Below are 144,179 nucleotides of genomic sequence, written 5' to 3' on the forward strand. Positions count from 1 at the left end.
CGAAGACGCAACACAGTCAAAAATAAATTTAAAAAATTTAAAAGTAATGATTAAAAATGAGTGTGCATTCTCTATTCTTGATTTAAGTTAACGGCTGCTTTTAAAGCCTCTACACTTCAGATTTCAAGGTACATGCATTAGAACAGAGATACTAACCCCTTCCTGAGAAATGTAACGGTGAGGTTTCATGCGACGGTGCGGTTAGGCACCCACTCAGCAAAATAATCCAGATGTCAACAAAGCTGTAGCTCCCCTGTTTAGCAAAAGTATGTGCATGACAAACTATTTAAAAAATATAAAGACAGTTTAGGATTTGAAGGTCTGGCTGTAAAGAACACTTCTTTGAATTTTTAAACTGTTAAAGACAGTCTCTTAAGGGAGTGGTGAATTTTGGATCCAGATCACACTGCAAATTCAGACTGTAGGTTATCTCATTGAATCCTCTGGGAAATAAATAGCTCCTTTACCTGAATCTTTAAGCAATTATCCCAATAACAATCATCAGAACTTCCTTGTAATTGGTCTGGATTTGATTTTCTTTGAATTTTGAATGATTTATGTTACAGATTTATACGTTAGTCATTCACAAGTTATAAATGGCAACTTTACTTCAGTATTTATGAATTGCGATCAATACTCTAGCAATCAAAACACTCACCTTTTCTATTTCAATACTTCAATTTTCTTTGGCGTTCTTTCCCAGAACGGCTGGATCACGAACAAAGCAGTCACCGCTTGTGGATGTTTGTGATAATAGTTTGGGGAGAAAGAATCTCTGAGATTAAGAACTGCAGAAGAAGTAGATGAATCAGGAGTCTCTCTCTCTCTCTCACTCTCTCTCTCTCTCTCTCTTTCTCTCTCTCTCTTTGTGTGTGTGTGTGTGTGTGTGTGTGTGTGAGTGTGTGTGTGCGTGTGGTGGTAGTGGTATTACTTAGAAAGCATTAATCTTTTTTTTCCTTTCTTTATTAAGGTGCATTATCAGTAACTACCAAGTTAGAAAGGATGAATCTTAACAGATCTCCCACTGATCGGTCTTCACAGTTATGGTTCAGTTTCTACGCAAAGAAGCTTTGGCAAACGTGGTCATCAACACTTATTTGGTCTTAAGGATATAACATTCAAATTTCCATATGGACCTTTAATAATAAGGTCGAGGTAAACAAAACCCCTCGAGAACTATTATGAGTGCGTGTATGGATGTCCGCTTTACTTTAAATCTGGGCTGAGAATGCTGGAGACTGAAAACGGTAAAGCTCTAAGTATTATTTAGCCAGATTTGAGTTTTAACAAGCTACAAAGCTTTAATTGACCGTAAGCCTTTCTCCTTAGAGGAGAGGCACTTTTCCTCTGGGGAGACACGGTTTCTCTTTCACTGGGCTTTTGCTTTCTTCTGAAACACTATATAATCAAGTGACTTTCCTTGCCGCGGTGCCTGGGGACAGCTGATTTTTCTCCGAGGATAAAGAAAGTTACATATTGATTGCTGTTGCTCGCGGTGTGTTGGCACTAGCGCGGGACAGAAGCGGGCGCGCTAGCCCTCGCATTTACACACACTCACTGAAATACACAACACACACACCCCGCCTCAGAAACACACACACACCCCACGTACATACACACACACCCCACGTACATACACACACATCCCTCTGCACCTCATTTAGATGGGTCCATGCGCAGGCAGAAGATCTGCGCCTCCCTTGGTGTGAATGAGTGTATGGTGCGCGCGCGCGCGCGCGCGCGCGTGTGTGTGTGTATACAGAACCCTATCAGGAAAACCGCAGCTACCCTATTCTGCAAGCTCGCTGCGATTCCGGTTTCCGTGTACACCGGATAAAACAATAAATAAATCGCTGCCAGACTTTTTTTTTTTTTTAATTATCTCTTTTCCAGAGGAAGACGGTGGAGGCGTTTCTCCCGGTAGTTAAAGACTCAGGAGACCCTGCGGCGAGGCCCTGGGCAAAGCCGCCACAGCACACACAGGGCTCGGCTAGCCCGGCTGGTCTCCCACGTAACTGATCTAATCAATGGCTCTGAAGCTCGGAGGCTCCGGACTCCGCCCCCGCCAGTCTCTCCTCCGCCTTCCATTGGGCGCGGGCCGAGGAGGCAGAGCCTTGCTCCTCGCGCGGATTGGCTGGCAGGAAATCAGTATCAATGTTTAAGCGGCGGCGTGAGGTGAATAGACTCAGTCAGCAAGAGACGCTGGGGAGAAAGCAGGGACTGCGAGCCCCGCGGATGCGGCAGCGCGGAGGGCGGCTGGGGAGACGCTACTCCAACTGTTGAATTTTCACCTTTCATTTCCACCGATGCTTTGCTTGCGGAGATGGATATATTTGCTTTGAAATCCGCACGTCTTTCGCAGGCTGTGAGCTGATCGTGACAGGCACCAGACTGAGAGACCACCCGTGACATAAAAGGAGGACCCCCCCCAAAAAAACCAAAAAAAGCAAAAACCTCCACAACGGACTGCACAATTAACTACGCACACCGGTGTTGGACTTTGTGAATAGAGAACATTGAGAGGAAAATCGTGAAATATGATGCGGGGCTAATCTGTGAACAGTCACTGTAATCCAGATTTGTTTTTTTTTTCCCCCAAGACTCTGAAAGATTTGGGGGTTCCTTACGCCTAACAAAAAGGGAAGGTTTTTTGTCGTTGTTTTGTTTTGTTTTTGTTTTTAAATAAATACACCTTGCAAAACAGACGCCTTGCTATCCAGAGCCTCGGACTCCGGCAGAAAGAGGTAGAGTAAAAGTGCTGCTGGATTCAGCTTCACCTCCTTCCTTCCCTCCCTCCCTTTCTCTCGCTTTTTCTTTTTCTCCAAAACATGAATCTGGCTTTTCTTTCTGTAGAGTGAGTCAGAGAAAGCGTTAGGAAGAAGCCACAACTAATGTCTGTGAAGGGAGGACGATGAGGCGAGAGTGAACACGATTCGTTCCGCTACTTCTGACTCATCCGGCAGATCGGAACACCTGCATTTCTGGATGTGTCATTCCCGTTTGTCGAGGCGCCTCGACAACCCGAAATAGTGTGTAGACAGACCCGTGCCTAGTATCCCCTGGGCGGTAGCTACCCGGGGAGGGCTCCCCTGGCTGGACCGCCGCGGCCGCAGCTCCTCGCCCGCTGCCCTCGCTAGTCGCCCAGAGAGACTGCGAGAGCGAGACTGCAGAATGCATCACGCCAAACCTTGATGCGTTCCTTTCATCCAGCCCACTCCTCCTACTATAGAAAAAATTGAAGAAAGAAAAAAAAAAAGCCCACACTTTATTCGCTTCAAATATTCACCACTTTTATTCCTCTCCAAGGTTTTCTTTTCTAGATGAAGAGACCTGGGAGGCAGGGCCATTGGAAGGAGATGCTGAATAGAAAGAAAAGAGAGGCACTTGACAGCCCAGCCCTGTGAATGCAGAGACTGTTTTCCTTCTAGCGAGAGACAGGGAGAGTGTGTGTGCGAGGACTGGGAGGGTGGCTCCCCCTTCTTTTTTATTCCGCCTCTCCCTTCCCCTTCAAATCTGCACATCCAACCATGAGTTGCCTGTTGATTTCCTTTCGCCTGGGAAGAAAAGCAAACTGGAATTAAACTGCATCGAGAGAAGTCCTTGCTTGTGGGGAGAGAATGGGATGGTAGCGGCGGCTACTGGCTCAGCGTAGAGAAATTACAGAGTGTGTTCTACCAACAGAGGCGGAGATACATCTATACATTTTTTCCCCTCCCAGTAGACTCAAACCTCAAATGCTGATCAGGCTGTGGCTTTCTTGACTTGGGGAAGAGCCTTTTCCGAGGAAGAGAGGGAGGAGCCTCGTGGAGGGAGGAAACTACAAATCGGGACACTAGTTCTTTGCGCTGCATTTCCTCCCCTCCCTTTGGCTGCTCGGAAAGGAGAGAGAGAGAGAGAGGAAAAAAATATATATCCTTGGCTGGGAGATGCAGTCTGCCGCCACCGCTGCCTCAACCAGCAATGCAAGATTAGATCTCTAAATGCAGCAAAACACCGCCTGAAAACAGACCAACCCGCGAAGCAAGCAGATAATTCACAGGGCTCCGGCTATTTTGAAGCTTCAAATATATCTGACTGTCTCTTCGTTGTTCCTCATCCCCAGCAATTTCATCACAAGAGAGGAGAAACAAGTAAGGATTTCACTTTCTGATCTGCCTAGAGACACACCTCCCCGCTCCCTCCCCCACCCGATGTGAAGAGTATTCCGGAGGCAAAAAGCTGGAGTGGATTTGCAGCGCCCTAGCGGGAGCGAGGAAAACCTACGGATTCTTTAGCTCATTATCATCCTTCCCAAACGCGATTTCCTTCTTATCGCTTGTCTCATCGCTCAAGTTTGAGTCGCCCGAAGTCCGGGCGGGAGAGACAAAGCTCCGGGCTCGCCCCCAGCTGCAGGGAGCCGCCGCCTTGCTCAGTGCCCCTGCAGCTCTGCTGCACCGCTGCTTCTCGCCCAGTGCGGATGCTGTAGATCAACAGGTTCAGGGAACTTGAGCGGAATAAAGAGAGACCGCCGGGTGCCGCAGCCCGGGAGCGGAAGGAAGGAAGGATCCATAGACTTGTGGCTTGGATCGGGGTCGCACGCTGCGCCTGGGCCCCAAGCTGGCGCGCACCCATCCACTCGCCCCTCCAGTCCGGCTGCTCCTGACAGCACCCCACCGGTCTGGGATGTACCTTTCCATCTGCTGCTGTTTCCTCCTATGGGCCCCTGCCCTGACGCTCAAAAACCTGAACTACTCCGTGCCCGAGGAGCAAGGGGCCGGCACGGTGATCGGCAACATCGGCAAGGATGCTCGACTGCAGCCGGGGCTTCCGCCCGCAGAGCGAGGCGGCGGTGGCGGGCGAAGCAAGTCGGGTAGCTACCGGGTGCTGGAGAACTCGGCGCCGCACCTGCTGGACGTGGAAGCCGACAGCGGACTCCTCTACACGAAGCAGCGCATCGACCGCGAGTCCCTGTGCCGCCACAACGCCAAGTGCCAGCTGTCCCTCGAGGTGTTTGCCAACGACAAGGAGATCTGCATGATCAAGGTAGAGATCCAGGACATCAACGACAATGCTCCCTCCTTCCCGTCGGACCAGATTGAGATGGACATCTCAGAGAACGCGGCCCCCGGCACCCGCTTCCCCCTCACCAGTGCGCATGACCCCGACGCGGGCGAGAATGGGCTCCGCACCTATCTGCTTACGCGCGACGACCACGGCCTCTTCGCGCTGGACGTCAAGTCCCGCGGCGACGGCACCAAGTTCCCAGAGCTGGTTATCCAGAAGGCCCTGGACCGCGAGCAGCAGAACCACCACACGCTCGTGCTGACCGCTCTGGATGGCGGCGAGCCGCCGCGCTCGGCCACCGTGCAGATCAACGTGAAGGTGATTGACTCTAACGACAACAGCCCCGTCTTTGAGGCGCCGTCCTACCTGGTGGAGTTGCCCGAGAACGCCCCGCTGGGCACCGTGGTCATTGATCTGAATGCCACCGACGCCGACGAGGGTCCCAACGGCGAAGTGCTCTACTCTTTCAGCAGCTATGTGCCCGACCGCGTGCGGGAGCTCTTCTCCATCGACCCCAAGACCGGCCTGATCCGTGTCAAGGGCAACCTCGACTATGAGGAGAATGGGATGCTGGAGATCGACGTGCAGGCCCGAGACCTGGGTCCCAACCCCATCCCGGCCCACTGCAAGGTCACTGTCAAGCTCATCGACCGCAATGACAACGCTCCGTCCATTGGTTTTGTCTCCGTGCGCCAGGGGGCGCTGAGCGAGGCCGCTCCGCCCGGCACCGTCATCGCTCTGGTGCGGGTCACTGACCGAGACTCGGGCAAGAACGGGCAGCTGCAGTGCAGGGTCCTGGGCGGAGGAGGGGCGGGCGGCGGCGGCGGCCTGGGCGGGCCGGGCGGTTCCGTGCCCTTCAAACTTGAGGAGAACTACGACAACTTCTACACGGTGGTGACTGACCGCCCGTTGGACCGCGAGACACAGGACGAGTACAACGTGACAATCGTGGCACGGGACGGGGGCTCGCCTCCACTCAACTCCACCAAGTCGTTCGCCGTCAAGATTCTGGACGAGAATGACAACCCGCCTCGCTTCACCAAGGGGCTCTACGTGCTGCAGGTGCACGAGAACAACATCCCAGGAGAGTACCTGGGCTCGGTGCTTGCCCAGGACCCTGACCTGGGCCAAAACGGCACAGTGTCCTACTCCATCCTGCCCTCGCACATCGGCGACGTGTCCATCTACACCTATGTGTCTGTGAACCCCACCAACGGGGCCATCTACGCCCTGCGCTCCTTTAACTACGAGCAGACCAAGGCTTTTGAGTTCAAGGTGCTTGCTAAGGACTCCGGGGCGCCCGCGCACTTGGAGAGCAACGCCACTGTGAGGGTGACAGTGCTAGACGTGAATGACAATGCTCCGGTGATCGTGCTGCCAACGTTGCAGAACGACACGGCTGAACTGCAGGTGCCGCGCAACGCCGGGCTAGGCTACCTGGTGAGCACCGTACGCGCCCTTGACAGCGACTTCGGCGAGAGCGGACGCCTCACCTACGAGATCGTAGACGGTAACGACGACCACCTGTTTGAAATCGATCCATCCAGCGGCGAGATCCGCACGCTGCACCCTTTCTGGGAGGACGTGACGCCGGTGGTGGAGCTGGTAGTGAAGGTGACTGACCACGGCAAGCCCACTCTGTCGGCGGTGGCCAAGCTCATCATCCGCTCGGTGAGCGGCTCTTTGCCCGAGGGGGTTCCCCGGGTGAACGGCGAGCAGCACCACTGGGACATGTCGCTGCCGCTCATAGTGACTCTGAGCACTATCTCCATCATCCTCCTAGCGGCCATGATCACTATCGCCGTCAAGTGCAAGCGCGAGAACAAGGAGATCCGCACTTACAACTGCCGCATCGCAGAGTACAGCCACCCGCAGCTGGGCGGGGGCAAGGGAAAGAAAAAGAAGATCAACAAAAATGATATCATGCTGGTACAGAGCGAGGTGGAAGAGAGGAATGCCATGAACGTCATGAACGTGGTGAGCAGCCCCTCCCTGGCTACCTCCCCCATGTACTTCGACTACCAGACCCGCCTGCCCCTCAGCTCGCCCCGGTCGGAGGTGATGTATCTCAAACCGTCCTCCAACAACCTGACTGTCCCTCAGGGACACGCGGGCTGCCACACCAGCTTCACCGGACAAGGGACTAATGCGAGCGAGACCCCGGCCACTCGGATGTCCATAATTCAGGTAGGAGACTCTTAGCATAACTGGGACTTTACATTTTGCTGGATTTGGAGCTGTCCTGAAACCTTTGGAACAGGACTAGCCACACTGCTAGTAGCAGTGAGCAGGGAACTTTTTTAAATGAAAAAGATTTACACTTTTGCCACTGCGTGTACAACATATTCTATACATAACTCCTCCCATGTAAATAGTCAAGAATCTACAAGATGTAAATGTCTTATTTTTGCATTTTTAAAGTTTATTTTTATAGGTGTTAAAATGTTACCAGGGTTCACTATTTAATAGTTTATTTTACTTTATTTGTTGGTCTACATTTCTCTCCACAACAGAGGATTACTAGAGAGAGAAAAAAATTGTTTCAGTTAATTGACTTTAATATTTTTATTTCATTAAAAAAATCTGATGGCAAAAGAAAGAAATGTATACCCCAATATTAAGAAGTAAAATACCTGAAGCACAACATAGCAACCGGTCAGAATTCCAGAGCCTGAATCAATTTGATATAAGGTTTCACTCCCCACTCCCGGAAAAATATCAGTTTTTATATTTAAAAAGTGTTTTATATTTAAAAGTGCTCATGAATCTCATTTATTCTTCAGCTGAAACTGTAGCACAATGCATTAGTGTAGCTTAAGGGTTGGAACTGTGAATTATGCTCTGAAGATCTTTCAAAAGTTTGAAAAAATATAGGCTCTGGATAATGACTAGTATCTATCTATGAAAAGTTTATATTTATTTTGTGCTCTGATTTTTTTCCTGGTCTTCTTCCTTGGAGTCATTGAGGGATGAACAGAGTACACTAGAGGGGTGTACTCACTCTGTGCTGTTGAAAACAGGAGGCAAAGCTGCACTAAAGACACTGGTGCCAAAAAGAATTCAAGGTTGCATTTAGTTTGCATACTGAGTATTTTCAGTATATCTAGGTGATATTTAATGTATATTAGATAGTATAATTTAAGGTTATTGGTATATGAAAAAAACTGACCCAGCATGGACACTAGACTCTAACAACAGCAGGTGACTATACTGTGTCTAGTTACTACCTAGTTTCTTTTCTCCACATACTGAGTTGTGTTATGAAAAAACCTTAATTCTTGCTTATTATGAATGCATGTTGCTACAAATTACTCTGGATGAACAATACTTGAAATACAAAATTGAGTTTAACTAAAAGTGACATTTTGGGAGGAAGATTAGTCTGGGACAAATGAAAATAATTTGTTCACAGTTTTGTGCTTTGAAAAAGCAAATACTGTTTTTATTATTAAAACAGAGTAGTACAATTTCATAATCTTATACTTTTTAACATAAGTGTAACGAATACTAAAACTCAGCAGAACATTTTCTTATAATAGGGTAACGTCCTCGTAAAACAGACTTGTACTTGACGCTACCGAATACTAGAATATCCACTGTAGTATTAAATCACACCTTTTACAGTGTTTACTACATACCAGTAATCATGAATTTTTGGAGATCTATATAAAACTGAACAAGATATTCCTCCCATAAAAACTGTAGTTTCTATGAAAGTCTATGAGTGTGTAAAACTGGTATTTATGATAATTTCTTTAGAGGGATATATGTTAAATATATATATAGATCTTTTGCAGTCATTTTATAAATACACATTTGTTATATACCTTTCTTATATTTTTACCATTGACAGTTAAAAAGATATCACAGAGGGTTAATGCTTAATTTTTCACTTCAAGTACTATGAGTTGAATTCTTATTTAGGGTCCAGTAAAAATGAAGTTTGTGCAGTAGAATTCTCAGCAAGCCTGAATCCTGGTCAGATTAGTGAGGAACAATGTTGGATAGAAGTATCCAGGAGGTTTTGAGGGACAGGGGTCCCTATACAGTGTTTACACCTTACTGTTCTTGAAGCTGGTCATTGCCCAAGGGATGGATGATGATGATTCCTCTCATTAGCAGTAAAACTTGAGCCAAAGCAAATCTCTCTCTCTCTCTCTCTCTCACACACACACACACACACACACACACACACAAAGGGAGAGAGAGAGTTTAAACAGCAAACAAAGGAGACAAACTTCCTTGCTATTCCCTTTCTTCTGGAATCTTAATTCATGCCATAAAGACACAGAAAATGTTTAAGTTCTTGAATTTGTTTCCATAGTGGCTCAGTTGCCCATATTGCTTCTGCCCTGGAAATATCCTCAATATAAAATGTTAAAACAGGCTCTTTTTTTTTTTTTCTATTGAATTTTTGTTGTCCTATGAGGGATGCCTTTTAAATTCCTAGTATGTTAATTTCCTTTTAAATGTGTCAGGTTTTTCTCAGTGCCTATTATGGAGAAAAGAGTAAGCTGACTACAGTGACCTTGCTGTCCTTCTTTTTTTTTAAACTAGTGTGCTGCACTTTGTGCTGACGTGACATGCCCAAATTAAAGTGTTCAGGTGTCCCATATTCTTGTTTCAAGTGCATTTATTAGCGTGTGTTTATTTAACACAGCCTGCTGAGGAAACACACTATTAATCTCATGTATATTTCTGAAGGAAGAATTTTAATTCACAGTGCAACTGGGCTGGCAGCTACTAGGTCTGGTTTATCTTTATTTTCCAGCATCTTGGGTGCTGTTTAGAATATTCCCAGAGTATTTCTATTGATGGAATGAAAATAATATCATAATTGTTTTGAGATAGAATGGTAAAGAGTGGTGATATGAAACAGGAACTTTAGGACTTAAAAGAAAAAGACTCATGTTACAGCTCAAGTTCAAATTTCTCAAAAGATTTTGTGTGAATCGCAGGGTCTAAAATTTTAAGATTAAGATATATAGGTTTGGGAGCATAAGAGTATTTTTATTGAAAATGGATACAGAACAGTCATGTAAACTGGTGTAGAAACAGTGGTTCAGGAGAAAGTATTTTATGGCAGATTTTCTTCAAGTTTCTCAGTCCAAGTAAAGTCAGTCTATGAACTGTTTAATCACTATTGAAGAGTGATTAAAATATCCTCAGTGGTGTGAATCATAATATAACATTGTTATAATGAGATATTTTATTTATTTTAAAGCTACAAAAGTGATTTGTGAAAAATAGGAACATAGATTTTGTGATAGGTAAGGCAAACATATTATTAAGCAAATTTATAAAAGCACTCTTCATAGGAGCAATTTCCATGTGAATTATTTCATAGGTTAATATGAGAATCTGAAATCAAGTAGAGGTCATTACTAATTGTCACGAGTAACTGCTAATCGTGGTTTATCAAGAATTATTTGTCCTGGGGTAACTTTTCAACAGGTGTTTTCAATGAAGGTCATGCTGCGAAGAGGGAGGAGGCTGGGGACTTCTCACTGGTGGGAGAAATTTCCAGTTTTGTTGGAACATCTGTATTTTCAGAATTTTTTTTGGTAGCACGTAAAATGTAGTAATTTTAATATGCTGTTACACAGTGTTTTACAGTTCAGTTTTAAAAGATTCACATTTCGGTTGACTTTAGATTTTTTATGCTGGAAGAGGAAATCCTTTTGATATAACTGGACGGCCTTTTCAATAAAAGCAAATTAAACACTTATAATCAATACAGATATATAAAAATGAGATTGAGGAATAGAGGGCTAAAGTATCATAGTGTAGACAATAAACTCAGTATTTTAGAATGAAAGGGTGAAAGAAAAAGTCTTTCCTAGCAACATTAACCATTGTCTGCCTTGTTACTACTTCTCTAATACAAGAGATTCTTGGCTTGAGACTCAGATGAGTTTTCAAGTCCATGATGTTCAAAAATTCATACTCTAGTATGTTAGTGATTTCAGTAACAAGCACAAAGTGTGTGAACAATTTTTTCATTTACGATTTTAAAGAGTTTTTACAGTGTTATTCCAATATGGCACAGTTTGATCAATTACATGCATTTATTTCCATAAACTTGATATACTTCTCTATTTCTAGGGGTTTGGTGGGCTGAGAAGGAAGGGGATATCCCTTTCTTACTGCATGCCTCTAGTACTATCTTGTCCACTTTTCTTTTTTTTTTAAAGTTTTTTAAAAGATAGGATTAATTTCTACTTCAAATTAACATGAGTACACAATCATAAAACATATATTTCTGTTTTACCATATATTAAAAGTAGCACAAATAAAGTGGAAGGAAGTTTAACTAAAAAGACAATGATTAAAGTGGTTTGAGTTTCTTTGGAGAAGAGTTTAAAATCCAAATTATTATAATCATTCTTAATATATTATTTTTATTCTTAGTTTTGTGTGCACCCATGAAAATCTCAGCTTCAACGTAAATCTCTCTACATTTCTCTATTTTATAATAATATGAAAACACAAAACGCATAACTTTTTTACTATATGAATTAGAAACCTGAGAATCTCATTTTTAATATTAGTTGATCTAACTACTCATGAGGTATTAACTTCTTTACCGATTAGTTTTTAGTTTTCAATACAATTCTCAAAATATTAGCTAGGTAGTACTTCATCATCCTTACAGTCTTATCCTTACATTCTTATCAGTCTTTTAAAAATGTAAGAGTAAGAAGATTTTTAATTTTACTTAAGGTCTTTTAGTGAGTTCTATAATTTTACTTGAATTCTATGACTGAATTTTATAATATCAATAAATATTGTCATATAGAAATCTGCACGGATGACTTTGAAATTTTATTCTTGGCCTCATCACGTTATTTAAGGCTGTGTGCGATCATGAAAAATATCAGATCATAGAAAAATATGCCCTAAAATTCCTATCTCAACTTCTTGAACATATTTTCTGGTCAAGAAAAAAATTGTACATGTTCTAAAACATTACCTATTGCCTATAACTATATTGATCAAGCCACACCCAAAAAATAAAATAAAAACATATTTTCTAGAAACTTTTCTTTATAAAGTTGATATTATAATGCATATTATTCACTGTTTTATGGTACACAGATACACATTTATATATGAGGCTAAAATAAATGAATTATTCTTAAAAGAATCCCAAATATCATCCCCTAAAGGACTAAGAAATATACATATCTTAAAAGAAAAACTCCTTAAAAATCTCCAGATAAATATTTAATATTGTTGAAAAATACAGTGTTTATACTTTATCGTGTTTCACTACCATTGTCAGGTTTCAAATTTTACAGTTGTTGCTGCTTGTGTAATATAATGCAGTAAAAATATATCTATAAAAGATGTAAATTAAGAAAATATTTTTAAAAATTTAAGATTAATAAAGGTTTACATGCATTTACTGCAGTGAAGGTCATCTCTGCCCATATTTATGAAAATGTGAGGAATCAAACTTCCTGGCAAAATTAACATATGTGTATATGTATATATATGCCTTTATATTTTCAGTATAATGTACATAAATACTCAAGCACAAATATTAGCCCATTTTTATACTTTTTTAGTTCAAAGGTAGTTCTCCTCTTATTAAGGATGAACTCAAACCTTTATTTTTCTTTGAAAATATTTTAAAACTTGATGACTCACTGTTTTAAAACTTCAAACATTTTGAAGTTCCTTAAAGTAGAGCTAGTTATTCCAGAGCAATTAAGGAACACCTGGTCTTCAGTGAACAATAGGTTGGAGTTTAGGTAGATTGAGAGAAAAAAAAATTCATGCAAGTTTCTGATTCTTTGGTGAGGATGGTGGGATGGCTGGAGGAACTGTGAGAATATATGCTGGGAGTCTGATGATGAAACAACAGGACGAAGGTGAAGCCACTAGAACTGGGTTCATGCCAGTCGGGAAGTGAAGCTTAACACCCCTATGCTGAGAAGTCTTGCAATACACTCAATTCTTACAGATGCACCTGCTAATTATGATATTAGTCATTGCTCCAGAATGTGTTCCCTTCAGTGATGCTTCTGTTTAATAAATCCCACAGGGCATTATCTTAAAGCCATATTTTAGTAAAGCCATTAGGGAATTTTTTTTTTCTATTGAATTCCTTCAATCAATGACTCTATATTTGTTAGAGAATAGCGTCAAGGTAATTTTGCCTATCAATTTGAAGATAGTGTGACTTCTGCCACCCACCTACAAAACACTTTTAAATCTTCATCAGACCTACACTAATTTATTGTCAACCAGTTTAGAAGAGGAGACGCTGACAAGAATTCCCTTCAGTGGCACACAGTATTTTACAGTTAGTCATAGCTTTCACCAGTAGCTTTGATGGTGATATATTGCTATCCTTTGGTCTACTGAAATAAAGAATCTATAATAAAGGAGTCCTTAATGACATCAACATTCTGTACCATGACTAAGCAGAAGTCTGCTCTCACCTCCTTGCTACTGCAGAAGTATAAATTCAATATTTTTAAGGTAAAGCAAAAAAAAAAAAAAGTAACAAAATACAGATGCAAAGTTGTGGCATTGTAGGTGGCATTTTTCACTTGTGTGCCCCATGGTTTCCCAGTGATAGACTGTAAAATTGGTTTCAGACAGTGTTTGAGAAAATCTATTGATATACATGTGACACACTTCTATTTGTTCTGGATATTCTGATTACTGGTATTCAGAGGCTCTGCCCTGGATATATTCCAGGGAGCTTTATTGTATTGAAATGACTCTTACAGTTCATTGAGCATCTAGCATAAATGTACTAAGTATGATTGGCACGTTTGCGTATATTTATTCAAAAAATAAGGCAGTTAAACAACATAATTATGGGAAAATGAATCATAACAATAAAAGACCATTTAAGTTAACAAGCTTTGTGATCAAAGGATAAATACAGGTTGGATAAATTAGACTTTAGACGTAACTAATCTACATAAATAGACTTTGGTCTGATTAGGGGAAAGGAATATATTAAAATAATTTAATGGTATTAGAAATGCATTTTATTTCAGACATTATGAAATATTTAAAAACGAGTTATTTTCTTTATGTTTCTATTTGATGAAATGGTCATGAACCATATTTGTGTTGAATGAAAAATGGGCAAAGTAAAGATGACTATTATCTTGTAAGCTTCTGTTTGGTAGAATATACCCTGTCTGAACAATATTTATTGTCTTTTAGACTTTTAATGTTTTTGATTGATTTTTAATTAGTGGCACACATTAAAGGGACCATTTAAAGGACAGTTTCTTGTTTACTTCCTTTATCAGCTAAAAGCAACCTTTGTAAAATATGAAAGTGTGAGCATTAAAAGTCTATTTCAAGTTTTCAAAGCTATATATTCATAATTGTTTTGTAGGTATATACTGTTTTTAAGAAACACTAGATACATGTTTGTAAATTATATTAATACTTAATGTAGGCAATGACTTTATGTTCTCAAACTTTCTAATGCTATTTTGATGGCATATATATGTTTAAATAACAGATTTAACTTAGGTGACTCAACTAATTTCTTTCCAACAACTGTGGTGCTTAGATATGTTTTCTTCAGCTTCATTTAGTGGTAACTTTTTAAAAATGTAATTTAAGCATAAGTCATCAATTGGTATACTTCTTTACAATATTTCTACCTGAATCCTTAATAATCATTGCTAAGCAATGATTGGGTTGGACTTATACCCAGAATTTTTATGCCCTCCAATTCAATAAAACTCAAATTGAAATATACACATATATCCTAAATTTTGATATCTTTCTTTTATAAAGCAGAAACACAAGTATTTTATTGTAGGGAGACATGTTCACAGGGTCAAAATTTATTTTTTTATTTTTATAATCCAATTTTAGACAATGTCTTAGAAAAATTCTTAAATTTTTATTTATTTGCAGTATGAACACTTGTATCAGTTTTGAAACCTAAAATTATAGTTTTCACTCTTAAGATATATTAATTCCTTTTCTCTTCACAGACCCCAATTTAAATACCTTTGCTGAAAGCTCTTCATTTCATTTACCACAGAATATTTTACCAGAATATACTGAGATTATTTTAGGACTGCATATTTGGTAGACTTTTGCTATTTTTCCACAACACCAGAGCAATTGCATATACAGAGCTGATACTTATAAAGGCAGTTCACCTATAATTACCATGAGAAGGATTATCTAACCACAGTGTAAAGTGATCAAAATGCACTTTTACTGATGTCCCCATTTCAGTAGATGAGGTAACAGTAAGAAGTTAGAATGCTTGAGAAATAATATGTTTAAAATCTTAGCAAAACTTACTAAGAAAAAATGTTATCCTTTAGTACTTGGAAAAACAGGACTTAACTTTAAAAGGGGATATTTTCCATTTCAAACTTGATAATTGCTTAGTGATACATCTTTATATAAATATGAGGCATAAAATTTTCTGAAATTTTGAAATTTGAAAAATAATTAGCTTTGATTTCAATAGTTCTATCAGCAAAACCCCAAAAGATTATCTAAATATTGGTGAATTCTATTACTGTGTCTTCTTGAGGCACAAAATTCTCTCTATTTTGCTTTAGCAGTTTTGCATCTATTTAAAAATAGTTTATCCAAAATTAACTTATTGAATTAAGAATGTGAATAAGAGGAGTTATAAGTCATGCAAAATGAAAGAGAAATCAGCCATCTATCATTACTAACATTCCCATTAAGACAGAATTAAAGATTATATGCAAACTTGCCTTCACATAGTTTGAAGGCAAGACACTTGATTTATTTATTTTTATTATTATTTTAGCTTTTCATGACCTTGTGTAACATTAATGAATTGCTTTTTCTTTTTATTTTAAGCCAACTCTTACTCTCTTATTTTAATCTTCATTGATTAAATCAGAAATTTCTGATTAATGAGAAATTTTGGAGGTACAGTTGACTCTTACTTGGCATGGTATATGCGTGGAATGCATTTGTAATTTTAGGAACTATGAAAATATTTTGGTGCTAATGCATGAACCTAAATGTAGATAAAGACAGGATGACTGAGAGCAGATATTGTATGAAAAATAGGAAATACTTTAATACAACACATATATTGAAAAAATAGTTTATAACCTTGCACTTTTAGTGTTGGCAGATGCACGGATAGTAATTATTAGCTAAATTTCGAGATCCTGAACTTCTAGGAAAGCTACTATTTATTCCTAGATAATAATAAGGCAGGAAATAAGAGAACTATCCTACTAAACAAATCTCACTCACAGGCAAGATAAGGGTTATTGACAAAAGCCTACTCTGCAGTGTGGCCCTGATATCAGGTGTGCCAGTACCAACAAATGAAGCAAAATGACTAAGTTGGGAGAAACTAAATGACAGGAAATACATTTAAGGAGACATTTTTTTTTCTGATTTTGAGCAATAGACTTTCCATGATTTCTTTTTTTTATAATTAAGGCAATTACATATTTATTTGGGTTAGAATGCATGCCTGGTTCCCTATCTCAAAACGCTATTTGTTACCACCTGTGGCTATTTCTATTTAAAAAAAGAAACATAATTACTATGAGTCTCAGCAGTCTTAGAGTAAATTTTTGCAATTACAATGCTTCCCTTGGGCAGATGTGTGAAAATGGCAGATTAATGCCTGCCAGGATCTTTCTGTTCCTCGTGCATTTTTAGGTTTGGTGTTGCCTGCTTATTAGAGTGGCTCTGTTTGCTCTGGTTAAAGGTTATGTCAGTGTTTCCATAGTAAATCTCTAGAAATGAAGATCCACAAGTCAGCCATTAAATTTTGCCTTAGGTGAAAAGTTGACATGTAACTTCTCAGCAAAGGAGTAGATAATATTTTCCATCGCACTCCTCTGTTGTCTGGTTAAGTTTGAAGTAAATGGTAGTAGGACCATTTGGCAGTGTTGAGAAAGCAGGACTTAGACTAGCAGGCAAAAAGAAAAGTGCACTCTTTTGAACTATAAAATAATATTGAACTAGAAAATAATATTTTGAACTATAAAATAATATTAAAATACTTCCATCCACAGAAGTGGATGGAAGTATTTTAATTCTGTGCTTGATCCTAAAGCTACTTAATGCATAAGAATTTTAAAGAGCCACAATAAAAATATTGAGGCTGGATAGCTAACGAGATTTAACATTCTATCAATTTCCATTCATTCCTTCTTTTGGTTGTGATATGTTAACTCTATTCTTTTTTTTTCTTTTTAATTGGGGTATAGTTGCTTTATAATGCTGTGTTAGTTTCTGCTGTACAACAAAGTGAATCAGCTATATGTATATATATATATATATCCCCTCCCTCTTGAACCTCCCTCCCCCCACCATCCCAACCATCTAGGTCACCACAGAGCACCAGCCTGAGCTCCCTGCGCTATACAGCAGGTTCCCACTAGCTATCTATTTTACACGTGGTAGTGTATATATATCAATCCCAATCTCCCAATTCATTCCACCCTCCCTTCCCCCTGCTGTGCCCACACGTCCGTTCTCTATGTCTGCGTCCCTATTCTTAATAAAGATCTAATTGATCTACACACAAAATAATGTTATTAAGTCTGAACAGTTTTAAACCTCTGGGTCAGTGTTGTAACTCTTTATTAGTAAAGTTAATTTGTCACAAAGCAGTCTAGATAGGAGAATGCTTGAGGACAGTGACCACATCCACCTTGCTTGTCGTTATAGTTGAGAGAACCTAGCATGGTTTCTATTGCATAGTGGGCACTTAAAATATGAATTATTTGTAATGTCTTGTGATCACTGATCAGATATGAGCAGGAGCTTGGATTCAGAATTAGAAATTACTAAGGTCAAACCTAAGATATTACATACAGAAACATGCTGAAATAAGGATCTGTTGCTAAATAATCTATTTGAAGGTGGCGTATTTGATAATTTTTATTTAATAGTTGTTACCTTTTTAATAACTACAATGAAAATTCCTATACAGTTCTATTGATAATATTACCAATTCATGGAAAAAAACCAGGTGATCAAGGTTCACAATTATGAGCATCAATCTTTTCAGAATGTGTTTATATTTATGCGTGTGTATGTTAATCCATATATATATATCCATAAATGTATTTACATTGTATCAAGAGAAATAGTGTTGGTAAGAAAGTATCTTTCATCTTTTGTTCTGTTCCTTGGTATGGTTAATAAAATATTGAAACTATGCAATTCAGGTGTTATATTAAGGCTTTGAAAATCACACAGCTCTAGTAAATTAAGAAACTAATGTAATCCTTTTTTCTATGTTTTAATTAATTTTAAGATAATTATATTTATAGAGACCATAAAATATACACTTATTTTCTATATGAAATTTTAATGAAATTATAGATAAACTGTAAATAGTAATTTTGATTACATTTATTTGTATTTGTTGACAAATACATTTATTTGTATTTCTTATGATTTAATCACTTTGGTACCAGCAATTTGCCATTTGATGACGGGAAAAGAAAATCACCATGGGCAGTTATCAAATGTATGTAATAATACAAACTCAACTTACAAAACTTTTCTTGAAATTTCAGAATCTATCTTGCGTAGGTAATGTGAAATTTCAGTGCACATTTTGGGGAAACATAAACTACATGTTCATGTAAACAGTATTTTCCCATTTCAGTATTGTTATTTAAAATACATCCACAACCTGCAAAGTTGTTCAATCCATAATCATTAATTCAAGAATAAGTAATGAAATAATTTAAAGAGCACTTAACTGAAATACTTTACTACTTTTAAGCTACCGTAGGACTTAATTACTATTTATCTGAATTTTAAATTTTGATAGCAAAATTCAAGTCAAACAATAAGGAGGCTTGGTAGAATAAAGGCTTCAAGCAGAACGAGCTTTCAAACCATATTCAAAATTTAATTATCCTCATTTGCCAGAATAGCTGAGATTCAAAATGATGGGGAAAAAAAAACAATAGAAAGGAGCATAGAAATATAAATTTAAGAAGTTTAGGATTCATTGTCAATTACCATTTATAAAGAAGAGAAGGACTTTTGGAAAGCTTAAAATAATAGTGTCAAATATTATGTAACATTAGCCTACAAATAACAAGTTCTCAATGGAGACATATATATCCACAATTATCTAGACATTATAGTTCAAGTCTATCTGTAAATTCACCCTGGAATATTTGGCATTTTGGGGAAAGAAGGCCCATCAGCAGTCAGAGCTGCTCTCTCCAGAAGGAAAACCAGGGTGGGTCTTGGTTTCCTGGCACTACAAGAGGCCTGTGTATCTGGGGAAGATATTCTTTTACACATAGTGGATCAGAAGCTGGACCTGTAATGCTTCATAATCTGTCTGAATTTTAATTCTTTCTCAGAATGTGCTTGTTCTTGAACTATCATACATGTGTTTTTTTTTTTTTTTTTTTTTTTTTTTTAGAAAAAGAATACAGCTGAGAAATCTTCTGGAAAGGTGGCTTCCAGATAATGTTGGTAGAATGTGAATGTTTCGCAAATATACTAGTTTTCATGAGTTTAGTTTTCACATAAAACCGTATAATCTAAACACATGTATCATCTGCTTAAATTTTTCAAAAGTTGTTTATATAACTGAAAAGTATCATCAAAACATATAATTTGAGTGAAGCAAATGGAAAGGAATTATTGTTTTGTCTTATACTGACCTGTTCTAATTCTTTTCTTCCTATCTTTGCCGTCTGGTCTCTTTTCTGTGATATCCATTCAGAAAATTTATTTTTACAGGGATACCTTAAGAATGTTGCACATTAGTATATAGCTTAAATATTTTAAAAGAATGTAGATATATAGGTTGATGAGACCATGGTGGTATTTATCACCAGATTAATATTTAACTATAGAGTTTTCCCTCAGTATTTGTGAGGAATATGTTCTAGGACCTCCGTGGATTCCAAAATCCAAAGATGCTCAAGTCCCTTATGTAAAATGGCATAGTATTTGCATATAACCTACACACATCCTCACATATACTTTAAATTATCTCTAGGTTACTCACAATACCAAATGCAATGTACATGCTATGTAAATAGTTCTAAATACAATGTAAATGCTAGTTAAATAGTTGCCAGCTTGCAGCAAATTAAAGTTTTGCTTTTTGGAACTTTCTGGATTTTTTTTTCCCCAAATACTTTCTGTCTGAGATTGGTTGAATCTGAGAATGTGTAACCTGAGGATACGGAGAGCTTGACTACATATACATTTGGACTTGAGATTATATAGTTATTTTACATAGTGGAGCTATATGGGGTGGGTTGGATTTCAGATGGGTTGGATTGATAGTATTATGTTTAACAATATTAAAATGCATTTAATAGACAAGACACATATTTATTTAGTTAAAACTAAAAAGCTTCTTGGATTTCCCTTAATCTAGACTTGAGTATATATTTTAAGAAGTAAATTATTGATGTTCTTTTTTGTGTAAAAAACAATAAAATAAACCTCTCCACATGACTCCCTCTTTTTGTTCTTCAGGAAGAGTGTTCGCTATTGAGATAGAGTAGAGAAAGAATCCTCCATCTGCCACTCCCGAAAATAGAATGCTTAGTTTTTTACCTCTGGATAAATCTTCTTCATATATTTATGCCTATGCAGGTCAGAGAAATAGACTAACATATCAGTTCATAACATAAGGAAGGTAAATTTATAGTTAAACTTCGTCAACAAATTCATTAAAATTATTTTCATTTGAAATTTTCCATTAAGCCTCAGTGAACCTCAGCTTTATTTAAATACTCATTGTTTAACTAGAGAAATTAAATCTCCGAGGACACATCTGTTTTTTAATGATATTATAGTTTGGGTTTTTTTGGTGAAAGCGTGGGATGGTGATGGAAAGGCACTAGGGATCGGAGAAGGAAAGGAGCTCTAATTCAATATCCCCAGGTAATATGATATAAATAATTGGAAAAAGGAGATATTATTTCAGTTGGTTAATTGTAATAAACCTATCTTATTAGAGCATTAAGGTAGAATCAACATGTTGGGAATCAGATAAAAGGTGCATGAAAGCATTTAAAATTCAATCATTATGTTTTATTGCACCTATCTGCTCCCAGGAAATGTAATTGGAAATTTGATTCATTGACCTTTAGTTGCCATTTTGGATCACAGTTCCAAAGCCTAATGTTTTCAAGTTGGACATTTGAAGTTAATTTGATAGAACCATATTCAATACATTTTTAACCCAATTATCTTTTTGAACAAAATTTCAAAAAATAAAATCAGGCTTAATGGGCTGGTGTGTATTTGACAAAGCATCAGCACAGTTATTTAATCCTGAATCTGGTTAAAGCAACTAATGTTCAACTTAAGGTTTCTATTAACTAGAAGGACTGGGAAACTTTTTACTGTTGTTTTATTCACAAACTCCTGCTTCTCATTAATTATTTTCTGGATCTATATTACACTACATTTATAGTTACAACATCCAATTACACTAAAATTACTTACCATGACATAAGAAAAAAGCAGTATTTAGTATTACAGGTGATTATCCTTAATTTCAAAAATTTGGGCACTTCCCAACCCCTTTCACCAACATAAGTATGATACCACAGGACCCTCCTAAAATATTTATGTCTTCACTCAGAAGGGTGATATATGACAAAATTATATGCCTAACAGGAGAAATACATTATGTAAATTGATCATGATTTCTTGTCAGCGTTTGTGTACTTCTCTGCTCACTGAAGTCCATGTAACTTGGAAAAGAATCATGATTAGATGGGTGTTTCTTCAGCCTATGAGATCAGATTTCTGAAATGTTTATATAGTGATGAGCCAGATGTACACAGCTTAACCTTATAATCCCATTTCACAGCTTTTCCAAATACTTGGAAACTTGTTAAGTATGAAATTGATTATTTTGGCAGCATAATTCCATTAATAGGATTCAGATCTTCCTTATTTACAATCCAACGCTGTTAAAATAATCTAGTATGTTAAATTGACATGGAAACTGAAAAAAGAATCCATTTAAGGGCTCATTGACAGGGCAACTTTTCTCTAAAGCTTTTTAATTTTTTTTTTATTGACCATAATATTAGAACACACATGGTGCAGGTGAATGATGTAAAAGTTTTAGATACTATGCTACCACCACTTTGGTGTGAAGCAATTAGTACTCGGATTTCTCATAATTCTATCATAATCTTGATAAGCCATATAAGACCATGGATCTGCCCTTTACAAATATTCCTTTCAGCATTATCTCAGTTGCAAGGCCTTGCATGTCATTTGACATGTGAACGTATTTTAAATGCACTCATCCTTTTTTTTTAATGAATAGAGGCAATACAGAATAATTTAATAATGTGTCATGATTTTCATTATGCTTATTTATAGGTTCTGCAGTAATAGATGGAGAGCTTATTGTTATGCTTTCAGTTTGAGCTATTTATGCACCATGCTACTAGGTGCACCATTCATATTTTTGATGTTCTGTCCTCTCAAGAAAAAGGGTATCAGGATCCGTAAATCAAATTAGACTGGGAAGAGTTTCATACTTTGTCTTTTTTATATTAAGTTCATAGTTTTATAAACTACCTGACTCTGCTTGAATAAACTCATGCTCCTTCAGAGAAAGGAAAAAACTATTTTTCAAACTATATATTACAACCTGATCCTCTGTTTTGTAAAGAAGGAAAAAGAAAACAAACAATCAGTGACGAGAAAAATTCTTCTTTTTTGGGAGAATTATCTACTTTGTGTTTTATATTTACACAAAAATGTGTCTAATGGACCCAAAATAAGGAGACATAATATTCTTAACATCTCTAATCATTGGGGAAAGGCAAATCAAAACCACAGTGAGGGGGCTTCCCTGGTGGCGCAGTGGTTGAGAGTCCGCCTGCCGATGCAGGGGACACGGGTTCGTGCCCCAGTCCGGCAGGGTCCCACATGCCGCGCAGCGGCTGGGCCCATGAGCCATGGCCGCTGAGCCTGCGCGTCTGGAGCCTGTGCTCCGCAACGGGAGAAGCCACAACAGTGAGAGGCCCGCATACCGCAAAAAAAACACAAAACACAGTGAGATATTACCTCGCACCCGTCAGAATGGCTACAATCAAAAAGAACACAAATAACACATGTTGGCAAGAATGTGGGGAAAAGGGTACCCTTGTACACTGTTAATGGGAGTGTAAATTGTTGGAGCCACTGTGAAAAGCAGTATGGAGGCTCTATGACCCAGCAATTCCACTCCTGGGTATATATCTGGAAAAAAAACAAAAACACTAATTTGAAAAGATATATGCACCCTAGTGTTAATAGCAGCATTATTTAAAATTGCCAAGATATGGAAGCAACCTAAGTGTTCATTAACAGATGAGTGGATAAAGATGTGTTTTATATATATATATATATATACATATATATACACACACACATACAATGGAATACCACTCAGCCATAAAAAAAATGAAATTTTGCCATTTGCAGCCACATGGATGGACTTGGAAGGCATTATGCTAAGTGAAATAAGTCAGAGAAAGATAAATACTGTATGATGTCACTTATATGTGGAATCTAAAAAATATAAAAAACTAGTGAATATAACAAAAATGAAGCAGACTCAGATACAGAGAACAAACTAGTGGTTACCAGGGGGTGGGTGGGGGCAGGATAAAGGTGGGAGTACAATCTATTGGCTGTAAATAGGCTCAAGAATGTATTGTACAACATGGGGAATATGGTCAATATTTTGTAGTAACTGTAAATGGAAAGTGACCTTTAAAAATTGTATTAAAAAAAAAACAGAAAAACCTTACAGGTCTAAAAATAATCAAAAGGACTTGGAAAAAAAAGAAAGAAAATCACTGTTTCTACCAGGAGAGGCACCTAACCATTCTTCATGGCCAAAGATACTGAAAATTAATTTCCATATTAATTGGCACAAGTCTGAAAACAGGTATTCTGAAAAGCTAAGGAACTTGTATTTGTCAAGGTAAACCAGAGAATATTTGTCCAGAAAACCTGGCATACCCAGAAATTATTCAGATAATGACATTAAATTTGTAAGAATAATTATACATTTTAATAAAATACTCATGCAAATCCCTACCAAAAAACCCACATAGAATTAGGTAACCACTAAAGAAGAGCTCTTCAAGGACAATTGATATGTAAATATGTATTGAAAAATAAGATTTTTGGAACCTTATTTTTTGTGTGTGACATATTTCAAAGATGAAGTTGCTCCACTGAGACTGTGCCTCAAGACCTGTGTGGTCATTGCTGGTCTAGTGTCTTTTGGATTTCAACTACTGTACTATCAAACTGGGAATTTATAGTCAGCCTCCAGGGATGAATTGGCTACATTTGACCACAGGGCCAGTTATTCCCTTCCTGCTTGATTTTAAGCAAGTTAACAGTTTTCTTAGAAGAAGATACTTTACTCTTGGGAAAAACAGTTATATACAAAAGCCTGATATGCAAAAATTGTTTTATTCATTAAAATAATTTCAAGTTATTTTCCAGTATATGTGACTTTGAGTTTCTCTTTTCATTTTTTTTATACTGACTATATTTTTTCCCTAATTTTAAGAGGAATTCTTACTTATTGCAAAAATTCCACTAAAAAAGCCATACCTAAAACAGTGTCCAGTATATAGTTAGAACTCATTATACACTTGTGGACTGAAGATAAAGTTGAATTTAAAAAGTTATAATTGCTTATAATTTAGAACTCAGAGGTAGCTATTGCTAACTTTTTTGGTTCAGTCCACAATCCCTTCTCTAATTTTGAAATCTAAAGGACTCAGGCCTGAACAGATTTAAGGCTATTTTAAATTTTTATTTATTCCACTTAGTGTTAATATCAATATTTATTTTACTGGAGAAATATTAATATGTTTAATTTTGAGGTGTTATACCAGTCGCCACTGGGATGAGTAATACGTGACATACACCCACGCAAACACACACATAACTAGATTTTTACAATAAGTGGCATATACTGCACAACATTGTAGCCAACTATATTTCAATTTTAAAAAGTGGTACATACAGGGCTTCCCTGGTGGCACAGTGGTTGGGAGTCCGCCTGCCGATGCAGGGTGCGCGGGTTCGTGCCCCAGTCCGGGAAGATCCTGCGTGCCGCGGAGCGGCTGGGCCCGTGAGCCATGGCCGCTGAGCCTTCGCGTCCGGAGCCTGTGCTCCGCAACGGGAGAGGCCACAACAGTGAGAGGCCCGTGTACCGCAAAAAAAAAATAAAGTGGTACATACAAAACATAATATATTAAAGCTGCTTTTTCCTCAAAATTATATAAATGTAGCATAGATATCTTTATTTGTCGATGATGTAGTTTCATATAAATGGTGGAATTCTTGGCCAATTAATGGATATCTTATAGTTCATATAATTCATCCATCTCTGACTGACGGATTTTTTACACTGAGATTCTGTTCCCAATGACTTGGTTTTAAAAAAAACAAAACAAAACTTGCTTTTCAGTTCAGAGCAAGTTGCTTAACTTCTTTTTTCTGTTTTCTTATCAGTTGTAATAATATTTGTTACTCATAGGGCTGTCATAAGTGTCAAGAATGAAATATGATTGTGCCTATAAATAATATTGATGATGCTAAATTCTGAAGAAATATTAACATATTATTATTTTCTTTAACAACAAAAAACAAAATATTCTGGAGCAGTTAAACTTTAGGGTGCTGATATGTAGACATATTCCCTGTAAAAACAAAATTTCAGTTGGCCTCAACGTTAGCATTTGTACAAGAGTATAGTTTTATCCCAGATTACTTATGCTTATAAAAAAGTAATTTTCCTGGAATGCAAATGTATTTTACTGTACATTTCTATTTTGACTTCTTGGAACCAGAAGTGATCACTTTTGTTTTACTGTTAAATAGACATTTTAAAATGTGACTGATTTTTGATAGACTATCTTGTGAAAATTAATTTTTAGATGTCTAAACATTTTCCGGTACGCGGGCCTCTCACTGTTGTGGCCTCTCCTGTTGTGGAGCACAGGCTCCGGATGCGCAGGCTCAGCGGCCATGGCCCACGGGCCCAGCCGCTCCGCGGCATGTGGGATCCTCTGAGACAGGGTCACGAACCCGTATCCTCTGCATCGGCAGGCGGACTCTCAACCACTGCGCCACTAGGGAAGCCCCTAAACATTCTTAAACTACGAAAGTTAACTCTGAAGTTGTAAGATAGTTTTAAGTCTTCCTTAAGAACTGTGCATTTTATGCAGGGAGATCCTGCAGGAAGAAAAACTCACAGTAGGTAGAAACTGAAGAGAATTTTCCACAAAAGAACTGTTTTAGGGCAATGAATACTAGAAAGTTAGAGACATTTGACAGCTCCTGATTTCATTTACACTTCTTTTCATGTGAGAAAATTGAAGCACAGAAATGTTACCGCAGCTTGCCAGGAATAGAGAACTAATGTCATCTGACTCAGAGTTTAGGGATTTTACTCCTACACCAGTTGGGATATCATATTTGACATTCATTTCTATTGAGGTATCTATAGATTATGGGAACATCTTATAGCATGAAAATTGCTGCAATAAAGTAATACAACTTAGTCCCTAGACTGCAGGTCAATTTAGAAGAAAATTCTTTAAGGCTTCCACATAGGAAGTGTCAAAAACTCTGCTGGAGCCTATGTACAACATGTTGTCACAGGGTCTTTCAAAAGGGAAACCAGCAGTAGTGTCAAGAGGTTCTGTAGTTGTTCCTATAGTATTTTCATTTGTAGTGAAAATACTTCCAAATTTTGGAGACTCCAGAAGCAGCCCTGGATTCTCAGATTTGATCACAGAACTGGTTTTGATTCTTTTATTCTAATCAAAATTGTCCAGTAGATGTCATTGCTTTTATTTGTGTTTAATTCAGAGCTGCCCAGTTATAGGAATAAAGCTATTCAAGGGGCTGTGACCTGGTATTAGAACTCTGTAGGGAGTGTTGATTAACAAGCATGATTAGAATGAAAATAATCTGTAAAACACAACAGACAATGATAAATAGAATAAAATAGAAAGCAAAGGACAATACACACAAAAGCAAGATGAATCATATAGTACTTGCAGGTTTTTTATTTGAAAGAGTGCAAAATGTTGAGTCAAAGTAACTCGTTCATATTACTTACTCATATTGGAACCTCAGGCTAGCCTTTCATGAATTCCACAGGCCTCAGCTTCTCCATACATAAAATAGAAATAATTATAATGGCCCCATCCAGTGAGGCTGAAAGGAAATAATACATTTGGAAGAGTTGAAATACTGTGACGACATCAACCTCTAAAATATGTAAGGAAGCACAGCAGAGTTCTCAGAACTGAAGAGTTCTTTTCTCTGGGAATGAATTAGTTACTCTTATTCTAAGTGCACTCTAGAGGAATCTGTAATACAATTCAGGAAACTTCATGCATCTGAGTGCATTTTGTTTTAGGTGTTCCCATGATGGTACTGTTTCCGCAGTTTTAAGTTGTTTGGAATTGAATATAAACATGCTATAAATCACCTAAAACCTAAATCACTTAAAAATATAAATCATTTTTCAATCAGGTACCTTCCAAGTGCATACTCTGTGAGGAAGTCTGTGTCCTTCAGAGGATGAAAATGACGTGTTTTTTCCTAAACCATGACCTAATTAAGCCTAGTGCATATGTAAAAATGCCTCATTACTATTTTATCTACAGGAGTGAGTAGAGTGAAAAAATATTAATTATATGGTTAGGAAGTGAGACTTCGTCTTTCTAAGTCAGGAGCCTGCAATTTTTTTTTTTTTTTAATGAAGGGCCAGATAGTATATATTTTAAAGTTCGGGGATTGTACGGTCTCTGTCACAACTACTCAACTTTGCTATTGAAGCATGAAAGCAACCATAGACAACATATAAATGAAAGGGCATGGCTGAGTTCCAATAAAACTTTATTTTCAAATACAGAGAATGAGCCCCTTAGCCAGCCAGGATTCACCAACCAATTTTGTAAATCATTACTAACTGTTAATAATATTTCTTAATTTTTTTTATTTGAGTGTTTGCTAAAAAACTGCACTATGTAGACTTTAAATAGTTTCTAACAAAATCAAAATGATTATCTGTTATTTCAAAACCAGTTATTGGAGGAATGCTGGCTTATTGTCTCATGAAGTGATTCTCTAGATAACATTGCTTCTTTCACTAGAGGAGAAAAATTCTTAGAATTAAAGTCTTCAAGCAAAGAAAGAGCTGGGGATTCTTGAATTAGGTATTAAGTGACAGTCTGATAAAGAGTAGAGATATTTCATTTCATTTTATGCTAATGTTTAAAAATATGCTAACATTAGTAAAGACACTTAACTTTATTTTAATTTCAGGTATGAACGTCAACCTGAAATAGCTATTTCCACTGAATCATGCATTTTAAATGTGATACTTATATTTCAGAGGGAAAATGAAAAATATTCTAGTAATCTAATACTTACAAATTTGATTAATAATTAATTTTTTCTCAAATTTAGGAATTTCTTTTTCTTTTTAATATTCATTTCTGAGGACAAGTCTTCCAAATTCCTTGTATGTTATCTCCTAAATTTTCATAACTGTGCTTTCAAATTACTCTTGTTTTTAAGACAGAAATTCAAATCTAAAGGGTTATTTTTTTAATTTATAATTTTATATAATTTTTATGTTTTGGAAGGGGTTAGTAAGTTATCTTTGAAACTCATGCAAAAGGTTGGGGACTCAAAATTCACCCAAAGTATATACTAGTTATTGTAAAATATATTGGCTGTTTATCTGGTTGGCTGAATCGTTACTTATAAAGAGTTAAACATTCTCTATGCTTATCAAGATTTAGAGGAAGGAAAACATTAGAAAGCTGCTGATTTATTCAATTTCACCTTGAATTCCTCCTATTTTTTCTCCTATTAAGAATTGGAATGCACCTGGACAGTTGATGACTTGAAAGGCTGATGCAAAATCAGATAAGAAACAGATCTTGTTGATCACTCTTTGTTGCATTTGCAAAATGTAATCATTTTTTAAATAATAATTGACTATCTTCTGATCAACAATTTAATATTTTGAGCAGCAAGACTGGTGAATTGTGTTTACCAAAATCATTGCATTCATAAAGTTTTTAATTTTAGTGTATTGTGAAAAAATAAACTGATGAAATGGATAGCAAGCATACAGTTTGATTTACTTTTTAAATTAGTTATTTGTCTTTTAGGAATTTCACATGATGATCGACTGAATGTAATACCTTAAATTTGCACTTTAAAAGTGAGTGTTCAGAAATGCCTATTTTGGCAATTGATAATATATGACTATAATTATTGTAATTATACAATTAAGCCTACTGTATGCATTAGTATATTTGATAATAAATGGCCATTATTACCTTTTTATGTTATTGACCAAAGGAAAAATCTAGTCATTAGAGTTAAATATAATATTAAGCATATTAAAATAATTTAATGTGAAAGTATAAAAGGAAAGGTAGAGTGCATAAAGAGCCATTTTGTTATTAGGGGTATAGTAGTACTATTTTGCTTAGTATGTAACAATAATTTTTAAGATCATTTCAAGGCAATTCACATTAATTTCTCATTAACTTATTTTTGAAAATATTGGTATGGATCATTATATTTCTCAGAGAGGCAGTATATCAACTGACTTGTCCTGGCAGTCTCTGGCAAGTGTTATTGTTCTACAATGAATTGGGTATATGACAAGCACTCCTATGAAAGTCAGCTGTAGTTTCTCTGCTTAAAAAAAATGTGGACAGTAATAGTATTGTGTCTCCTAGGGCAATTGAGAAGAATGAATAATAAATATCAATAATACCACTTTGTAGATCCTAATGTAGGACAGCATACTCCAAATCTCCAAGTACAGTATAGACACAGTTATACCATTTACATGTATTTAGATTCAGTGAGGTATAGTGTCAAGGCATGCCCATATTAGCTAAGTGAATTGGACTAAAGCTGGCTTAAATCTAAATAATTCAATTTTTAAAAATTTCCATATGCTTAGTAGCAAGTTTCTTAAAATTAATAAAATAAGATTTTAAGGAAATATATTTTGCAGAAAGGAGCATTCAAAAGAATGTGTCACTAATTTGTCTCCCTCTTTTTTCACTCTTTCTCTTCATATATGGAGTATTCCAGAAATTCAGGCTTGTAATGAATTTTTATTGGCAATGTATAATTTTTGAGTTGTTAGTCTTAGAGGCCCAACTGCAGAGAACGTAGTTTCAGATATTCCCTCCAGGGGGAAAATTCTTCTGCATTCTTAATAGAGATGGGAAAAGAATATGATAGGAGGAAAGCAGAGGAGAGTTTCCTAAGACTAAATGTCTGGCAAAGAGTTAGCAAGAAAACAGAAAACAACTCCAAACTTCCCCCGCCACTTGGAAGGAAAAGGGAGGACTGAATATTGGTTAGAGTTGAGATGGAGAGGCTTACCACCTTGAAGAAAATGGATTAATTAAGGATGTTGAAATTAACAATCTTCTAGTAAGTTTGGATTCTTTTCCTAAAATATCCGCTCATGGCATAATGTGCTGCTGTTGCTAGTGGGAAAGTACAGCTAGCATTCAGTGGTGCCTCGGTGGCCTCTGGGCTCCACCCTTCAGCAAATATATAAAAAGAATGTGCAGCATTCTCTATTTTGTATGCTTTTATAGATAACAAATAGCTCTCATCTTACCTTTTGCGTACTTAGATTTTCTTCTTTCTTGTCAAAGATGATTTTCTTTAAGATTCACAGATTACATAATTAAATTCTGGCACACCAGTTATTACTGAACTTATCAGTGCCATTTATAAAAGGGTTAACATTTGCAAGAGGTTTTCAGATACAGCCACATCACTTTAAAAATGCATCTAAGTCATCCTAATTGGGCAGTAGACTTGCAATTCTCACTTAACAGGATATGGCTGTTCTTGTCCTCCCATTTTTAACTTAATGTCAGTTTTTGCTAAATGTGGTAAGAATTTCTCACTTTTTTTCTTATACCTTTAGTACAGAAGTGTGGACCACACTATATTTGTATAAAATGTATTATTTTGAAAATCACTGATAAATACAGTTATTGCCATACCTCATGCACTATAGAAATTTCAGAGCTATAGGTGCTGTCAGATAATTTTATAAGCGGTGGCTTAAAGTGCTGTTGGCTACTTCAGCAATGTGGAAAGAACCACACCATATATTCTGTTGAAGGCAGAGCTATCAGAAGCAATGTTGGTATGAAAAAGCTTAAAGTGAATTATTCACCTCTTAACACTCCCTTGTGTTCAGAGTGCTGCAAAGAGAATACTGTTATCAATGGGAAAAGCAGTGCCTTTGAATTAAGGGAAAAGTTCAACTTGTTTCGTTTTGTTTTCAACCCAGTGGCATCAATATATGCAATCAATCTTCTCTCCCTAATTCAAAGGAATTTTCAAAATTTCACTCCCCTGTTCCTCTGGATTAGGAAAACACTGATCATCTAAGTATAACTGAAGCTATAATGATGTGATTCAACACCATGACTACACATCCAACCCAAAATTAGTCTGTGAGAAGTTTTATCTTAATGATGATTCAAAGAGTCAAATATACACTTTCATTTTTCTTCAATAATTCCAATTCTAGATCAATACCTCTAGAATGAAAGCTTTCTTCGTATTTGTATTGCAACCTCTGGGAGAGCCTTTTTGTATTTGACATATCTGTCTGCTCTCTTATATATTACAAAATTATAAAAAGGATGTGTACTCAAATATATAAAGCTTATACAGATAAACATAAAGTAGAAATTTAATATTAAATATATAATTGTTAAGACAGATGCTTCTAGAACTTGGTGCAAAATGCTACATCTTTTGCCCCTCATTGTCTAATCTGTTGTCAGTCTTATTCATTGTAATTTTTTTTTTTTCGGTACGTAGGCCTCTCACTGTTGTGGCCTCTCCCACTGCAGAGCACAGGCTCGGGACGTGCAGGCTCAGCGACCATGGCTCACGCGCCCAGCCGCTCCGCAGCACGTGGGATCTTCCCAGACCGGGGCACGAACCCGTGTCCCCTGCATCGACAGGCGGACTCTCAACCACTGTGCCACCAGGGAAGCCCTTATTCATTGTATTTTTAATTTCAAATATTATAGTTTTCACTTTTGGAAGTTTCATTTTGCATCTTTTGGGCCATCTATTTCTCACCTTTAGACCCAAGATTGGGATACTGCAAGGGAGGTTCCTGGGGCTCAAAATTTGAGGCACTTACTCTCAGGGTCATGCTTTTACATTCCTGATCATATTTTCAAAATTCTAATAGATTTTAAGGTCCTTATTGGTTAATTCTGTCATCTTTTTCATGCCTGGGTCTGTTTTTATTGATTGATGGGTTTTATTGATTGATGGGCTATAACCTAGGTATGGGTTATGTTTTCCTGGTTTACTTCATGCCTTGTAATTCTTGATAGAATATCAGATACTGTGAATTTTACGTTGGTGGATACTAGATTTTTTATATTGTGCTTGGTTTGAACTAAATGTATGTTTGTGGAATGAATTTACCTGCTGAGTCTCTGTCCCAAAGGTCTCCTCTTTGGTAAAGAAACAGATGTAGAAAAGCAAAATAATATCAAGAATGCCAGCAGTTTATAAACTACTGTCTTCTGTGTTTACACAACAATGATTCTGGAAATGCCAGAGATGTTTGGTTTGTCAAAATTGTTCTCTCCATAGGAAATTTCCTGACTGTCTCATGACTCTATAATGGGAAATATAAAATAATTCTGTTAAATAGAACCGAGGTATTGTGCATGTATTTTTCACAGTTATTGCACTAACCACAGATTGAATTCTAGAAACATTTACTTAAACAGTATCTGTGATGGTGAAAAATAACTATAGAATCCAGTTTCCTAATGCTCACAATACTTTTCTCTGTTCCTTTTGCAGGGATACATTTGGAGAATAGTACTCTGATACTTTTCTTAGAAATTCTTTAGAAACTGAGATTCAAAAAGATGAGGTCTTTGTTTTTGTCATCCCATAGTTATCTCATTTTTTAGAAATTCAAGTATTGTTTTACAACTTACCAGACTTTCATCCAGTTATTGTTATTTCATGATCATTACAGTGCTGCTTATAAGATTAAAAAATAATTTAAAAGTGGGAATTCCCTGGTGGTCCAGTGGTTAGGATTCTGTGCTTCTACTGCAGGGGTCCTGGGGTTTGATCCCTGGTTGGGGAACTAAGATCCTGCAAGCTGTGTGGTGCAGAGAAAAATTAAAAAAATAAAAAAGTAAAAAATTTAAAAGTTATAATAGGAATGGTATTTTATAACTAAGGAATTTTCATATATTATCTCATATAAAACCACACAACTTAAATAGTATTATCCTAATTTTACCATCAAAGTTGTAAAATTATTTTGACTATTCTGTATATGCTTTGGTGCATCTTAGATGCTAATAATTTCATATTCAATGTCTTTAGTCTTTACAAGGATATTCTATTCACTTACTTACAAACGTAGAATCAATTTCATGAGGTATTCTCCAAATTAAAAAACTCACCATTTCTAAGGATGGTTCCTAGTTCTTCATGATATAGCCATATTTTTTCATGCATTGAAAGAAAAAGCTACTTCTTTGCAATAAATGCAGTCTGAAATCTTTATTTAAAGTATCTATTTTATGTCTGGGTAAATGAGAACTGCACGCAAGGAAAACATCTTTGAAAAAATATGAAAATTGAGCTAAATAATTCATATTTAAGACGACTGTCTTATAGAGTGTTGCTTGGGTTTGTTAGTGTGGCTAAATAGAGGTTTATATCTCAAATCCATTTGTAGTCTGTCCAAATGAATATGGGATTTCTAAATAGTGTTTTGAAAGTTGGCTCTGTATAATTTTAAAAGACAAAGTTCAGAAATACTCTTTATTGAGACTAATGAAAGAATTTGTAGTTTTATAATCCTCTGTGAGACAGAAAAAATCCTCAGTGTATATGAGATGCATATGATCACCTTATATGTATGTTTGGAATTAATTTTTATTAGCATCCAATAAAATGAACCTTTTTTGGAATGTAGAATTCTGTGTTTTTTGTTTTTTGTGATTTTTTTCATATATAGCTTCATGAAACTAATACCACAACCAGGACAGTTCTATCACCGTAAAAAGCTTCCTCATGCTATATCTCTATAGTCAACCTTAACTCCTGGCATCTACTGATCTATTCTTTGTTGTAATAGTTTTTGCTTTTTTGAGAAATCTTATAAATGGAATCATACACTGTGCAACTTTTTTGAGACTGGCTCCTTTCACTCAACATAATGCTTCTGAGATTCATCCAAGTTGTTGCCTCAGTAGTTCATTATTTTATTGTTAAATAGTTTTTCACTGTGTGTATGTACCACAGTCTATCTGTTCACCTATTGAAAGATATCTGGGATGATTCCAGTTTTGGCAAAGAGAGCTCTTGAAATACTCATGTACAGATCTCTGTGTGATCATAGTCTTCATTTATTTAAGGTAAATACCAAATTATTGGGTTAATTTTGCTTTTTTTTTTCCCTACGAATGATACTTTTGGTATCATGTCTAAGACCTCTGCCTAACATTAGGTCACATAGATTTTCTGCAGGGTTTTCTTATAAACTTTTATAGGTTTATGTTTTTCATTTAGATCTATGGTCAATTTCAAATTTTTATGTTTTTGTTTTGTTTTGTTTTTACAAAGTGTTCATTTTTGCTGAATTGCCAAGGTTCATTTCTATTGAATTGCCTTCTGCAACTTTGTCAAAAATTAGTTGGCCGGATTTCTGTGAGCTTCTGAACAGTCTCTCCTGTTCCATTGATCTATGTGTCTTTTCCATTGACGATACTACACTGTCTTGATTTATGTAGCTTCATAGTAATACTTTAAATAGGGTAGTGTGATTCCTTCAAATTTAATCTTCTTTTTCAAAATTATTTTGGCTATTACAGTTCTTTCTGTTTTAAGTTCTAGAGTCCTCTTGTCTATAGCTATAGAAAATCATGCAGTGAATATGAATGGAATTATGTTACATGTATAGATTATTTGAGGAACATTGATGTCTTTACCATGTTGAATTTTTCAATCCATAAACGTGATAAACCTCTCCATTTATTTAGGCCTTCTTTGATTTATTCCATCAGTTTCTGTAATGTTCAGTATACAGATTCTGTACTTATTTTTAAAAATTATCTATTTGCTTATGTATTTGACTCTTAGGGACATATTATAAATGTATTGCTTTGGATATTTAAGTTTCCAACTAGTTCATTGCTAGTATATAGAAATATGATTGATTTTTGTGTGGTGACCTTGGACATGGCAACATTGCTTAACTTATTTACTCATTCTGAGAAGTTTTATTTGTTTGTTTTTGTTTGTCTTGATTCTTTCTTATTTTCTGTTTGAACAATACTATTATCTGAGAATACAATAGCATTGTGAAACATTTTTTTCCTCCTTTTCTAATTTGTATGTCCTTCACTTGTTTTTCTTGCCTTATTGAACATATTAGGACTTTCAGTGCAGTGGTGAATAGAAGTGGTGAAAGCTTTCAGTCTTTCAAGTGTGATGCTAGTTATACTCTTTTTTGATAGATGCTCTTTATGCAGTTGAAGAAGTGTCCTTCTATTCCTATTTGCTGAGAATTTTTATCATTAATAGATATTGAGTTTTGTCAAATGCTGGATATATTTTTAAATGTTCCATTTTTACTATTCTAAGAGTAAAAAATATCTATTTTGACTCTTTTTGCTATCCATTTTCAGATCAACTTCTCTAGATACATGTAAGTGGTCATGTCAAATTAATCTACTTCCACAAATAAAGCTTTCCCAATTTCAGGCAATGTGGTTCAGCTTCAGTAGGTGCTTTCTTTTGGTCTTTTTCAGAGACACTCGTTTTTAAAATCACGATTTTTTTTAGAGTCCTAATAGATGAGCAAGTAGTAGAAGATGGCACATCTTAGGAATAGTTTATTATTGACTACTGCTGATAAAAATTATGATTTCAAGTATCATTTATAAATTTACTACAATTTGCTGAGTACTAGAAGAGAAGTGCATAAAGGTAAATAATCAAAGAAACCATTCATATCATACAGACTTTTCCACTGTGTGTTTGTTTACTTGATTACTTGTTTATTTGTTTATGTTTTCTGAACAAAAGAAAGAATATCTAAATTTTTATCTTCATCCAAAAAATAACAAAAAAATCAAATTAGGAGGGCCATTCAGTTTTATAAGTTAGTTCATATTTACGTGATCATTATGAGCAAATGATCATTTAAAAAAAACAGCAAAATATTTGTCTTTTTATTTCTGAGTGAAATAGATTAAAAAGATAATCATATCCTACAGTTTATTTCAAAGTGTCTGCTTTAGAACTTTTTTGTAACTAGCCATCAATTCCAGGGATCCATTTTTTTAAATAATAAACAAATGATATGTTTTAAAAATAAAAGTTAATAGTTCCTGTGTTCAAGTTGTGTTTGAAGGGAAAACATTCTAATTTTATCCTTGTATGGAAAAGGATAAAAGTTTCAAAAGTTATATTTTAATTACTCATATGAATATTTTAATTACTCTGCTGAGACCTAAAAATCTACAAGTGTCTGACCTCAAATTTTACTTTCTTTCTAGACTTAATGGTTAAGAATTATAAACGTACAAGATAGAATTTGATTTTTAGAATACAGTGTTGGAAAATAGCTGAAAGCCCTTATATTTCTAAATTAAATGATGCTGTAATACATTTAGCTTTTTTGTCTATTTTCTGTTTGTTTTTCTATGTAAATACTGTTATTTTATTTCAGATTATTTGAAATGAGTTTTCAGACATCCTTGGAGCCTGGATAATGAAAATGTTATTTTCTATATTAAAACTAGTGTGTTTTTTATAGTGAATTAGTCATATGTTTATTAAAGGCCAAATGACTATTTCATTATGGTAATTATAAACAGACACAGCCTCTCACATTCCTACCTATTTTAATGAATGAATGCTGGCAGACATTATTAATAAACTCCTGATACTCTGCTACTGATTAAGTTGCAGACTTCTAAAATTGTACTTTGTGAAATTCTACAATAATAAACCAACTTTCTTTAGCCTGTTTTTACCACCCTCCACCCTCATTTCTCCTCCTTTGTATATCCTTTTGTTTTTCTCTTCCTCCTCTCTTTCTATTTTTCCCTTGCCTTTCTCCCTGCCTTTCTTTCCTTTCCAAAATTCTTCTTTTCTAACTTCCTATTGTTTTTCTTCTTTCATCAGAACAATATTTGGTAGCATTACCATCACCCAGTGCTCATCAAACACGCTGATACATACATAGAAACATTCATAGACACGTGTGCACACATACTCACATATAATTTAAAACAGCTCTTCACTCAATAGGAACTTAAAGTATCTTATTTTATAAGAACTGCCCAGAACTTTGATATTATGCAAAAAATTTTAGATACTGTCCCTATTAGAACAAGGGAAGAAAAGTTTTCCCAGTCAGTCTCCCTGTGTCTAACTGAATAGGGATCCACATCCTATGAGGTCCCACCTAATCAAAGCCATTAAAATCACAAGATTACTTATAATAGCCCTTATATTTTCTAACTAGAGTTTACACTTTCACTTTACATTTTACTTGTTCCTTAATACCCCGGATTCTGTTTTTCTGAAGTGTTCTAAGATACTCAGGCTTAGCTTTTAACTGACAGCAATAATGATGCATGTTTTTGACCAATTCAAAAAATGAGCTAGATGATTTTAAGTTTAAATGTGGAGTTTCTAAGTAATTTTAGTTTTTAAAATTGGCAAAACTCTTTTGCAAACATTTTTGCTCTTGGTGTTGGTTTCCACTATTACTTTTACTAGAACATAAGGTTATCCTTAAAGATAGATAGTTTGTTATGGAAACAATTAAGGTGCTTCACAGAATCTGGAAATTAGTAAAAACATGTTAATAAAAAATGTCTGCTACCAATTACTAGTTAAAGTGGATTAGAAATGAGAAATTAATCTACCTTGTTTACCTTCATCTTTGCATTTATTTTGACAAAGGTCATTTGAACAACAGCAAGAAAAGATTATAGATTAAGAAATTTGTGAGGGTTTTTCCTGTCCCCCAACTTCTAAAAGACAGTGAAACTTAGATAGTAGTTTAAGCTATTACTGTTAACATGTTTTTTCCAATAATAGTTTAAAAAGCCAAATAATTTAAATTATTACATGGGATTAAAAAAAAGAGTCCTGTTAGTTTAAATTAGCCTTATTTATAAGGAAAAATACATACTGCTCTACATTAAACCTTACCTTGGTCCCTCTGCTTCATGAATTGTACGCTCCTGTGTCACTGATACTTGCATGCTGGATGATCTTGTAGGAACCCATAGCTGCTTCAGAGCACAATGGTGTGACATGAAGTGAGGCAGAAAACAGGAGAACCTTTGTTGCTGAGTCAGCTGCAAGAAGAAGTAACGTGTATGAATGTACAGTATAGGGAAACCTATGAAAGATCTACTCTCTTTTTCGCAAAAGACTCTGTTCTACGGTACAAGGAGAATTCAGTTCTATTTGGCAGACATCCACGTCAGTTTGGAAGCAGCAAAAACAAACACAAAAACAAGCCTCGTTTCTCAGTGTCTTTACTCCCACTGCTTTAAGTAACATTTTAATTCTTACTTTTATTTTACTTTGTTTTTAATAACCAGGAAGTAACAGCCCTTTCCCTTGTATTGAGTACAATTTCCATAGTAAGGATGCAGATAAGGATGCACTATAGAGATGAGTCCGACCATAGGTGCCATGCCTGTATTTGTTACTGGTAAAATTTGAAGGAAAGGTTTTATATCCCTTAATTGAGGAGTGGGTGACTTTAAATGATGTTATATCAAGAAGGGCAAAGAATCCCAGCAGATGATGTAATTATGCTTAAAAATGAGTATTATTAAATAATTCATGCTTTTAATATGGAGAAATTAAGTCATTTTTCCACTCCTCCCACAAATATTCAATCTTAATATCTAAGTAATGAAACAACACAGACAGTGTTATCCATCCTGGTACTAACAGAGAATGCCAGTTATGACAGGCTCATTGTTTACTTTAACAGGTAATTTGTGGACCGGAATCATTTAATTGTTCTGAGTACATAATTACATGTCAGCAATTTCCAATTTAATTAAAATGTACAAATTTGAAGATTAAGGGAATTTTTGAATTATTAATCATTTTTCCACTAGGAAGTCTTGTTGCTCTGCAGGAGATTTGTCCAGTGTACAACTATACGTATTTTTTTCCTTCTCTTTCGCAGACAGACAATTTTCCCGCAGAGCCCAATTACATGGGCAGCAGGCAGCAGTTTGTTCAAAGGTAAGGCCTATTAAATAACTTTCTCAGCTTCCCCATTTGCATTCATGTCAAAATTGCTTTGCTAGAGATTACATTTCAGATTCAAACTCGTAGAGACAACACTTTCTCTTCTTTTTCTTTATATGTATTTCAGTAGCTCCACGTTTAAGGACCCAGAAAGAGCCAGCCTGAGAGACAGTGGGCACGGGGACAGTGATCAGGCTGACAGTGACCAAGACACTAACAAAGGCTCCTGCTGTGACATGTCTGTTAGGGAGGCACTCAAGATGAAAACTACTTCAACTAAAAGCCAACCACTTGAACAAGGTGAGTGAAGTCTTCCAATGCTTACAAAGTGTAAAGCTTAAGCAATCATTATAAACCTCATAGTACTAGAGTTGTAGTTTATCACCTTGGAATGGACCATTGACGATATAGCAAAAGGAACAGCAAGTTCTGAGTTTGCCCCAGACAGAAAGCAATTATTCAATACCTCAGTAACCACAGAAAAAGGAAGGCCATGGATTTTGGTCTGTAATCTTCTTAAGATGAGAACTTGCCCAAAGTCACTAGATTGTACTTATCTTTATGAAGATTTTCCAGCCTTTGCTATTTTGCATTTTATTAAAGGAAAATATAGCATATGTTAGCTAGATATGCACGTTTTAATATACAGATTAAGATGAATAAATTCAACGCTTTTAGGTGAAATGAAAACTCGATTGGAATTGTATAGCTCTTATCAGTGTTGATGTATTTTTAGTGTGGATTTTAGCTTCAAGATAGTTTTTCAAGAGTCAAATAACAGCTAAGCCAGACTTCTGGCTCCTTTTGATTTATGTCTAAGTCTTCCTGGATAGCAAATAAACATGAACTTGTTTACCCTGATAGAGTTAAAAAAGAAATACTTCTTCATAAATACATATGTTTTTTGCTAAAAGTCTATCTTCAATTTATTAGTTTGATATGCCTTTTTAAATTAATTTTGATATTTTTATTGTTTCAAACACAATGGAATATTTACTAATGATTCACCCAAAGAGAATTAAGCTAGTCTTAAGTGTGAGACTTAGATGTTGTGAATAAGCTTTTGTTATGTCCAATTATAAGAAATGAAAAGAGCTGTTGTATAAATCGAATTTCAGAATTACAAATGCATATTATATTAGTTAATATTAATTTTCAAAATATTAATAGTATTTAAATATGTTTAATATTTATTTAGGTTTTATGAGAGACTACATTTAAGCTATATGGACATATTTATGTATTCTTCTAAGTCATTTAATGATTGGTGATTCATAAAGAGTAAATTTTTGCCTCTAGTGCAGTCAGTCCTATCACATATACATCAGCAGATAGAATGCTTTTTAATTTCTCTATTCATGTTGAAATTTGAGTTCAAATACTCACACACATACATTCAATACAGAAATAAATTCATATATATATATATATATATACATATATATAAAAGTTTCTGCACTAAATATAATTACGCTGGCTTTATTTTAAGGATAACCTCGCAAAAGCCTTCTTTTCTAAGTAATAAGTGCCAGATATGTCTTAGCAACTTTTTGCATAACAATGCAATATTGTTTTAAAAATTATTTTAAACAAAAGCTATTTGAATACTTATCTAATATTCACAGTTCCTGCACACTTGAATGTTTACTTGAAGTGAGTTAAGTGGTCTTGATGGGTTTGACTATGCAATATTATAATATATGAATATTTTAGGCACATTTTAAGTAATGGGTTATTGGATCTTGATATGTGAATGCATAGCCTAACAGACTAATCTATGTGTGTGATAAAGTGATTTACAGGTAATTCACTGGCCACTATTTGTAAAGCTGCATAGAGTAAGTAAAGAGTTTGCATTTTGTCCTATCTTCATGAGAAACTTTGTTAATTAAAAAAGCCTGCTGCTCACTATTAACTTTTTAATTCTTTTCCATCCACTGACTGAGCAATGTATTTGATAGGAATGAAAAAAAGACCCCTATAGAAAAATGAAATATATGTCTGAAAATGTAGTTTATACTGAAAAGCTGTTTTTTCCTATTTTGATATCAAAAAGTAATATCATAGAAAGGTGGCTATTGTTCTTAAAAGAAAATGTGGTTGGCACATATTTTAATTAATATTACACATAAAATAATTGCTAGTCTATGAGTGAGAATGCCAATAGATATATCTCCTGTAAAACAAGTAGTTTCCACATATCCTTATTAACAAACATGAGAAAGTTATGAATCTGAAAGCCATACTTAGAAAGTAATCTCTGAATTTATAGGAGAGAGACTGACTTCTACTTTAACACATGATTTTGAAGGAGTATTTCATTGATTGATCGACAGATTTGATTCATCAATTCATTTATTTAATAAATATTATCAAATGTTTTCAATATGTAAGGAAAGTTAGATTTTTTGGGAACATCAAAAATAAATTTGACTTGAAGCCTGCCTTCAAGAAACTGTATGTAACTAGTTGAGATGGGAGACCTTTCTCTGTTTGGCTCTCTCTCTCTCTCATATCTCCTCTCTCATCTACCTTTATCTGCCATCTATCTCCCTATCTATCTCTCTGTCTACCTCCAATCTGTCTTTCTCTCTCCATCATCTAGATAATCTTTTTGTCTCCCTCCTTTCCTCTCTCTCTCTCTTTCTCTTTCTTCTATGTATTTTATGCATACATCTATCTATCTACCTATCCAGATTCAGAGGAGGAGACTAGTATTTATTGAGTTTTTCCTACTTACCATAAACTGTGCCAACTTCATTTCAACATTAACATATTTAACCTGCAAACTCTAAGATAGTTATCATTTTTATCTTACATGTAAGAAAACTGAGCTTATGGGAAATTTATTAACCTGCCAAGCAGGTTGGAATTTTATCTTAGGTCCAGATATGCCCGGAATTTGTGTCTTTTCTGTACAACTTTATCCCCAAATGGGAGAATTAGCTCAAATATATTTTCTGATTCATTGCTATGACTAGATATCAAATAAACATTGAAGGATAAGTTAAAACTTAAGTTCATGTATGCGAACCTTGAGGGAAAACATCAAAATAGGTTATATTCATTGAATTATTCAGTGGTTAAAACATAATATCCTATTTAGTTTTCATTGCACTTATAGATAGGTGACTACTGTTACTCTCACATTTAATAGTTTTTAAGAAATTTTCTCAATGTTCTGTGCTATAAGTAGTGAAGTCAGCATTAGAAATAAAATAGCATGCCTTCAGGGTCTGCCCTCTTAACCAATACTTTATACTATTCACATAATGAATTGTTTACTCAGAAAAAAAAAATTAAAATGTTTGAAGAAGCAATCAGCCATTTTCTTGGTCAATGTCCTCTATTAATTTATTTGAAAAGCATCATGAGAGCCAATGCCAAATTAATTTAATGCACACCTACAAAGAATAATTTTCTTTACAGATGAAAGAAGATGACAGCCATATTCAAACAATTATCTCATGTCCAAGTTTCATATGTTAACCCTAATTTTAATGCCTTTTAAAATACCCTAAAAAACATAAATAAATTTCCTTTAAAACAAAAGCTAAACAAAAAGAAACCTGTTTATCAGTCTTTTGCTTGTCCTAAAAATTTATAGTAGTGCCTTAATAGTTTTCAATTAAAAAATCAGTAGTATAATTATATTTTATATTTTTATTAGTTTAATTGGCTTCTTTCCCTGTTTAAATTATCTCTATTAAGAAAAATAATGTTCTATTTTAAATTAAAATATTTCTTTAAGTTAGAAATTAAAGTAAATTTAAAAAATTGTCTTCATATTTTCAATGGAAATTTCTATGCTAATAATGATTTTCCTTTGCAAATAACTTAGTCCATTTGAGATTTTATTTTATTAGCTCAATTTTTACTGTTTTTCTTCTCTTTTGTGCTGTTAGATTTTTTCCATTTGTTCTGTTCCTGATATTTGTGTATTTTTGCTATCATCAGTTTAAGCATCCCAAATATACAGCACTAGTATGTGTTGCCCATTATTTTAGAAAAAATATTTTAAAGGATTCAGTAGTTAAATGAAGGTGTGATGTACTGCACTACAGCTGAAGATAGCTTTAAGGATTTTATGTTAATAAAACCTATAATAGAAAGAAGTTGTTTTAGCTTCTCTTAGTGTGATTAAAAAAAATCTCAAAGAATGTGCTTAGTATTTTCTTTTTCTATTTGAGTTCAGTTTTGTGCTCTGCCTCTCTGTTTGTCAATTAGATTTTTCCCCATACATTCCCCATCAAATATTAAATGTAGGTAGGTAGGTTAGTGGGGAGAGAGAGAGAGAGAGAGGGAGAGAGGGAGATAATAGGTAAAACAATCCATATGTTTTGGAATGTGTATGGTGCCATAGTAGCAAATTCCTTAGAAAGGCATATATATATATATATATATATATATTTCTATTTAATAAGTCATTATTTATCAAAAAAATGACACAGAAAATTGACCAAAATACATTTCATCTTATTCTTCTGATTTTATATTTTGGAATGACAAAAACTAATTTATATCAAGAACTAATAAAAATACATAATGTTACTTCTGTAAAGAAGAGTCACATACAGTTTTATAAAGAACAAAAGTCTTTCAAAAATTTTTGTAGGTAAATTACTCTTTATACCTCAGAATATTATTTATACTTTGACTTCTTTATTTCTATCCATCAGAAACCTTGTAGAGTATTTTGATTGTTAGCAATAAGTGTTTTGTTTTTCTTTTAAAAGACTTAATAAGCTTTCCCCAAAATTCAGTAGTCTCTGTTGATTCCCAAATAATAAATGTGCAGTCTTTATAAATGCTGACTGGCAATTTTTCTGAGCTTGTTATTGATAGCTGTGTGACTGTTCTCAATTTTCCAAGGATAATCAGTCTTCTGATATCTTTATAATTAACTGAAACCAAGTCTTTGAATTGAACTCTGAAGCTAGTGGAGTAGCATTGTACATCGTGAGTACTCACATCCTGTGCTAGAGATTGCAGTGGATGCATCACCAGCACAGGATGTAATGCCCCGTGGGGACCAGATGTTGGTCCCTTCCCTGGTGACTGGATTCCAGGACATTTCTGAGCCTCAGGAGTTGCTCCAATCAAATTCTTTTTCATTTCTCATCTTATTTACTTGCCTTATAATTTGTTTTATTCTCTTCAATTTTGTGCCTCCCCTGTTCTCTCTACTGCTAGAAAAATCTGACTTCTTAAATTACATTCTGGGTTCAAGACATTTCACAATGGAATCCCTGATTAAAATCTAATAAAACATAATCAATAGAAAATTGAGAATAATGGAAATGACAAATAAACTAGGTTTGCTCCAGTGAATTCAGTTTTAAAAGTAAATTGTGTTCTTAAGGGGTGCCTTCACTCTTCCCAGAGGACATTCTAGAAAACTACAAAAAATAAAGCTAAAGAATTGTTTTTTGCTGTCATTCCTTTTTTCTTTAAGTCAGTGTTTGAATTTTGCTTGTGGGCTCCATATTCAAAACAGGATTAGGCTAGCTGGAACGACTTTAGTATTTGTTATAGGATTTCAGAGTTTGGCAAGGCTCTGAGCCCCACTTCTTCTAATTTTCCTCCTTAATTCACTGTATAATGACTGCAATTTCACCATATTTCTAATTATGTCTGGAAAGGAAACAGTTTAATGTTTGTACAACCTATACTTTACATGAAGGAGATATTTACGAAAGCAATAGTAGGGAAATGGGAGAATGGAAGTTGAGGTCCTTGTCCACTGAAGTGAGGGTGGAGCCATACATTCAGGATTTGGGAGGAGGTTATTGAGACAGAGGGCTGGGATGCTGAACACAAACTTGACCTACCTTGCAATTTCCCCTAGAACTGACCCTGAATAGAAAAGTACTAGCATAGTACTTTTATATTCTCGAGCTTCTGTTCTGTTTTCTCTTCTGCATTATGGTTACTGCAGTCTGAATCTTCCAATCAAGCAGTGTCTTTTCCCAGGCCTGCCCGTAACAGGCAACAGCAAATCCACTTCTGCGGAAGCAAGAACATGAAGGAGGTGACTGTGTCCATCCTCTCAGCAGCCATCTGGCGATCTATGAAAATCATTTTTAAAATAAATTTTGCTATAAACTTACTAATAGGAAATTTATCTTAGGAAGGAAATGGGAAATTACTGCCATATATTGGGGGTGGGAAGGAACTTTGAATATTTAATGCCAGAGAGGAATCATTTACAAATTTTTAGAAACACTGCTGCTTTATGATTTGCATACGTGGTATTTAAGAAATTGTATTATTTGTCAAGAATTCATATTATTTTCAAGTCCTGTAAGTTTTTATTAGGCTGCATCTATCCAAGAGCAGGGTAATATCAATTTTATCACCTCCCTGTGCTATCTTTTAGGGCATTCCCAATTCATCTGGCCTTACATTTTACTAGACAAAATATTTCTCAAACTGTGAGCACTTTCACTTTGTTTTTGCTTACCAGGCTTTGCAGCCGTCCCACAGTTCACCTAACTTTAAAAGTTTCAATGACATCTCTTTTCTCGTGTGCAAACATCTGCTTCCAGAATCCAGCATCTGATATCATGAAAATAGAGAGATTTTATCACCCTCACATTTGTTGCTCATCGTAAAGCCTCTCTAACAAGTGTTGCATGATTTACTATAGACTCACTGTGATTTTGAGATTCTCTTGCTTTTAGTAAGCACAGCAATGACTTTTCCTGAAAGATTCCAATTAGGAAATGTTGGAACAGTATTTCCCAAACTTTTGACATTCATTTTGCCTTATACTTGGGACAGGGGAACCCTCCCCAGCCTTAGAATTACACACTCTCTCAAATATTCCCAAAAAAAACAGAGGATTTTACTTTTTGTGTTTTTTATAATATAAATAATGACAATTTCTTTTCATTTTTATAAATAAAATTCTATACTAATATTACATACATTTTTTATGAAAGCAGGAGTGTGTCCATAAATTCTAAAAATATAAAATAGTTATCAGCTCATCTGTTAATTAAGAACTGTAAGAAAATAATGTTATTAGGTCTAAAACTTCTCCCAGCAATTTCCTGTTATTTCACTTTAATAGCATGTTTAATATTGCAGGTTCTCTATTCTTTTGAAAGACATATTACAAAACATTAGGGTAAGAATCCTTGAAGTATAATTCCCCTATTGTGTAGATAAGAAAACAGATTAAGTGATTTCCATGGGGTCTTCAAGTTAGTGACAGAGGTAGCACTAGTTCCAGGTTTATAATTTTCTGTCTAGAGCCCTTTCCATCCTTCTGTGTAATTTCTATGACACATTAATAGAGACCTCAAAGCCTCTGAACAGGTACTTCAGATTTGTCGTCACACTTCTTTTCCTTATTAACTTGAAGATGTCAACTGCCAAGCTTCAGAACTTCATTCTTGATTCTTTCATATATATTGAATAAGTATTTCACATATTCATATATTTAATATATATTGAATAAAAGCTCCAAAAGGTCAATTAAATGTATCATTCCAGAAGTTAGATACTGACACTACTGGATTATTTGTCACTAAGCCCTAGGATGTAAATATTTCTTCAATCTGGACACAGTACCTATACCTGTGCTACCTGTGGGTACTTGATACTTTCTTAGTGTGCTGAGGAATGGTGGTGCCAAGAGAGATTTTCAGTCATTCATTCGTTTATCCAATCACTTAAGTTTTCTTCTAATAAATGACTGTGCTCGGGATACAAAGATGCACTAAAGCACAGGCTGGGTCCTCAAGAAGCTCACACTGTATTAAATAAATTTGACATAAAAACCATGAGTTTGGTGCAGTGAGAGAGAGATATGTCCTGAGTATTAATGGAGTCAGGAGAATGGAAACCCGGCCCAGAGTTGGAGGCTCAAAGAACATTCCTGGAGAAGAACACATCTGAGCTGACTCTTCAAAAAATGTTTGGCTTACTTGGCAGAGTGAAGTTGGGAGAGGGAAGATGATGGGCACTCTCAGAAACATAGGTGAAAGGAAGCAGTGCATGGCAAGCTGCTGTTAGAGGCATGTGAGTAGGGATGTTAAGAGTGGGAATGGCAGGTAGAGACTGGGGAGGTAAGTAGAAGCCCAATGATGGGACCACTGAGAGGCAGCCCTTGGAGGTTCAGGAGGTGGCAGTTCAAACTTTCATTTTAAAGGGATGATTTTTATGACAATGTCTTGGGGGATGGGAATACAATTAGGAAGCTGGGCAAGTAATACATGGCAAGGCAAAATGAGGCCTAGAGTGGTGAAGAGGTAGTAAGAATGGAACAAAGTGAAAGATTAAAAACTTCTTTTAGTACACACCACTACTTTTATGATTCTAATGAATTGCTTAGAAAAAAATCATTTGATGCCCAAGTAAATGTAATAGCACTTGAATTATTTAATGCATTTAAGTAAGCTTTTATGTAATATATACCACATACATTAAATTAACACATAAATATTTGAAACTTTTAGCATTTTCTCTAAATGACCAATGCTTATTTCTATATAGGAATCGATTTAATAAAGAAATTTACCATTCAAGAATGCTGGGGAAGAAAACAAACAAACAAGCCAAAAACTTCAGTTAACCAGATCTTTGAGAAAACTTTCAGAAAGCAGTAAGGTAGTATAAAACTTGCTGTGATAGACATTAGGATTGTGATTTGGATAACTGAGTTCAATTTACTAAATGGTAAAAACAGGGTGAGGTCATCATGGGGAAAACATTTGGGAAGTAAAAAGAGTTTAGATGAGTAACAGAAGAGCCAACTGAAAATTACAGTTTGGTAATGGGAGGAGAGGTGGGGGGTATAAACATAGAAGCCATTGATATGGGATCATACTTAAAGTAAACTGATGACAGGGATTATTGGGAGAAAAGAGAATAGAGTCCAGGACAGAATCCTTCAGAACACAACAGTAAGAAGTTGGAAAGGAGAAAAGTTCAACAATTGTTCAATCTGAATGAGACATAATCAGTATGTTGTGTGACAATCCAAAATCTGGAGACCAACTAGATGAAGTATTTGACTGAAGCCAAGAGTTTTTAGATTTCATTTCCAGACGACATAATTGAGAGCCAAATTAAATCAATTCATTAAATCAATCTGGACAACTCTGTTTTTATTTAAAACAAAATGATACTGAGCTTGCTTCTGTTTTATGGTTCACAAACTAGTTCTGAGGACAGTCCCAAATATGTGATCTGGCATCACTGGCATTAAATGTATGACTTCCAGAGCTCACTACTTCAAAAAAAGGAACATTTACTTGGAATCATATATTTTTTTAAAATAAATCTATTTATTTATTTTTTATTGCATTGGGTCTTCGTTGCTGTATGCGGGCTTTCTCTAGTTGTGGTGATCAGGGGCTACTCTTTGTTGCGGTGAGTGGGCTTCTCATTGCATTGACTTCTCTTGTTGTGGAGCACGGGCTCTAGGCGTGTGGACTTCAGTAGTTGTGGCTTGTGGGCTGTAGAGCACAGGCTTAGTAGTTGTGGCACATGGGCTTAGTTACTCCGTGGCATGTGGGATCTTCCCGGACCAGGGCTTGAACCTGTGTCCCCTGCACTGGCAGGTGGATTCTTAACCACTGCACCACCAGGAAAGTTCAGCAATGTGATTTTCATTGGTGAATTGCAGTGCAAATTATTTCCTCTTATGTTAAAACTCTGTTTATGAATAAGAGAAAGAAAGGGGGAAAAAGTAGCTAAAGAAGGTGGTATTACAGATGGAAAATGCTTTAATTATTCAAGGTATCTGAGTATCAATATACTGAGGTAAATGATCCACCTAGAGAAATTATTGAAGGATTGGATGAGATAGATGTTATTCCAGTATAATGGGGATGCTAGCTTTAAAGTGAAGATAAACTTTTTCTGTAAAGGAAAGAAAGGAGAAATAAATTTGAAAAGATAAACAGTGATGTGTAGGCAAAGGGAAAATAGTTGTAGGTTCTGATCTTCTCTATAAAATGGAAAGCAAATTTCATCAATCTCATTATTTCACAAAAAACATGTATTATATAAATAACACTCAGATTTGCAAAAAGCCAGAGGAGCTCATACAATTACCAAGATAATCTATTGCAAGATGAACACCTGTCAAAAAGAGATACGGCTATTATTTCATATTTATATTTGTTAAAAAAATAAGAAATAGGAACATATAATGTATCAAACCAAATACATTAACATATTTAAATTAACTCCTCTTGTACTTCTCAATTTTATAGCTCCCAAGGAGTCTTTAAAGCTGATGTTTTGATGTGTAGGCCTATAGTATAGATGTTTTCTAGAATTAAAAAAAATTTCAAATTTTAGAAAGATGATGTATTGCATACACCATGTATTATGTAACATCCCCACTGGGAACTGTACCAGTACTCACAATGAAACACATGATCAGTTTTGTAGAGAAAAGTCTAAATAATCACATTAAATTGAATAAATGAATAATATAGATAGCCCATGTCAGTTCAAGTCAATTTTACCACCGAATGAATAGCAAAATAACTTCCAGACCTGAAATTTTTTTGGATTTCAAAATGGACAAGAGGGCTTCCCTGGTGGCGTAAGTAGTTGGGAGTCCGCCTGCCGATACAGGGGACACAGGTTTGTGCCCCGGTCCGGGAAGATCCCACATGCCGCGGAGCGGCTGGGCCCGTGAACCATAGCCGCTGAGCCTGCGCGTCCGGAGCCTGTGCTCCATAACGAGAGAGGCCACAACAGTGAGAGGCCCGCGTACCACAAAAAAAAAAAAAAAAAAAAAAAAAAAAAAGGACAAGAAATTTAAAATTTTTACTTAATTTGCATATTGGAGCTTTTCCTTCCTTAAATTCTTGACAGTTAGTTATACTAATGATGATCCCAGTAGTAACATGATGAAAAAAAAATCTACCAACAAGAGAAATTATTTAATCCAGTTTTCTATTAAATCATAATAGAAATCTGCAGTGGAGGATGTCTTAAATCAAATATAGACAAAAATATTCTATCACCCCTGTAATCATTTTAATGTGATAAATATTTACTTTGGGAAGATCACTCAAATGTTTCATCCTGGAACATTTAAATGTTTAATCATGTCATAAGAACATTTTGAGTAGTACTTTTGGGATTTGCAGACAGGTAACAAATGCACTCCCACCTCTGATACAGGGTATATTTTTGAAACAAAATACATATTTCATGGAGATTGATTCATCTGCCCTGGATTTTATTTTCTTTGAGGTTTTGAATATTTATACTGAGGGATGAAATTTTGTTTTGTTTTTGTCCTGGGCCATTTCCTTCCAATTTTAATTACTACGTTTATTACATAATGTCCTTTATATAGACATCTGAACTTTTTCCCCTCCAGGCTAACATTTTTAAAGATATTTAAAAGAAGGATGGCAAGAAAACTTCAGAAAATTTTAATACATGCAGAATGACTTCATGATGTACATAGGTATTACTCCACACTGTTGGAAAACAATAGAAAATAGTTTGAATCTTAAGTAAATATATGTGATTTTTTTTTTTTTTTTACTCATGGAGTGTATTGTGACTCTTGCTCAGGAGTGACTCTCATTACCATTAAAATATGAATAAATTAATACAATGCATATTATTTCAGTACCCATGTATATGACTCTGCCTTCAAGGTGTTTGGTTTTTGAAACTGTCATTCCTCTATCCATCTAGCTATAGTTCCATTTGTTAAATACTGTAATATATGTAATAAATAAAAATAAAATTCTGCTAGAGAAATGAATAAAGAATTACTTCATGAATTAGATGTGCCTTTAATAGGGTCTTGAAAGTAGAGTAGGACTTACAGGACACAGATGAATTGAATATTTGAAGCTGGGATAATAGCATGATCCAAGGTCATGCTAGAGATTTGACAAGTCATAGCATGATCCAGGACTGACAAATAAGTATGGATATTTTTATTGGAGTATGACATGTAGAGTTATAATGGAGAGAAATTGGACCAAATAAATGGATTAGGGTCAGATTATGAAATACCTTAAATTCTGTACTAAGAAGCTTGAATCTGATTATATAGGCCATTAAAAACTTTATTTTGAGTACAGTTAACTGATCAGAATTTTGTTTTAGAAGAGTCAATTAATAATATACCATAGGAGCGCTGGAAATCAAAGGAGCCCAATGGCCAAGACGGATCATTCATCAAATTTCAAAAGGACAGTGGCGTGTTTAATATTTCCTAATTTTTGTATATTATAATGTAATTTAATTGCTGAGCCCAAGAGTTTTTATTGAAATCATTCTGAGCAATAAATGTAACTCAAAAGAAAGATTACTCAGTTCAAAGTACCATCTATTTGTATTTGTCAAGTATGATCAAAGTTGATTTTTCTCTTTCATTTTTATTTACAGCAGAGCTGAAAACCCTACCTTAAATATGAATCCTAATGAAACACTTAAAAGATTATAAATATATAACAAACTGTGTGGACTTATTCAATCAGATAACAAAAGAACAGCTAATAGTTACAGGCAATTAATAAGAAAAAAAAAATTGAATAGCTACTTATGTCAAGTACCGCACCAAGCACCTTTAAGCAAGTTTGTCCTCATGGCAAGCGGAGGAGATGGCTGTTATCTTTAATAGGTGAAAAACCTGAGCATAAAGAACTGATGTAACTTGCCCATAGTCTAGGCCCTCTGCGGTGTAGCAGTTGTCTGCCTGATGTCATGACTGTGCTCTCTTCATTCTAGTTCCATTTCCTTATTTACAGTCTTCAATACCAATGTGAAAAGAAGAGTTCACAGAAAAGTTATACTAATATTTCTAAATTGAAAATAGGGTTGAAATTAGAGTTGAATGCGATTATCTATGCCTAAGTGAATAGAGTTATGAACAGTTCTTCAGTACCATATATAGTCATCTCATTGCCATTATTTTATTATTATTATCTTTGTGACTTCCTCTGCAGCAGTATCTAATACTGAGACTATTGTTTTTTGATCCATATATAGATGATTTGCCTTTACCTCAAATAACCTTTATTTCATTGCTACATATTGTGCAGTTAACTTAGGCACTGGACAGAAGGCACAAAACTTGCCATGCTAACTTGTTGATACCAATTGGAAAATACTTTAATTTCTATATACTTATAAAAGTCACCTTCATATGTGACGGTCATTTTATTAATGTGTGATCACTGTTAAACACAGAATATAACAAGGTAGTTCTAGATATATGTTCTATCTCACCATTCATTTCCATTAAGTTTGATAAAAAGGTACTTTTGCTATTTTTGAGTAATAAATAAAATACATTTTGTTTTTTGAATGCTGTCTGTATTAAGCTTTAACATTAGTTTACTTTTAAACCTATGACAAACTACTTAGAGTTATGTTATATACACAAATTTAATCCCACTTTATTCATAATCTACATTTTGTGATACACTGTAGTCCGTATGTTTTTTTGTTTTGTTTTGTTTTGTTTTGTTTGCGATACGCGGGCCTCTTACTGTTGTGGCCTCTCCCGTTGCGGAGCACAGGCTCCGGACGCGCAGGCTCAGCGGCCATGACTTACGGGCCCAGCCGCTCCGCAGCATGTGGGATCTTCCCGGACCGGGGCACGAACCCGCGTCCCCTGCATCGGCAGACGGACTCTCAACCACTGCGCCACCAGGGAAGACCCCGTATGTATTCTTAAGAAATGTCACAGTTCTCCAGGTATTTGATCAAAGTTTTTGTTCAATTAAAATGGAGCAGAAAAAACCTTGAATAAATTCCATTTACCTCATATTTTTCCACCCCAAAACTGCCAACACATTTTTTTCTACTTTCTCAAGCCCTCCCAACCAGCCCTTATAATTCCAGTTATTGGTACCACCATCTACCTAGTCACTCCAGTCAGAAACAAAGGAACTCCTCTTATTTCCCTTCTCTTCCTCACCCCAGCATGTGCCATTAATTCCTATTGTTACCACAAGCCAAGTCTACTTCTTTGTTTCACCTCTAGTGCATTCCCCCATCAGAGGCTACCTCTTTTTCACACCACCATACCTTCCCAGGGTAGGTGGTCACCTGCTTCCCTTGCTGTCTTGTTTGAGATGTAAGTTCAAACATTTCACTCCAATTAAAACTCTTTAATGGCTTCCACAGAGTACTTGAAAAAAAAATTAGACTTTTAACCTTGGCCAGTAAACCCTCCCCTTTTGTCATTCTCTTACTAGCTCACTATATACCAGCCATGGAAGTCTTCTTGCAGTTTCTTCTTTTCTTACTCAAGAAAGAGGCTTCTAGTGTGGAAAGCTTTTTTTGCATTAACTTGTCTCCTTCAAGAATCTGCATGCTCTGTGTGTGATGGAGATACTTTTATTCTCCAATGTATTACCAATATTTGGTTTAAAAAAAGGGTTATCAAGGATTAAAACTACAGATTAAGAAGAAGATTTTAGGGAACTTGAAGTCATTGGATAAATGTTAAAGGATCTTGATCTGATAAATAACATGATATTGTATTAATCTTTAGAGAAGCCAGTTCTTCTATAGTTAGAAACAAATCCAACAAACAGTTAATGACTTCCAGTAATTGAATTATGCACATTTAAATTGAATCATCTCATTTACCATGCACAATTTTAAATAATTTTATAAGATAGGCATTGCCATTTCCATTTTGAATAGAGGAAATGACCAATCTAAGGTCATCGAACTTTTATGTGGCCAAGCCAAAACTTTAGCCTAGGGATCTGATTCTAATTTCATTGGTCTTTTCATTTTTTCACAGTAGCAATGGCCACATGAGAAGGAACAAGGTTGTAACCAGTCTAAGTGGTAGTGAAAATAAGAGGGAGTCATTGGGATGAAAATGTTTGGAGAATATAGATCCTAACATCTGGGTAGGGAGTAAGAGAGAGTCATCAAATTTTTCAATGTTAAAAACTTCCATCATGTCTTAACAATATGGTTGGGCTATTTAATAGTATTGGCTGGCTAAAGCAGCATGCAAAGTACATGGTGCAATAGGAATGGGTGAAAAGAGAAATGAAAAAAGTGAGTACAATCTATTTGAAACATATGATTGCTGTATTTGAAATATGTGACTGCAGGCACTCAAAACATACTGTAATACTGAGGGAAAGATGGGTAAATTTGGTTTAGCTTTTGAGTGTCCATTATTGATATAGTACTATATACAGAAAAATTAGAGCAAGTAGATAAACTGACATGTTAAGGAAGATGGTAAAGCAAATTGCTACTTTGAAACACAGGAGACAAATCAGTAAAATGAAAGCTTATCTTGTGAGTAAATTCAACAACAGAACCTTAGATGAGGCAGGTAAAGATTCCACAGGGCTCAGAAGTGTCCTTCATATTACTGGGCCCAGAGCTACATTTGCAATAAAATAATTAGATTTGAATCCCAGCAAATAGTGTTCATTTATTTGTGAAATACTGATACTGTTGGCCACATACATGTACTGATTTTTAAAATTGTCAATTTATATAAGTCCATCTAAAGTAATAGAGGTGTGATAAAAATAATAATGAAAATGAAAGCTTTGTCAAAAGTGATAATAGACAATACTAAGTAAAGGAATAACTGAAAGTACTCATACATTGAATAGTTACTAAAAAGAAGGATAAGTGTACTACTTCAGGGCATGATGTGAGATCCCCTTGAGTTTATACTTTAAGAAGAACATATATTTAAAATAACAAAGATTAAAGAACCAACACTCCAGAAGCCAAAGCTTTCCAGATTTCTTCCTTGAATTTTACTGAGAACACCAGTGTTATGTTTTTGTTCCCTCTTTTCTTCTATAACATATTGAGATTTAAAAAAAAAACTAGGCTACATAAAACTTCAGAGGTTAGGAAATACATCTCCTACTAGATTTGTTTTTGTGAGACATAACTCTGACTTTCTATATTTTGATTATTAAATTTATTTTCTGTTTTATACCCACACATATTTATATGAAACATACATTAGCTTATATATTTGTATATATATTTTCAAAATTTGAATGACAAAAGCTTAATTTTTTTTTAAATTACACTTAGCCTATATCCACTAGAGTATCATTAACTTCTCCAATGTATTGTAATTGTACCTGGAAATTGTACCAGGTTACTAGAGACTTGCCCTTGAAATTACAAAATGTATCAACAATATATAATAATGCATTTTCACATAGATTTATTAGCACAAGAGTATTCAAAACCCATTAACAACCTAATTATTTCTGTGTTCACGTGACAATATTTTATTAACCATCATTCAAAAACATTTGAATGTTGAAAAGAATAAAAGAAGAAGCTTTTTAAAAAGCCATAATCCAAGTTATTTGTTTTTAGGTTATGGGTAATATGTTTTTATGAATAGAGGTTACCTATTTTGCCTAATTTGTTTTTGGAATTATGTTATGAATATAAATATGTACATTCATTTCAGTATATTTATTACTTACATATCATCAGTTCATTTGAACACTCAATACATTTGTTAATACCATCAATGTTTGAGTGATTTGCTATCATTTTCTTCAGATGTAACCAATTTTTCTCCGATATCAATTCAATATTGTTAAACTACTCAATTTTTCTTTAATAATACAGCACAGTTATTAACTCTGTCTGGGGGAGAACCTATGTGCCTCACAAATTACTTTAAAAAGGATTCAGATTTCTATTTGGATTCAAAGACATACTGAAATTCAAATGAGTCAATAGTATGTTGCCATATAAATCCTTATTAACATCTTCAAGGATAAATAGATATGATAGATAGTAATTAGTATGTTATCTATAATTTGTTTCTAATTTATTTAAGGGAGAGTAAAAGTAGTTTGTTCCCTTAGAACTGTTAAGTACCCCTTTATAATTGTGTTTATGCTCTTAATGTGCAATATCTATTAAAAATATTTGACAAGGTAGAAAACTCTACCTAGTAATAATTATACTGATATATATATATACTTTGATGATTATATGATATATATATATACTTTGATGATTCAAAGTGGCATATATGTTTTCTATCCTCTTAAATATAGTTTACATGAAAGGAGTCAATATTTATTTGTGCCAGACATTGTACATGGCACTAGGGAAAGAAATTATTCATGAAACAGACCTAAGTCCTGATCTTTTGTTGTTTACCTCAGTAGATGTTTGTGTTATTCAAAGCTCTTGGAACATCTAATTTGACTTTTTGTTAATGAAGCATACAAACAAAAGTGTTTTGTTAGTCTGAAAAAACACCTTAGATCTACCATACGAAAATCAATGAATATGTGAAAGTAAACTTTAAAAATTAGGTGAGATAAAAATGTACCTATCTACAGCTGTGGAAGTTATAGGATGGAATTTTTATTCCCTTCATACAGATAAAAATATTGAGGAATGATATCCTGCATGGAATCCTTGAACAGAAAAATAACATGAGCTAAAAACTAAGGAAATGCAAATAAAGTATCAATATTGCAAATAAAGTATCAATATTGGTTCATTAATTGTGACAAATGTACTATATGAATGTAAGATGTTAAAAATAGGCCAGCTGGGTGTGAGACATAGGGAACTCTGTAGTATCTTCTCAATTTTTCTGTAAATCTAAAACTGATCTAAAATTTTAAAGTTTATTTTAAAAATTAATAACTTTGGAAGAAATAAATTGAGGATACCAAATTGTGCAGAACTTGAGATGTTAACTCAAGTATTTGAGCATTTTTAATGATCAGTAGGAAGCCAAATATGTGGGCAGGAGCCTAACATAATTAATATAGCTATTTAGGGACACCTTCTTCTACAACTGCACAAATTGTGGGAAGGGAGTGGTGACTTCCAGGAGAGCAATCTGATTCAGTAATTTCCCTATAAATTGATAAAGGCAGAATTCATGTGGTGGTCAGTGTGAATGGAAAGATAAAGACTTGACACAATACAAATAAGTAATTAACAGTATTTGGCAGTTTATTGGATATGAAACCTAGCAGAGAAACAAAGTCTGGGTGATTTAGAGGAGAGATGTATAACATAATAAACTGAATATAGAATAAGAAAGTAATATGTAGTTTAGACTTAGAAATTACAGTTGCTGGTGTTGTATTAGTTAGGGTAAAAGAAGATATATTTGAGTCCCCAAGGTTAAAAGAAAGTTTAATCATTTCCTCCAGGAATGTCTTATTGTTAAATAATCCGAAGTCTTTTGAGCAATGAACAAGGAATGTCTGGACTTTTTGAGCCCAGAATGTCACTGTGGTCTGTTTCACAACCTCTTGTTTTGATTGTTTGTTTGTTTGTTTTGCGGTACGCGGGCCTCTCACTGTTGTGGCCTCTCCCGTTGCGGAGCACAGGACCCGGACGCGCAGGCTCAGCAGCCATGGCTCACAGGCCCAGTCGCTCCGCGGCATGTGGGATCTTCCCGGACCGGGGCACGAACCTGTGTCCCCTGCATCGGCAGGCGTACTCTCAACCACTGTGCCACCAGGGAAGCCCTCACAACCTCTTTTTGTCATGATAATGATTGTGCTTTTATTTTAAATGTTAACATTTTCTCAGAAGCACATAGTGAACCATAACCTCTTAATGGATAAACTAAGAATTAGGAATAAAATAGGAAAATTTCCAGCTGCCAGATATCTCTTAATCAGTAATATGTATTCAGAATATTAATTAATGGTTATAATAGAAGTCTAAGCATGGCACATTGCTCCAATTCCAAATTCATTTGACAAAATGAAATTTTCGCTGGTTAACTTTTATTTTATTCTCATTTACATTTCTACCCTTGAATATTAAAGGTAATTTTATGTTCTGTATTTCATAAGTGGAAAATAAATTACTTCTGAAACTTTTAAAGAAGGATAAATGGTTGGAATTATCAAATTTGAAAGTGACCCACAAAACACCAGTAATGACTTGAGAGAGAGCACTGAAACATATTCCCATTGTGTGGAACAGTCCCCTTGATGTCAATGAAGGTTCCTAGAATGTTTCTGTAGGCCTTTTGAAGTCTTCACATTAGAAATAACTGTTTGATTAAACACAATCTCAATTGGATTTAAATTTGTATTTTATAGACTTGACTGACTCTTTAGGGTCATTCTTATTGAAAGAAACCAACTCTTCATTAACAAAAATTCTAAAACTGTTTCATCGAAAGAATAGCTATGCAGTAGTTCTCTGGGTGGGGGAGGGGGCTCACATTCATTGTTGATGTGTATTGTGCTTTTCATTTGGATTCAGTAAAGTGTGACATAATTTTATGATTAAAATGGATAAAAGATGTATACATTTGACTGCTACTTTGACCATGAATACCTGAAAAGAATAATGGGATTTTTGTCCACACAAGAGGATGGGTTACAGACTCTCTTGTGGTGCACTGTTCCCTTATAAACCACCATTAGTATGTCTAAAGCTGAATCTGTGGAGGGAACGCCCTCAGGAAGGGAATCCTGGAGCATGATACATTATTTTCCCTAATCAGGTTAAATATAATCAGGATGGTTAGAATCCCATGAGAGTATTTGGTCAGAATAAGCTGTGTAGAGAGAGATTGTTCATTTAGATCACTTATAGTGCAGTGGGGTACAGACAGCTTTGGAAATTTTTCCTCTGCTGAAAAAACTTAGTCCATTCACTCCCCTACCCCCTTTCCATTTTCTCTGAAATCTTAGAGGTCATGGGTCTTTTTGCACAATTAGGTAATTAGTGTATTTATTTATTTATATTTTCTCTCTTTTTATTTTTTTATTGAAGTATAGTTCATTTACAATGTTGTGTTTAATTTCTGCTGTACAGCAAAGTGATTCAGTTATACATATATATGCATTTCATATTATTTTCCATTATGGTTTATTATAGGATATTGAATATAGTTCCTTGTGCTATACAGTAGGACCTGTTGTTTATCCATTCTATATATATTAGTTTGAATCTGCTATTCCCAAATTTCCAATCCATCCCTCCCCCTCTTGGCAACCAAGTCTTTTCTCTATGTCTGTGAGTCTGTTTCTGTTTCATAAATAACTTCATTTGTGTCATATTTTAGATTCCACATATAAGTAATATCATATGGTATTTGCCTTTCTCTGTCTGACCTATTTCACTTAGTATGATAATCTCTAGTTCCATCCATGTTGCTGCAAATGGCATTATTTCATTCTTTTTTATGGCTGAGTAGTATTCCATTGTATATATATACCACATCATCTTTATCCATTTATCTGTCAATGGACATTTAGGTTGCTTCCATGTCTTGGCTATTGTAAATAGTACTGCTATGAACTTAGGGGTGCATGTATCTTTTTGAATTATAGTTTTGTCTGGATATATGCCCAGGAATGGGATTGCAGGATCATATGGGGATTAGAGTTCTCTTCTACATTTTCACAGGGCAGGGACCAGTGTGAGGTCAGTGAGCCAGTTGCCTGAGGCATAGAATTCAAGGGGGCATCAAAATTCTCAGGAATCCAGGTAAACTATATTCGAATGGAATACTTTTCAAAAATCAAGATTCAATGCACAAACCATGATGAACAAAATATCAAAATTTTAGAGGTCAATGCCATGCTGAGGCATTTTAGAGCCTGAGGCTAAAGGAAAAAATGTGCTCCTTTTAATAGACACAAACTCATCAGTAGTATTTTCAAAATATACCTTTTTGCTTATTTCAATTTTTATTGAGAGAATTACCATATTTGACCATTTCTCCTGTCCAAGGGATAATTTTGAATAATTTTGAATTAGCTTAAGCTGATGTAAAATTATAATAAATTAGGTTTGGGTATAAATAAAATGTTTAAATTAAAAATAATACTGTGAATTTTAATACACCAAATTTTCAATTTTTCATCATTTTTTCAACTACTTTAATGTTCTGGGAAAATTCACCATTTAAAAAATACACAAAATCGTGTATATCGGGGTGCACAAGTTTTCCTTTCCTTTTGCCTCAGGCTTCAATATGGCTCATATTGAATACGGCTGCTACTGCTTTTTCACTTACTTAGTTCAGAATTTTATATTAGTTAACTATTCTTTTTTTTTGAATTTTATTTTTTTTTTATACAGCAGGTTCTTATTAGTTATCTATTTTATACATATTAAGTAGTTAGTGCATTTAAAAGTTCTTTGGGAAAAGTGTTTTTATACAGCAAGTATAATAAACGTTCCATTTTTGTACTAATCAACACATAATAACACAACTTTTATTTATCTATTTTTTGGTCAGGGAAAAGCAAATTTAGTGACTATTATATCTGAGACTGATCTTTCTCTTGAGCTCAAAATATTTTTTTATTTTTTGCAAATACTACTGACATTTAATTATCAGTTACAGTTGCCTAAATATTTGCAGAAATGTTGTATATTATATAAAGTTGCTTTAATATATCATCAAATGCACAGGAGACTTGAAACTTTCTACAACTTCGTAATGGATGTTAGGTCAGGAATCAGTATACTCTGTTCTAGTCTTGGTTCAGTAGTATACCAGTTGCATATGTGTGTCTTTGACTCTGACCTTAACTTGCTGGTTCTTAAATGCCTTATCTATAAATGGAAGAACCAAACCAGATTATCTCTAATATACCTTACCACCATATAATGTTCTATTATACACAGACATAAGGAAACTGAAAAGTTTTGCCACTGTAAGACTGATTTTGCAGCCTCTGCTTGAATTCTGATGATTATTTTCTCCGTATAGAAATATGATTAATTTTACATAGGTAATAGCAATAAGAATTCATTAGAGAGAGAATTTATTTGTACCATCACAAATTCTCAGCAACCCTGTTGTTGCTAAATGATAAGGACAATGACATATTAATAAATATTTCTGAGTAATAAGGTTCATTTACATAACACGTTTTTACTGAGTATTTATAATAAGCCAGATACATTGTAGAAAGAGTAGACAGGAGTCCTCATGGAGAATATGGCTTTCTAGCCACCATACAAAAAAAATGGGGCAGTAGAGCCATGAAGGAAATGAGGAAGTACAGCTAGGTAGCTCTCTGGAGAAGAGTTCCAAGCAGAGAGAATGACCAGTGCAGTTCCTGCTAGTCTGGTGTATTGAATAAAAAGCACAGGTTCCAACACGGCTAGGGCAGAGGAGGTGAGTTTGAGGCAAAGGATGTGTCAGATAAGGAGGAGAGAAGATGGTAGATGGACAGTATTAGGACCATAATGGAGAGGACACAATTCCTGCTTATTTATCTTACTGATTATGCTTATGATCTGTTTATTGAAAGAATCATTGAAATAGGGTTCTCTTATAGTAAAATACAAAACTTTTGTGGGAATTATAGATTATAATAAAACTTGCCTGGAGATTAACTTTGTAAACATATTTGCATAGTTTCTCATTAGGTGTCTTTGAATGTATCTATCTCTATTTCTGTCTATATCTGTATCTATACCTATATCCCTTAACACCTAGCAATATATATTGAACAAATCCCTGATCACTCAATTTCTTCAAAATAAGTAGTCTGATTCATCTCAGCATTTAAACTCAAAATTCAAAACTCTGGTTGAACAATTCTTTATTGAAGCATAATTCTATTTTGGGAAAATTTTATGTAATACACATACACACATATTTTATAAATATTTTGATAAATAATGGGCTATTTCAGTGATCTCACGGGCAACATACTGTTGAAGATATCTTTTACAATAATATCATTTATTATTTTCCTAAGAAGTGATCCTAGGAGCAAATTATTGTTTCAGAGAATATAAATGTTTCTTAAAGTTCTTGATAAAAAAATAAAACTTTATAGGATTTAAAATAAAATTAATAAGCTATAGATTTCTCAAAATTTTCACATGCAAAACCTGCCTATTTTCGATGATATCCATAAAGGAAATATTCTGAAGGAAATATAACTAGTTTTTCATATTTAACTAGGTTTCAGGAATCATGTATGAAAAAATAATTATTTTAATTTTTAGACCAGCATCTTAACCATATTCCTGCTGGGTTTTTTATTATATTGTTTGTATTATTTGGGCAAAAATGTTTTCACAAATTAGTTTTAATAATTATTATAATATCAGCTTAGTGTAATAGAATTTAGGGGATTGTGTTCAAAGGTTCTTTATCCAATTAGAATGTAAAGAGATCATTGAATGAAATAAGAGACTTTAATTTTTAGATACGGCAGTTTAGAAAACCTAAAATTGTTACCATAATATTCTTGAAGGAATATACCTTGTTTTATCAAATTATGCAACTGAAACTGAATGAAAAAAGTGAAGATGACTAAAATCATTAATTTTGAGTAAGTGAGAAATATATTTAGTATGATGTATCTACGATCAGAGAATTTGACTTCTGAGTAAAACTGAAAATACTCATTGGTAGACTAAAAAATGATTCAATGCATGAGCCATAATACAAATCCTTATAATACATATCCAAATAGCATCATTTATGTGTGATGATGTGTGATGTGTAAATTGTGAAGTCTTTACCTCTTACCAGATACAGTCTTCAAAATAATCTAACCAGAGCATGTTCACTAATTGCATTACTCTAACTAGCTATATTATATGCCCTTCATTACACATATAGTATAACTATATAATCTTTGAAAATTGTGTCCCTTGTGATTTTTAAATGCAGTATCAGTATTTTGGCAGAATCATTTTGTAGGCAGTTAAGTTCAATGCATCTGAGTTACAAACTACATCTTCTGAAAAAATGTCTGCAATACCCTTTTAATTTTCATCTTCTCTTTCTTATTGGAGTTATAATAAATTAATTATTCTTTGGTGACTATTTGCCAAATCATTAATCAAAAATGTTTCTCAAATTGAATACTGAGAAATTATGGGCAAATATTTAAATATTACAGCAAAATTCTATTAAATGAATAAAATAGAAAGAAAATGAAAAATATTTTGTTCATTTGAAATGAACTTCATTCATTCATTGATTCATAACCATTTTAATAGCACTTAGTGACAGAATTTAATGGGATGACCATACTATTTACTATCCAATATGGCTCATTTTTTTAGAATGAAAGGGGCACTTTTAATAGTTTACTGAGAAGATTTTTCAGGACAAATACGAATTTATGGTCAGCCTAATATACAGGAATTTTTTAAATAATGGGATAAAAAGTGATTATGTAGGAAAATCAAAATATAAGTAGAATAGAGAGATAAAAAATTGAGAAGTAAAAATTGTTCTATTTGGCTCCTCTATGATTATTTTTTTAAATGTTGACGTTTTCAACATTTGCATTTTAATTTTTAATAAGAATACTAGCTTTTTCGTTACTCATAGATGTAGAATGTGTACACATCAATTAAAAGTTTAATAGCTTTACAAAAAGCTTTACACATTTCCCTATGTCTTTAGAAGTGAAAATGGGTGGTTTGAAAGGGAATTCATGAGAAAAAAAATATTTAGAATTTAATTCATAGATAAAATGGCATGTCTAGAATAATTTTAGCTGCTACCAAAGTGAAAGTATATTGTCCTCACATAGTTTGCCTTTGCCTAAGTCAATACACATATTAATATTATGCCAACTAATAAGGGTAATTTATTTTTGAATTAAAGGCAAACCTTTATTTGAATGCATATGAGACTGTCTTTCTTTGAATATATACTATAGCTTATTAAATTTTAATACAAATAAACCAATTTAAGGTGACATTGTTTAATAAATGCCAGTGAGAACAGGAAGTTAAAAGGCTTATAAAATTCAGGAAGATAATTTCAACTTGATAATATTTCATGATGAAGACTGATAAAATTTTCTCTTATTATTTTGCTTCATCCTCTATTTTATTGTATCCAGACATTGATATTTAGCATTTTTATGTTTTGAATAACAGTTTTATGCTTATTGCTAAATTGTCTGCAATTTTATGGATACATAAATGAGAGATCCTCCCTTTCTCTGCCATGCCCTGGAAGCATGCTGGCAGTTTTCATTTCCATACATCAATTGAATGTTTAACTAGCTGCTCTCTTGGTTTACCAGCAATTAAATTTCTTTGTATTAGTTTACTTTTACTTTTAACTATTTTAGTATTGTAATATCTTTTGAGGTTAACTAGGCTGATATTTGGTAATCTTATTTACATTGAAATAAGATGTTCAAAGCCTTTTATTAAAATGAGTTAAAATAAACCATGTACTGTTTCAGCTACTTCTAGAGTAACTTAAATATAATATTTTATTTAATATAAAAGAATTACTTCTGGAAATTCTAAAATGATGTATGTATTTCATACCTGTTTGGAACATCTCTAAAAATAGCAGTATTAGATGAAATAATCTAGAATGGAGGCGAAGAACACAGGTTAACTTGTATTTTAACATTCACTTATTCTAGATTATTACTTTTCTATTTTGTTTTCTTTTTAGACCCCTTTTCAAAGAGGAGAAAAAAAACCTTTAATTTTTCCAACTCAGATTATAAAAGTAAATCTCACTTTCAAAATGACTATTTCAAATTGAAAAATATATATACATATATATATATATTATATATATATAAACATATATTTGGCAGTAAGGTGATCTGTATGATGCAGTCTGAATTTATATGAACTTGTTTTACAGTCAAATTATTTTATGTTCATTTCTCTCATAAATAAACAGATATACTTTTAAGAACTTTAAGGATTTCTTCAGTTGAAGAAATAGTGTCATTCAAATGTATTAGCTTTCCCATAGCCAGAAAGAAATCCATACTTCAGCTTGGATTGAGGCTACAGTTCCTGACGCTTCATCTCAAGGGATGTGCCTGTTGTCAGCACTTCCACTTTAAGATATTTCCACAATTTTCAGGTACCAAGAAACTAGTGCTCTTAAAGTAGTAAAGGTGAACACTGGAATTCAGATCGACATTTTTTTCTATTTCAATATGATAACTCATTGCTAACTGAAATAATATTTAAAGTATTTTTTTAAAAAAGAAAACATACATTCACTTTCATATTTTCTCAAATAATATTCAAGATTCAGACCTACTAAAAATTTTGCATTGCTTTTTCATATTTTATTTTTTAAAGTTTCAGCATATTACTAGAGAAATTGCAAGTAGATCAGAGTGGATTCTGTGTATTGTATTCAGCAATAGTGAATGAAATCAAATTGCTCAAAAGCACTTGGATTTATTACTTTAAATACGGTGAGGAATACAATACTTCAACATTGGTAATTGGTTTATTTTAAAATTTTCAGCTAAACAGAAAAATCTTTTAAGAAGGGTTAAACTATTATATGGTAATTTATTCCAGTCAAATAGTACTTTTCTTAATTATATAAGGTATTTTATGCTGCTTTTCTCACACTTTGTGATCTCTTATATTCTTTGGAAGGTGTACATGTCAGAGAAAATCTAACGCAGTTTTATATGTCCCTGATTTAAGAAGAAAACCTAAAAAACTATTAAGTTTTTGCAGTTTTATATCCAATATTCTTTTATAACAATTCAAGCCATGTCTTCAGAGACCAATTAAAGTCAAAATAGTCTGTAAGAATACTTCCAATTTATAAACTGTAGATACATAAATTTTAGAGATCATATTGCAGCATTCAGTGATTTTTTTTTTTTAGGCAATCTACATAAAGAATGGCATATCAGGGAGGTCCAGATAATTGATGGCAACAGGTCTTGGATATTTCTTTCTTTTTTTTTTTTTTTTTAGGAGTTTATTAATTATTTATTTTTGCTGTGTTGGGTCTTCATTTCTGTGCAAGGGCTTTCTCTAGTTGTGGCAAGCGGGGGCCACTCTTCATTGCGGTGTGCGGACCTCTCACTATCGCGGCCTCTCTTGTTGCAGGGCACAGGCTCCAAAGGCGCAGGCTCAGTAGTTGTGGCTCACAGGTCTAGTTGCTCCGCGGCATGTGGGATCCTCCTAGACCAGGGCTTGAACCCGGGTCCCCTGCATTAGCAGGCAGATTCTCAACCACTGCGCCACCAGGGAAGCCCTGGATATTTCATAGCCAAGTTTTAAGGGTTTTTTTCCAGATCACGGTAGATGCAAAATGAAATCAATCCTACCTTGATGTGGAAAAAGTTGACTCAATTATTAAGATGGGAATGCTAGAAGTAGGTAAACCAGTCCAAGTATATAAATCATATGCTATGTTGTCTCAGCAAAAGATGTTTGTTGTTAAAAATGCCTGAGGGAGAAGGGTTATTTCTGCAATAGATTTTAGGGCACAATCTAATTGCTACATTATAATAGCTATCTTCTTATCTGTAGAATTATGTCAGCAATGCCTTGCATCTTTACCATAGAGAACAATTGTTAGAATCCAATAAATAATGAATATGAAAATGTTTCGATGAGAATGAAGGACTTTCTTCCTGTTCAATCTTGCTCTTACATGTCGGGATTTATCATTTGAAAAGTGTATGTCCAGTATTAGGAAAAGTGTTATGAAGCATTAGCTAACTCAGAATTTAGAAGCAAGTTTTTAACCTTCCAAAATGAAATCTGTGCAAATTAATGTATTGTTGAATAAACACACTTAATACTAATTTCAGTCCCTAAAATAAAATCTATAATGGTAAATTTATATTTTTACATGTCCTGAAATGAAATCTCTCCTCTTGAGATCAGCATTTGATTATTTAAAAATTTTTAACCTTTTAAAAAAAATTTTGCTGCAAACTGAAAAACAGTAACAATATATAGTAGTATAATTGCTCCATTTTAATAGAGTCTATTTTTCCCCAGTCCTCAGAGAGCTCCTATATAGGCCATTGCCAGATGTATCATTCTAGAGTATATTAATCAAGGATCTGAATCAGGATGACAACTCCTGTGTATTGAAAGAGCTGGGTCAGCATGTTTCTGTAATTCCCTGATGTGAAATAGAAAGATATTGGCCCTTTGTGCTATATAGACTTTAGTGTTTTCTATTTTATTAACCACTTGATTACTGCTAAGTGTACATGCTAAGTAGGACACACTTTTTTTTCCAGTAAGTGAAAGTCTTATTGTACAGTTGAATATAATTTTTAGAAAAGTTTCCCACTGGCTGCAAAAAAGTGAAATAAACTATGTTTTCCTTTCCAAATACATTAAAATCAAGTGTATGGAAAGGAAGGGAAAGTTGAGTTCCCTTTTATCTATTATAGAATATCTGGTATAAAACAATGGCTCCAAGTATGTTGATAATTTACATCTTAAAAAATTAACTAACTCATAACAAAGAGGGACACGATGGGGTTTAGTTTGTTTGTAAGTCATTGCCTCTTATTAGCAATTCTAGCCTAATTCCTAGAATCTGACACGCTGCCAGAAGCAGGGCTTTTACGTAAAAACGTACAAGATAAGGTTGAGATTACAAATAGAAGAAAAGTAAGAAAGAAAGAAAGAAAAAAAAGAAAGAAAGAAGAAAGAAGGAAGGAAGGAAAGAAGGAAGGAAAGAAGGAAGGAAAGGAGGGAGGGAGGGAAAGGAAGGGAAAATATTGGTTTCTAAAAGTAAATTATGTCTTCAGGGGAAATTGTATTTACTACAATTATTTTGAGGAAAATAACCCATTATTAAGTTATAGTCTGCTAATTATTATTTTTCCCATCAAAGTAATCTTCTCTGCAGTATGGTTAATTTTGGATAGAAAAATGAGGTTAAATTTAAGAATTATGGACCAGTGCATTGGAATACCTATCTGCCATTTACCACCTTCTCTACTTTGTATCCAACCCTTTACATATATCAACACTGTCCTCACAGATAAATACCTCTGTAATTTAAATGTAAATCTCAGGTTACCAAAGAAGAGATTATGGCTCAGCAATTATTCTTGTACTTAAGTCTGCTCAAGATATCTGTTTTGCTTCATGAAGAAATAGACATGAAGCAGAAAGCCTGGGTTCTGGCTTATTTTTGCCACTTGTCCCTTTAACTCTAGATTTCAGGGCTGTCTTTTGAAATTCAGAACTAATAACAACTGCCCCAACTTCTTTAAAGATGAAGTTTAATGTATTGATGTATGTAAACACAGTTTAAACTCTATACATATATGATGTTATTATAACAACTGTTCTTAGCAAGAAATAGGAATAGATGGTTGATCTTTATATTTTATTTTTAATTATTATTTTGGTTTCCCAGACCTGTTCGCATTTTATGAAAATACTATCTTGATTCTAGAATACAAAAAGAAGACCACAGATTGTATAAAATTATTTAAATCTTCAGTTTTAGAGGGCCAGATTCTCCTTACTTTATACATCTTCAAAACAGTAACTTTGCAATTTTATATAAACTAATTGCATTTAGTCCTAAAATTTTAAGAAATAAACCATAAAAACTGAACGGAGAAACATGAAAATAGAATATCAATAGAAAATGTCAATGTTACTATATATAGATTATTTTAACAAAGGAAAATATACATATATACTTTTTGTAAACAAAAACATGAAAATAATTGGACTGTTTTTAATTGCCTTAGAATTATTTGTACTCTATCTTAAACTGTATCCACCAAAATACACTACATATTTCAAAGCATTAATAGTGACATTTAAATTTATTTTTCTCATTTACACTGGGTAATGGAAGCTAGCAGTTCTCTATCCCAAGCAAAGTATAAGGTGTTACACATTTTGAGTATTAACAGTAAAGATTAGATAGGAATTATAAATTGAAATTCATGATAAGGAAAAAAAAATTCCTTCTACATGGCAGTGAAACTGCTAAAGATTTTTATGTTGTTAGTGTGAGAAAGGAATCAGATATGAAGCTTGGCAGTGTTTTTACCTACTTAAATTCCTCCCACATTCACAGTTGATTGACACTCTCAACAAACTGATAATTGCCCACTTTATTTGTTTAAATAATTCTTAATATTTTTTTGGATTTTAAAGTAGACTTGAAGAAATCATTAGGAAATACTTGCATCAAGTGTAATCATTTGTGTGTGATATTTTATCATTTATTTATCTATTTATTATTAAAATTCTACTTTTTTAGAGCAATAATTTGATTTTTTTTTTAAGATGGGAGAATCCATCTCTTAAGGAGACAGTCTTCCATTTTTTTAGGCACCTGCTTACATTTTCAGATGGCTCTCTCCCCATTGAGCTGTTTGTACTTATTTTTATTAAGTGAAAACCCCATGAATACAGGCTCGTTTTCCACTCTTTCTAGAATGTAATGGCTATACAGAGTAGTTCTTATTTATTCATGAAATAAAATGATTTTTATGCATATTAGCCATATTGCAGAACTGCAATTTAGCAAAATTTTGCATGAGTGTTTTGTGCTAGAAATCAAAGATACTTTTTTTATTCCTGAAGAGATGTGAGTTTTTTAACCTACCTTTTTAGATTTATGTTAGTTAACATGTTTAACAACTAATATATACAACTTATATAGAAAAAATGCAAATATCTTGCCAAACAAGCAAAATAGGGAAAATCATGTTAAAAAGCTAGTTGTCTCGTATATCTAACATGAATAGCTCTGTTATCTTCTATGCTATATATTTAGGTTTATTATAACATGTTTCTACCAAAAGTGAACTATGAAAAAGGTGTTACCAAATTACAAGATGATAAGAATGATTGCCTTTATATCCTCTTACATAGTATCAAAAGTCAAATATTCTAGAATGTTGTTTTATAAAAAAAGTCGTATAATACTAATAATGAAATGAAACACAGAGTCAATATGTTTAGCATCCTCATCCTATAGCTCAAAACAAAAGTGATTGTTTTTAAGTCTACAAAGAGAGTTGGAAAAGGGGTCAGAATCAACATAAAATCAAGACTCTAAGTCTGGGGTACTTCAGATTAAATGAATTTAAAATATCTTTTGTTATATGAAATCAAATAGATAATAATTCTACTTTGGATTTTCATCATTCTTTTAAATATATTAAAATATAGTTTAGTATTCCATATATTCTTCAGTTTCTTCCATGGATAAATGAGTCACAGCAATGAAGCATCTAAATTCAATGACACTAAACACCCGTAATCTTGGTAAAGCAGTAAAATGTATATTTTGGGGTAACAGTGTACACAAAGATTTCATCAAGTGGATTTTTACCTTGACCTGATGTATTTTGTGACATCATAGACAGATAAAATGTTCTGAATTTATTGAATTATTGCATTTCTTATATAAAAATTGGAGAGACTATATAGAGGGATACATATAAAAAGAGGAGAGGGTTTTTTGTTTATTTTATTTATTTTTTAATAACAGAAGATCCTTTGTTCATATGCTTATTTTCAGAACCATTACTGGGAGATAGATACTTGTGGGAACAAACTTTTCTTATTGACCCGTTAGAGAAATTGAGGCTACAGAGCATATAGATGTAGAGAGTCACAGTTTTGAAGTGAAATCAAGGTTCAAATATTGGTCTTTAGTGGATTATAAATATCATACTGCTTTAATCTTCCTGATAAATTGATGTTGATTACAGGGTTCTGATAATTATTCCTGCTCACATTATTGAAAATACCAACAGCATATTATGTTTTCCACAATTTCAATTAGTAATTTTGAGCACTATGCAGTGAATTGAATTTATCTGTTTTACAGAAATCATTGAATAACGTGACCCTCTTGAAAAATATTACATATTCTCTTTCATTCGGAAGCTGATTCTTTTAGGTCATAGAGATAAAATTATCAGAGTTGTTGCCTTGCAGAAATGCCTTGAACACTGCCAAAGCCGGCTTTCAGAGCCAAAGATCTCAAATGAGCGGCCACCTTCATTTTGTAGAGCATATATTTCTGAGGATAAACAGTGATCTTTAGCACCTTGTAGAAAATCAGTATGAAATATGCCAGCTAACCATTTTATGCCAACAATCGAAAGGCAAAAAGAATAATTAGAAAAGCCTTGACATCTTTTTTCCCCCACTCTGATTCATTTCTATGTAAACAGAGCTCCATTTTGACAATTGTTTAGCTCAAGGCACAGATTTGAAGTATTAGAGATAATGGCAGATTTATTAGATTAACTTTTGCCGGGATATTTTAGTGTCCTAGATGATTACTGACCATCATACATCTGAATGGTTTGAGCTTGTATAATTGTAATGTGTGCATTCCCTTGCAGGCGTTGATGCTGTGTCAAAAGAGAGATTAGAGGTCTATATTTAGTTATGTTTCATTGATTTGTATTTTTAAGGTTTGTGTCTGCGTGTGTGTATGTGTGTGTGTGTGTGTGTGTGTGGAATAATTCATATCTCTGGTTTGTTTCTTCCCCAAATTAATAAAAAAAGGGCAAAAGTTTCTTCCTATTAATTTTCTAAATTTTTAAGAAACTATTCTCTTAGCTATCTTTCTAATTTTAATTATTGATCTGTCATTCTTTGATTACTCAGGTGAGCACCATCAGAGTTTCTTCATCAAATTTACACTTTATATTTCTCCCTTCGTTTTGTATGATTAATTGACACCGTCTCTTTGCATACTTACATTTTTATTCTGGATCTGATGCCTTTTTATCCTTCTTTTATTTTTATATGTTGTTCTTTACTAGCTGCCTTCTCTATTAGATTTTTTACAAGACATGTTTTTATTACTACTTTTTATAACTTTTAATTTGATTTAAAGCTTTTTGATTAGTTTAATATTTGATACAGATTTTTTCAAACATTCCCCTGATTTTGTTCATGATGGTGCCTATTGTTTCTCACAAAAGCAATAAAGATTTTTCTACTGCGTTTTTCTGTGTACATGGATGACACATTTTAATGCAATCAAAAAATGTACAATTATTTCCAATTTTAAAGGATAAAGATTCATATTATTATCTAGACAGAATGTTGATTACAGATCTCAAATAAAATTGTCATATTTTTAAATAACCTTCTTGGAACAAATCAAAGGATTCTAAACTTGTACTTTCTTTACTTTCTGGGTAGGTTATCATATGTCACGGTATCTCTGTCTATACCTGTTGTCCAGGCATAATTATTAATAGTGGACTCTATCACTTTCAGAGATACCTTAATGTGGGAAAAGAACTGTACTTGGGATCAGGAGAATGATTTTTATTTTGTCACTACCTATTCTGGACCTCAGTTTTCTTGACTGGAAAATGAAGATATTTTTTTGAATGATCTCTAGAATTCCTATCATTCCTAAAATATAAAATATAACACATAATTACATCTCCTTTGAGATTTAAACTGCACAAAGATTGTGTATACATATAAACAATAGTTGCAACGAAAGAAGCTAAGATGAATATACTTGATTTAAGAGATGGCCTGATTGTAGGAGTGAATATTTGCTTTCTTTTGCTTAGAGTTATGTTGATATTGTCCAAGTACCTTTGGAAAATATAAAATAAATTTATTAATGTAACTATCATTCTGTATGTGAGCAGTCAGTCATACACATGGAAACCTGAACTAGATCCAAGGAAAAGTTGAGGCCAAGCAATTCTATAAATAGAGTTCTTTCCACAATGTTCAATTAAGAGTTAAAGAGATGTAATTTTCTTGTGTCACCGTTTCTTTGAATGTCAATAAACCATAAGTAAACAGCGAATAGAAGGCCAAACTAAAAATAAAACTCCCTCATTATTTAATTCCAGTATTAAAGATCTAATGGAAAAGAATTGTTAAAATGGAATTTAGTTTACTAAAAAAAAAAATCAAAGAAAGCAAAAGCTAGCATCACTTTTTCTGTAGTTTATTAAATTACCTTGTCACAGGTTTGCTTTATCTCTTTTGACTCCCTGATTTTTGTCATGTAAATTGTAAAAGTGGAAGGTGGGGGAAAAAAACCTGTATTGTAGACATGGGACATTCATTCTAACCTCCAGAAGGTCTGCTTCTAATTTGCATGTGGCCCATGTCAAATCCTTCACCCTTCTGGTATTTCTCAGATGTTTCCATTAAAGGATCTCTAAAGTCAGAGGAGAGTAAAGGCGGAGGACAGTAAATGTATAATTATGATTCATCGAATGACTGCTAGGGGTGTTTGAGTCTCATGTTTTAATTTTAAAATACCTGTAATTTTGCCCTCTGTTTTATGATAATATTTGCTTTACAGAGAAGTAATGATTTAAATTATTTTGCATCTATTAATATTTTTCTTCAGGAGCATGTATCTTGCCTATTTTTGGTTTTGCCTATCTTGAACACACTTTTCTGTTAGAGAAGCATAGAGATACATGATCAACAGCTCTGGAATTCTGATTCCATCATTACAAAAATCATCTAGAGGGAAAGAATAGTGTGCATTTATGACCTTTTCACCTCAATTGTAAATTAATATCACCTTCACAAAATTATGTGTTTTACTTATTATATGCTTAAATTTGGGGTAAGGGTTATATTGAGCGTATTAAAGACAAAAGCAACAACAACTATATGTTTTGCTTTGTGATGCTAAAACAGAGTCCCCAAATGAGTAGCTTTTACTTGAAAGAGGCTCTGCATTCAAACTGAGGTGTACAAATTGTATTGTACTTTCTTTGACTTGCCAATCCTGCCGTAGCGTTATAACCTAATCGTAGCATTCACAGAGTGGTTTTCATGAACTAAGTGCTTTGCATGCATCTGCTCATTTAATCCTCACAATAACCCTATGAAGATATTTCCATTTTACAGATGAGGGAGTGAAAGAATATAGAAGTTAAGAGATTTGACCTGGAACACATGTAGTAGTAAGTCCTCAGATCCAGCTATAGGCTTTGCCAAATTCAAGTTCTGCCCTTCCTTAATGGTCCAGCTGCCAATCACGACTTATACTTGTAAGAATCCAGCTCTAGAGATTGAAATCTTCAAGTCCCCTAGGGATGGTATGACTGTGCTCTCTTAGCCTGCGTTATGCTCTCTGAGTACTGAATGTGCTCAGCGGTATATATGCAGCTGCGTGTAGCAAGACAGGCTGTCTCTGACTTATAAATGACCTGGGACAAAGTGAGAGATTGGCATGGACATCTATACACTACCAAACGTAAAATAGATGGCTAGTGGGAAGCAGCCACATAGCACAGGGAGATCAGCTTGGTGCTTTGTGACCACCTAGAGGGGTGGGGTAGGGAGGGTGGGAGGGAGGGAGACATAAGACGGAAGAGATATGGGGACATACGTATATGTATATGTATATCTGATTCACTTTGTTATAAAGCAGAAACTAACACACAATTGTAAAGCAATTATACTCCAATAAAGATGTTTTTAAAAAAAATGATGCAAACACATGTAAGAACACTCTCCCTTCCTCATTGTCTTTGCCACACTCTGAACCCCTGCTGCTGACTGCATTCAGAAAGTGGGGAAAGGAAACAGGCACAACTAGGGCTGCTGGCAGACTCTCATGTGACATTGTTTTCTGTGTCTCTGCACAACTATGTATGCATGTGTGTGCAGGTGCACATGTGTATTTGTGTGTTCTGTATTGATTTTGTTTTTATATCACCAGTTTACTTTTATTAAAATTTCACAATTGAGACATTTAAACTAGTTTTATAAGTGTTCTAATTTTTGTAAAGATGTAATTTCTTTGGCCAGGAAGCTGTTAAACAGTTAAGTAAAAGTGTCTTATTTTTTCCTAAATTTTGAGAGAATTAGAAGTTTATTAAGTCACATGAATTTGGATATAATTTAATTGTATTGCTTTTAGGTATAACATACATGAAGTATGAACTGTTCGGCATGAAAGGAATTCTCTTGAGGAAGGAAAAGTCTATAGGTAATTTGCGGGCATAGTGAACTTATGGGGAGAGTAAATTGGCCAAGGTGATATTTCCCAATTGGGAAAATAAAGGGAGTTTAATAAATTTAGGGACAAGAGAAAGAGTGTTCAGTGGAGGAATGATAAGGAGGGAGAGTAAAGGAGATTGGAATAAAACCAACTTGTTTCATATATCTTCATGGAATCACTTCTTGTATAGGAAGGAGGGAAATAGCTGTTCTTCCTCCACTTCCTATTATATTTTATTGTTCCCTATTGCTAGAACTTCAAATTAAAGCCAGAGTTAGCATTCATAGTACTATAGTTCAGCCAGCCTGTGACTTTAGTAGGTTTTTGTAAACTAAACTAAAATCTATTTTATTATGAATTTTTAACATAGTAAAATACATTTTGAATTCCCAAAGTGAGAATAATGAATAAGATTTCAGAGCATAACTCATTTGCAATCGTGGAATATATATATATATATATATATATATATAAGCTCAGTATATATATAAGCTCAGTATCCATCTATTGCATGGATATTCAGTAGTGATGTTTGCTTTCTGTCATAAGAATGCTGACTTATCTTTTTCTTTTTAATGTCATTGTTATTGTTTTTGAGTTAGGGGAATTCACAGAGAAATTTTCAGATAAGATTTATTCTGCTTTATTTAGATATTTTAATACTCTTAGATACCTGTCCTCTGATTTCAAGACTAAATGAATGAGAATTCAGCCATGTAGGTTTGTGGTCTGAGATTTAATCACAACCCAACCTGTACTTGTCGGTGTGCCATTTTGTTTTATCATCAAAGTAATATGAATTAAATGATTTCCCTTTTCCCTTTAGCCATCGTCAAGAATAATGATGATTATCTGGCCATTATGCCTTCCTGACTTTTTGGTAGGCATTACAGATTACAAAATCTACTCACTAAAGCAGTCCAGTAGTCAGCAGATGTTTTGTAGGAAACCCAAAGTGTATTGAGCATTTTTCCCCTTTGATTATAGTTCTGATAATATAAGTCTGTTTTTAAAAACTAATTTTGCATTATATTTCCATGTCAGTATAAAGATTGAGAGCCAAGTATCAGGGAAAAAAAGTAATTTAATAGCTGTTACCTACTGTAAAGCCTGGTTCGGTGACTCAAATTCCTACTAAGAGCCCACTGAAACCTAAGATGTAGTCATGGTACTTGGAAGACATTATTTGAAGCAAAGTGACAGTGGGTAATTTGCTATGCTACAAAAAAGCATGCATCGATTTTTCATTGAAAGAAACTGAAATAACATGGCAGAAAGATTCTACTGTGAAAAATATCACAAACTGATGAGATATTTTCTTGCATTGTGTGTAAGATACTGATGTCACTTTTTACACATCCTTAGATTCAGTCACTTTGAGAGATATTACAGAACTTGGATGGATTGATACTTAGCCTTTGCACTTGCAAAGGACAGATAAATACCCAATAACTAACATATATATGCTCGTGTATATGCATATACATATTTATATGTATATATATAAAATGTGACATTTTTTTTAAATTCTTTGTTATTTCCACAACAGACCAGTTGAAAAATTTACTCAGTTTCTTTTTAGAGGTATGACTTTTAGTCTTCACCCCTTCCCAAACATTTATGTTATTTCATGAAGTAGAATGCTGCTATGGACTGAATGTTTGTATCCCCCCAAAAACTTCCTGTATTGAAACCTAATCCCCAATGTGATGGTATTTGGAGGTGGGACGTTTAGGAGGTGTTAAGTCTTGAGGATAGAGCCCTTGTGAATGGGCTTAGTGCTCTTATAATGGAGGCCCCCTTCCTCCATGTGAGGACACAGGGGAAAAACAGCCTTCCATGAACCAGAAGGTGGGTCCTCTGCAGACTCTGAATCTGCAGGTACCTTGATCTTGGACCTTTTCTAAGCTTCCAGAACTGTGATAAATAAATTTCTGTTTTTTATAAGCTCCCAGTTTGTAGCAGTTTGTTGTAGCAGCCCAAACAGACTAAGACAAATGCCTTATAAAAATGATTTATTTATTTATATTTTAAAATTCTCCTTCGTTTTAAAAATTGTTTTTGGCTGTTCCATGCAGCTTGCAGGACCTTAGTTTCCTGACCAGGGATGGAACCTGGGCCCATGGCAGTGAAAGCGGCAAGTCCTAACCACTGGACCGCCTGGGAATTCCCTAAAAAATGATTTAATATTAATATATTGGAACATAAAGCCCTAAAGAAACACAGTATGCATGTGTGTACTGAATTAAAAAGAAATGCCTTTGCTAATAATGCATACACCTATTGCTGATGTACAGTATATTTTAGTGAAATTCAGTATCATATTTCTTAAAGGAAATATATTTCTGCCTTCTTTTTTCTATCTAGATGAAAAATACAGTCAAATGTCTTTTGATAAATGTATAAAAATTGAATATTTTAATGTTTATATATTCATTTCCCAAAGAAGTAGAAAAATATATTAATATGTGGCTTGAGAGAATGCTGAGCATCTGTGGATTTGAATCACCTATTCATGCTATCCATAGTAAGTTTCTCACTAAAAATATGCATGGTTTTGAAGCTACATTTACAAATATGGAGATATATTTTCTTGTAAGAGACTATTTCTTTTTTCATTGTTAATCCAAATGCTCATGCACATATGTGCACATACGTACAGTCACACATTTTGTTTAATAGTTCTCTAGTATACATAGAAATTTTAAGCAAAGTTGCCATGCAGATGGTATTAAAATGTGATTATTATACATACAAATTAAAAGTAATGTAAATTGAGATGAGAAATTCTGTCAATCTTAGGAAATAAGCACAAAGAGCTACTATTTTGCAAGCATTTTTTAAAAAAAAATTCTGTTTCAAAGTTTTTGGTAAGACTTGGAACAATCTTACATAAACACACACACACACACACACACACACACACACACACACAACCACACAACACACACACATTTTTCCTGGGTGATTTCAATTTAGTCTTATACTCCTGGCATCAGTTTTATTGACTTATGTACTTATCTCTTATGCTAAATTTATTTTATTTATGAGCCATAATATTGAAGACATGTTAATTTATTAATATCAATATTGTTTTACTTTTCTGGAATCTACATTTTAATTTGCCCCATTGTCATTCTCGACAGCTATCTGGGTACTTTAGATTTTTGTTTGTTTTTTTGATGGTATGTATTAGTTCCCTAGGGTTCTTGTAACAAAATATACGAACTGGGTGGCTTACAACAGCAGAAATTAATCCTTTTACAGTTCTGGAGAGCAGAGTCCATAATCAAGCTGTCAGCAGGGCCGTGCACTCTTACAGCTCTAGAGCAGGGACCTTTCTTGACTCTTCCTAGCTTCTTGTGGTTGCTGGCAATCCAAGACACATCACTCCCATGTCCGCCTCCATGGTCACATGGTGTTCTCCTTGTATGACTGTCTCTGTGTCTCTTTTTTTCTTCCTATAAGGACACTATCACTGGATCAGAGTCATCTTGAGTAATTATATCTACAAAGATTCTATTTTTAAATAAAATTACATTCTGAGTTTCTAGGTGGACATGAATTTTGGGGGGATGATAATTTAACCCAGTCTACCCTCTGGCCCCCAGTTCATGTCCATCCCATTTACAAAATCCATTCACCCCCTTTCAACATCATCCCAATGTCTTAACCCTTTCCAGCATGAGCTCTAAGTCCCAAATCTCTTCTAGATATCAACTCAAGTAGTCCCAAATCTCAGCATCTAAATCAGGCATGACATGGTCCATCCCGGAGCAGTATTCCTCTATTTCCACAAACCTATCAAACTAGAAAACAAGTTATCTGCTTCTAAAATACAGTTGTGGAAGAGACACAACCTAGACATTCTCCTTCTGAAGGAGAAAATAGAGGGTATAAGGGGAGTTGGGGGCACAGTAGAGCAATTTTAATGGAAATGGTTTCAAGGCCTGAATTATGTCTTGATGCTCTGTTCTTTAAGCCTTTCTGACCCTCCTCACAGTAGTCCACCCTTCCTGGTCCCTGCATCTGTGACTGTGTTCTTGGAGTCATTGTCCTTTCATTTCATCCCGTATCTGTCCCTTTCAGTTTAATTTGGCAATGTTTCTATTAGAATGAAATTCTCAAAAATTTTGTTCATCTCCTGTGGATGTTGAGGAGATCCATGCCATTTGATAAGCATCTACAGATTCTTCCTTGGTAATCCCATCCCATCTCTAATCCTGACTTCTCTTGAGATGGTTGATTGGATCCATAAACCATATACCAAATCTCTGTAGCAAATGACTGTCCACCCTTGTCCTTATTTCCAGAGCATGCTATTGGATAGGCAATGAATTTTCTAAATCATGTGGTGATTCCTTTTTGCTTAAAATTTCATTCCTCAGTTAATCTTTTTCCTTTCACATTTTATTATAACCAGCAAGGAGAAACCAGGCCACACCTACTATACTTTGCTTGGAAATCTCTTCAGCTAAATATCCAAGTTCATTGATTCTACTTTGCACACAATAATTTGGCCAGGTTTTCTGCCACTTATAACAAGGATTGACTTTCAGAGTCCAATAACATTTCCATCTGAGCTCTCACAAGAAGCAACTGTTCTGTTTATATTCCTATCTACATTCTGTTCATGATAACCATACAGGTATCCTCTAAGCTGATAGATGCTTTCTCTAGAGCTCTCCTGGCTTCTTTCTGAGCTCTCAGAAAAATCACCTTTAATGTCCATATTTCTTCCAATAGTTCCCTTAAGGTAATCTAGGCTTTTTAAAATACACACCTCTCAAAACTCTTCCATCTTCTATCCATCACCCAATTTCAAAGTCACTTTCACATTTTTAGGTATTTGTTACAGTAACACCTTACTTCTGGTACCAGAATCAGAAGTGGTTTCCAAAAGATGCCATAACAAAACTAATAAACAAAGTGGCTTAAAATAATAGAAATTTATTATCTCCCATTTCTGGAGGCCAGAATTCTAAAATCAAGGTGTCAGCAGGGCCATGCCCTCTGATGGCTCTAGGGGAGGACTTTTCCTTTTCTCTAGCTAGTTTTTGTGGTCGCCAGCTATCTTAGACACAGTACTTCAACCTTAACTTCCACTTTCCCATGGTGTTCCCCCTGTGTGACTGTCTCTGTATCTCTTTTTTCTCTTATAAGGACACCAGATTTTGGAGTAGGGCCCACTCTAATCCAGTATGGCCTCATCTTAGGTAATTACATCTGCAAGGACCATATTTCCAAGGTCATATGTTCTGGGTAAACATGAATATTTGAGGGACAATTTCCAACCTAGTGCACAACCTATAGCTGTTCTTTCTCCAATTTGGATGAACTGTATTTTTATGAATAAAAAAATCCTACACCTTATATGTAGGTTATATGACTTTGGTTATACTATTTCAATAATATAAGATATATTTTGAATATACCTGAAAAGTGTTAGATATTGATTTCTGAGTTTAGATTATTATCAAGTGAATGTAAAGTGCCTTTTACATAGTAAATTGGTCAGTGGATAGAAAAAAGTTCAGTTTATTGTAGGACTGAAAATTTAAGAGTCATGTCAAAAGCATAAAAGACAAATGAATCTGGTAACAAAATAAGAATAAATGAAAGCTGTAGACTAACTTTTTCTCATATGTCTTCGGCAAGAACCAGATTGTCTCTTCAGAATTTTAAATTCAATATAGTAACAAGATGACTTACAGATTAATTATTTTCTTTCCCCTAAACAAATTTTCTGTGTGTTCTCTTTACTGTGTTAAATGTCACAATAGGCATTATTTAAACATGTGCAAGAGGCAGACTTAATTTCAGGTGTTTCCATCTGTTGTGGGAATATACTTTAAAAATAGGAGAGAAACATACACAAATTAAACAGGAAGCCAGGGGAAAAAAAGAAAAAAATGAAACATCGGCAGGGCAACAGTGTGAAAAAAATGTTTGAGCTGCCTTTTATTAACAACTCAACCTGTTTTACATTGGAATTCTGCATAATTACATTCCAGGGGAGGGGCAAATGACAGAGGTTGGATAAAGGCTAAAACTAAGAAAATGAGACTACTTAGAAAATAAGCAACGTTTGCTTACCAACAGGCATTTTTTTGGCAGAACTTTTAGAAGGCAATTTGTTTCAAATATTCACTGCATATTTCAATAACATTAATGCCAGCAAAATATTATTTTTTTAGTGTAAGAAATTGATCAATTATACACTTCCATAATATACCTAAGTTAGTTAAAGGTTCAGAGAAAACAAAACAAAACCAAAAAAATGCCGCATTCCCTTAATGTCATATTAAATAACTTCTTTTATGCTGTGTGGAAAAAGAACAGAAATTGTTACAGAAATATATATAATTATCATTAATACTGTCAGTGCAGTTTTAAAAACTGAATGATTATAGGCAACTGAGTAAAGCATTAAATAAATTACAAATAGTGTGTTGTTTTCAAGTTCCAGACAATATACATTGTGTAACTAACATGAAGAAAAAAAATGCAGTAAAATATTTATTAAAGCCTTGCTCTCTTGCAAGTTTAATTTTGGTCCCACTTGTTTACATCTTCTACTCACTATTGAAGAAAAGTACTTTATTTAGGAAGAATGAATCCATCATCATCATGAGATTATTTTCCACATTGACCTAGGCATTCATGTAGTTAATTTGCATTGTTTCTAACTCATCTAAACAGAAATACTCCAAAAAAGTAATCTTCTTCCAATAAGACTGTCTTTTTATCTGGAGAAATGCCAAAAACCATATGTTTAGGGATTGATCAATCTAAAGAATTTAATACAAAATTTGAAATCAATAGAGAAGGATTCATCATTCACTTGGTTTTTCTATTTGTTAACTAAAAATATATTATTTTTCAAGCATTCCTGACTTTGCTTTCCTTTGCTATCCTCACCCTACACACCATCACAAGTAGACTTCAGTCTGTTGATCTGCTTCCTCCAGGTGAGCAATTTCTTCAACCTGCTAGCTTTCTTCTCTTTGATCTGAAGTTTACTTGTTAGATGATGGCACTCAGAGGACTATGCACACATGCATTTTATATATATACGAATATACATATACGTATATAAACATATATATATGTACACATATATATCCATGCAGAACTTGTAAACTTTATTTTTAAAGGACAATAGCATTGTAAATAAGTATTGATAATGTATCCTATTATATCTGTATTGGTACTGTTAGTATATCAGGAAAAGCTGTGAAATATTAAGGGTTCAAAAGAGAATCTAAATATTTATTTATATTTTTTTCATATTTATTATTGAGTTTAAGTGGCTCAATTCTTAATTATTTAATATAAAAAATCTACACTTGTATTAATTTCACTTAGGAGATCGTGTAGGAAATGCTAAGGAAGAAATAGATGGAACGAAAAGTGGGCTGGGACAAGAAAGCAGAACTGATTTTTTTTCTTGGATGTTGTGGGTATAGAGCAAATTGCTTCACTGTTCAACAGCCTAAAGAACTGTGTTTCACCTGAGAAACTGGGTCCTCAAATTATTTTTTCCTTTTGGACAGGCAGTTATACTTTGTATTAGATAAGTGTTATTTTGCAGAAATATTTTAAAGGCTGCTTTACACATTACTTTGTAAAATCTTTGCACATCACCCTAATATAGATTCACATATATATGTATATATATTTATACACATATATATTGCTGTGCTTGAAAAATATACAGGTATGTTATAGCAATCTAGCAATCACTGTTATATTTATTTATGTAGCTTTACTCATGCCAGAAAAAGAAGAGGTAACATTATTTTTGTATGGAAATGAATGGAGATGGGAGAGAAAATAAAAGGAAAGACCTTAGATACACAGGAACAAAAACGTTTTATTTGTTCCTGATTTTGGAGGGTAAGCTGGGAAGTTTGACAATGTGGGCATGCACACACGCATATACACATGCATACACACACACACACACACACACCTGCATACAATCTTTCTTATTACCCTTAAATAGTTGTGATTTCATGTTCATTAAATTATAATCAGTTGGGAAAAAGTTTTATTTTTCAATTCTATAAAAATCAAATCAACATTTATCCCCATAGAGCATTTTAGCTTTTATAATGTAAATTTCTATCCATTATTTTGTGTATTCTTAAAAATTTCTCTCTCTTAATTTGAGATCCATTTTCTGTACATGTGCACGTGTTTGTTCCCTGTGTGTGTGTATGTGTGTGTATACGTACACACGTGTGCTTTATTATGGCCAGCTTGCAACTTGAAACACAGAGTCATCTGGGTGCTGTGACTGAGCACCAGGAAAACCAGTAGGTATTGTGAGGTGAATTAAGCCTTTTTGTTTAATATCCACTAAATAGTTCTTGAAGATTTTTGCCCTTAGGCTACGCTCCTTCTATTTATTTCCACCTGGTACAAGAATGATGTGTTTTTTCATCATGTGTACAAAGGGTGCATGTATAAGTGTATGCAAGCTTGCTTTTTAGTTGTGTTTCTTTGTTGATAGTTATCTGGCATATTGGAGTTACCTTCCTATTTCAAACTTGTATAGTTTTTTAAAGTATCAAGCTAGTGAAGCTAGTGAATATTTTCCATTAACATTTATGCTGTCATAGAATTCTTCAATTTAGAACTCAGTTATTGGACCTTACTGAATGTAATCTTTTTCTGTTTATATACATATATATTTCCTTGATTATTATTATAATAGAATTATTATATATAATATAATCATTGTATATGTATGTTATAAAATAATCAGAATAACTATAAATTTCTGTTTAAAACACTATGTCCAAAATATGTGGTTTCTATAGCTACAGTTCTTACGTTTATGGTTCAGTGAGGTAATGTTAGACTGTGTACTTTTTTTTTTAATATAAATATATTTATTTATTTATTTTTGGCTGCATTGGGTCTTTGTTGTTGGGTCTTCGTTGCTGCACACAGGCTTTCTCTAGTTGCGGAAAGCGGGGGCTACTCTCTGTTGCGGTGCGCGGGCTTCTCATTGTGGTGGCTTCTCCTGTTGCAGAACTCGGGCTCTAGAGCACAGGCTTCAGTAGTTGTGGAGCACAGGCTTAGCTGCTCTGTGGCATGTGGGATCTTCCTGGACCAGGGCTTGAACCCGTGTCCCCTGCATTGGCAGGTGGATTCTCAACCACTGCGCCACCAGGGAAGTCCCAGACTGTGTACTTTTAAAATAAGTGCTTAATCTCACAATACATCACTTATATTTGGAATTTTATGTAAAATTATGTACAGATATATATGTTTTTAATAATAAAAGAACCACCCAACAGATAGGAAGTTTCTATTTTCCAAGTACTTCTAACTTAGTAGTTTTTCCAGTATGCAGTAGTACTTACCACAATGACCATATTTATAGTAATTAGCTAGGTAATTTTCTTTTGTGATCATGTATATTTTTATCAATTCAATGAATAAACATTAAAATAAATATTTTATTAGAAATCTGCCAAATCAAGTAGTTAAATTTAATTTTAATTTAGCATGGAACTTGGATTTTAATACTAGATAATCTTAGATCAAGGAACACACTCATCTGAACCTCAAAAATTAAGTCACCTTGGGCTTCCCTGGTGGCGCAGTGGTTGAGAGTCCACCTGCCGATGCAGGGGAAATGGGTTCGTGCCCCGGCCCGGGAAGATCCCACATGTCATGGAGCGGCTGGGCCCATGAGCCATGGCCACTGAGCCTGCGCGTCTGGAGCCTGTGCTCCGCAACGGGAGAGGCCACAAGAGTGAGAGGCCCACGTACGGCAAAAAAAAAAGTCACCTAAAAATTTAAGGTTAGAGTTATACTTTCTCAAAGTCAAGTTTTCTGTCCTTCGGGAAGACAAGTTATAATCCCAACTACGTGTCCAGTAACAGGTTCTGCATTCTCCAACTGACTTAAATCCTACAGTGCTCTAAAGGAATTTTAGACTTCAGTTACAAGATTGCTGCCATTTTCCTAAAGATTACAAAGAGATTTGCTGTGAAAGAATGTGTACAACTTTGACTTGTTGTTAATTTTTTTTTTTAATGGTAGTATTGTCTAGCAAATATCTTTGGGCCAGATTAAAAAGGCCCGAAGTAGTCCAGATTATGACTATTTTCATTATGATCATGGAAATGTTAAGCAGCTACTCAAAAATGACTTTCACAGCACAAAGGATCACTTCTTTCTGAGACTGAGCATACATATTTTTAAAGGGAAAAACTCAAACAGAACATGCCTGAATTAGAAAAGACCGTCTCAATGAATTCTCCCTGTGATGTCAATATAGATTTTCTTTTAGATTAGTTTAGATTACATGTCTGAAAATAAAATAAATTCTCATACACTTATGTTGATTCCCCTGTTGTTATTACTCATGGGAGATGCACTTTACTTTTATCATCTGTTCTTTGCTTTGGGTATGGTTATCAGAGCTCAGAAAGTGCTCTCCAAGATAAAGTATTTAAAACACCACTGTAGACACATTTTGATGTTTATACTGCATTATATATGGGTAGACTTCATATTCTTTTAAAACACCTTTTAATCTTTGCTCTGATTCAAGGATAGCCTTCTCCAATAGTGTTTTGACCCTCGGTTACATTACATAGCAGGGTGATACAGAAGGCCTCACATCCTTTCCTTCTATATATGAGTTTCATGGCCTTTTTTCCCCAATTTCTTCTATACTTGTGTGTGTTTTAATGATTACAAAATATTAAAGCTGTTAGTAGAAAAATGGCTTGTCATTGCCAGTAAAACCCATTACAACTTACATTTCTGTGTATTTACTCTAGAACATGGATATTTAGTATACTGATTTTGCTTAAATTTTCATTCTTGAGATGACCCACTCTTAGAGGGTAAAAAACACCAGCTTCTGATAAAATTACAACACAGTAAAGGTAATAAGGACCAAATAGTTTTTGAGAAGTAATTTTGAAAACAGGTTTATTTAAAATGTCAATTAAAATGTCACTCTCTCGTTTCCTACTATTTATATATTTTTGAACTGTAATAATAGTAGCAACAATATGCTATGGTAGGATTTGTTTTAGTAAGATGAAGGCCAAATTGTTTTTGTTCAAACAGTCTATATTTTATTCTAAAGTAACCTTTGGGACACTATCAATTTTAATAGTTCTCTCAGAAAGGTTTCATTTCACAGGAGGCATTTTTGGTGAAAATACATATTTATTATCATTTGTGTATGTGCGTAGATGCACACTGAGGATATTTAGATTCAGTTTATTTTTTAACATCTTTATTGGAGTATAATTGCTTTACAAAAGTGTGTTAGTTTCTGCTTTATAGCAAAGTGAATCAGCTATACATATACATGTATACCCCTATCTCCTGCCTTCTTGCGTCTCCCTCCCACCCTCCCTATCCCACCCCTCTAGGTGGTCACAAAGCACCAAGCTGATGTCCCCATGCTATGCAGCTGCTTCCCACTAGCTATCTGTTTTGCATTTGGTAGTGCCAAATGTAAACTCTCTTGCCACTCTCTCACTTTGTCCCAGCTTACCCTTCCCCCTCCCAGTGTCCTCAAGTCCATTCTCTAGGTCTGAATCTTTATTCCTGTCTTGCCCCTAGGTTCTTCAGAACCAATTTGTTTTTTAAGGTTCCATATATATGTGTTAGCATATGGTATTTGTTTTTCTCTTTCTGACTTACTTCACTCCGTATGACAGGGTCTAAGTCCATCCACCTCACTACAAATAACTCAATTTCATTTCTTTTTATGGCTGACTAATATTCCATTGTATATATGTGTCACATCTTCTTTAACCATTCATCTGTTTATGGACACTAAGGTTGCTTCCATGTCCTGGCTATTGTAAATAGAGCTGAAATAAACATTTTGGTACATGACTTTTTTTGAATTATGGTTTTCCCAGGGAATATGCCCAGTAGTGGGATTGCTGGGTCGTATGGTAGTTCTATTTTTAGTTTTTTAAGGAACCTCCATACTGTTCTCCATAGTGGCTGTATCAATTTACATTCCCACCAACAGTGCAAGAGGGTTCACTTTCCACCACATCCTCTCCAGCATTTATTGTTTGTAGATTTTTTGATGATGGCCATTCTGAATGGTGTGAGATGATACCTCATTGTAGTTTCAATTTGCATTTCTCCAATGATTAGTAATGTTGAGCATTCTTTCACGTGTTTACTACTGGAAATCTGTATATCATCTTCGGTGAAATGTCTATTTAGGTCTTCTGCCCATTTTTGGATTGGGTTGTTTGAATTTTTTTAAATATTGAGCTGCATGCGCTGCTTGTAAATTTTGGAGATTAATCCTTTGTCAGGTGCTTCATTTGAAAATATTTTCTCCCATTCTGAAGGTTGTCTTTTCATCTTGTTTAGGTTTTCCTTTGCTGTGAAAAAGCTTTTAAGTTTTATTAGGTCTCTTTTTTTGTTTGTTTTGTTTTACTTTCCTTTTCTCTAGGAGGTTGGTCAAAAAGGATCTTGCTGTGATGTATGTCATAGAGTGTTCTGCCTATGTTTTCCTCTAAGAGTTTTGTACAGTCTGGCCTTACATTTAGATCTTTAATCCATTTTGAGTTTATTTTGGTGTATGGTGTTAGGGAGTGTTCTAATTTCATTCTACCTGTAGCTGTCCAGTTTACCCAGCACCACTTATTGAAGAGGCTGTCTTTTTGCCATTGTATATTCTTGCCTCCTTTATCAAAGATAAGGTGACCATATGTGCATGGGTTTTTCCACTCTGTTCCACTGACCTATATTTCTGTTTTTGGGCCAGTTCCATACTGTCTTGATTACTGTAGCTTTGTAGTATAATCTGAAATCCAGGAGCCAAATTCCTCCAGCTCCATTTTTCTTTCTCAAGATTGCTTTGCCTTTTGGGGGGTCTTTTGTGTTTCCATACAAATTGTGAAAATTTTTGTTCTAGTTTATTGAAAAATGCCATTGGTAGTTTGATAGGGATTGCATTGAACCTGTAGATTGCTTTGGGTAATATAGTCATTTTCACAAAGTTGATTCTTCCAATCCAAGAACATGGTATATCTCTCCATCTGTTTGTATCATCTTTAATTGCATCAGTGTCTTATAGCTTTCTGCATACAGGTCTTTTGCCTCCTTATGTAGGTTTATTACTAGGTATTTTATTCTTTTTGTTGCAATGGTAAATGGGAGTGTTTCTTTAATTTCTCTTTCAGATTTTTCATCATTATTGTATAGGAATGCAAGAGATTTCTGTGCATTAATTTTGTATTCTGCTACTTTATCAAACTCATTGATTAGTTCTAGGAGTTTCCTGGTAGCATCTAGGATTCTCTATGTATAATATCATGTCATCTGCAAACAGTGACAGCTTTACTTTTTCTTTTCCAATTTGGATTCCTTTTATTTCTTGTTCTTGTCTGATTGCTGTGGCTAAAACTTCCAAAACTATGTTGAAAAATAATGGTAAGAGTGGACAACCTTGTCTTGTACCTGATCTTAGAGAAATGGTTTCAGTTTTTCACCATTGAGAACGATGTTGGCTGTGGTTTTGTCATATATTGCCTTTATTAAAGGTAAGTTCCCTCTATGCCTTCTTTCTGGAGGGTTTTTATCATAAATGGGTGTTGAATTTTGTTGAAACCTTTTTCTTCATCTATTGAGATGATCATATGTTTTTTCTCCTTCAATTTGTTAATATGGTTTATCACATTGATTGATTTGCATATATTGAAGAATTCTTGCATTCCTGGGTTAAATCCCACTTGATCATGGTGTATGATCCTTTTAAAGTGCTGTTGGATTCTGTTTGCTAGTATTTTGTTGAGGATTTTTGCTTCTATGTTCATCAGTGATATTGGCTTGTAGTTTTCTTTCTTTTTAACATCTTTGTCTGGTTTTCGTATCAGGGTGGTGTTGGCCTCGTAGAATAAGTTTGGGAGTGTTCCTCCCTCTGCTATATTTTGGAAGAGTTTGAGAAGGATAGGTGTTAGCTTTTCTCTTAATCTTTGATAGAATTTGGCTGTGAAGCCATCTGGTCCTGTGCTTTTGTTCGTTGGAAGATTTTTAATAAGAGTCTTAATTAAAGTGCCTGTAATTGGTCTGCTTATATTTTCTGTTTCTTCCTGGTTCAGTCTCAGACACTTGTGCTTTTCTAAGAATTTGTCCATTTCTTCCAGGTTGTCCATTTTATTGACATATTGTTGCTTTTAGTAGTCTCTCACAGTCCTTTTTATTTCTGCAGTGTCAGTTTTTACTTCTTTTTCATTTCTAATTCTATTGATTTGAGTATTCTGCCTATTTTTCTTAATGAGTCTGGCTAATGATTTATCAATTCTGTTTATCTTCTGTTGGTGTGTTTAATATTGTCCCAGAGGTCTCTAAAGCTGTCCTCAATTATTTTCATTCTTTTTTCTTTATTCTTCTCTGTGGTAGTTATTTCCACTATTTTATCTTCCACGTACTTATCCGTTCTTCTGCCTCAGTTATTCTGCTATTGATTCCTTCTAGAGAATTTTTCATTTCATTTATTGTGTTGTGCATCATTGTTTGTTTGCTCTTTAGTTATTCTAGGTCTTTGTGAAATGTTTCTTGTATTTTCTGCATTCTACTTCCATGATTTTGAATCATCTTTACTATCATTACTCTGAATTTTTTTTCAGGTAGACTGCCTATTTCCTCTTCATTTGTTTAGTCTGGTGGGTTTTTCCCTTTCTCCTTTGTCTGCTGTGTGTTTCTCTGTCTTCTCATTTTGCTTAACTTACTGTGTTTGTGGTCTCCTTTTCACAGACTGCAGGTTCGTATTTCCCATTGTTTTTGGTGCCTGCCCCCAGTGGCTAAGGTTGGTTCAGTGGCTTGTGTAGGCTTCCTGGTGGAGGGGACTGTGCCTGTGTTCTCGTGGATGAGGCTGGATCTTGTCTTTCTGGTGGGCAGGACGACAACTGGTTTTGTATTTTGGGGCACCTGTGACCTTATTATGATATTAGGGGGCCTCTCTGCTAATGGATGGGGTTGTGTTCCTGTCTTGCTAGTTGTTTGGCATAGGGTGTCCAGCACTGTAGCTTGCTGATCATTCAGTGGAGCTGGGTCTTAGCGTTTAGATTGATATCTCTGAGAGAGCTTTCACCATTTGATATTACATGGAGCCGGGAGGTCTCTGGTGGATCAATGTCCTGAACTCAGCTCTCCCCCCTCAGAGTCACAGGCCTGACACCAAGACCCTGTCAGTCACACATCTCAGAAGAAAGTGGAGAAAGAAACAAAGAAAGACAGAAATCATAATATAAAGTTTTTAAAGTAAGACATTTAAAAAAATATTAAATATAAAAAAAATAAAAAGTAATAAATAAAGGAAAAAAGAAAGAAGTGAGCAGCCAAACCAACAAAACAAATCCACCAATGCTAACATGTGTTAAAAACTATAGTAAGAAAAATAAAATAAAACAAAATAAAACGGACAGGCAGAACCCTAAGACAAATGGTGAAAGCAAAGCTATACAGACAAAATCACACAAAGAAGCAAACACATACACATTCAGAAAAAGAGAAAAAGGGGAAAAATATATATATCTATACATTAAAAGAAAGGAAGAGAGCAACCAAATCAATAAACAAATCTACCAATCATAATAAACTCTAAATACTAAACTAAGATAAACATAAGACCAGAAACAAATTAGATATAGAAAGCAAACCCCAAGTCTACAGTTGCTCCCACAGCCCACAGCCTCAATTTTGGGATGATTTGTTGTCTATTCAGGTATTCCAGAGTTGCTGGGTACATCAAGTTGATTGTGGAGATTTGATCCACTGCTCCTGAGGCTGCTGGGAGAAATTTCCCTTTCTTTTCTTTGGTCACACAGCTCCTGGGGTTCAGCTTTGTATTTGGTCCCTCCTCTTCATGTATGTCACTTGAGGGTATCTTTTCTTCGCTCAGACACAATGGGGTTAAAGGAGCAGCTGATTAGGTGGCTCTGGCTCAATCAGGCAGGAGGGAGGGAGGGGTATGTAATGTGGCGTGAGCCTGCGGAGGCAGAAGCAGGCATATTTCAACCACCTGAGGCAGTCCATGTGTTCTCCTGGGGAAGTTGTCCCCAGATCACGGCACCCTGGCAGTGGTGGGATACACATGCTCCCAGGAGGGTAGTTGTGGATAGTGTCCTATGCTTGCACACAGGCTTCCTGGTGGCTGCAGTAGCAGCCTTAGCATTTCATGTCCATCTCTGGTGTCCACGTTGATAGCTGCAGCTTGTGACAGTCTCTGGAGCTCATTTAGGTGGTGCTCTGAATCCCCTCTCCTTGGACACCCCCAAACAATGGTCCCTTGCCTCTTAGGCAGTTCCAGACATTTTCTCAGACTCCCTCTCGGCTAGCTGTGGCACACTAGCCCGCTTCAGGCTGTGTTCATGCAACCAACCCCAGTCTTCTCCTTGGGATCTGACCTCCGAATCCTGAGCCTCAGCCCCCAGCCCCCACCCGGCCTGGAGGGTGGGTAGACAAAGATCTCAGACTGGTGAGTGCTGGTCGGCACTGATCCTCTGTACGGGAATGTCTCTGCTTTGCTCTCTGCACCCCTGTTGCTGTGCTCTCCTCCGTGTCTCGGAAGCTTCCTGCCCCCTGTCCCCCACTCCCCCCTCCCCACACCCCTGTCTCCGTCATTGAAGGGGCTCCCTGGTGTGTGGAAACTTTTCCTCCTTCATAGCTCCCTCCCCAAGGTGCAGGTCCCATCCCTATTTTTTTGTTTTGTTTTGTTTGTTTGTTTGTTTTGTGGTACACGGGCCTCCCACTGTTGTGGCCTCTCCCGTTGCAGAGCACAGGCTCCGGATGCGCAGGCTCAGCGGCCATGGCTCACGGGCCCAGCCGCTCCACGGCATGTGGGATCTTCCTGGACTGGGGCACGAAATTGTGTCCCCTGCATTGGCAGGCGGACTCTCAACCACTGTGCCACCAGGGAAGCCCCCATCCCTATTCTTTTGTCTCTGTTTTTCCTTTTTCCTTTTGCCCTACCCAGGTACTTGGGGAGTTGCCTTTTGGGAAGTCTTAGGTCTTCTGCCAGCATTCAGCAGTTGTTCTATAGGAGTTGTTCCACATGTAGATGTATTTCTGACGTATTTGTGGGGAGGAAGGTGATCTCCACGTCTTACTCCTCCACCATCTTGAAGGTCTCCCTCCAACACTGGTCATTTTGGGGATCACTGTTGTCATCTGGCTTTGGGAGAGGGGAAAGGGAGTGTCAGAACGACATCTCTACCATTTACTTTCAGTCTCAAAGTAACTGAACATGGTGGGTTATTTGCTTAACAGTATATTGGTTCCTCTATATTTCTACCTCCCCTCCATGAATCATGTGGATAAATTTGTAAAACACTAAGCAGACCTTGGGGGAACAAGAATATTGCTTGAGACTCTGCTCCCACCCTCATCTATACTCTAGTACAATAATCCAGGTCATTTTCGAAGTGAATAAATGCAGAATATACCCACAGCCTTTCTAACTCTCCTTGGCATGCCCTTGTTTTTTTTTGCACAGAGAAGTCTTCAAAGAGATCTCCTTCTAGAATACTAAATCAGAAGGGGTGCCAACGTCCTCCATTAAATATCCTCTACTCTTCTCCATCTCCCAATCTTTGGTCCCTAAGGATGAGATTGGAACAGTATAGTCACACTTAACTCCATCATCCTTAATGCTCCACAACACTTGGGTTACAAGCTTCATATTTCATTAAGCAATGACTTTCAAACATTTTCTAGTTGATGTTGATATATGGTAAACCAGAACGTGTGTGTGTGTGTGTGCACGTGTGTTATCAAATTGAAACAAAGCTTTTATAAGCAATCTTGCCTTTACTCTCTATTTTTCTACCTTTGTCTATTTCACTTAAAAAAATTTAGTTACAACCAGAAAATTGATTTCAAGATCAATTGATGAGTCTCTACCATGGTTTAGAAAGTCACACCATCCTACTACCATAGAGCAAGAAGGTTCATAGTTTAGCTCTAATTAGAACAAACTCTACTATATAATCGACCAGCAGATTTAGATCTTGGTTTGTATATGAGGTTTAAGGAAATTTTTTAAAATCATTCTTAAAAAATCCTCAACACCTGGCTTTCACAGACATTATCTTGCTAAAAGAGGGAATATAAAAGTATTAAGATCCAGCTTGAGACTCAAAATATCTATCCCAAGTCAGTGGTCTACAAACTTTTTCTTAAAGGTCCAGATGGTAAATACTTTAGGCTTTGTAGGCCATACAATCTCTTTTGTAGCTATTCACTTCTGCCCTTGTATCATGAACATAGCCATAGACAAAATGTAAAAAAATGACTGACTGTGGCCCCATATTCTAATAAAACTGCATTTGACAAAATAGGTGGTAATTTCCCTATTATTGTTCTAAATAAAAGTATCTTATTTTTTTCTCTCATAACAGTATATTCTCCAGGAGTTGTTGCACATGTAGATGTATTTCTGATGTATTTGTGGGGAGGAAATTGATCCCCACATCTTACTCCTCCACCATCTTGAAGGTCTCTCCTCAGTTTATTTTTAAATTATTGTAATATAAGTAATTTTTGTAAGAATTATTTATGGAAAAGTATAGTTTCACATATTTTTCCCACAGCTTTAAATCTTGAAAGAAAACATCTTTTGTTTTACTTATTTCTTTTAAAAAATTACATTTTTAAAAATACTCATCTGAGCAAGGCACCCATCTGTTCTTTTGGAACCATGTCCATCTAATTTAAGGTAACTTAATTGGAACTTTAGATCTATCTCTAGAGTAGAGTTCTATGAATTTAATGAATAGACTTTGGAGACCATAATATCATTAAAATATTATAATATTAAAATCTTTTTAAAAAATCCATCTTCTGGGACTCCCAAATCCTATTGGCAAGCATTGATTACTAAATAATAAGTAAGAGAGGATTAGTTGCATCTGAATTAACTCTTGTTTTCTGAGAATGCCAGAAATGATACTGATTCCATTTACTTGTCTCTAGCAATTGAAAAAAAAAAAAAAAAGGCGCTAGAAACAAGGTGAACAGTGAGATTTAAACTAGTAAATAGAAATACATCCCAACAGAAACCAGATAGCAGGCAGGAGAGAAAAACTAATAAGACGATCTTGCTTCCTTTTTACAAAGAGTTCAGCTTAATAGGCATGTTTTCATTGACCTTCCTTAATAATTACCACTTTGCTAGGAGAATGACTTGAATTTTAGGTGTATTCATCCATGTCATCAAAAATGGTGTCATTATGAGAGATGGGGTTAACTTACACAGGCGATAAAAGCATAAGGAAAACATCTCCTCCATAGTAGTATATTTAAATAGTTTTGGGTCTGAAACTCACAGTATTGTTTAAGTCGCTAGAATTTTAAATTTGCCCTTGTAAACCAAACAGTTTTTACTAACTACTGCATGCCAGAGCATAGGTTTCTCACTGCATATAAATCAGGCTTTTTTGGAAGCTGCATTAACCCTTTCAAGAATCTAAAATTACAAGGACTTATTAATTAATTCATATGTTGATGGTAGCTGTCAGATAAAGCATAAAATACAGAGGCAACTACCTTAAAACAAAAGAGAGAAACTGGCACGTTTGACCCAACAATGCAGTAGAATCAAAAAAAAAAAAAGGCCAAAAGGAGAAACCTAGGAGAGATAAAAGAAATTTAATAGATGCTGAGGTGTAGGTTTTTTAGAATACTCACTGTTTACATAATTTAAAATTATAAAGAGATGATTACTTAAACATAGATTTTAATTTCAATAAAAGTGTCTCTGGTTTAAAAAATTCCCTTAAGGGGAAAATATTCTGACCTCCATGTTTCAGTGGATATATGTCAAGTAGGATTTATTTATTTTATTGAAAATGGTACCCTCAATAATAAATAGAGAGCTTCAGAATTTTATATAAATATGGTATTTAACAGATAGATCTGATGTTACTTTAAATATTGTGTATCTCATAGCAAAAGAGAGCTATTATGTATAACTTTGTTTAGGTCCTGGGATCATTCTGAAAACTGACGAGACACTCTCATAAATGAAATGAGTAATTTGTAAGGGGTGGTCATTCTTATTATAGCTTACCAATAGTATTTGATACCTTTTAAATTTCATCTTCCTTTATATCAATGGTAGCATTCTGTTCAAATTCAGAAGTGTGACTATTGAGTGTATTCTCAAGGAATAGAGCATGTAAGAATATACTAGGACCTCAGAGTCTTGATCCTCCAGGGGCATAAGGAACTTGATGAGGCAAACAGATTAAAAAATAAGAGTCAGGGAGCAACACTAGAGTATATAATGCAATTGGAAAATCGTGGCATAGTCTTTGTCCAAAATAGAAATGAGTATTTTGGAGAATATTTTCATTATTTTTTTATTCTTCTTGAGATCCAGAATAAATTTTGAAAGGTTTCTGAGATTCAACATCTACTACCTTATTTGTGGCCATGTTCCTTGCCTTGTAGGAGTGTTTATTACTTCTCTTCTAGATACATATAATGATCTTCTTTCTTCCAGACCTTCCCTCTCCTGGCCTTCTAGAATCCTTTAAGCTTTCTGATATGTGATCATATGCAATCTTATGGTTGGTTAATAGTAATAGCAAATTTGAGAAAGCAGGAAGGGAGATAAAGTAGATGTAGAAAGAAAAAAATAGTTTTCTAATGCAGAACTATAAAATTCAGGATTTATATTGTTAATATACAATATCAATTGAATCAACATACATTAAGTCTTTCTTTAGTTTAGGAGAAGTGGGGTGAGACGCAAGCAGAATGGGGTAGGACTGGAGTTGGAATGATGGTGCCAGAGCTATGACAGGTTCTTTGTGCTCTGTTGGAGATAATCCTGGTCGGAGCCCAAACGCTAGATACCTGTACCAGAAGTAATGCTGATTTGAATACTACTTGCTCTGTGACCAAGCAGATTTTTAGGCTATAAATGTTGTTCAGTACTGCTCAGTCAAGCTCCTAAGTATTTCAAGAATCTTCTGAGATGTACAATAAATTGCTCAAATACCTATATTAGTGTTCCATTACCCTTTAAAATAAATTCGGTCTGTTATTCAGAGCTTTTCCATTTTTTTTTACATTCTAGCCAGTTTTTCCCTTGTTACTTTGTTTTTAGGCACTGTAATATACATCTTTTGACCTACAAATCTGCTCTCTTATCACCCTGTGAAACGCACATTTCTGTGTGGTAATCACTTCACTTTCTAATCTCTTTACCTAGATCACCCTATCCCTGCTCTCCACTGTCTGTTGAAACCCTGATCATCTCTTGAATTGCAAATCAAGCACCACTTCTTCTAAAAAGCCTTTCACCGTATTACAATCTACACTTTTCTCTGTTTTTCTGTTTGACATTCATATAACATAGTTCAAAATGTAACGAATCATGAATTATTTCTCTTATGGTGGTTTCAAATCAAGTTTCTAGTTTCTAATGAAATTGTAAACTCCTTGGTAAAGAGATACAGCCTTCCAGACTGGAGAATTTTAGAGGTGGGTAAACGTGGGTTCATTTACCACAAACCTTTACTTGAGACAACACCTGTTCCACAACATTCTTTCGAAGATGCCTTTGCTCGAAAACTTCCAATTCACAAAGTTGATGTTTAGTTCATTCTTACCTTATGAATGATTGAGTATAATTCCTTTAACTGCTGGATTACACACATCTACTACTTCCAATGAATTTGAGCTGTCTTTACTCTGGTGGGGCATTTGAGTTATATTGTTTTTCTTTGATAGGTTATGTCAGAGTCCTTTTCTCAAAAAAACAAAAATATAAACAAAAACAAAAACTTGTTCCATTTAGTATAGAATTGAGTTGCAGAGCCAGTTCTCCTGAGCGTAACTGTTAAGAAAGAGATGGCCCTATTTATCTGTGCCTTCACTTCTAAGCATCTGCTACTACCCCAGGGGATGGCTGCACCTACATTATGGGACTGGGGAAGGGTGGCAGCTAAATTTTGAATGTTAATTTCAGGACACTTTGCCACAGGACACAATTATATTTGTGCCATACGTTCTCAATACGTGGTTTAGATTCTCATTTTTTTTTTTCGGGTGCTTCCGTATCAGATTTCCTTATATCCTTAACATATGTTCCCCTTTAATTTCATTTTTCTTCATCTCAGAGCATTATCTGTGGTTGTCAGTATTTATGCCAGAAAATTCACTCTGGTAGACCTATTATTATGTCCAAAGGGTCACAAACACTTGAAACCATCCCCGAAGGTGTGCAGGTGCATTGAATAGTAAGTGCAAATGCTCCCAGCACTCCAAATACCCAGCTGCAGTTGGATTCAGTTGAATGTGATACAGGACAGTGGTTTCTGGTGTCTGAATGAAGTTGTGGAGATACATTCAGAAGTGTTGTGTGATGTAATTGCACGCCAGAGGATTGGTACTTCTAAGCTGCCACGGTTTGACTATTTGATAGCATTATTATAACCTCCTCTTCAAAATGTGCTCTCTGCCTATCAAAAGCAGATAGAATGGCATTTCACAACTGAGGTAAATTCTGGAAGCCAGGTCAGCAGTACATACACCTAAAAATATATACATTTCTCTCATAGTATTTTTATTCCATGAACTATGTTTCTAAATTATTATTTCTTATGACCAATTATTAGGAAATATTTTAAGTTCCTGGAGTCCAGTACCCAGTGTTTTATCATTATATCACTGCCAACACGTGAACAAGCATGCTCATGAAATGAGCATATTGTAACAAGATACGTGATCTTACATTAAAAAATAAAAGAAGCAAAAACATATCCCACATCTGTGTATTTGTTTATCAGTTATTTGATTAGTAGAACAGCCTAGATCACTGTGCCCAAGTGAGAAACATGGGAAATACAAGGCAATAGATGAAAGATCACTTGGCTAAATAAAGTGATTGTACTCTGACGCAACATTTTCCCTTACCCTTCTCTTTTCTTCCCTGAATAAGGGATACACCAAGGTTATTAAAAATTGTGCTAAAATTAAGCCTGGAAGTCATGTGAATACTAGCAGAAGAAATAGCATGTGATAAAATTATAATATTAGGATACTTGTTTCTTTTTATTCCCCGACACAGAGAAAGACGTTTTGAGACAACTTTCCAATGCTGTCTCTAGAAGTAATATTGAATGAAATTTTTACCCCCTCATAGTCAGATAGTGTGAAATCAGAAGGTTTAATTTTAACTAATATGCTAGTAAATGAGACATAGAAATCAAAAATGGAAATAATTTGAATGAATATAGATTGTTAAAGTGCCATTTATATGGAATGACTCACCCTATCATCATAACAAGTGTAAGGGGTTTATAGGATGGTAAAGGGAAGTAAGTGAATAATCATTAACATTGCCAAAAAAAGAGAGAACTGTATGTGGTAGAAAACTGTCAGTTTTAGGATATTATGAATTATGTCAATTTACTGAAGAAACATTTTATTAAAGTTTTGTTGGACTGTATTCTGATGAGATTTCTATTTTAGTATTGGTGTTTTTTCTCTGATATGTTAGAATATATTTGGATTAGTTGTAATTTGCTGTGCTCATAGAGAAGTGTGTGTACATGTGTAAAATTGTGTGTGTGTGTTTGTGAGCACTGAAGAAAGAAAAAGGCAGTGAAGCAAGCTGTGGTTACAACATTAAAAACTTTCAGTAGAAAACTGGTGTACACGAACTGTCAGTCTAAGGTCCTGGTTTGCCATTGTTTACTGGTAGATAATCTGTGATGGGCGTCAACTTTAAGTTTTGTAGAGTTAATCTCCAGAACATTTGGGCCAGCCATAAATATAGATGGGTGCCAGCTCTCTGCTTTCCCAGACAGCTAATTAGGTGTTATGAAAGCTTACACTGGTGAAAGAAGGTAAAGTAGAAATACAAAAGAAAAGTGAGAACAAATAAAAAATGAACTTCATTTATAGAGCTCTCAACTTGGAAACAACTCCAATTTTAAGGTGCTGTTAGAAACAGGAGCAACCACCACACTAACAGAAGAGCACTATTCCTATTTAAAGCTATTTACAGAGCTGAAATAAAACCATTTTGTTGACAGTCGTAAAGCACAGAAAACTCTCTCAAATAGCCTTCCCCACAACCACAACAATTTAGAACTTCCTCACTGATGTTCTGATTAATGGATTTTGGTTTTCAGATTTCTACGACCCAGACGTTTATTTCTTCATTATAAAAATTAAATCAGATGCATATCTGAAACTCTTATTCTAGAAATAATAAGCATGTTTTCAGATGTACAGATATGTGGGCTCTGGAGGAAACAGGCAACGAAACTAAGGGGAGGAAATCCTTTTATGTTTTCTAATATTTCCCTAAGTGTTAACAAATTAGTTGCTAAGTATCTCTCTTTGGGTTATGTGGTATAATGCTTTGAAGATGGGGAAAATAAGCTTATCTTTTGATTTGTGATAAATTCCTTCCTGAGAGTGAGACAGATTGTAGTAAAGAGATAGATTTACTCTAAAGAAATTTCATGACGTGGCTCCTCGAACTGTGTTTCTTCTGCAGTGAACAGTTCTGAGTCACAACACGCAAGGGTTTTCTCCTGACTTTTCCCAAAATAACTATGTTCAATAGAGGCCCCTTAATCTTTGTTAATCTTTGATGGTTTAAATAGTGTTTTGACTTCAAATTTTAATCTTCTACATTGTAATTATTGGCACCTCTTACCCATCTTGAAATGGCTGTGTACTCTTCATGATGTAGTGACATTACAAGGTTAAAATCACATTGTGGACATTAAGTTCTGGTAACCTTTGTGGAAGATCACTAAAATACAATAATTTGGGAACAGATAATTTAATGTTTTACCTAAATATTTTTTTCCTCACATATATGTAACTTTCACAATGCCTGTTCCTTTGAAGGTATATTTTGGCAAAAAATGTTTGCTTGCCTAATATCTTTAAGTTATAAAACAGTTTAATCTAGGTTAAAAAAAAGAGAGAGAGCTTTCAGATTTATTGGCTAATATGAATTTGCAGATTTCATACATCTTTATGTCTAAATCAACTTGAATTATATAAAATTCTAAAATCAGTAGTCAAGTTGTTTAACCAGTCAGAGGTTTCACACTCATAGTTGAAGGGCATAGGGAAAGATTAAAAGGTTGTTTACTGGTGATTTTAAATAAAAAGATTTATACATACATGTAAATTATATACAAGGTTTTATATTTATAAATATATTTATATATATGTTTTATATATATCTACTATCCTTTATATTACAAATATATAACTTTCCTGTGTGTTTTATTCATTCATCTGTATTTCTCTTATGGTAGTTACTGATTTTTAATTTTCAGGAATGCATTGGACATGCATTTAAGTTTTCAAATTTTGTTTGGACTATTTCCTGGAGAAAGCTCAATTTTATTACACACATGCAAATAAAGATCTATACGTGTGTGTGTGTGTGTGCATGTATAGTTTATGGTGGCAGCTGAACTGCAAGTACTTACAGTAATTTAAGTGATTATATCTTTTGGAAAAGATCATATAAATTAAGATGCAAAATTGAACTAATTAAGATGACTGTGTTTATATCCCTCCCCTTGGGAGCTTTTATAATAGTCAGAAGTGACTATAGTAGTATAGAAAATGATTCTTAATGTTAAACAAGTATTTAAATTTCTGATTGTCACATGATCCTTCAGGGAATTTTACACTTAAAAGATTAAACACTGTAAACTTTCTCTATATACAGAACTGCCCAAATTTCTAGCTGTCGGACTTCAGAGTTGTTTTCACTTTGCAATATAAATATGCTTATCTCTCAGTTTCTCTCATCTGTATATCATTTGGATTATCCCATCTTTCTTGGCAAGAGGTGCATTCTGTGAAAGGGTTATTATGTTATACTAAGGAAAGGACAAAAATGAGGGTAAATAATTTATTTGTAATCCCAGATTGGTCCAGAAGAAAAAATGAATCTTGGATCAAGCATCTCTAAATTTGTTTTCTGCCCAGGATCCCTAAATTTGTTTTTTGATACAAATATGTAATCTATGCAAATAGTGGCTGTCTGTATAATTTGCTTCTTTTTCATTTTTATAGTTCATAATTCAACATATCTGTTTCGGGATTCGTTTTCCCTAAGGTACAGAAAGAAGCTATTATCTACCTTTATAGTCCTAGGGCTTGAGAAAATCCTCCACACTATTATTCTTTATTATACACACTTAGTTTATTGAGTGGATTTTTAAAAATATAATAGAAGGTACACATAGCAGAAATCCTCCCAATACAACTCCCGTTCCTTTAAGCCCCTCCTCCCTCACTCCTCCCTCCATCCTTCCCTCTCTCCTCTCACTTTGGTTTCCTTCTCGCCTCTCTTTTTCTTTCATTTTTTCCATTTTGTCTACTTTTTTGATCTAGCTAGTAATTCATTATGTACTACCTATGTCTCTTTTATGTGTCTACCTAGTCATCTATTTATTTATGTCACTTCAGAAATAATTCTACTCTCTCAAAAATTCTTATTTGACCCTTGGCAGTTATAGTTCATCTTATGTTCTTAGTTTCTGCAGCTTGTACAGAAGGGTCCATTTGATTTTCTTCACTGTCTCTGAAATGCTGCTGTCAAAATTACAGTCTAATGACAAGGTGAACAGCATATAATGTGTCGTAATCAATACTCAAAATTTGCTCCCTAGGATGTGACATGAAGTCAAGTAAAAAAAAGCTGCAGAGTTTCAGTAGTGAAGTGCAAACAATAATTTTATGTTGATGGTTTCAAATTCAAGGTCAATTTACACTTTTATAAATCTGCATTATTCTGTCCTGTTCACTCTATTCTTAAATTCATATTGAATTCATTCAAAGCTGGGCTATCAAAATTGTTGAAATTGAGACCAGTCAATATTGAAAAATAAAATTATGTTAGTGTCTTTCAAAGAGAGTGTATGAGTTGTAAATGAAGTTTTTAAAAATCACAAATCTAAAAGATACAAAAATATTAGCAAGTGAAATAGATAGTAAAGTTTTCTACTGTATTTTTTAAGGATACGATTAGTTGAATGAAATGATATGTATTTTTTTTTCTAACACTTACTGACACAGGCATAATATTGAAGATTCACTTTCAGAAGAGGTAATGAAAACAGATACCTGATATTAAACTTTTCTGATATCCTGTTGTTTAAATTCTGCTCTACTTTAAATCTGCACAAGGAGGCTTCTAGAAAATTTTAAATGCCTAGATTTTTTTGCTTCTGTTTGTGTCCATCTGTCTGACAACCTTTCAAATCATAGATAGTATTTGAGTCTGTGTGTAGATAGTTCAGTTTGAGACTACATTTCAGCATTCTTGCCTGCATTACATAATAAACTTAACATATTTTATTCACTCCTAGGTAAATATATGTTTAAAAGTAAGACAAAATTAAAATAGAGACAAACCACGTAGATACTTCTTTTTAACATTTCAAGTGTGAATAATGATACATGCTATGAAATACCACAGAATTTTTGTTCTGTCAAAACACCATTTTGATTCTTTTCTAAAAGAGTTTAGTTTCATAAGAAATTATTTTATCCTAAAACCTTTTGAGATAATTAAGGTGTGGTTTATTTTTTTTCTTTTTGTATAAGGAATTTTTTGTGTGTTTTAAGTACAGACTCAGATTTTGTATATGACTTTGAAAAGTAACTGTATAAATTTATCAGCACTATTAAATTTGCTGCTTTTTCCCTTGCACACAGGACACTATACATTATGGAGATCCTCTCGCATCAATTAAATGGCAATCCCAAGTGTTCCCAAATGAGTAGGGAATTCTATTCCCATCACATAGATTTAAGCTGTAAATATCCTCTCCTGAAAAAAAGGTTCCTGATTTAAAAAGGATCATTAAACATAAGGAAAATAATGATTTGTAGATGAAAGGGACAACTGGGAAGATATAGTTCAAAGTTATCTTTTAAAATATTGAGTTCATGGACATATACAGCTGTTGTCATAATGAAGGAATTTTCTTTCATATTTTCTTGTTCAGCATCTTTGAAATAGTGATCGTTAAACAGTACTTTATTTAGATTATTTACATGCTTATCACAAAAGAGAGAAGCAAAAATTCTCACAGAAATCATTATCATTTAGAATTGAAATCATGATTTGTCATTCATTCTGAACTATATCTGTTTACAAAATACATTTTCACCTACTTACACCAAAAACAAAAAGCTGAAGTGAAGAAAACTGATTACATGATCCATACGCAAATCTACTACAATAGCAATGTGCACTTTTTGACAAGCTTATTCATAACACGTTCAGATAGAAAATTCCATTTGCTACTCTTCAGTAGGAAAAGCAGGCTTTTAAAGGAAAACCTTATTTCATGACTGTCACCAAAATAACAATTACAAGCAAAATAGGGATAAAACATAAAAAAAAATAGCAGCTTAGGACTTTTTATGGAAGTTTGTGATTCAGGTTTTGCACTGTTATTTGATTTCAAAAATTAAACCTGGTAATCCTTTTTGAAGTTCCCTGTTTCCAGGATGGGTTACACAGAACAAAGACTAACTGATATCCCCAGGAGATTAGTTTACAGTGATATTGTACTCTACTGAGAATGATTCTCCAGTGGCCACTTTTACTTCTTCCCAGACTATGGAAATTTGTTAATACCTAGAGAATAGGCTTAAATAAAACCGTTGTCTCAACCAGCAGGTTTATGCAACCATCCTGAAACGTTTTAATTATTGTTTTCTTTTCCTTTTTAATTTAGAGATCAGAGGTCAAGCAAACCCAGGGAGAGCTGATCGCAGCCTTTGTAGAACTGTAAAGGCATCCCTAATGATGGGATTTGCTGTCCTCTCTTTTGTTTTGCAGAACCAGAAGAGTGTGTTAATTGCACAGATGAATGCCGAGTGCTTGGTCATTCTGACAGGTGTTGGATGCCACAGTTCCCTGCAACCAATCAGGCTGAAAACGCAGATTACCGCACAAATCTCTTTGTACCCACAGTTGAAGCTAATGTTGAGACTGAGACTTACGAAACTGTGAATCCCACTGGGAAAAAGACTTTTTGTACATTTGGAAAAGACAAGCGAGAGCACACGATTCTCATTGCCAATGTGAAACCTTATTTAAAAGCCAAACGTGCCCTGAGCCCTCTCCTCCAAGAGGTCCCCTCAGCATCAAGCAGCCCAACCAAGGCATGCATCGAGCCTTGCACCTCAACGAAAGGCTCCCTGGATGGTTGCGAAGCAAAGCCAGGGGCTCTGGCCGAGGCGAGCAGCCAGTACTTGCCCACTGACAGTCAGTATCTGTCCCCCAGCAAGCAACCGAGAGACCCTCCCTTCCTGGCTTCTGAGCAGATGGCAAGGGTCTTCGCCGATGTGCATTCGAGAGCCAGCCGGGATTCCAGTGAGATGGGCGCTGTCCTGGAGCAGCTTGACCACTCTAACAGAGATCTGGCCAGAGAGCCGGTGGATGCAGAGGAAGTCGTGAGAGAAATCGACAAGCTTCTGCAGGACTGCCGAGGAAATGACCCTGTGGCTGTGAGAAAGTGAAAAAAAAAAAAAAGCATTGGCATTTTCTTGTCTCTTCTGTTGATTTAAAAATGACCCCTCCTGGTGAAAACCCCATTTTACAGGGATAAAGAAAGACCGATGCTGCTTTAAGGCTTTTAGTGAACATCTGAAGTGCCCACAAGTATGTTCTTTTCACTGCTGTTTCTTTTTCAGAAATAACAATGGCTTTGTTTTGACCAAACTTATATTAGGACAGAATTAACGATGTTCAAAGAGGAAAGAAAAACAGAGAAGAAAAAAGAGAGAAGAAAAAGGAGGATGAGGAGGCAAGTTACCTTGTGACTATCTGTTAGGAAGGTATGCAGTGTGAGAATGGAAGTTTTTTCTCATTGCTCTAAGACTGTCCTCCGTGATTTATTCTGACGTAACTGTTTACCTATAAACCCCATACAAAGCAGGGTCATAATTTGTGTTCTGTGGTAGAATTTCTAGCAGTCACCACAGGCTTCTACTGAAAGTCCTGAAACGACCTTGCAGTAGTCCAAGCTACACCAAACATTAACACATATTTGTGGTAAACATTTCTGTATAAAGTTACCTGCCACGCATAGAAACACAGAAAACATTCCATAACATTAGTCAAAAAAAATTAAAAACTGAGTCATTTGTAAAACACCTCATATCGTATAAAAGTTCAATGTAAAAAGGTATAGTCCATTTTGTCCTGCACACACGTAGACTAATTCACTTCATGAAAGAAGAAAATTTAAAGGTTTAAAATGCCTCTTTAGCATTTTAGTGTCCAACAAATGTATAAATAATGATGGATATGTTTTAAATTTGACCTAGAAATGTTCTGAAAAATAGTTACCATTGAGTAATGATATTCAGAGACAATTAACATGAATGATATGTTTTATTCATTTGTGGACACTAAAATAGCTCAGGAACGTGAAAACGTCTTAGACATACACAAATCACATGACCATTTAAATGTGCAAATGTAAGAAGATTCAATGTGTTTACATCAAATGACATATTTTTATTGATTTATTGCAGATTCAGTGCATATGAGCCAAATTGTTGAGTGTATAAGAGCTATATTGTGTATTTTATTAAATTAATATATAGTTGTGTTGCAAAAATATTTGGGCTTATATTGTAAATGGCAAGTGTTGCCTTGGTAGCTGTCGAACTCTATGAGTTTTGTTTTTTCCTGCTTCCATTTCCCCATGGAGTGTTGGAAGCAGTGCCTCAGAGCAAAGTCTCTTGTTTAATGTAGAGTCTACCAAGTACTACAGTACATAATCTGTTCAAAATGTGTTTGAGTGAGCTGATGGAGCTAACTGAAAGGTCAAAAAATACATCTGTCAGTCATGGTTATGTACAAGTCCTTCATGGAAGCTTTTATTAAAGTCATGCTAAATTACAAGAATTACATTTGTACCAATACCTGAAACTTCTTCATGTTTTTTCAATAGCATACAGCTGCTGCCTATGTAGATATCATATTGTTGATTGGTTCTCAAAAGTATCTTAAGTGGTTCAAGATGTGTGTCCCCATTATATTTCAAAACCATGCAAAATGCTTTAATGCATGTGTGGTACCACCACTGGTTACTTGCATTGTGTAGTGTTTTACAAGAGGTCTGGGTCTTAACAAAAAGTTTGCCTTTTTTTCCGCACTCTTCTGCCTCTTTTTACTTGTGTCCCTTGAGAACAATACACCGTCTATTCCTTCATTTTCTTGCACCTTTCCTTGTGACATTTAGCGTGTTTCAAACTTACTTCCATATGAGGCTAGGAAACCTCAAATTTCAGGAATTGGGAAAAATAAAATTAGCACTTGCTGAAGTAGCAGTAGATGGGAAAATGCCTTGATTGACATTTTCCTTCAGCGTTTAAAATTTTTTGCATTTTACAGCTTCATGACAAACAGTTTCCAGCCCATACCTTAGAAAATGCGGTGCTGAGTTAAATAAAGGTTGTTTGTGCACGGGAGCAGAAAAATGCATTATTTGCAAACTGGTGGAGAATTCTGTGCCTTCTTTCCTGGCCACCAAGCCAGTGTAGAAACAACATAAATGTCATAAAATCCTTATATTAAAAATAAAAACAAAAGCAAAAACAAACACTGAAGTGAATTCAGCTTTGTAATTTTAAACCTCGAAAAATCCAACTGAAAATATTTCCATCAAATGCTGTCAAGATTTTAGACTGTACCTCGTTTGCAAAACTGCTTTGAAAGGGAAGAATGGACAACTCCCATCAGCCTTATTCTCTTGAGAACTGTATTTGGTTCCCAGTAACAGCCTTTCCAAAGCTCTACTCTTGGTTTTTATTATTTGTAAATGTTTAAGTCAGAAAAGAAGGGATCTTGTACATGTGAAACCTAATTGACTCTCTATATTTTGGACAATTTATGTATATGAAATGTGTTGTCTCTATTATATGATGTTATTTTTTGCCAGGAGACTACAGGTTGATTTAGCTTGATAGCTGAAATTTGATGGAAAACTGATTTCCATTTAGTCTTACCAAGTGTTGCCTCTCTCTTACTAGACAGATAGCCAAGTAGTAAAATCTAAGGCAGTATGTAAATGAAATCAACAAAGAGAGTAGGATTTATTTTTAAAATGTTCTTAATGCTGAGTAACCAGTTGTTCAATTTATTATATGTGTCTGAAGACATTAAAACACTATCAGATTTTAAGAACTGGTTGTGCCAATGTGTGAGGGATTACCTTTAGGCTCTCTGTCACCAGTGATTTACTAGTGTTAGCTGTTTAACACATTATATGTATTTAGTAGTGATTATTTATTTACAAGTTGGTGGTAATTCAGCAGTCAGGACGCTAAGCTTTTATAGTTGAGTTGAGGGAATCTTGCTTTTATTCATTTGGCTGGCAACTGCCTTTACCACAGACCTCTGGTGCTCAGCTTCCTTGGAAGTCTACGAGATACCAAAATTACCCCTTTGGGGAGCAACTTGCTCTAAGGGGTGATGCATGATCAAACAGTGATATTTCAAGGTGTTTTTATCACAATTCAGAATGTGAAAAAAATTATCTTAATTCACATCTTCCAATTACTAACCCTTCATAAAAATCCCACACATTCAAAAGGAATAATAATATTGAATACTTTGTCTTTTAGGTCCTTAAATAACTGAAGTTAAGCACAGAAAAAGGATTTATAGAAATTTTCATAAGAAAGTTAAAGTTCTAAAAACTGTTTACTGATGAACCAGAAACACAATATCAGTAACAAAACAATTTTTTCATTAAATGTTGATGAAAAATATTTTCATCAAAATTAAAAGTAGTGAGAATCAGTTAGTTATACCTATACCAAAGTGAACATTAAAAAGACATATCATGCAATTTCAAAGAATGCTTTCACATTATTTCTTAACCTGACATACTTATCCTTACTGCAGGCAATATGCAAATATTGGCTCACTACTCCATAAATTAATTGAATTCTGGTTTGGAAAATTGACTTTTGTTTTTCAAAATTAGCTGAGATCTTGTAAAACATGACTTCCTTTTAAAGGATCTAGGTACTGCTCAATTTAAAATATGACACCATAAAAAAAGTCATGTAGTAATAGAGCAGTATGCTTTATTACCACCAGGTTAAAAGCTGTTTGTTGCCTAATGGACTAGAAGTTGCTGAGGTCAACAAGTAGACTGAGGTTTGGCATAATATATGCCCACTCATTACTGCCTAATTATATTCTTTTGACAACACAGAGCATTTATCGCACTAATTCAAATGAGAGTTTTGGCTATCAAGATGTGTTGATTCGAAACATAATTGAATGAGACCTGAATAAAGTCTGACTTTCCTGGCCCCAGTGTTTTGCAGGTTGGCTATTCCCATTTATCAGCCCCATCACTCCATAAGGTTCTTAGCTGCACCAAGTGATTGGTGAACAAGAATAACAACAACAAAGCAGCATACATTGTATGGATTTATCTCAACGCTATTGTTTAATGGCTGTGTTTAATGTGACCTATCTGGAAAATGAGGACTCCGAATAAAAAGCTATTACTAATAGTGGTGTTGCCTTCCCTTGAATTCATTAATACACTGCGTACTTCAGGGACCCTGATCATAATTATTTTGGAAAGCAACTGTGGCATCACAACTGTTTGTGCTCTAGTTCTTTATTTGCCAATAAAATAAACTTTTGGAAAAATTTATTTAACAATATTGTCACTAGGTCCTCAGTGGGAATGGGTTACCTGGCTTTCAGATAGCTTAGATAAGTTGGTTAGTCAGATAATTGCCATGGAGTCATAGCCTAATGATACTAGTGGCTTTTCATATTTATGATTAGTTTGAAGATAATTTGGTTCAAGACCCTAAAGGACTTCAGAAAAATAATTTTTATAAGACCTCTCATAAGCTTACATGACTAATGAAACCACATATTTATAAATGGCATTTTAAAGTAAATACATGTTTATTGTGGCATCTTAAAATAATAAGCCTCTCTTTCTACCCATTCAACAAATGTTTATTGAATTCCTACTGTGTATTTTCCCTGGGCTATTATGCCCAGGAGTAAACAGTAAACAAGGAATGGTGCCTGGGTCACAGTCTGGAGGGAGAAACAAAGAGGTAAGTTCTAATACACATTACTCTTGCTTGTTTGCATTTTCCTTCAGCTACTCCACACATCCCATATCTCTGCCATATCACACTCAGTGAGCGGCATCTCCTAAATTACAAACCAACATAATATTCTGTCCCTGTCGATCTGACCTTTTTTCTTTTAATTTTACTTTTCTTCTGACAATATAGATTAAATCAAGAAGAGTGCATTGCTTTTCCATATTTAAGAAGATCTTTATGGTCTAGACTTATTGGGGTATACTAAATGGCTTATCTATTCTTTATTTTGCTCATTTATTTGTTAACATGTCTTTCTTTTTCATTGAGCACCACTGAGGTGTCAGGTGGCGTTCAAGGATCTCAAGGGAAAAAGAACTAAGCCAATTACATTTTATCCTCAGAGAATTTATAGCTTGTGCTTAGGTGATATATGCTAACATAAATTGACCTTATATTGTCTGGATACTGTTACCTTTTTATAACAAAAATAATTTAACTTTTAAGAAGAGAAAAACCATATGCCTACCATGACATTCATTGCTTTCAAGTGTGAGAGTCAAACAAGCTGTTAATTGACTCACCTGAACCATCTGACCAGTGCTGAGAGATTAGGGAGTCATGCAAATGAACAACCCTACCTGGCCAGGCTGCAATAAGGACGAAGTCATGAGTGGAACATGTATCACAGGCTTACTCCATGTCAGTGAGCTATTAAATCCCCTCAAAGTATGGTATTTTTTAAAATAGATATGCTCAAAAATACAATTATTTGACAATCACAGAGAACAATCATTTGTAGGATATGAAGAGAACAAATTCTTAAACATCACTATAGAGAAATAGAAATATATATAGAAATAGAAATAGAAATAGATCATTAAGTTGATGGACCATCTTCAAACTCTTCATTAGATCCTTTTGGAGATGGTTGCACATGGTTCACCAAGGAAATATATCATTTTCTGTTCATGTTAGACATTAATAATGCTGGATAATCCACTATACACTAGAGATTAAATTCTCAATATTTATAAAAGAGGGTGCAACTTCTTTCATTATTCCCCCTTTTTAATATTTCAGAAAGTTATCAAAAAGTAACTTAGTTTTTTCAAACTATTTTAGATGTTAATGAGTATCTTATGTACAAAGTTTGATTAAAGGAGGGAAAATTTTAGTGAGATTTTACAAATTTTGTATCACACAGGCTGACCTCCCCCATTAGACAGAATAAGTGTTCCATTTTTGGTCTTACAAATGAAACATTTCACTTTGAGATGAACAACTTATAAGTGATCTATAGCATTCTAATGAACTATATTTTGATTGTGATATATATTTCAAAATCTAGTTTCCTGAAGTTACAATACTTAGTCAAATTACTTCATAATACTTTTCAAAGATTGTCAAAAAACAAACAACCAAGTTTGGAACCCTCTTTTTGTTCAACTTACACAGATGATCATATTTTGTATAAAATATTGGTGTTCAACACTGCTTATATAAAAATTGTTCTTATTTCCCTAAGGGTTTATAGCATCAGGCAGGCCAAATAAAAGAATAATTACACAAGCCTAAATTAATACTGCTAAATTCTGTTTATAGAGAATTTTCCAATTCCCAGAGAACTTTCACAAATTTACAAGGCATTACAGAATTAAGGATTCTGAAGCTCAAGGAGGTCAATGGACTTTTATCCAAGAGCAATGAGCTTGGAAGCCTTAAGCCCACACTTGAACTTAATGACCAGTTCTTCTATTTGTTCCAGATTTTGTAAATTCTGCAATCTTGCCCTATCTAATATCTTGCCTCTCTAATATCTTAAATTTATCATTCCTAAAACATTAAATTATGCCAGTAATGTGCCTTCCCCTTTAAATTGACTGCCACATCATATAATTTAGATTCCCTCTATGTTAATAGTTCATAACAACATTGAATAATTTGAAAATAGAGAATAGGGATTGTAGTCTCCAAGTAAAGAAAAATACATCACAAGAATTGAGCCTCTCTTAAGATTGTCCTCAATTTTTTACTGTCATTTATAAAAATGTTTCACAGCATTGATGGTATGATCTCCAAAATATTCTGAAACAATATTATGGAAGATTTGTTTTTCCATTAACTTGGTATATTCTCACCTGGAAGAAATCCATAGACTTTATTTAATTCCTTTATATTATGAAATTTTGCATATATTAAATCAATAAGATTATTAATTGGCTTCTTAGAAATAATTACATAAACTCTAATAATATTGAAAGGACATTTAAATATTACATTCATATATATATGGATTCATATGCATACATAGAGGCGTGAGAGTCAAATCATTTCAAAAGCCAGTATCACAAAATAAAAGAATTTGAGTAGTAACAATGTGGCTAAAGGATGAAAAACATGTTGTTTTATTTATGACTTACCTCATCCTCATTTGATACCACTGTCATCTTCAATGATCTGATGAAAAAGAGAGATAGCAATTGCTATCATTTTCAGGCTGGTTAATCAAAAGTGAAGTGTTCTGGGGCTTCTCTGGTGGCGCAGTAGTTGGGAGTCCACCTGCCGATGCAGGGGACACGGGTTCGTGCCCCGGTCTGGGAGGATCCCACGTGCCGTGGAGCGGCTGGGCCTGTGAGCCATGGCCGCTGGGCCTGCGCGTCCGGAGCCTGTGCTCCACAGCGGGAGAGACCATAGCAGTGAGAGGTCCGCGAACCCCCCCCCAAAAAAGTGAAGTGTTCTGCTTCTTCCTGAATTTTGCTTACTCATACATTTTTAAATATCTTTATTTTCAATATACAGAAAACCGACTTGACTTTCAAGAGGTCCAGAAATAAATTTTAATGTACCTTTAGCACTATTTTATGTTTTGAAAATTTAAATTCAAATAGATGATATGAGATATTCATTCATTCATTTTATTGATCAGCTGAATATCTCAACACTATCTCTTTAGCAATATTAAATCATATTTTGATATTATTCCTCCTTACTTTTGCAGTTGGAAGACAATGTCTTCAATATAATAATTTGCTTTGACGGAAGATTTTTGAATTTTTATTTTATTCTTTCCATTATAAATCAGATATATATATATCTTTATAGCATTAATTTTTATAATATTATCTACTGACTTGCACGTGACTAGTCTCTTTATTCTAATCTTAATTTCATAATTTTATCTCAACATCAACTATTATATAGTCTTTCTCATCTATTTGTTTTTCCATTAGATATGTTCATATAGATATAAGTATTTTCCATATGTCTTCATATTTATGGATCAATTATGGAGGTAGTGATGTTTCACCCAATAGTCTCATCAAAATGTTCAAACTGCTTTTATTAACCTATAGGAAAATTAGCTATTTTTTAGGTGTAACCTACATGGAGTGTTAAAATTGACAAAATGCATAATAGAATATAACAGTATAAACAGTGGTAAATAAGTTAGGATGCAGGGTCTTAGTTAAAATCTTTATGCAAGAGTGCCTAGCTACTTCATTGAAAGGTTGAAAAAGTGAAAGTGAATTATCTTACTCTATTATTAGTAATTCCTATGTGTTAAAAAATTCTCATTTTAAAATCTCATCCTGTGAAATGTTTGGCTTTGACTGAAGATAAGAAAAGACCCTTACTTCTGAGATGTGCTTATGATTTCTCAATCTGCCTTTTTTCCCCAAACACCTTGAAAATTCAACTATTGTACGTATTTTATCATTTCTTTCATTTTGGATAACTACCAAAATTTAATGTGTTCATAATGCAAAGGAGAAAAAGAAATAAATGAATGGGTCAAAAGTAGCTTCTCTGGTGATTTTCCTTCCCGAGAATGTGACATTTCAATTCAATTCAACATTAATTTATGGAGCATGTATAGTGTTTTTGAATACAATGGAGCATACAGATATTAACAAAATGCAGTCCCTGTCTCTATAGAATTTAAAGTATATTGGGAAATGAAGTTATTTACACAAACACAGTTTGTAGTTGGTACTATGAAAGAAGTACAAGCTGCAGTGGGTAAAAAATGAGAGTGACAGAGAGAGAGAGCAAGTACTTTCAGCAGAGGAAATGAGAGGTGGGGAGGGAATCAGTAACAGCTTCTTGGAGAAGGCAGCATTTGAATTGAGCATTTAAGGTGGGACAGGATTTTGGCAGTGGAGATGTACAGGAAATGTGTTCTGGAAGGAGAGAGAGGCAGTGTGTGCAAATATATTTAAATAAAGTCAAATTATTTTCTGATTAGAAAACTAGAAAGGATTGGGAAGGTGGGTTAGGTCAAGATGGGGATTGTACTGAATGCTGAGTTTATGACGTGTCATGTGAATTTCTATTCCAAGGAGGAAGAAACTTGAGGATACCTGAATTAGGCTCACCAGCTGGGAGAGCTCTGTGAAAGGCTTGCCAAGCCGAATGTGAATTCAGGAAAATAACACTAGGACAGCTTGCTGCTGCCTGGTGATCCATTCTTTATAAGATGCTGCCTAATAGCACCTTGTTCTTGGGTCGGGTCCAACCATCTAGGGGCAATGCCAACTTTGCCAAATCTTGCAATTCTCAGCTTCAAGCCCTCAGCAGAGTATTTATGTGTATGTTTCCAACTTCCCAGAAATAATTCTTCCTTTGAAATCTGTAATCATGTTTGAAGCTTTAGGAAGCAAAGAGAGACAAAAGAGAAAGGCGAAGACCAAGAGCATAGATGATTTTCATCTCACGGAAGAGTGGCTTTTTAACATTCCCAGATTTTCCAGTCTAGTATCTGTGTGAATTCTGTTAGGCAGAACAATTCTATTTCTAAATATTTCTGTCTGAGTCCACTCATCCAGGGCCCTCCAGGCTGATATAGGTGTGCTATCTTAATGCTTCTATAATGTTCCATTCCTATCAGAGAGGAGCTTTAAATTATTGATTATTTAGGCACTGAAATAAGGAATAATGGCCTTAGATTAGTGGTTCCCAACTGGGGGCAGTTGTGCCCCACAGGGATATTTGGCAGTATATAAAGGCAATTTGGGTTGTTAAGAGGTGGGGGAGTTGGGTTGCTACTGGCATCTGTAGCAACTAAACATCCTGCAGTGCACAATACAGTGCTTCCCCCAACTAACAAAGATTTATTTTGTCAAAAATATCACTAATGTCCAGGTTGAGAAATTCTGCCTTAGAAAGGAGGTGTTTAGGAAAAGAGCAGTGAACAATATTAGGTTTAGGGTAATGGACATTGACTATTAAATGGATTGACATGTTTTCTTCCTGAGTTTTGAGAGGAGTTCTGGAAATTCTCCTAAATTACTTATCATAAGGACTTATTTCCAATTTCTTGTGCGTATATTCTGCTCTGGAGATTGCCAGGACAGTATCTCTTGCAGCTGGGAGTATTATCTCATACTCTAATCAGTACCAGTAACACATATATTGGAAGAATCTCCATGGAATGGAAAGGTGTTGCTTGGGATGGCTGTTTACTCCTCCTGAAGCAGTTGAAAGCTGATTTCCTAAGAAGGGAAGGTAAAACAAAATTCCCTAGCTGTAAAGGAGGGAAGAGTCTGCCTCTGGGACTATCTCAAAGGTCTGGTCTACTGCTGCCTTAGAGATCAAATGATATGATCAATTTATCTTTCAACCTCAAGTCACCTGTCCTTAACGTGTATGTGAAATCTGTCTCTCCCATGACATTGGGACTTTGTGGGGCCAGGTATTAAAAAATGTTTTGGTGGTAGGAGGTATCAGATCAAGGAATGGCAATGTTTAAACAGAAGCTAGGTGACCATAAATATGTCTGGATGCTGTAGAATGAATGCCTGTATTGATTTCTTAGGCATCTTCCTACCTGAATCTTTCAGAATAATATGTGGAATGCCAAAAAATTTCAGATTGACTTTCGAAATGAGGTGAGGGGAAGGTGAGTGCAAATGGTTTCTTAAAAGTTTTATTTCTTTTGACACATATTCTGTTTTACCATCTGTAAGGCAGGGTGGGCGGTTCCAATGCACATTTTATGAATTTGAACTTAAAATGACTCTGGTTTAAAAATAATAATGGTAATGTGTTAAAAGGGTGACAGGAACCCCAGTGGCAAAGTTAAAAGTCTGAACATTGACAGGATAATTAATATAAACAGCAGTTACCATAGCCAATCCACATTTGAGATTTTATTTGGTACAACTTGGCTAAATACGCACTAAGTGTGTTAAAACTAAAGTTAGTATACACTGTAGTGAATGCTGGTGTTACTAACAGGCCAGGAACATGTTGAAAAGCACTCGAGGGGTGGAAGTGAAAACCATAGCCTCAGCCTCTGAGGTGTTCTTTCCAGGGAGACTCAGTCACCCTCCAGCACATACAGAAACTTGCTGGGTTTTATTTATGCTGGAATCTTTCTATATTAAAAAGCAATATAATCACTGAAATACCACTACTGTTCAAGTTAATTTACTTTCTAATGGTTTATTTGCATAGTGGAATTTGCATTTTATTTCACAGCAAACGTTATGACTCCACCTGCCCTATTTTAGATGAAACACAAAAACAAGAGAGAAATAGAAACAGTTAAAGAAAATAATGAATATAAGAAACTTCTCGTCCACCCATCCTCACTTAACAATACCGAACCCAGCAGTCTGGAGAGCATGAAAGACCCCGAAGCTTTCCACCCTCATGACTAGTGCACAAACTTTCTGTTTCGATCTTCTCTCTTCCTTTGTCTTTACAGTGCTTGCAGTTCAATAAAGGTAATTTCCACAGGTGATATTGAGCCCTACAAAGTTCATCGTGAGGGTATATTCATTTTGGGAAGTGTAGAAGACAAGTGAGACATAGAATGTCTTATCAACCTTCAACATCACGCCTGCTTATCTGACTGTTATTGGCCTCAGACAGATGGGGGTGCTAATTGCAGATCACAACCTAATGTAACAAAGCACTGCTTTCTGACCTCCTTCTGTGATCAAGAGCATGAAACTTGGCGATATACTTTCCTTTTTCATTGAAGCACATGCATTTTCTTTGGGGGCTTCAAGGTTCAAATCCTAGGGTGACAGCTGCCATTTTAAAGGTGACTCATTACAGTCATTTAGAGAGTCCCCTAACAGATGGATAGGACTTTGTTTCCCAGGAAACACTGACAGGTTACAAGTTGTAACAGTTTTTAATAATTTCAACCAACTTATACACATCTGTCAATCACCCTATTTGGTAAAGTTAATAATGCAGTAATCTGAGGGTGACAAAGTGATGGGTTTTTAGAAACAATTTATTCCATAACATTTTTACATAAAGAAAAGAAAATGTAGGTCAGATAAATTTGAAAGTTTATTTTTTATCCATAGGAAAAGACTCCTTTTATTTTCAATAATAAATTTCATATTTAGGTTACTATTCAGAAGAATTCATAGATGCTTCATATAAAAAGCATTAGGGACAAAACTATGAAAATATAAAGAAAAATATTAAGCACAGTTAAGCAGTCATTTTTCTCTTTGAAAACTTTTATAATTACATAATAAAGTTTCCTAAATAAATTAAATTGCAAGTATTTCCATTTACAAAGTCACAGAGAGGAAGTATAGTGGTTAAAAGTCATAGACTCTTACCTCAGAGCTATAACTCTCACCTACCACCCTCTAGCAATGTGGCCTTATGTCATGAGTGGGCAAACTATGGTCTTTGGATCAAATCCAACCCCCAGCTTATTTTTGTAAATAAATATTTATTGGAAGCCAGCCACACTATAATTTATATGTCTATGGCTGTTTTCTAGTACAACAGTAGAGTTGAGTAGTTGGGACAAAACTGTATGTTTTGTACACAAAGTAAAACAAAATATTTACTATCTGGCTCTTTACAGAGGAAATTTGTGTTGTATAACTACTATATACTTCAGTTTTTCCATCTGTAAAATGTGTGCAAGAGTAACTTCTAAAGTAATTGTAAGGAATAAATGAAATAAGACATAAAAAGCTTAGAAGCATTTTGGACACATAGAAAACTCTCAATGAATGCTATCCATTATTGCAAATGGACTCATCTGAAGCAATACAAATCTATCTACACAAAACCACAATATATCATTTCAAAATCTTGTTGAAGGTCATTGTCAGACAGAAAATTCTAAGCACAACAAAGCACAACAAAACAATGATAACAAAACAGTTCAAAGGTTTACTCAGTTTATTGTAGTTTCCCAGTCATCACCAACAACTGTTCCTTGCACATTAATAGCTAATAAGTCATTTAAGCACTTACCACTATTTTACCAGAAACTGGGATGCCTTTACCTTGTTTGCTGCTAGCTTGTAGAAGTATGTAATCCATGGTCAAATGCTTCTCAGTAAAGTTAAACAAGTGGCAGCTGGCACCATACAGCTCTGTTATAATGAAAACATGAGGTGGCTGCCATTACACAGTCCTGCACTAATGAGAACAGTAGGAGTCTAGCATTACAATGGTCTAATGAAAACAGGAAATGGCTGACATTAAATTGGTATAATAAAAACAGGGGGTGGCTAGCATTACACTGGTGGAATAAATAAATTAAGAGATGTCAGACCTCCCCAATCTCATCTCTGTTATATATGACCACAGTACCCACAATTTAGACTAGATCCATTCAAAGTCAACCAGTGTTGGATAAAAACAAGATTTTTTCATACTGTGCTTCAAGTTTCTTTTATTTCAATTTGTGTTTCCCTTAGGCCAAAGCAAGCATGCTGTAAAATAACAATATAATTTACACTAAACTCTTTTTTCCCCCCTTAATTCAAAAAAAATAAAACAACACTATTTCCAACTCCAGAAGAAGATTGGCTGGAATAAGAGCCAACAATTCAAAAAGAGTTTCTAATTTGGTCCTTGCCTTTTCCTCTACTTTCTCTGTTAAGTATCCAATGGTGACTAAATACTCAGAGTGGCATAAAACAAACTAAAAAGGAACACAAAAAGGAAATAAAATGCCTCAGAGAAAAAAATTAAGCATAAAATCAATCATTTAACTAATGGACTTTTTTCTCTGAACAAAAGATCAACGTTTCTCATATATTGGTTTTATTTTTAAACTTATTAGTATAGATAGAAGACTTTTGTGTATATTTCTCAGACAATAAATTTACAAGAATATTATGTTTTATTGTAACTCACAGGGCCAGCTGTATCTGATTCACCGTGGTCTTTTTTTTTTTTTTACATTTTCACTTGAGTATAATTGCTTTACAATGGTGTGTTAGTTTCTGCTTTATAACAAAGTGAATCAGTTATACATATACATATGTTCCCATATCTCTTCCCTCTTGCATCTCCCTCCCTCCCACCCTCCCTATCCCACCCCTCTAGGTGGTCACAAAGCACCAAGCTGGTCTCCCTGTGCTATGCAGCTGCTTCCCACTAGTTATCTATTTTACGTTTTGTAGTGTATATATGTCCATGCCACTCTCTCGGTTTGTCACAGCTTACCCTTCCCCCAGCTTACCCTTCCCCCTCCCCATATCCTCAAGTCCATTCTCTAGTAGGTCTGTGTCTTTATCCCTGTCTTATCCCTAGGTTCTTCATGACATTTTTTTTTCTTAAATTCCATATATATGTGTTAGCATACGGTATTTGTCTTTCTCTTTCTGACTTACTTCACTCTGTATGACAGACTCTAGTCTAGCTGAAAACAGCGCAAGTTGGCACAGTTCAAGGTCAAGGTCAGTACATTAATCCTATCACTCAGTAGCTCCAGCTCCCATTTAAAAAAACAGAAACAAAAAACCTACATCAGTAACTTTATTATTTTTACATTAAAAATTTATTTATTTATTTATTTACAAATGACTTCAAACAAGAACAATGCTAAAACTACTTCCATGGATAGGGTCATGTTTCTGAAGGCTTATATACACTGACAGCTTTATTTTTCCAATGTAGAAAACAAACAGGAACATTCTGGTGAGGTCGCCAGATGATAAAACAGCAGTATGATTCAAATATGGTGAAAATACTGATAATCAAATAAAACTTTTTAATCCAGTTTTACACACTGACATGTAATTTTTTGTGCTCCACAGTTTTTATTAGTCTTCTCTAAGATGATTGAATTAGCTTAATGAACAAATCCACATTCATGAATACATTTCTGTCTAATATATACTAAAGAAGAAAGTAAGTGGAAGGGGAAAATAATCTTATGCTACTCCTATCACATTTTTACATTTGTGTAAGATTAAATCTCTCTTCTTGAATGTGCTTTCTTAAGAAATGACCAAAATTGAGATTATTAAATTTTAAATAAGGAATCATAGACAAAAAGTCAATTAAAATTCCTTATTCATTTTTTTTCAAAGAGGTAGAATTTATTAGCCTAAAAGAAGTGATTTCTCTTACATGTTTAAAGCCAGAATTAAATCTATGATGTGCTGAACGCTAATATATATGTTACACAAAATGTGTTGCTGGGCTTGCATGGGATTCACAGACATGGCTTAATCGAGACACAAAGTGATGTGTGCCGTGCATTCAAAATTAGCATCTGGCCCAGGGCCACTCAATTTGGCATACTAAGAACTGATTCTATCCTCTGCCAAGTTTCTGCAGGGACTAGACTCACTGAATTCTGAATCACAGCCTCTAATTTTCCCTTCAACAGACTCTTTTTGAATTGTGGGACCAAAGAAACTTGCAAGTGAACATAAAAATTAAATGTGAAATATAGAACTCTCCAAAGAAAAATATTCTTCATAAAAGATGGATATAGAACATGAAATATTTCCAATTAATCACTTGTAATGTGGACCACTTACTAGCCAGCTCACCCTCCATTCAATGTATTTGTTTCTTACACAAACAGAGAGCACTCTATAGGCTGCCCCTTCTGTCAAACTCCAAAGAAATTCTTGAGAGCTTATGAATTTGGCATATCATGAATTTACTTGACAGGTCTCATCATATAGTAGACTGTATTTTTATTAGCCAACTTTGTGGAAGAAATGGCACTTTGCCCTAATGTCAAACTAACCAATTCTGTCATGGTTGACATCTTTATTACATTATTAAATACATCAGTCAATACCAGCTGGTGTAATTGAGTCTTGTTATGTAACTCAGATAGTTGTTAAAACTATGGATCTTTTATCAAAGTCAAGTCAACATGCAGAAAAGGCTATTGTTGTAATGGAATTTTAGAAAAATATGTATCATTATTGCAAGTATTTCCGATTTAAAATAGTGAATTGACCTTTCCTTGGATTATGCTCAGAATCATCTGTAATTGTGTTCCACTGAAAGCACTGTGTTAAACATTTGATTATAGTGATTTTAGCTTTGTGCAGCATATGTAATCCATGAAACCAAGCACCTGGAAATTACAGGGGGAATCACAAATGTCTGAAGTGGCAACTGTGAGAAGAACTTGAAAAGACATGCTTAGAATTGAAAAGGGGGAGAGGGTAAAAACAATTGGGGAAGAACAATTTATTAGAAGAAAAAGAAATCACTCTATATTTTGAATTCTTAAAAAAAAATAGCTCCAAAGAAAGCTCAATAAGTTTTCTTGGAGGTCAATAAAATTATTTTTAAATGAGTAGAAAAGATGTTAAAGGAGAGAAAATTAAAGGAAAAAAATTGTAAGTATTTAGCTTCCTTTCAAAGCTCATTAAAACAGCTTTTAATGCCTATCTAAAATAATGGCATAGGATTAAATTAAATTTCCACAGGCAAAGTCAGCATTATTTTTTTTTAATCAGTATCTATTCTGGATAAAGCAACTTAATTTCTAATTTCCCCTAAATCCTGAAACCTAACACCTGTTCCATTGTGTTTTTCATAAGAAAGTAAAATATTCTTACATCTTATCCAGAAAGAACAAAATTCCCATGAGAAATTTCTTGTATTTTTAGCATATCTGAACTTTCAGGATTCCACAGGAAGAAATCTTGGTAATAGCCCACACTGGAGCAATTTATATGTGACTCATTTTAAATAAAAATGAAATGTTAAATGAAAGATTCTTTAACCCAAATATAAAATGTAATATAACCATGAAATTTCAATAGCATTTAAAAAGTATATCAAGTATAAAAAAAACTGAAAATTTAAAATATAATTTATGTTTAAGAGATACACATATTTTTAGCAATACTTTTATCCAATAAAAGTAGTCCTTTTAATTTCATTTAACACCAAATTTTCCTTAAAAAAAAGTGGTATAAAATTAAAAATAAGCTTTAAAATGATTGCCATATTTGATATTTTTAAAGAATTGAATTGATTATGGGGATAATAAAATAAGTACTGGATCTCACAAATATGTTCTGTTTTCAAAATATGTTTATTTTGAAATGTATATGGAGTGCAATATTTAATTTTACATGACAATTCCATATAATACTTATTTCTATCTATCTATCATCTATTTATCTATATCTTATTGGTTCTCTTTCTCTAGAGAACCCTAACTAATGCAAGTGGTGTACCATAATATTGTCAGTGCTTGGAGCCAATTTGCTTAATGATAGGTTTGGTTTAAGACAGTCAAGGACCGTGTTGAGAAATGTAGCCTGAATTAATTTCATGCCCAAGGCATGTATAAGTTGCTTCTCCCAAATGTCTTCATCAAAAGGGTTGCCACAGAAAATAATAACTACCTCGCTATTCTCGAGGTTAAGTAGAAGTCTGTACAGTGAACAAAGGGATAGAGAAATTGGTGGGAAGAATGGAGTTCTAGCAAATGCCCCCAAAATTGTGACTGGTTTAGAAAAATATACTGATAGAAAATTTTATACTAGAATGACTGATTGCTGTCAAAATTATCATCAGCCCATAGAATGATTTCTTGGCAAGTATGGTATAGAGAAAGATTTCTCAATATCTCCTTGGAGCACCTCTACTTCCTTAAAGGAAAACATATCCAAAAGTCCTCAGTTATTAACAAATTGTTTGCATTATTATGTTAGTTAACTGTGTACAAAATTAAATATAAACTAAATATGAATTCCGTACATTGATCATTTTTAACTGAAAAAAAAAGTACAAATTACATACAAACAGGGATACAAATCCTATATAATTCAAATTAACCACAATTAAGATGTTAAGTGATTGTGTTTTGTTGAAACTAAATTGCTGCTAGAAACATGAGTATGAACATGGCACAACGCTCTGTTTGGGGACTGACTGCAGGTGGTTGCAAGTTTGGCATCGTTAAATTCCTGTGCATCTTATAATGACACAAATCTCCCACCAGTTATCTCTTTTTGACTTTTTTTTTTTTTTTTTTTTTTTTTTTTGCGGAACGCGGGCCTCTCACTCCTGTGGCCTCTCCCGTTGCGGAGCACAGGCTCCGGACGCGCAGGCTCAGCGGCCACGGCTCACGGGCCCAGCTGCTCCGCGGCATGTGGGATCTTCCCGGACCGGGGCACGAACCCGTGTCCCCTGCATCGGCAGGCGGACTCTCAACCACTGCGCCACCAGGGAAGCCCTCTTTTTGACTTTTTATAAAACATTCATTAGTATACATACCCTGACGTCTTTTGAATGAATGCTTCATTTACGTATTAATTCTGTCTCTATTCTTTTCTCTTTAGCCTACTACAATAAATTGTTGATAGGTCTTAGTTTAATAACTAAAATTTTCTATGATTTTAAAAATGAAAGCTTATACTTTGAAAGCTCTGGTAGAAAATGTTGTGGCACTCAAGGATATGTCTGCATATTTAAGAGAACATATGGGCCCCACTTGAGAGAAACTATTATAGAAGAATATTTTATTGTGGTCATTTATTATTCTGGGATTTTTTTTTTTGGTCCAAAATATTTTTTTCCTTATCTCATTCCCCATATTTTTTTCTCCAGAATGTAAGCATTAAATTGTGAGATGCATCAGGATGCACCATAGAAATATCATGAGACATATGATCCGGCTTCAGAAATGTATTTGATTTTATGACTCTAAATAAGTGTCTGCCCTTATCCACAGCTGAGTTGAAAAAAAGTAAATCAATGCCATCCAGGGAACCTCCACAACATGAGATCATGGTTAGGTGGAGTGATAATCTTCCAAATGAAGAAAGGTCAATGAGATAAGGCACTGCTTAACAAGTCTTTAAATTTCTCCATTTTGGCAAAGTTCCCAACAAGGAAGCAAGAAGTGGCATTGAAGTGTTTCATTCTCACCTTGATGAGCCCTTAAAATGTAATTTACTGTCGCTCTCAATTACTATACATTCCACAAGTGTTTACTATTTTTGACTTACAGCGGCCTCACAGTCAAATGATGATGAGTAAACATAATGAAGTGTTCTGTTTTAACAGAAATCTAGTGCTAAAGCAAAATAAGATATTTAGACTTATATATATCATATAGACTTATATTTAGACTGAATGACTTCCACTTGAAGTTTTAATAAACTGCCGAAACAATATGCTAAAACTAGAGTGAAAGAATTATTCCACGAAGACAGATATTTTTCCGAGGTAATAAGTGATTTCCTTCACAAAGAAGTGATAATTTGGTTTGTTTTCCCAATGTGTTATTTTATTAATTATCTAGATTCTAGAAGGTCTTCATATTACCAAGAAACTTGGTAACTAGCAATGAATTCAAATGTCTTCAGTATGGCAAGCTTTGCCTAATTACACTTTAATTGAAAGTACTTTTTCTTAAGTTATGTCATATGTGCCACATATGTCTCATGATATATGTGTGTGTATATATATATATATATATATATATATATATGGCTGTTTAAGGTCTACACAGTGGCTAAAAGCAAAACAACAAAACAAAGCAAAAACTAAAAAACATTGGCGGGGAAGACAATACATATGGATGTGGGTGGCAGTGTTTGAACAACAGATCTGGCAGTCCCTAAAGGAATATTTCAGGAAAAAAAAAATATTTATACCAAACTAGTTCATTGTGTTACATTTAGTGAGGATTTCTACCAAATATTTGTATGCTATCAAAATTATAACCTTTGCCATTGCTGGCTTGTGCCCTTGGATTTCATTTGTGAGATAGAATTTTGGATGGTGCCTTGTTCTCTTTGCCCTACACATTTTAAATTTTCTTGTATAGAATTAGGTTTAAAAGATTGGGTTGCATTATTTATGTATGTTGCACAGCATGCATATCTATATACATTTATTTCACCAGTGCCAACATGGGGCTAGAAGCAAATAAGGAGAACAAATACATTTGCAATTCATTATGTGATAAGTCCTAAAATGCTCACTTCTTTTCCTTTATTCTCATCCAAAAGTTTCTCTACTTCAAATTTGAGATATACTTAATTAGAGATCACTTATTAAGAGCACAGGCTTTGAAGTCAGAAATTTATATGTGCAAATCAACTTCAAACTCTTGTAATCTGGGTGAACTTGGGAAATTTATAAATTATCTGAGTTACATTTACTCATTTGTACAATTATGCCTAATTCATTAGGTTATTGTGAAGATAAAAGTGATTATGTTTATGATATGTATATACAACAGTGTCTGGCTCATATTAATTTGTTTTTAAATGTTAGTGCTGATTTTTAAGAAATACTTTTATTATTCACTACTTCAAAATGTAAGACATTTATTTGGCTTTGAAATAAAAATGCTAGTTCCTGTGTAAATAAAAAGATAACTAATACAAGAGGGTCTTAGATACACGAGTGAATATGGAAGTTCTAAGGAAGGTGAAAACAGACACATACTTTTTCCAATTAATTTAATATATTTTATCTATTTAATTTTAAAAATAAATACTTTGTTATATATTATTATTACTATCTCCTTTTTAATGCATTAGAAAACTGAATCCTGGACACATTCTGTGCAGGATTTTAACCAAGATCTAGTTTTGAAATATATGCCTTCTCACCAATAAGTTGTTTCATCTGAGTGAATTCCACTCAAGGGGCTGGGGAATGCTTTCATGTTTTGAAGGATATACAGGCATACCTCATTTTATTGTGCTTTGCTTCATTGCACTTTGCGACTATTGTGGGATTTTTTTTGTTTGTTTTTTGTTTTTTGTTAAAATCGAAGGCTTGTTTAACCCTTCATCAAGTAATTCTATTGGTGCCATTTTTCCAACAGCATTTGCTCACTTCGTGTGTATCAGTGTCACATTTGGTAATTTTCACAATATTTCAAACCCTCCACCAGTAAATATATTGACTCGTTAAAGGCTCAGGTGATGATTAGTAGTATTTTAACAATGAAGTATTTTTTAATTAAGGTCTGAATATTTTTTTAGACATAATGCTATTGCACTCTTAATAGACTACAGCACAGTGTAAATATAACTTTTTCATGCACTGGGAGACTAAAAAGTTTGTGTGGCTTGCTTATTGCGATATTCACTTTATTGAGGTGTTCTGGAACCGAACCACAATATATCCAAGGCATGCCTGTACCATTCAAACTAGACCATCATGAAATTAAATGGGTAGGAAGATGGAAGAGAATTTAAGGATAAGGGAACATCAAGAGCAAAGGCACCTATGGCTGATATTTCATACATCATTTGGGTATTGGGAGGTATATCCATATGATTGGAATATGGAATGGGGAAGAATGAACTAGAACGTGATATTCAAAATGTACTAGATTTGGAGTACCTTGAATGCTATGAGTTTATACTTCTTACCAAAGATGATAATGAAAGATTTCTGAAACTGCCGATCAGAAACATAATGTATAATAGAGTAAAAAATAGAATGAATTGATGAGCAAATTGTCCTGATAGGAAATTATAATAACCTGAACAGTTCTTTACAGATATCAACATACATTCTCAAATCTCATAATGTTGCTTCCAACTTCACGAGAAAATTGAAGCAATCAAAAGAGAAAATAACATGCACCCACATCCTCTGCCTCTTCCAATGTCACCATGGATGAGACCTCTGTTCTCCCAAGCAAATCAGTTCCTCCCTTTCTGCACCAACTCCCATCCTTTCAGGTTCTGCACTCTAGGCAATTCTTGTCACTTCTTCTGAATTCTCAATAGTTGGCTCTCTGTTGAGCATTGCAATTAACAAACAAATGTGTTGTTATTTATAAACACACACACACACACACACACACACACACACACATTTCTCTTGACACACTTGCCCCACCTGTTACTGCATATTTTGGTGGTGTTGTTTTCCCATTTACAATGGAATTCCTTGAACAAATTTTCTGTACTCTTATCTTCAAATCTTCTCCTTCTGTTCTCTCCAAAGTCCAATCCAATTAGGCTTTTGCTCCCTTCTCTTATTCTTGTGACACTGCTCTTATCAAGGTTGCTAAAACCAAGGCTGACTTCCAGGCTGTTGAATGCAATAGTCAGCTGCATGAGCAACTTTTCAAGGAGTTGATCACTCCTTTCTCATTAATATATTTCTTTACTTGTATTCCAGGACTCTCTTGGTTTTCCTTCTGACATGGATTGATTCTTCAGTATCCTGAATCTCCCTTTTCTTCATAACCTCTTAATTTTGGAGCATCCAAAAATTCAGTCTTTGCATCACTTATATTCTCTACATATATGCATTCCTTTTGTAGTCTCTGCTGGTCTCATGGCTTTAATCAATGTGCAAATGATTCCTAAATTTATATTGCTAGTCTAGACCTCTTTTTCTAAATTCCAATTCCATATGTCCAATTCCTTCCTTGATAAATCCACTTGCTATGTCTAACTCAACATCTCAAAAAAACTGAACTCTGATCTTCACAATTAAAATAAAATGAAACAAACAAAACAAAATAAACCATTTGCAACCTACTGCATCTCAGTTGATGCCAACTCTATCCTTTCAGTTGCTCAGAACCTAACTACAGAGGCCTCCTTTAATTTTTTTTTTTCTTTCAAATCCGTTTAAATTGTCAGGTAACCTGTTGATACTTTTTTCAAAGTAGGCATAAACTTTCCACTCTCCATGGCTTCCACTAAACTACTCCAGTCCAAGACACCATTGTTTCTAGCCCAAATTACTTTATAATCTCCTCACGTGTCTTTCTGCTTCTAGCTTTGCCCTTTTAAGTGATTGTTCTCAACATAAATGCAGAGTGATCCTTTGAAATCATAATCTGCAAATAATTCTCCATGTCACTTAGAGAAAAAAAACAAAGACCTTATAAGGGCTTACAAGGTGAGTGTGCTCTTTACTGCCTTTCTTTTACACACTACTGTACATCCCCCTTCCCCTGTTTTCAGGTACATTGGACTCTTTCTTCTGGACATCAATTTGGTTAAAACCTTCACTTATTTAAAGTCTTAGCTTAGTCTTGGCTTACATATTTGTTTTTCAAAATTTTTAAAATTTGAAATGGGAGAAAAAGAACAGACAGTAAGAAAGCTGGATATGAGAAATAAGGGGGCCAAACAATGTAAGCAAGTCACGACCTGGAGTTACTAACTAGGCACCCAAATTCCCATGCACTGTGAAAGCACCTCTTGTGTTCATTTTATGAATAAAAAAAATTCTCCTTTTTCTTTACAGAAACCAATAACCTTGGGAACTTTCATACAAAGACAAAAAGGACAGTAATTTCTGCTTCATAAATGTATTGTCAAGAAACAGTGAGATGCGTAAGAAAAAAACCTGGTAAATAAAAACAGTTTGTCATTTAATAAAATACCTATATTATTCACTTTCCCTAAAAAATAAATCTTTTGAAGGAATTTGGAAGACTATGAAGGAAGTATATTAATGCCACTAAAGTGGTGATTTAAAAGTAAATATTAGGTGTTAAAGCTTTCCACGATATTGAAAATAATTAGTATTTTTGTATCAGCTTTCATAGCATTTGAAGTTTATAACATGATTTTTTTTTTTTTTTGCCGTACGTGGGTCTCTCACTGTTGTGGACTCTCCCGTTGCGGAGCACAGGCTCTGGACGCACAGGCTCAGTGGTCATGGCTCACGGGCTTAGCTGCTCTGCGGCATGTGGGATCTTCCCAGACTGGGGCACGAACCTGTGTCCCCTGCATCGGCAGGCGGACTCTCAACCACTGCACCACCAGGGAAGCCCCTATAAAATGATTTTGCACACATATATTTGTTGGAATAGAAAGAATAGACATGATGCTGTATGTGCTTAAAGCTTAGTAATCTTATAATATGAAATGTTTGCCCTTCAGCTATATATGTATCTCTTCCCTGAAACTTCTATTTCTCAATAGTATGATATAACATAAAGTAGCCATTGCTGAGTAAAGGTTTACTATATATTATTAGGTACAGTTATAAATGCTTTTTTGTTTTCAGTTATTTATTCCTTACAATATCCCTGTGTAGTTATGTGTTATTATTACTTTAATTGTATCAATGAGTAAAACTAAGTTCAGAGTTTTCATAACTTGCACAAGGATACACAAAAAAAAGAGGATATATGTATACATGTAGCTGACACAGCATTGTAAAGCAGAAACTAACACAACATTGTAAAGCAAGTATACCTCAATTAAAAAAATAAATAACAGCTAACACTTCTGTAACTCTTAACAAAAACAAAAAAAAAGTAAAAAGAAAAAAAAAAAGTAAGGACGAAAACACAATTCATATCTAGCCAGTGAAACTGTGGAGGTCATCCTCTTAATTGCTGTATATCACTACCTCTATGAAAAGAGAGGTGATATAAAATTGGCTTCATGATAACCAATTTAGACTAATAGGTAAATGAAAGGAGAAATAATAAATAACATGACATTTTTTGGCCTTTGGAACAGATTCTGATTAGATTTTTTGCTTGAAGAGACAAAACTGGAGAAGAGGCACAAAGCTTGAGAATTAAGTAAAGGAACTCAAGGATGGCATAACTGAGCCCTCTGAACCCAAGGTGGAGAGCTGCAATGCCCGTACCACCTTTTAAACTTGTAATGTGAATGACCATTGTGTCATGTACACAAAAAGTCTTCTGTGGTCATTCCGCATCAAAAGACTAAACTTGTCTGACCTCGGAGGCCTGAGGACCTTGAAGGCAGCCTCTAGATAACTGGAGGAGGCAGCAGCCATCCTGCTTCATGCAGCAGCAGGAGGAAAACAGGACTACATAGTTAAGGGGAGCCTTTCAAATTTCTTTACTTCTTACAACCTCCTTATTTTGCATTTGAAAGTTTGAATGAGAGTTGTGTTACTTTAAGCTTAGTTGTAAAGTAGGATGGGAAATACTGTCTCTTTCACTGAGATGAATATCACACATAAGGGTTCGCTAACATTTTTCTGTCTTTTAATATTATGTCCTGAATATAGAAAGCCAATCTGAATAGTTCAGAATTATTAGGCTACCTTTCTTCAATAACAGAATGTGTTTGCTACTTATGATTTTGCAATAATTACTGCATCTCCACTTTGCCTATGTAGACACAGCCAGCATTAATTTTATGGGGTGTGAAATCAAGCAAACTGGAACTAATTGAAGTGTTAGTCAACATTATACTCAAATTGAATAAATCAAGATTAATATGACTTAGGTAATAATTGAAATACACATCTCATTCCAGATAATCTCATTTTCAAAGTAATCAATGTGTTTTATGTCATAAGAATGAGCAAGTATCTTTATGTGTATATGTATCTATCCATCTCTCTATAGATATGCCTACATATGTGTGTAAACATATTATCTAAGAATATGACTGCACCATAAGCTTACAGCATTATAAGGAAATAATATAGGGCTTCCCTGGTGGCACAGTGGTAGAGAGCCCGCCTGCCGATGCAGGGGACAGGGGTTCGTGCCCCGGTCCGGGAAGATCCCACATGCCGTGGAGCGGCTGGGCCCATGAGCCATGGCCGCTGAGCCTGCACGTCCAGAGCCTGTGTTCCGCAATGCGAGAGGCCCGCGTACCGCAAAAAAAAAAAAAAAAAAAAAAAAAAAAAAAAAAAATGTCACAGGGATATCGGCTCGGTGCTTTGTAACCGCCTGGAGGGGTGGGATAGGGAGGGTGAGAGGGGAGGAGACGCAAGAGGGAAGAGATATGGGAACATATGTATATGTATAACGGATTCACTTTGTTATCAAGCAGAAACTAACACACCATTGTAAAGCAATTATACCCCAATAAAGATGTTAAAAAAAAAAAGAAGAAAGACCAAGGGAGTCCTATTTTAAAATAAAGTTTTTCAAATAAATAAATAAAAATCAAGCAAAAATAAAAAATAAAAAAAGAAATAGCATAGCCTAATGTTAAATATGAGTCAGACAGATGATTTGGGTACAAACTGACTTTTGGCCATTCATTGCATGCAAAATAAAGACAGTAATACCTATTTCAGAGTTTAAAAAATTACTAAAGCTTCTAATACAATGCCAGGACAGAATATGAACTCAACAAATGGTGCCACATTAAGAAAACAGAGCAGTGACTCAGTCCAATAAAACATGTAAACCTATATCGATAAAAATATATTCAATCACTCTACCTGTCACAGATCCTTTCCTCACTTCCTTGCCAGGATGCAATCAGGCTAATCTAGTTGTTCTTAATAGGGGACGATTTTACTTCCCAAGTGACTTTTGGCAATGTCATTTTGCCAAAATGAGTGGTTGCTGCTTCCATTCAGTGGGTAGAGGCCAGAGATGATGCTAAATATGCTACAATGCATAGGACAGCTGCACCCAGCAAGTAATCATCTGCGCCAGAATTTCAGTACTGCAGACATTGGGAGACCCTGGACTAAACTCATAATATTTGGAATTTATAATGATCATATTGAATCAACAATTCAATATTTATTGAGCATCCACCATATGTCAAACTAAGTATTATTAATACAGTGTTTAGAAGGCAAGGCCATTTTCTTCATGGTGATTACAGTGTAGTTTATATGCTGTCCTTTTCCTGTCCCTCTCCTATTCTCACATGTTCCTCCTCTCACGGCATAGTCACCTTTTCAGAACTTCTGGGAAACCATTTGTGACCTCTCCAATCTTCACTTATCTTCTCTTTTCCAAATGTCCACACAACTAGTAGTCTGAGTCATATGTTTTAGTACTTACTAACAATCATGGATTGTTCACTAATTGTTTTATGTACACGAGTGTTATCTCCACAAAAAAATCTTGATTAGAAATCACAGCTATTTTCCAAAATCCTTATTTATTGATTAAAATACATAACAAGTATGAATTCCCGATTCATGCTCTTAGATGTGCAAAAATCTAGCATTTTAAAAATCTAATTGAAGTAAATTTTTATAGTGAGTATTTTATCTGGTAATGGAAAACTTAATGTCATCAATTCAGGATAAATTCAATTGCTTGAGAGTTTTCCCATTTGTTTCAGGATAAATTTGATCAATGGCAGCTCTTATACCTTCCAGACTTCTCCCTATTAAGCCATCTAGCTTCTGGAATATTTATGTGACCTGGTGGGGGGGAGGGGCAGGGTGGGTGCAGATGTCTGATCAACTCATGATTTCCTCCTCTCAGCTAAAATAATATAGTCTGCTAGTTCAGGCTACATTCAAGCATAAGAAAGAGAGGGCTCTTCTTATTCCCCATCAAGGAGCAGAGAGAGTCCATGAGGCTGCCCTATACCTGCTTTCTCTTATACTCTACCCTCTGTGCCATGGTTGACCCTTCTCCATGGTGGGTGGACATATCTCTTCTCCAGGACACTCCCCAGCACCTACCTACATTGTTTTATTTTCCTCTTTAATTCTCATTCTATTTGAAATGATTTTCACAGGACCTGGAATGTCTTATGTGTGTGTGTATGGAGGAGGGGAGTAGAGAAAAGGAGATTGGTAGCAAATATTTGTTCTGCCTATTTACTAGCCTTTCCCTACACCTGGAATGCCACTTCTGAAGCCTATGTCTTTTCCTACACCTAAAATGTCATTTTTGAAGTCTAAAGTCCAAACATAATCACTTGAGGGTCTGCCTTAATGCCTGTTCCTAAGCAATGGAGAGAGCCCAGAGTAATCAGAAGTACAGGAAAAATCAGATCTACAAACCCTCCACAAAGGCCCTTGCAGCATATTGTCACAATGGACCAACTTGACTATACTTCCTCCTTCTGCCATCTCTCCTCCCCAATTACTCATGCAATTTGTTTCTGGGTTTCATGTTTGGAGGTTTCTGTTCGCCTGGAAATTTGTTTGCTTCCTCTCTGTAGACACCCTCTTCCTTCAAAATTGTCTTTAATGCACATTCCTGTATGCAGGAAATTACACATAAGTTATTCCATTTCTAATGAAAACAATTGATAATTTTGTGAAAGCCTGAATTTATTTTCTTTGTTTTCTCAAACTGTAAATTTCTAAAGTCAGAGCACTTTGTCTAATTGCACAGTGGCAGTTAGCACACTGTGGGAATACAATAATCAATTGCATTTATGGTTATATATGTAATATATACAAGCATTTATACTTCTAATATCGTCAGTTATGTGAAATAAAAAAGCACTTGGGGCTTTTGAGTGGTGGTTGCGCAGTGGTTGAGAGTTCGCCTGCCGATGCAGGGGACACGGGTTTGTGCCCCGGTCCGGGAAGATCCCACATGCTGCGGAGCGGCTGGGTCCGTGAGCCATGGCCGCTGAGCCTGCGCATCCGGAGCCTGTGCTCCGCAACGGGAGAGGCCACAACAGTGAGAGGCCCGCGTACCGCAAACAAACAAACAAAGAACACTTAAATTAATTTAATACACACATTTAATACACCTTGGGCGATGTCGTAGTTTCTTTGTAAATATCCAGTTCAAAAATAAAGCTGAATATAGAAGAAGATTCATGATAACACCAGTTCTCTTATTTGAATATGTACGTTATAGGTAGTCCATATTTTGCATCCTCACTGCATCCATTTAATGGTGTCATAAATATTTGAATACTAATCTGAATCTCTTCATCCCTTTGTACAAGTGATTTCATTTTCCTTTGCTTCCTGGGATAGTACCAATTGACTGTCTTTGCACCTCTAAGCAAAAGCAATTCAATCTCCCACAATTTTTCACCTGATGCTAGTCATAAGCAGCCAGAAAAATGGTGTCTTCCTGTTAATGTCGTCATTTGCATAGCTGTTAGTATTCCAGTGCATCATTACATCAGAGAATGAGAGAAACGTAACATTGTATTTTATTCAATCAAGAAACAGTGTCAAATGCCTGATGTCCATACCTAAACTTTTAATTGTAGTTTCCTTGCATATGGGACTGTACTGTGAGGTACAAAGCATTATCCTTCAATAAAAACAAAGGCTTACACTGTACGGGAGAAATCCACAACAGAACTACCTTTGAATACAAGAATGGAAATTATGTGCATGTTTCTCCAGGGAAAATTTGGTCTTGCACACTCCTGAAATCAAATATTTCTATGAGTGTTCACTGAGGATGTGATTGCCTGTTTTACTGCTAGATTAGGTCAATGCTGGCATGGCAACTTCATATCACTTTACCAGCAAGGCAATTTCATACAATTAATTTCCTTCTTTAAAGGAAGCAATAAAGGACAGGCAATTGGAAACCTCACAACCTGTAACAACATCCTTTACTAACTAGTGCACACATCTGCAAAAAATATCTCCCTTTGTGTAGGCTTACACACGTGAATTCAATTTTTAAATGATGTTGGGGTTTTCACAGATCCATTATGAATTCCTTGTAAGAAACAAACAAACAACAACTACAAACAACAGCGCTGTGAGAAGCAGAGAACACAGATTGACTCACAGATTTCAAAATTCCTCTTAAGGTACTTCTGTATTCTTTGGGGATTTAAGAGTATGGTTGTAATATACAAAGGTGGGGAAAAAAGGAGTAAAATACTGGAAAGTAACATAGTGTGAAGACAGAATCTCCCATCTAATTCATGCCTTGGCAAGCATTGTATGCATTGATTTCATAATTATTTTCTGTCTTTTTATTTAAGTTAAAAGGCCACTTACAGTGCTATAAAGTATAACATACGCTCTTTTTTTTCTCTTATGTGGACATACTTTGCTTTTTGGACATCCTTTTACTGTCAATACTTACATCTGTTGTTTAAAAAGCTATTCGTGGTGCAATTTCTTTTTAAATGCAAACCCATATGTGTGATCTCTAGAGGAACTGGTAAATTTCACCAAATGGGCATTCCTAAATTACATGCCATCTGTAGCTAGTGAAGAGAGGACTAAACCTGCTCAGCTGTGATTTTGCACCAATGTTTCCATCATTTTGATTGGCTCTAGGGAAATCATCCGTTTTTGGCATGAACTTTTCTAGCCCCAACAGGTTATTATGGTCTGCTTGAGTTGCATTGGCTCAAAGAATATTATATTTTGGCACATGTGAGAACTCATTCAGCTTTCTGCATTGGTTTCTTTACCACACCTTACCATTGTGGCATAAAAATTCTGCTTTTTTCTTTGTTTGTTCTTTTAGGTTTCAAACTAGTGAGGAGATGGTAAAGGTAATACCATTGCCTACATAGTTGTTGAAAAACAAATAAGCCCCAAGATTGCACATTCTAATAGTTGAATTACCTTAGTAAAAATTGCCACATTATACAATTGAAAGATCATGGCTAAAGGATCATGCTGGAAAAACAATATAAGAGGGTAAATCTCTAGTACACATTTTTACCAGTGCTCCCCTGCAAATAAAGAAAGAAGAATATCTCACTTTTATTTTCAGTTTACAAATGCAATTTTTCACACTTAATTATTTTTTCTGGCCAAAAGCTGTTTTAGGCTCATGTATTTTAAACTGTGGATAAAGTCCCAAAACATCAATGTACAGTTAAACAGTGAACTGAAATTCTAGGTATTATTTCAATGACCACTGTTGAATTTTTACATACAAAATAATCTGCAGTTGAAGTAAGAATACTATCATATAGGAGTCATCCTAATGATCTCACTTCCTCCCTCTTGCTTTTAATTCATCCTAACATTTTTGTAAAGATTTTAAAACATGAGCAAAGTCAAAATATTAGCAAGACAACTATTATGACTGTGGAACACAATCATAAGCAGGATGCTCACATATTTTTCCCACTGGTTTCTGTAATCATTCCCAAGAATCTTCCTTTGGGTTGAATCAGAGCAAATGGCTGGCTTATCTTTATATGAGAAATAAGGGTCCTGTGGCAGAAGATACAGGTAGTAAGAAGGTCAGCATGGATCACAGTGAGAAATGTCAACACCAGGAATGTAGAAAAGAAACAGATTGATTGAAACATACACTTATAACCAACATGGCAGAGGGCAGTAAAGAGGGAAGTAGAGAAGACAGAAAAAAACTACATCAAAAGTCAAATGAATACTGGTGTAAAGGGCCAGGAGACATGCAGGAGTGCTATTCAACACTGATTAGAAGCACACCATTTCTCTGAAGTCTTTTTGAAATTCTAAGTTTTAACCCTCTCCTTGAACCTCCCAGTTTTCAAAGGATATCTACCCAGGGTCAGTGCAGAGAGCTGGCTGACTAGGACTGCAATAGAGCAACAGAATATGAAGGAAAAAAATCTAGAATTAAAAATTTTTTAATCTAAAAAAGAAAAAATTGTACCATTAAAAAAATATTGGCACCATTAATTGTGTCAGAAACACTTATCAAAATATACCCTGATCTTTACTCTCATCTTCACATAGATCATCTTTACATGGCATCAAGATATGAAATAATATCACCTTTTGTATGATTTAATTTATGGTATAAATTGCACAGAAATATTTTAATGGAATTGTGGCTAATAACTGGAAGGAAGAGTAAGCTAACATTTCCAGAAAGTGTGGAAGATAATGATTTGATCCATGATCTCTTTCTCTTAGGTACAAGCAATGGTCAGTGACATGTGGTCCCTTTTTAGTCAGGGAATCCTGGATTCGTAATGTAATCAACCCACTGGAATTTGTGTTGGAAATTCAAGATCTTTTAGCAATAATTAACAAATCCTGAAATTTGGGTTTCACACATGTATTTAATTTAGATAGCGGAAAACTCACACTTAATATTTTCCATGTATTACACAGGAAACCTCATGTAGAAAAAAAAAGAACATAGGAATTTTCCGATCATTATCTTCAAATGTTCCTGAATTATCTGCCACATAACCTTATTAAGGAGACATTTGTCAGCCATTTCTCCTTATACACACACCCATACATAAGAGAAATATTATGGTATCCTGTCTGACTCAAATAGTGTTGAAGCTAGATATTCATGGAGAAATAGAAAATAGAATAAAGAAATACATAAAGCAAGGGTGTAATAGAGAGGAAATAATCCCAAGGGAGAAATGCTGGACAGAGAGAGAAGTAAGACCTTACCCCTTTCATCATACATCATGTATCTGACCCCTCAGGAGTAGAGCCAAAGTGGGGAAAAAGAGGAAAAGAGGATGATGGCATTGTTTTGATCTTTTGAAATATGATATTTGTATTCTATAACATGGATGATCAGTATTTTGTGTAGGTCTGTTTTATAATCTCTGCTAAATCTCAGTCATTCAAAAATAGTTTCATATATCTAAAGCAGCAGGTGATAAAATGACCAGCTAGAATAGAGGTGAACTTATCAATTTGCTTACTATCTTGCATAAAAGAAATCGTGGGTATAGCTGTGATCATTTAAAATGTCTTTGGCCTTCTTTGGGAAGGATCTTGAAATATTCATATTTGAGAGAGTATTATTGAAAAGACAGAGGGATTTAGGTGAAAGAACCCTCTATTCTTATTCTTTATATTTTGCTGTACGTAGCTTCAACTATGTCTTTGGTTTGATTACACAGCCATTTTCATTGTTATAAAGTCCCAATTGCAAGATAAAAGAGAGTGGTGTGCAATCTGCCTTAGAAAAAATGTTAATATAAACTTTTTTGTGTGTACGGTAGTGTGTGTGTGTGGGGGGGTGTGGGTGTATCTGCATTATGAGTGCTTAAAATACACTTAGCAGCCTAGTAGTTTTCTTAAGCAGAATTGCTAGAAGTTGTCTATAATAAATAAGATATAAGTCCTTTTCTAATCATCAGTGGCACTACCACATCTGGAAACTTATGTTCAGTTCTAGAAAACATTAAAAATAATATCAAAAATTGGAAAGCACTCAGAAAAAAGTAATCAGGATATTAAAAGAATACAAAACTAACTTTTGTTACTAATGGTTGATGAAAATGGATTTACATAGGTGAGAAAAGACTAAATAATATTAAGCTATTGTCAGTACTTGAAGAACTTAGACTAAGGACACTGTTTTATGTTGTTCTATTGGATAAACCTAAGAACAAAAAGAAGACAATATATGGAGACATTTATGATATTCAGAACTGTGTAAAGGTAGAACAAAAGTTGCCAGTCAACACTGGTGTTCTAAACTAGAAATGTTTTTGTTGAGTTTATTTAAATATGAAGTGAATAGATGTAATAAATGTGTGACCTTTTCTAATCCTGAGAGGCTATGACCTTCTCAAGAATCAGTATTATTCTGGGAATGTCTTTCTTTGATTCTTAAGTCCTATACAAATATATCTTACCATACAATAGACTTACTGAAGGAAGTTAGTGTGAGAAGGATATGAAATCAAAGTTTCTAGTTTATTGCTTTATCTCATGTATTATAGACTTTCTGCCAGAAATATTTGAAAGACTGAACTTGAATCATAAAATTGAAATATATATGTTTTGCAAAAGTCAAAGCCAGGATTTTATGAACAATGAAGTTTTAAAGATTTTAGTAAACATAGTAGAATTTTTTTTTCTCCTGTAAAATGAACTGAGTTAAATATTAAATTCTTTTCTAAGCAATGTAATTTTTTATGTAGGCCATTCTTAAATCTGTTAAGGAAACATTTCCTAAGGAATAACCCTACCCATGTCTTTCCATCATTATAGGCATTATGGTTCTTACAGAGTTTTGTCCTATTAGTTTTGCTTATTACAGAAATATCTTTGATGTCCAAGATACATGACTCTTACTATCTGCAGCTGCAAGCTCCTAGTGATTGACATTTTAAGGCTATTAAACAACACTAGCACTTAAATATACTGAATTTTAGTTCAAAATTTAAAATATATTAGCTTAGAAATAGAAACTTTTCAAGTACTTATTGTAAGATACATAAAAACAAATAATAGTGCTTTGTAGAAGGCTCATACTAGCTTGTACCAGCTAAAGAGACAGAGCTGATTTTCTACATTTCCTCCCAACTGCATGTTCGGGGACATAATTTTTGTAGCTTAAAATCAGTCACTGTGAGAGTATTTACACCATGGAAATTGGCAAATGTTATAAATCAGGGCTTTTTTTCCACTGAAAACTAGTTATTAAACATTTACTGACATACTGCTGGTAAAATTTAATCATATCGTGAGAGATGTTTATATACTGAAGCTTAAATCCCAAGCAATAATATTCTCATATTTTAACTATAGGTCCACTTGTTATTAACATATTATATCTGTAGGTAAATTGAGCTATTATGTGACATTGAAATTCGTTAAGGAAACATGCTTAGTCATTCTTTTTTTTATTTGCTAGGATTATATTCATAATGCTTATAAATTATATACAATGTTACCAGAAAAAATAAATTTTATATATATATATATATATATATATATATATATATATATATATATATATGAGATAAACTAAATGCAGGTAGAATATGAGATAATAAAGCCAGTCAGTTCTGGTTACACTCACTAGGGAGACTACATTTCCGGTGGAAAGAGTATATATGTGAAGAGGGATAAATTGCCATATATTTATTTGTAAACATGCTCATCATCTTTATTTAAGAAATCTAATATCTCAGTTATATGTAGTAGACAATTACAGCTGTGTCCACCAAAGCAAAGCCAAAGTGCTTACTCATGTCTCAAGGATTTATGGAATAAGCCAACCAGAAGAACTTTTGCATTTCTCTTACCTAGAAAAAAAAGTCTTCCTAAGAGAAAGAGGTAAGGGAGAAAAGTTAGCAGAATATCAGAAATTCTCTCATGAAAAAAGTGATTCTAAATACAACATGACGTACCTAACACTCAAACTTCTCTCTGAGCCCAGAGATCCATCAGTAAGATCAGAGAAAGCAATCATCATTGGAATTCTAAAATGTTGGAGAAGAAGCCAGGATAGCTTTAACAATGTGCTAACTGAAGACAATATAAATAAAGAAAATGTTTCAGCTTCATCACAATAACTAAACAAACCTGGAACCATGAGGTTGCACTTGTATTAAACAGAGAGAACATGTATGAACAGGTAAGAAGTAAGTGTACTTTCTTATGAGCAAATTTAAACCTCTGTTAAATCCAAGAAATCATATGCAGAGTTGACAGAAGGTTAGGGTCTTGCAGGAATAAGTGGAGAAAAACCATCAATGAAATAAGGGATACAATGGCATAGGAACATATGTTACCGACTCAGTGAAAATCAGGCAAAAATATCTGTTGGCATTTTTTGCCAATTTCCAGTTTTATTTGTTAAGATACTAGCTATAAGAGCAGTGACTTTCATTTTTTTTTTTTTTTTTTTTTTTTTTTTTTTTTTGTGGTATGCGGGCCTCTCACTGCTGTGGCCTCCCCCGTTGCGGAGCACAGGCTCCGGATGCACAGGCTCAGCGGCCATGGCTCACGGGCCCAGCCGCTCCGCAGCATGTGGGATCTTCCCGGGCCGGGGCACGAACCCGTGTCCCCTGCATCGGCAGGCGGACTCTCAACAACTGTGCCACCAGGGAAGCCTGACTTTCATTTTTATTTGATTAAATCACTGAATCAAAAAACTGGTCAATGAAATAAGAAACAAAAGGTTAAAAAGAAACAAAATATTGAAGTTACTGAATTTTTCATCTTTAATAGGATGCTGTGGCATGCCAACAAATTAGGCAAATCCGAACTTTTCCCTTTCAATCAATCTGATGTAGGCAAGAAGGCAGAACACAAGGAATGGCAACCACTGTACTCATTGTTGGAGCTTCCAATAAACCAGTAGTTTTTTCTTTCCTGTGTATTTGTGTGTGATTCCAGGAATATGGGTGTCATAATTCCTTAAGTGATCAATAATCTACGTATGATTAGTTTTCTTTTATATTTTTATTTAATTTTTATTTTTTAACAACTTTATTGGAGTATAATTGCTTTACAATGGTGTTAGTGTCTGCTTTATAACAAAGTGAATCACCTATACATATACATATATCCCCATATCTCCTCCCCCTTGTGTCTCGCTCCCATCTTCCTTATCCCACCCTTCTAGGTGGTCACAAAGCACCGAGCTGATCTCCCTGTGCTATGCAGCTGTTTCCCACTAGCTATCTATTTTACATTTGGTAGTGTATATATGTACAAGCCACTCTCTCACTTAGTCCCAGCTTACCCTTCCCCCTCCCAGTGTCCTCAAGTCCATTTTCTACATCTGCGTCTTTATTCCTCTCCTGCCCCTAGGTTCTTCAGAGCCATTTTTTTTTCTTTAGATTCCATATATATGTGTTAGCATACGGTATTTGTTTTTCTCTTTCTGACTTACTTCACTCTGTATAAGAGTCTCTAGGTCCATCCACCTCACTACAAATAACTCAATTTCATTTCTTTATATGGCTGAGTAATATTCTATTGAATATATGTGCCACATCTTCTTTATCCATTCATCTGTTGATGGACACTTAGGTTGATTCCATGTCCTTGCCATTGTAAATAGAGCTGCAATGAACATTGTGGTATATGACTCTTTTTGAATTCTGGTTTTCTCAGGGTATATGCCCAGTAGTGGGATTGCTGTGTCGTATGGTAGTTCTAATTTTAGTTTTTTTAAGAACCTCCATACTGCTCTCCATAGTGGCTGTATCAATTTACATTCTCACCAACAGTGCAAGAGGGTTCCCTTTTCTCTACACCTTCTCCAGCATTTGATGTTTGTAGATGTTTTGATGATAGCCATTCTGAATGGTGTGAGGTGATACCTCATTGTAGTTTTGATTTGCATTTCTCTAATGATTAGTGATGTTGAGCATTCTTTCATGTGTTCGTTGGCGATCTGTATATCTTCTTTGGAAAAATGTCTATTTAGGTCTTCTCACTAATTTTGGATTGGGTTTTTTGTTTTTTTGTTATTGACCTGTATGAGCTGCTTGTAAATTTTGGAGATTAAACCTTTGTCAGTTGCTTCATTTGCAAATATTTGCAAACACTTGCAAACATTAGGAGGGTTGTTTTTTCGTCTTGTTTATGGATTCCTTTGCTGTGCAAAAGCTTTTAAGTTTCATTAGGTCCCATTTGTTTATTTTTGTATTAATTTCCATTTCTCTAGGAGGTGGGTCAAAAAGGCTCATCCTATGATTTATGTCACAGAGTGTTCTGCCTATGTTTTCCTCGAAGAGTTTTATAGTGTCTGGCCTTACATTTAGGTCTTTAAATCATTTTGAGTTTATTTTTGTGTATAGTGTTAGGGAGTGTTCTAATTTCATTATTCTACCTGTAGCTGTCCATTTTTCCCAGCACCACTTATTGAAGAGGTTGTCTTCTCCATTGTATACTCTTGTCTCCTTTATCACAAATAAGGTGACCATATGTGTGTGGGTTTATCTCTGGGCTTTCTATCCTGTTCCATTGATCTATATTTCTGTTTTTGTGCCAGTACCATACTGTCTTGATTACTGTAGCTTTGTAGTATAGTCTGAAGTCAGGGAGCCTGATTCCTGACTTCAGACTGTACTACAGAAAAACCTCTCTTTTTCTTTCTCAAGATTGCTTGGCTGTTTCAGGTTCTTTGTGTTTGCATACAAATTGTGAAAATTTTTGTTCTAGTTTTTTGAAAAATGCCATTGGTAGTTTGACAAGGATTGCACTGAATCTGTAGATTGTTTTGGGTAGTATAGTCATTTTCACAATGTTGATTCTTCCAATCCAAGAAAATGGTATATCTCTCCATCTGTTGGTATCATCTTTAATTTCTTTCATCAGTGACTTATAGTTTTCTGCATGCAAGTCTTTTGTCTCCTTAGGTAGGTTTATTCCTAGGTATTTTATTATTTTTGTTGTAATAGTAATGGGAGTGTTTCCTTAATTTCTCTTTCAGAGTTTTCATCCTTAGTGTATAGGAATGCAAGACACTTCTGTGCATTATTTTTGTAACCTGCTACTTTACCAACTTGATTGATTAGCTATAGTAGTTTTCTGGTAGCATCTTTAGGATTCTCTGTGTATAGTATCATGTCATCTGCAAACAGTGACAGCTTTATTTCTTCTTTTCCAATTTGGATTCCTTTTATTTCTTTTTATTCTCTGATTGCTGAGGCTAAAACTTCCAAAACTGTGTTGAATAATAATGGTGAGAGTGGACAATCTTGTTTTGTTCCTGATCTTAGAGGAATTTTTTTTTCAGCATTTCACCACTGAGAACGAGGTTGGCTGTGTTTTCTTCATTTATGGCCTTTATTATGTTGAGGTGAGTTCCCTCTATGCCTACTTTCTGGAGGGTTTTTATCATAAATGGGTGCTGAATATTGTCAAAAGCTTTTTCTGCATCTATTGAGATTATCATATGGTTTTTCTCCTTCAAATTTTTACTATGGTTTTTCCCATTGATTGATTCATGTATATTGAAGAATCCTTGCATTCCTGGGATAAACCTCACTTGATCATATTGTATGATACTCTGAATGTGCTGTTGGATTCTGTTTGCTGCTATTTTGTTGAGGATTTTTATATCTATGTTCATCAGTGATATTGGCCTATAGTTTTCTTTCTTTGTGACATCTGTGTCTAGTATTGTTATCAGGGTGATGGTGGCCTCATAGAATGAGTTTGGGAGTGTTCTTCCCTCTGCTATATTTTGGAAGAGTTTGAGAAGGATAGGTGTTAGCTCTTCTTTAAATGTTTGACAGAATTCTCCTGTGAAGCCATGTGGTCTTGAGTTTTTGTTTGTTTGAAAAATTTTAATCACAGTCTCAATTTCAGTTCTTGTGATTGGTCTGTTTATATTTTCTATTTCTTCCTGATTCACTCTCAGAAGGTTGTGCTTTTTTAAGAATTGGTCCATTTCTTCCAGGTTGTCCATTTTATTGGCAAGTGGTTACTTGTAGTAATCTCTCATGATCCTTTATTTCTGCAGTGTCAGTTGTTACTTCTCCTCTTTTGTTTCTATGTCTATTGATTTGAGTCTTTTCCCTTTTTTTCTTGATGGGGCTGGCTAATGGTTTATCAATTTTGTTTATCTTCTCAAAGAACCAGCTTTTAGTTTTATTGATCTTTGCTATTGTTTCCTTCATTTCTTTCCCATTTATCTGTGATCTGACATTTATGATTTCATTCCTTCTGCTAACTTTGGGTTCTTTTGTTCTTCTTTCTCTAATTGCTTTAGGTGTAAGGTTACGTTGTTTATTTCAGATGTTTCTTGTTTCTTGAGGTAGGGTTGTATTGTAAACTTCCCTCTTAGAACTGCTTTTGCTGCATCCCATAGGTTTTGAGTTGTTGTGTTTTCATTGTAATTTGTTTATAGGTATATTTCAATTTCCTCAGTGATCTCTTGGTTATTTAGTAGTGTACTGTTTAGCCTCCATGTATTTGTATTTTTTTACAGTTTTTTTTTTACTGTAATTAATATCTAGTCTCCAAGCGTGTGATCAGAAAAGACACTTGATACGATTTCAATTTTCTTAAATTTACCAAAGCTTGATTTGTGACCCAAGATATTATCTATCCCGGAGAGTGTTCCATGAGCACTTGAGATGAAAGTGTATTCTGTTGTTTTTGGATGGAATGTCCCATAAATATCAATTAAGTTCATCTTCTTTAATGGATCATTTAAAGCTTGTGTTTCCATATTTATTTTCATTTTGGATGATTTGTCCATTGGTGAAAGTGGGGTTTGAAAGTCCACTACTATGATTGTGTTACTGTTGATTTCTCCTTTTATTGCTGTTAACACTTGCCTTATGTATTGAGGTGCTCCTGTGTTGGATACATAAATATTTACAATTGTTATATCTTCTTGGATTGCTCCCTTGATCATTATGTAGTGTCCTTCTTTGGCTCTTTTAATAGTCTTTTTTTTTTTTTAAGTCCATTTGTCTGATATGAGAATCGCTACTCCAGC

General features: G+C 34.8%; 1 protein-coding gene across 1 annotated transcript; it reads left to right on the top strand.

Annotated features, from left to right (window-relative positions):
- Nucleotides 1–2,202: 2,202 nt before the first annotated feature.
- On the top strand, nucleotides 2,203–105,613 carry PCDH17 (protocadherin 17). The gene is made up of 4 exons (XM_079902969.1): nucleotides 2,203–7,230; nucleotides 39,347–39,405; nucleotides 39,539–39,711; nucleotides 103,944–105,613. Exons 1-4 carry the CDS (start codon nucleotides 4,663–4,665, stop codon nucleotides 104,624–104,626), a joined length of 3,483 nt encoding a protein of 1,160 aa, XP_079759095.1. The 5' UTR covers nucleotides 2,203–4,662; the 3' UTR covers nucleotides 104,627–105,613.
- Nucleotides 105,614–144,179: the final 38,566 nt, after the last annotated feature.

Source organism: Stenella coeruleoalba (genome assembly GCF_951394435.1).
Source record: "Stenella coeruleoalba genome assembly, chromosome: 18".
NCBI classification, from domain to species: domain Eukaryota; kingdom Metazoa; phylum Chordata; class Mammalia; order Artiodactyla; family Delphinidae; genus Stenella; species Stenella coeruleoalba.

Excerpts from the sequence above, each read along its gene's own strand:
- PCDH17 (XM_079902969.1), top strand. The coding sequence starts at position 4,663 with ATGTACCTTTCCATCTGCTGCTGTTTCCTCCTATGGGCCCCTGCCCTG. Across the intron at positions 7,231-39,346 it reads CTCGGATGTCCATAATTCAG|ACAGACAATTTTCCCGCAGA; the intron begins GTAGGAGACTCT and ends TCTCTTTCGCAG. Across the intron at positions 39,406-39,538 it reads AGGCAGCAGTTTGTTCAAAG|TAGCTCCACGTTTAAGGACC; the intron begins GTAAGGCCTATT and ends TATGTATTTCAG.